At 47.4% G+C, this 118,211-nt stretch overlaps 3 protein-coding genes across 9 annotated transcripts; 1 reads left to right on the top strand and 2 right to left on the bottom strand.

The window, feature by feature from the left end:
• Positions 1–5,811: 5,811 nt before the first annotated feature.
• Positions 5,812–38,358, top strand: MYH7B (myosin heavy chain 7B). The gene is made up of 42 exons (XM_013949476.2): positions 5,812–5,908; positions 6,769–6,872; positions 9,022–9,165; positions 9,451–9,607; positions 10,240–10,267; positions 11,841–11,937; positions 12,769–12,792; positions 14,884–14,976; positions 15,493–15,556; positions 15,679–15,777; positions 17,713–17,816; positions 18,400–18,538; positions 19,884–20,002; positions 20,794–20,943; positions 21,264–21,434; positions 22,130–22,309; positions 22,395–22,527; positions 23,058–23,134; positions 24,944–25,031; positions 25,492–25,609; positions 26,241–26,364; positions 26,878–27,014; positions 27,466–27,721; positions 28,309–28,551; positions 28,987–29,163; positions 29,513–29,658; positions 30,269–30,359; positions 30,982–31,371; positions 31,858–31,984; positions 32,870–32,988; positions 33,486–33,682; positions 33,913–34,262; positions 34,866–34,990; positions 35,320–35,435; positions 35,588–35,780; positions 35,889–36,092; positions 36,247–36,372; positions 36,542–36,712; positions 37,060–37,164; positions 37,644–37,739; positions 37,949–38,086; positions 38,296–38,358. Exons 1-42 carry the CDS (start codon positions 5,812–5,814, stop codon positions 38,305–38,307), a joined length of 5,829 nt encoding a protein of 1,942 aa, XP_013804930.1. The 3' UTR covers positions 38,308–38,358.
• Positions 38,359–40,791: 2,433 nt separating this feature from the next.
• TRPC4AP (transient receptor potential cation channel subfamily C member 4 associated protein) lies at positions 40,792–76,446 on the bottom strand. The gene is made up of 19 exons (XM_067307963.1): positions 76,297–76,446; positions 66,712–66,840; positions 66,351–66,467; positions 63,248–63,305; positions 62,036–62,091; positions 60,343–60,471; positions 59,203–59,404; positions 57,071–57,259; positions 55,301–55,443; positions 51,513–51,644; positions 50,800–50,858; positions 48,270–48,371; positions 46,348–46,431; positions 45,919–46,009; positions 45,423–45,563; positions 43,572–43,680; positions 43,255–43,367; positions 42,823–43,029; positions 40,792–41,758 (listed from the first exon to the last, which is right to left on the bottom strand). Exons 1-19 carry the CDS (start codon positions 76,444–76,446, stop codon positions 41,621–41,623), a joined length of 2,349 nt encoding a protein of 782 aa, XP_067164064.1. The 3' UTR covers positions 40,792–41,620.
• A 1,710-nt stretch (positions 76,447–78,156) lies between these two features.
• On the bottom strand, positions 78,157–90,914 carry EDEM2 (ER degradation enhancing alpha-mannosidase like protein 2). Of its 7 annotated transcripts, none has more exons than XM_067307466.1 (13): positions 90,809–90,914; positions 90,616–90,726; positions 90,449–90,488; positions 89,909–90,014; positions 88,765–88,890; positions 87,858–88,069; positions 85,987–86,128; positions 85,734–85,858; positions 85,133–85,277; positions 83,858–83,979; positions 81,200–83,050; positions 79,714–80,612; positions 78,157–78,373 (listed from the first exon to the last, which is right to left on the bottom strand). In XM_067307466.1, exons 1-11 carry the CDS (start codon positions 90,904–90,906, stop codon positions 82,559–82,561), a joined length of 1,719 nt encoding a protein of 572 aa, XP_067163567.1. In that variant the 5' UTR covers positions 90,907–90,914; the 3' UTR covers positions 78,157–78,373; positions 79,714–80,612; positions 81,200–82,558. The 7 variants fall into 7 exon arrangements, with proteins under 7 accessions (XP_067163567.1, XP_067163569.1, XP_067163564.1 ...); XM_067307468.1 differs by lacking the exon at positions 79,714–80,612 and having other exon boundaries at positions 80,948–81,240; positions 82,374–83,050; XM_067307463.1 differs by having other exon boundaries at positions 78,157–80,612; positions 81,200–81,240; positions 82,374–83,050.
• Positions 90,915–118,211: the final 27,297 nt, after the last annotated feature.

Here is a 118,211-nt window from a genome sequence, read left to right as displayed (position 1 = left end):
TGAGAGCCATCTGGAGCTCCTGGCAGGCCTTGCCACACATGGGCCATGGTTCCTGGTGGGCTACGGCAGCTCTAGGTTTGGCCTTTTTGTGCTTGTGCCAATACATGCCTCCTGAGCTGTTATTTGCCGACTCCATGCCCAGGCCTGGCCCATTTCCTGAGGTGATGCATGCTTCAGGCAGATGCCAGTCTCTGAGACTGGCTCGTGAACCTGAGGCCAACAGTCCTGGCCATAGGAAGGACAGCCTAAATGCTGGGGAGCCCCGTGGGGTTCTCACCACTGTGCGTGTGCAATAACAAGCCTTAGCTCAGCCCAAGGCTGAGGAGTAATTATCCACCGTGGTCCTCTCCGTGCTGGGAGCCCGACGCTGGCCTTGCATGCAGACCAACATACACCAGCTGCTGTTTCCCCTCGTACCCCTCCTCTATGGGAACTCTCCTATTTTATTCCCTTGCTGGCAGAGTAGCAGGGCAAAAATTCCCTTCAAACAAAAAGGACTTCCTGGCTGGAAACAGATAACTGCTTTGTTAAAGCACTGGAAAGGACCCATGGTGTGATCATCTGTCTCAAGTGAACTAGCCCTGCCTTACAGCTGCCAGCTAGCCTTTTACCATTCATTTCCTCTATCTTTTTCAAGGTTTCTTCTGCCTTGTTGCTGTGTGCCAGGGCCTGTCCCAGCAAGCTAGCTACAGTCGAGGTGCTGTTAAGTGTTCAAATGAACGGGGCAAGAGCCTCTTTTCTCTCATCTCTTTTTGAAACGCATTGGCAAAACCTCAAGCATCTTTGCTGGAGCCAGCTCACACATTACTACAATGAGCAGAATGATTTTTGCAATGTTCAGTTCAACCTTCATTCTTAAATGGAACCTGGATCTTTTCAGTGCCAATCTCTCTGGAGAAAAAAAATCACAAGAAACTCAAAGCTGGTAAATTCAAAATGAGCAAACAAAAGCTCCCCAGTTTTCCTAGTCTCCAGGTCATCTTGCTGTCTCTGATATTCATTTTGAGACTCTTTTCTTCTCGCATGCTCCCAGGTGCATGTAGCAGTGCCGCTGCACTGGAAGCGAGGTGCCAAGAGGCTCAGCCCTCAGCACCCTCATGCTGCAGAAGCCTCGTGCCGTAATGAGCTGATTCCCACAGCACTGAGGCACTCGCTGAAGCAGCAAGTTCACGTACTTTCCCGAAGGTTTATAAAGGCAGCACCTCATCCGTGGCCAAAGGGCAGCCCGCTCAGGATGGAGGTGAGAGCATATTCCTGATGTGGTATGTCCAGGCAGCAGGGGACACAGGTGCCAGAAGGGCCCAGGGAGCAGAGATGAAGGGATTCAGCGCTGTGCCCCATCTTGAGCCCTGTGGGTGCCTCTTTTGGCTCCCTGCAGCAGCGTCAATGCTGCATCCCTGTTCTTGCGCTGCTCCTTCCCAGCCATGCGGGCCTTGAGAGCAAGTCTCACAGACCCCCTCTAAAGCTGACACCATCACACCAAGACCACCACCTCTTCTCCTCTCTAACAAGGAGCCAGACCTGATTCTTCTGCCTGCAAATTCAAGAATAACCCTGCTGATGTTGAGGGATGCATTAAAAGCAGAGCTGGGATTGTGGTTGCTGTCTCTCCCTCTGGTGGAATGTGGCTGTGGGGAAGGAAGATAACATGAAAACGGTCCCTGGTGCACGCTGTAACCCAGACTCTGTCCCAGTCCCAGAAGACAGGATTGCTTTTTGGTGAAAAAGTGCTTCCTAGAAAACGCATCCAGGATTTTGGTGTTTGCTTTGGAGGGAGCCTTGCAGCAGCAGGCTTGTGTGGCCAGGCTGAGCCAGAGGGAGATCGTCAGACTGGCAGCGCTGGCCTGTCACCTTCGCCTGTCTCCCTGTAAGTAGACATTCTCGCTCAATGGAAATATGCCTGAAATAGTCCCTTTGCAGATTGTCTCTATCTAATCAGCCGCCTTCGCACTCCCCTCCAGTGCATTTCAGGGAGCTGATAGTGCTGATATGTTAAGTGTAGAAACCTCTAGCGAACTATCCGACACATAGAGTAATTCTCCTTCCTGCCACTTATCAGAACATGCTAATGGGAAACATTCCTCCTGTGGGGTCAGGGAGCGGCCCTGGGATTTCGCTGGAGAGGATGGCTGGGCTCTCAGCACCCTCCTGGTTCTCCCGAGATCGGGTAGGAGCTGATCTGGCTGCAAAATGCTGCTCAGTGAAGGGGCAGCTCTGTAGTCTAGTGCTGGTGGTGTCATATCCCATGGAGAGAGGCTTCTCCCGTCCTCAGGGGCAAAATTGAGGACTCCCTCTTCCATCATGCCATGGGATCCCAACAGGTCAAGCACAGAGCCGTAGGGGGGCAAATGGCACATCTACGGCCAAGGGAGACGTTTCTGCGGCTGGGGATAGTCGCACAGGGCAGGTGAAACATTCAGGCAAACGGCTTGCTTCAGGCACTAACCACCTAAAGCAAGTTCCTCTCTGCTCAGGCTAGAGGCCATGGACTCCTAGTTATGCCTGCAGGGTTTCATGGGAGCTTCATACAAACTTCCTTCCATAGCTGCTGCACTCAGGATGCCCATGTTACACCTGTCTGAGCAGGACACAGCACGGGCCTTCCCAGGAATATGAGGATGAGCTTCCTACCCCACTGAAAACCACATCACAACCTCCAGCTTAGAAAACCTCCGAACCCAAAGGAAGTACATTTCAGCAGCTGCTGGAGTGACCATTCCACATTTCCCTTTCTATAGATCTGCTTGGCCTTTGATGGACCCTGCTGGAACATCTTCAAAGAGGGAGAGAAACTACGGCTAACAGAAGGAACTGTAGAAGGAATCTCCGAAAATAAAATCGCTTTAAAGATAAGGCAGGGGAGGGGGTGAGCAGAGCACGGGGTGGGTACATGCCCTGAGAAGAATGTGTGAGGCTGGGCCAGCTGGTGGGCCTGGGCCGAGAGCTCATCCCACTGCTGGGGCACTCGTGGCAAAGGTACTTGGCACCGGACCCACCAAAGGCCTTAGGCCCCACCAGGATGTGGGTGGAAATCTGACTCCGAGCTCATGACAGTGAGGCTGAAGACCACCGGGCTAACCTCAGAGGAACCCATGGTCAACCAAGGCCTGTTTGCACCACGTTGTTCTTCAGGATGCTACCCTGCTTTTGCTGCCCCTCACCACTGCCATCTTGGCACAGTTGAACACAGTGGTGCCTCTTGGACAGCATGGCCAAGTAGGGTCTCAGTGCCAGCATCCCCCGACTGTCTCCCCAAGAGAATGCAGCGGACACATCTGTGTGTGCCCATGGTGTCCAGCTCTGCACTGTGAACTTAGGCTATTCCCAGATCTGGATGAGGACATGAACTGCTGACCACCAGCCTGGTGGGAGAGTGCCCTCACAGGACATGGAGATGTGGGATAACATCCTGCTTTATCCTAATGGGCTCAAAGTCACCTTGTTCGCGCCGAAGGAGTGTGCCCTGTGCACCAGGGAAGACGAGCACTGTGAAAAGCCATAACTTTACACTGCACAGTCAATGAGGACAGTGTTGACCTGTCCCTGAGCATGGCCATCCTTCTCCCTGGGGGCTCAACCCATAAGGAAAGAGTCTGGCCCCCCTCCACCCATAAATCTCACAGTATTCACTGCAAAGCAGGGTGGGAGGGCAGAGGGCCTGTGTGTTGCTGGAGGGCTGCAGGGCTGTGGGAAGGATGCTCCCCAGGATGAGACCGGGATGCCCAGACTCGCATGCTGCCATGGGTGCTTTGAGTGTTGGTTGTGGCAGAAAACCATACCTGTCTGCTGGCCAGCCCCTGCACCGGCAGCTGCTCTGTGTAACAAATCCCTAGTCACCCTGTGCCTCGGTTTCCCCTTCAGCTCGGTACTGAGGTACCCTCAGGCTGAAGAGAGACGTGACTGTGAGAGAAACCACCCGAGCTGGGACGGCAGGGCCCAGGTGCTGGGCACCTGCGTACGGCTCACAGGTTGCCTGGCTGTAGCTAGACTGCTTCTGGCTTTGGAGGTTGCTGCAGCTCATTTCACATGTGTCAGTGTTGTGCTGTGCTGTGTGTGGTGTCTTTGGGGGAAATCCAGCAGCCTCGCTGTCAAGAGAGTCTTTTAATCTGGCCTGGCCGTGAACCAAGCTTGCTCTTTGCAGCCAGGTGGGCTCTGGGAGGGCAGGACCCAGGGGTTACAGCTGGGCAGATTTTGCTAAGGGCTGAGCTAGGTGTGGACCCACTGCAGCGGGGCAGGGCTGGGGGCTCGAGCCCTGCCCTTCCCAGCAGTGCACGTGCCCCTCTGGGGCTGAGCCCCACAGGGCCACTGTGGCTCGGGGGAAGAATCAGGCCCCTCTTAGAAAACTGTTGAGTTTCATTTGCCTGTAACCCAAAAAGCAAATTCTGGCGTTCATGAAATCTGCTGTTAAATGCAGGAAGCAGCTGATATTCCTTGGTAAATAAGGCAAGCCCTTGGAGAAGAAGGTAACATGGTAGAAGAGGCTGAGCCCTGGGATCCTTCCTCTCGTCCTGGAGAACGTGGCCATGGAAAGACTGAACCGGAGCCGAGGGAGAGGTTCGGCTGTTCACGGCTTGGAGAGCACGTCAGTGGTGCCGGTCTCCACCAGGCAGTGGTTCCCCTGGCAGGGGCACGAGGAAGAAAGCAGAATTGCTCAGGTGCAGGAGGAGCAGCAGCAAAGTTCTCGTTCCTCAGCTCCTCTACAGAGCAGGCAGACTCGGACAGCCTTGGAGAGCTGCGCTGCCTCCAAAGCTGGAGCCTCTCGCTCTGCCTTTGTACTCGCCTGACAATACAGGAGTAAAAATAACCAGGCTGCATTTGCAGAGAGATAAAAGCGAAGTTTGCCTTTTGTGTCTCTCCGGGCAGTGGGACAGCAGCACCAATGGAGCTGTGGGGACATGACACATGGGAATTTCTGACATATCTTTTCCCACTCTGACCTTGACAGACACAATAAAAAGGGGCTTTGCTGCACACACACAGCCACTCAGTCCTGTCGCCGAGGTTAGTAATAAAGAGCATGTCTGTGTGCACGCTTGTCCTGTGCTACTAACCCGCTTCACCTTTGCAGCGTAGCCGTTTCCAGAGGACAGGGGCTCTCGGGCTGACTCTGGCGGTACAGGGGAGGGCAGGACAGACCTTAATCGAGAGCATTTGTGCTGAGATCCGTGCGCTTTGCCGAGTGACTGGCTAGCAGCGCGGGTTACAACGGTTGTGATAGCTACGGCGTTTTGGAGTTCTGCTGTGTGCTGTCGTATTAGATGGATAATAGAAAGCAGTATCGTAAAAGCGTTTTTCCGAGCAGCTGTCACTGCGGTCCTCTAGAAGGGATTTTTCAAGGCTTAATGCTTCCACCCTCGCTTTTATTGTTCTGCAGTATTTCTCTGAAATGAGGACTCAGGTCTTTACCTGGGTTTTGTGCAGGGCACTGGTGCTCCAACAGGTCTGTAAACTTGCAATAGTTTTTGGCTGAGTTTATCAAGAAAAGGGGTGTTGGACTCTGATGACGCCCAAAATGTGAATATGGATTTCAACACTAAAGTGATGCAGGGCACGGAGCTGGGACTTGCAGTGCAGGGCAGATCGGTAATTGCATTATTATTACAGTTATTAATAGCTAGTATTGTTGTTGCTGTCTTCTCTTGCTCTCTAAAATTAAAAGCGTGTTTGGCAATTGCATTTCTCTTGGTCGGCAGCCCACTGCTGGGCACTTTCTCTGTGCACTGACTCCTTCTCCTTTCCCTCCTTTCAGCATTCAGGTGCCTTTCACTCTTCCGTTGCTGTTGGCAAGCCTTCTCCCTCCAGCCGGGCAAGATGGCTATGCTAGACATGAGCGAGTTTGGGGAGGCTGCTGAATACCTCCGGAAAAGCTACACAGAGCAGCTGAAGCTTCAGACAATTCCATTTGATGGTAAGCCCCAAGGAAGCTTGCAGCCAGTAGGCACAGACCCCAAGGGAACCCTTGGCCATGGCTCTCTCTGTAGAGCATCCCCGTCCCCTTACCAGTGCAGCTGAGCCTGACAGGGCTTGTGATACAGGAACTGGTATCGTAGGAGCTGGAGACTTGCCCCCACCACCCTGGAGGACAAGAAGAACTCAGAAGTAGGAAAAGCAGGGTTTTGACTGTCCCCTCATAGTCTGCTGAGGTGCTAGGAGAAGGCAGGTCTTCGTCTTCCCCAGCCCCCTGTGGCAGCCAGAAGGATGGAGGGAGATAGGCTGAATGCGTAGTGGCATGGCAAAGCTGTCTCCAGCTCCATCTCGTTTTGGAGGTGTACAGAGCTTGCTCCACAGCCCTCCCGTTGTGTCCCAGCCACCCCACTGTATTGCAGCTGGGTTTTTTGCTGCCCACAGTGTTACTGGGCATCAGGAACAAGCACATGCTCAACAAGCATTGCACCTATCTCAACACAGCAAATGAGGAACAACTTAAGAAGTAAGATTTTTGCTTCCTCTAAACTGCATTTTCCTCATGACATTCCAAATGCAAGTACACATTAATGCAAGTACACTGCTGTCAACGTAAAACTTGACTCAGGCAAGTTAAATAGCTGCCAAACATGAAAAAGCAAAGAAATCCCAGCTCCTATGACCAAGAGCAGAGGAAGGAATGACTGTCCTTCCATATAATCAGACTGCATTCATGTGGCCTTCATTTGACAAATGGTTTCCTCCATTTCAACCTGATTTTTTCCCTTCCCTTCCCTTCCCTTCCCTTCCCTTCCCTTCCTTTCTCTTCCCTTCTTTTTTCTTTTTTTTCCTCTCCTCCTTAAGGAAAGAAGCGAGCTTGGATCCCGGATGAGAAAGAGGCTTATATTGAAGTGGAAATCAAAGAAAGTTCTGGTGGCAAAGTCACTGTGGAAACCAAAGACAAGCAAGTAAGCAAAGTCTTCCCTTTTTCAAGGGCTGGTCAGAATGTGTGCCGAGGGGGATATGTGAGACGAGATCGTGTCTGAAACTAGCCGAGCTCTTCCTGATAACACTTGCATGCTCCGCAGTCGCTCATCCCCCGAGGGCTGGCCGTGGTGTTTGTCACACTGCGGTGTGTCAGGACACATAGACCAGTTTCTTTCCAAGCATGTCAACAGTTCAGCGTACCTCCATCGAATGTTTGCTTTCAAAACCGATCTACCCTGTGAGATGGATCGAAGGGGGGTAGTCAGGCTTCCCCAGCGCAGGTCCCAGCCATGCTGCCCGCAGCCGTAAGGAGGGCTGGCGAAGGAAGCGCCTGCTCCAGAGCAGCCCTTTGCAACGCCGAACCATTGTGCGGCTAATCGCAAAGAGCAAAGCAAAAGGTAAGGGGGCAATTCCTGCTCCTTTTAGCCTGGATTTGCACCTGTGGAAGGCAAAGCGGTTCTGTTTGGAAAACAGGTTTCTAAGCAAAGAACGACTGCGCGAAGCGTGAGTGTGCTGTTCGCTGCGGGAGTGTGTGATCACCAGGATGATTAAGGACTTGTTCTTTGCCAAATATAAATGCGTTGTTATGTGCCTCGGGCCAGATCCGAAACTCTGCTCTCCTTCTTTAGGTCCACTGGCTGGTCTCATTGCCCCAGCCAGGAATAACCTCCCAAAGGGAGCAGAGTTAAAGAATGAGGTGGCTAGAGGCGAGACCAGTTATGTTCAGTGGGGTTACTCCAGCTTTCCAGCAGTGAAAGTGAGGCAAAACAAGCAATGCTCAACTGGTATTTGTCAAGATGATACCTAGTACAAATAACCACAAATGAGCTTAATTAGTATTCATTTCTTGGCTATGGGAGTCGCTTGCCTGTGGAACGCTATTGCAGTGCAGAGGCTTACGCTGGTGTAAAACTGCAAAACAAAATGAGGTCCCGACCAGGCAATGAACAGAGGCTTTCACAATTTTTTTCCCATATCTGTCTAAACTAAGGGAAATACTTTTTTTTTTTGAAAAATGTAAAGTTTTGAAAATACTTTGGTCTGAAATTGGGACAAAAATTAGAAACTTTTTCCCTCCACAAAATAAAATTTGTTTGCGGGGGGTCAGTTTGAAAAGTTTACTTTGTTTTTTTAAGATTTTGTGGTTAAAAATCTATTCTTTGGCTTCTGCAGATGAAAACAGTTTCCTAACCTTTTCTGCTGTTCCCCAATGAAGCTGTTTTTTTAAAATGTCATGGATTTGCAAAATATAAAACTACACCTACTTTCATTGGATTAGCATTTCCAGCGGAAGCAGTTTCAGCAAAAATAACCTCACCCTTCTTCCTCCCTCCACTTTCTTGCTTTTAACACCTAACACACCATGGGTTTAATATTCACATGTAAAAAAAAAATCTCTTTGAAAGGTTTTACTTTAACTTTATTAACAAACAGGAGCATTTGCTAAACTGAGTTTCTTTCATTCAGGCCAGATATGTAATGTGATAGTTTGCCAGCGCTTGGATTTACAGGATTAAATAAATCCAGTTATAAGTGATGGGGTACACACTTCAGCTGTTTGCCAAAAGAACCAGAAATCTCTCTGAGTGAAAGACTGCGCTGCATTATTTTAGGCGGCGCTTATCAACGCAAACGGTGCGTGGAGGAGAGCGGGGCAGATAGCAGGGCTGCCCCGTGGTGGCTTCGGGGACTTCCAAACACCCCCGGGCCTGGGCCGAGCCGTTTCCCGCAGCGAGCGTCCGTCCTGTGCCCCGAGCGCTGGCGTCCGGGCGGCTCGACACTTCCCCTCCGGCAGCAAGAAGGACCCCACGGCCGTGGGGCAGGGACGTGTGCGTGCAGGGGTGCCGAGGGCTCGGGGTGCCCACCAGTGGTGGAGGGCTCGGGGTGCCCACCGGCAGCCAAGCGGGCCCAGGGCCAGGGGAACATCCCCAGCATGGTGCAGCACGGAGCCGCAGGGCCGTCAGCATGGCCCTGGCCCTGCCTCCCTCTCCGGGGCACGCTGGAGCCAAGGTGAGGCAGAGGGCCGGCAGGTCTCCGTGGAGGCTGGTGTCCATCACCTTGCTGTCTGGGTGAATGCTGGGCTTGGCCGGCGCGGCCCCTCCTGACATTCTCCCCTCCCTTCTCCTGCAGACACGGGTTGTCAAGGAGGACGAGGTGCAGCAGATGAACCCACCCAAGTTCGACATGATCGAAGACATGGCCATGCTGACGCACCTCAACGAGGCCTCCGTGCTGTACAACCTGAAGCGCCGCTACTCCCACTGGATGATATACGTAAGCCACCTGTGCCGGGGCACATAACGCACAGGTTGCAGAGAGATGCTTGAGGTGTCCCCAGCGGGACCTGCCCGCACCTGCGTGCAGGTTCACAGAAGGTCCGTGCCAGCCCCCACAGCATCCCCGACTGCGGCCGACTCCCCAGGCATTGCTTGTGGCGAGGGCCTCTCCGTGGGGGATGGGGGAAGCCTCCCGGAGGCAGGGGGGATGTCCTGGGGGGGCCTCGCGGGGGCTGTGCGCACGGCGCTGGGTATCCCTCAGCCATCTCCTTCCTGCCCTCAGACCTATTCGGGCCTGTTCTGTGTCACCATCAACCCGTACAAGTGGCTTCCTGTCTACACTGCTCCTGTGGTGGCAGCCTACAAGGGCAAGCGGAGGTCCGAGGCCCCCCCCCACATCTACTCCATCGCGGACAACGCCTACAATGACATGCTGCGCAGTAAGCACCCCGCCACCCTCCCACCTGCCCCACAAACCCACCTGCGAGGCGTTAGGACCTGACTCTAGGAGCAGGTTGAGGCCAAGCCCAGCCCAGAAAGCCTTCAGGATGCTGATTTGGGTCTGAGCTTGGGCAGCACTTCATCAGCTCCAGAAAATGTAACCCAGGAGATGAAGTAGGGCATTCCCCATCCAGGAAAGGCACAGGGCCAGTGTCCATGTGGCCCAGCTGTGCTGTGTCACTGTGCCAAGGCAGGGGACAGGATTCAGCCCCCTGAGCCAGCAGAGCAGACTCCAAAGGGAAGAAACTGCTGGTGCATTCCCTGCTGCAGAAGCTTGGCAGGTGAGGACAGAGAGATGGTTTGCAAGGCTCCCACCACAAGGCTGAAATCCCCAAGCAGGCTAGAGAGAAACACCTTGTGAAGGTGCCTGTAGCCATCCTCCCTGGGCCCTCTCCCAGGGAGCTCGTGTGCCCAGAGCTGTGCTAGGTGTGAACGGGGGAGGTAGTAGATCACCAGCCCAGACAGAGAGGAGCCACGTGAGAGAGGACCCCACTCAGGGCAGGCTGTGGGCAATACTTGTCTTCCTCTGGGATGGTGGGTTTCATCTGAACGTTTGCTCCTTCTCTTCCAGACCGCGAGAACCAGTCCATGCTCATCACGTAAGTGGCCCTTGCCCTCTCTGTGCCTCCAGTGCCTATTTGTTAGCCTAAGTTCCCGGGTACAAGCAACCTTTGAGATCCCTGGTTGTCCGTAATGCTCCCCTCCTTGACAGGCCAGATTTGCCTGGTGATGAGTAACTGTCCCCTGAGGAGTGCCACCCAGCCGTGGCCCCCACCGCATTCCCTCAGCAGCTGTCCAGCCCACCCAGCCCGTCCTGCTAAGCTTCCCGTCGGCTGCGCCAGGTGACAAAGCCCCACGAGGGCCTTGGAGCCCGGCTCCTCGGCACCCCCCCGCCAGCTGCGGGAGCCTGCTATGGGGCACCCCATCCGCCAGCTGCGGGAGCCTGCTATGGGGCACCCCATCCGCCAGCAGCGGCCCCGCAGCCCCCAGGCAAGGCGGCATCCGCAGGAGGGCCCCGGCCTGCCATCTTCCCCCGGGGAGTCACAGCCAAGCGCTGGGGCAGGCGTCTCTGCAGCCAGGCCACAGCTCCTCGGAGGACCGTGCTGGCTCCTCACCGCCCTGTCCTTGTGGGTAGGGGAAGGAGAGATGGAGGCCAAGGCCAGAGGGAGATGGCGCCTGTGGTCGGAGGGGCGATGGGGGAGGAGGAGAGAGGCCAGGGTGATGTGGGAGGAGGTAGGCCAGGTTAATTTCAAGTGACATATAGATAAGGGCTATATAAAGGACTCTAAAGGACCCTACACTGCTGCCAGGAGCCATGGACATTTTTAGCCTCAGCCATAGCCTAATTAGGTAACGCAGGGGCTGCGGAGAGATGCTTGGCTCTTGTCCTGCAGCGGCTCCATTCCCCCAACTCCCCCCTGCTCTTTGTGATCTGGGATTACAATAGGAGAGCGGCTAACTATAGGGATGAGCTCACTGTGGCCTTCGGACCGCCCGCACGAGGAGCTGCGTGCACGGGGCAGCCCCGCTGGCCCTGCTTGGCCTGCCAGCCAGACCCCGGTGCCTGCCGCACTGCTGGGGCCCTCCGCGGAAACGGCATGGGCCTGTGCGGGATTCGCCCCAGCGCCTGGGGCCGCACCGTCTCCAAGAACCCCCAACAAACTGGAGCGTGCTGAAACTATCTGAGCGCTAGCAGGAAAGGGCTGGTGTCTTGCTGATCCGGGACAGCTGAAGCCCTGGGGTGAGGGCTGCATGCCCAGAAGGAGGCAAAGCTCGGCACAGCCTTGGCGTGTGCTGGCACCTCCTGCGGTTCTTGGCCATATCTGCCCTTCTGCGGCAGACAGCTGACTCCCTGCAGTCCCTTAGCGGAGGAAGGCAAAGCCCAGTTTTGCAGCAGGTTTGCTCTGGAGGACGTGGCTCTGCTGTAACAGGGTTTTGCTTGTCCGTTCAGGGGCCTGCGACAGCATGGCAGGGCCTCCTGCACAAACTGCTGCTTGGGCTGGAGGCTGTTGATAGTGCCAGCCTTCCCCCATCCCTCCAATATTTGCTTCTCCTACCTGGCACTTTGAGTGGGGTGGCTGGGCAGCCCTGGCAGGTTTGCAGAGTCTCTGTTTAAAGTTTTGCCTGTTCTTTGCCTCATGTCTTTGATCTGTGTATTTCTGTTACTCTAAGCGGAGAATCTGGTGCTGGTAAGACTGTAAACACCAAGCGGGTCATTCAGTACTTTGCCATTGTCGCAGCCTTGGGCGACACACCGGGCAAGAAAGTAGTAAGCCCCTCTTTTGAAACAAATTCTTGCTGTTTTCTTCCTTTCTTTTTTTTTCCCCCCTTCTTCTTTTTACTTTTTTTTCTTCCCCCGACTTTTTGCATTTGGAAGCGTGTTTTGGTCTGACCCACCCAGGGCTTGGCTTTCCCCTGACTTTTGAACAAGCAAGGCTTGAAACTATTTTGCTCAGGGGGAAATGGATATTTTTAAGTGGCTGTTCAATCTGAGCAGCCTGTAAGAGGTACTTTAGATGCCCCTCTTTATCTTCTCTTTGCCCTTCAACACCCTGCAGATGATCTTCTTAAGGAGCATTAAAGGAATGGAGCAAACCAGCCATTTCCCACCTTGTCTCTTTTAAGCCTTGCTTTTTGTCCATTTCTCTTTCTTTTTTTTCTTTTGTTCATTTTGATCGTTTTCCACCTTGTGCTTTTCTTGCTCTTGTTTTGATTCTTGCATTTCTTTGGTGCTGGTTATTTTTGAGCTGCCCTTGCAATTGCTTATTTCTTGATACATTGAGGCTCCAGCCTGCTTTTTCCTTGTAGAAGCAAACTGGCTGCTTTAGGTATCAGACAAGCATTTCCTCAGCATTATTTTCCTTTCCTCTTCTTTGAGTTTGGATTTAACTGTTCTTGCTTTTTGATGCATTTCTTCTTTTTCTTGAGCTAATCTATTTAACAACTTTTTGGCATATCTTAAAAAGTTTAATCCTTCCATTTTTTTTCTTGGACGGTTTTTGGCACTAAATGTTCTTGTCCTGCTTATCTGATCATGCTTCTTGTGGTTCTTGCCTGGCTTTTCTGGATTTCTAAAGACAATTTTCTTTCCTTTCTCTAGGCAGCTCTTGCCACTAAAACTGGGGTAAGTGTTACAGATTCCCGACCTTTAATGTTGAGGCAGAGTTCAGCTGTGCCACCAAGCTACGGCAGGGCAATGGGAAATGCCTGTGTGCGGCAGCTGTCTTGGGTTTGGGAGTGAGGGTGGCCCCAGCACCTGGGCAGTGTTGCAGTTCTTCGCTTGGCTTTATATTTCCCACCTTTCCATAGTTTGAGGCTTTGGGATTTCACCTCTTAGTGACTTCCCACCTTTCTGACTCCAGCCTCTCCTTTAAGGAATCATTACACTTCAACCGCTTTAATTTCTAATTAATGCAGTGTTTGCCTGTGGGGTGCCTACCTTGAATTGCATTGCTATTGGTGTGGGCTCCTCCAAAGGGAAGGTGAATCCTCCAGTCTCTGAGTCTTTGGGAGTCCCACTCAGCCTTGAGGCTCGGCAGAAGGTGGTGGCGCTAAGTGGCAAGGGCAGAGGCCTGTTTGCCATGGGCAGTGCTGCGCTCTGGCTGCAGAGGTCGTGGTGCTAGTGATGCCTGGAGATCGCCAGGTGCTGCACGGGCCTGAACTGACTCAGCCCACAACTTTGCAGGCAGCCAGTGCCTTTCTCAGGGGTGAGGGAAGCAGAAGCAGACTCAGGCCAGGATACTCAAATTTAGCCTCCGGTTGAGGGTATCTCCATCTGGGGTATCCAGGTGAAGAGTCCTTCCTCCTGTGTGCTCCATTAGCTTCAAAGGCAGAGGCAACAACTGAGTATCTCTGGAAGTCCAGGAAAGGCTGAGTCCCTGACTCAACTAAGGGCTCAGCCATTTCAGCAGCTCAGTGGTATGTCCTTGGCCCTCAGTTCCTCCATCTGAGCACTGGGGATGGCCTTTAGGTAATGCATGCAACCAGGTGCATTCACTACCCTGTTGGATGGGAAATGGTCATTAATACATGAGTCTCAGACCACTTGGGCAAACTGTTACTGAGAGTGAGGTAGCTGGGTGCTGATTCTGGGGGCTCTAGGGCAGCGCCTATGGGACCTAACAGAAAAGGCAATTTTTGATCAGGCTAAATTCAAAGATAACAGCTCAAAGGATATCTAGGTGGCAAAATACAGTCTGTTAGAAAAGCTGTTATTCACAACTGCTCCCTGGCTCTTTTGTCCTTCACATGCCCGATGCTGTGGAGTTTGGGAGCAGTTGTGGCCCCACCTTTGAAATGACAGCGCAGCTCCCCAGCACACTCGCAGACAGGGCCCAGGTCTGATGTTCCCTGCCTAGCAGGACAGCGCTATGGACTATAACGTAGTCAGGGCTTGGGTACCCAAAGACCCTGACATGAAAAATCCTGGGCCCCCTATCTTGCAGGTGCCTTTGCCACCACACTGTCCTCCTGTTGTCAAATCCCGCCATCCTTCATGTGGCTTTGCATGAGTCTCTTGTGTCTCTCCTACAATTCTTTTCCTGCTTTGTGTGTGTTACATGGAGGCTGTCTCTTCATCTTTGAACTATGCTAGTGAAACATGAATGGAAAAACAAGTTTGGAGGAGGGGCGTAATTTTGGGGTTTGCTCAAAAGATCTCCAGTGAGTTCAGCAAATCATGCCAGCTGGGATCTGTGATGTGTTCCTGGCACACTATGGCCTTGCTGTATATTTTGTTGCTGTGGAGAGTCATAGATCAAAGCTGTTTTCTGGTCTCTTCATTCATAATGTACTGTGATTCAAACAGTCCAAGACTTGGGTTTGGTGGAAAAGAAAATGCCTAGCAGAGTCAAAGAGCCTGAAATGTTTCAGACTGCTACAGTGACAATGATGTGCCCTTGCCCTCAGTTTCCGAATTGTAGCATCCTAAGAAAGTGACTCAGGACTTCTTTGTGCAGAGAGTAGCCTGGATTTCAGGAGTGGCCAGTTTAAGCGAGGAGAAGCTCACAGAGAGCATTGCTGCAAAACCCAGCTCTGTTGATCCCAGAACCCATTTGTATTCCCTACATGAGACAAGGAGATGCCTCAGCACCAGCAGTCTCTGAGGAAAGCAGGATGATGTGTCAAGGAGCACCACTTTGTTTCCCTGCTCCATTGGTGACAGATCCCCTCTGGCTGGGTGGGAACTGATGCATCCTTTGGTTTTGTTTTCCAGGGCACCCTTGAAGATCAAATCATTGAGGCAAACCCAGCTATGGAAGCTTTTGGCAATGCCAAAACCATAAGAAATGACAACTCCTCGCGTTTTGTAAGTGTCTTAGCAGGAGACGCAGCTAATATGCAGCACTTATGTAAACTGAAAACATCATTTGTGGTATTCATGTATTTGTGTGGCGTGGGCCCAAGGCACGTAGCAGGAAGATAGCTTTTATATCTAGTGGGGTTTAACCGCTGGGCCAGGCTTCCCCTGGTTAAATCAGTTCAGTAAACGGTGCACTGTTCAGAATGAATCATCCCGATGTCATGGCTTGTGGCTGGAGAGAAGCGGTCCTTTGCAGGACCAAAGGGTGAGGGGGGCCAGTAACCACAGCCTGGAGCACTGGTGCTGGGAGGGACAGCTGGGAACAACATCCCTTTTGCCAAGCCCAGCCCTGAGTCTGCTCTGGGATGCTGAGCTCATCAACCACAGGTGCCTTTGGTGTCTGTATTATGTCTTGGAGGAAAAGGAGAGGCTCTTGGGCCCAAATTCTCAGGTTTCTAGGAACTGTTTAGCATTGTACCTGTCTAGACAAGCCCAATGCTCACCTCCCTATGAATATTTCAGGGCAAGTTCATCCGGATCCATTTTGGCCCCTCAGGGAAGCTGGCCTCTGCAGACATCGACATCTGTGAGTAAACACATGCCAGCTGCAGGAGGAAAGAATTTGATTCTTGCTATTTGTGCTGATGCTGGGTCGGCTCCAGGGAATCACGAGCCCTCTTCTAAGCCTTCTGCCCTATTTGCTTCTAGATCTTCTGGAAAAATCAAGAGTGATTTTCCAGCAACCCAAGGAGCGAAGCTACCATATCTACTACCAGATCCTCTCTGGGAAGAAACCAGAGCTGCAAGGTAAGGCAACCAGAGCTGCAGCACAGCCTTTACAGTGTGGCTGCTTGAAAAAAGCCAGGAAGACTTGTTGTTAGCTTGGCAGTCCTGCATTCCAGGGGCACTGAGCAACCCTGGCTCACTGTGGAGACACTGCCCTCAAAGGCTTTGCTGGCTGCATAGGGTTGTAGGTTTGTAGAATAATTCAGGTTGAAAGGGACTTCAGGAGGTCATCTAGTCCAGCCTCCTTTATCCTCACAATCAGACTGAGAAGCCAAACTCAAGCCTTTCCTGTGAGTGTCTGGGAGCAGAGAAGTGGTCACTCAGGGTCTGTCTGCAGGCTGGGAGTGCAATTTGCTAAGCTGCCTTGCACAGAGACTCCTTGTCATGTGGCTGGTTCAGCACTGAGCTCAGCATGTGCGGGCTGGATATTTACCCATTTTGTGGTAGTGGACGTGTTTTTCAGCCTGTCCTGAGCTCCTTCTACCACCCTAGCAAGATGACCTGTTTCAAGTGAGCTTGAAAACAGCTGCACGGCTCACTCTCAGCAGTAACCCCAGCCTAGGCATATCCTGAACATGTTCCCCAGGACAGTCCCAGCTGACCCTGGCTTTGCCCTCGGGCCATCTCTTGTGCTCTGAGCAGCCTTGCTCTCCAGGTGCCAGGTCACACAGAGCGCACAGGAAACCTTTCCACACTGCAGAAGGATGGCTGACACAAGCCCCCGGGGTGGTCAGCCTCTTGGCTGTAGGCTCTTGAGCCTGCTGCTAGCTCCAGAACAATACCTTATTAGGCAGGTCTGGAGAGTGGTGCAGAGCAGTAATCTTATCTGGTGGTCACAAGGGCATGGATGGCAACTTCTAAATCAGTCTACAGCCAAGCCATGTCCCAAGATAGCAAGCTAGAGGCACAGTCACAGAAGAAATGGACCTGTGTGAGGGCCTGCCTGAGCTTGCAGAGACTGCCCTACCAGTGGGTGCCTCCTAGTTGAGGTCAGCATAGTGGGTGATATCCAGCCAGGGGTCATGCCCAGACAGCCATTCCTCCTCCATCCTGACTAGAGCTGGGCAGGAAGTGATTTTTTCATCCTTTGGTTTGATCTGAGATTCCTAAACCTCCTATTCTGCTTTGGGACAAACCTGAGGACTTTGGCTCAGAGAAACCAGGGGACTTTGGAAGCCAGTGAACACAGATGACAACAGACTAAGTGCCTGGGTAGAGCTAGGCAGAGGCAGGGTTTGAGCTTAAGAGACCCTACTCAGGAGGAGAACTCCCATCCTGCTTGGGCAAAGTGGTCACGGTCCCGACAAAGTTTCAGTTCTAAAAGTCTCTTCCAAATAGACCCCTTTGGTATTTCTTCTCAGCCACATCCTTTTGCAAGACAGAGCTGGAACAGGCAACCTGCAACCTGCCTTTGTGCTGTGAGGGACAGGGATCAGCAGCACCAGACAAAGCAGTCAATCCCCTAGCCCTGGAGAGGAGGGTGCCCATGTCCACAGGAAGGAGATGGGCAGAGCACAACATTATCCAGGCTGCTGGGGACAGTGCAAGCCTGGGGCACTGGAAGGAAACACATTTAGTGGGGAGCTAAAGGGGGACAAAAGGAGCTTTCATGTTTGTGTGCAGGCAGCGCTGGCAGAGCCTGATGCAAGTGCCCAGCTAGGCTGGGCCCTCCTGGTGCTTTGAGGGCAACCTCCAAGCATGGTGCCTTGGAGACCAGCAGCCTCTCCAGGCGCAGTGCTGCCAGCACTGCTAGAGGTTACTGCAGAGATCTCTGCTGGCACAAGCCTTCCTCAAAGGGCTGTGGGGCTGCTTCTGGGTCCACAGGCAAAACCCGCACTTTGGTGGGCCCAAAGGCTTTTGTCAGTCTTACCCTTTCATCTTTATCCAGTGTTACCCCTCTCCCCCAGCTTCATCTGTCAGACTGATCTCACTCCCTGCATGTCTTCCCCACCACAGATATGCTGCTGCTCTCCCTCAACCCCTATGACTACCACTTCTGCTCTCAGGGTGTAACAACTGTGGACAACCTGGATGACGGCGAGGAACTCATGGCAACAGATGTATGTGCACTTCCTTCACACTGCACAGCCAGAGGTGGGGGTTTGGGGGAGGGCTTGGCCTCAGAACCACATTCTGGGCAGACAGGGGGCATGTCCCTGCTTTTCTATGTCCCTCTCCAAATTAGTTGCGAGCTTCCTCTGGTTTGCTGCAGTCACTGTGCACACACTGTGAGCCTGCAAGGAAGAGTGGAGTGTCTCAGACCCCATCAACACCCCCTTTCAAACAGAGAAGAGAGAACAAGCCCTCACATTAGGAAGGGCTTGTAGCACATGTGCACTTACCATAGCTCCCATGAGAAGATGAGAGATATGGTCCTTCAACCTCAGCTCAGAAAGTCTCCTGCTTGTTGCTGCTAGCCTTGTTCTTTTGCTTTCAAATTGACCTTTGGGGAGCTGGACTCACATTTAAAATCCCATAGAGCAGGATTCCTCAACTAGTGGCACAGAGGGTAGAGCACCCTGCCCCGTTCAGCCCACAGAACCCCAGGATATAGTCCCCTATGGAGACAGTGGGAGCACCTGCCCTCCCTTCTCATCTCAGAGGGGTGACTTTGTTCTGTCTGTACTGCTTGTCTCTCCTCAGCATGCCATGGACATCTTGGGCTTCAGCAATGATGAGAAATACGGCTCCTATAAAATAGTGGGCGCTATCATGCACTTTGGCAACATGAAGTTCAAGCAGAAGCAGCGGGAAGAGCAGGCAGAGGCTGACGGCACTGAAAGTGAGTTGGTCTCCATGCTGCCAGGTTCACCCAAGCTGGGCTGGGCTCTTTGATTTCCTACCTCCAAGGGCAGACTGTGATAACATCCCTGGCCTGGTCCGTGAAGGTCAGTGGCCACAATCCCGAGCAACTACACTGTCTTAGCATCTGCTTTAGTGCACAAAGGGGCTTGTGCAGGAACAGGTTTTTTGGGGACAGCATCTTCTGCAAGCACTGGGTGGTCTCATCTGCCTCACAGCTCTCTCAGGAATGTCACAGGCTGTCAGAGAGCTGTGAATATGTGCTGGGCAAACAGAGAAGCCTGGCTCTGTGCTTTACCTTGTTCAGTGTTCTCCTGCCCTTCCTCACCTCTTCTCTTGCTCTTTGTTAGACCTATTTCACAGCATGTTGTCTGCAGGATAGGAGCCAGGCCTTGATTAGGGCTGCAAAGTCCTACTCAAGTCCCAGCCTCTTGAAGAGCAGTTAGAGTAGGACACAATCACTGTCTAATACATTTGCTTGTTTGTTGCTTAGGAGAATCTTGTGCAAAACATAGGTCTAAGAGAATAGTCAGGCTGCAGAGAAAACCATTGAAAATCCAGAAAAGTCAGAACTTGGATACTTTCTATTGCTTTTGCACTATGCGTGGCTCCCAGGCATCATGGAGCCAGCTTCAAGGACAGAGTGGCTTTCCAGCATGACCCTTCCCATGGTCAATGCACTGTGGCAGGGTGGGAAAGGGAGAGCCCTGTCCCTGTCACTTAACTGGAAGGTTTAAGAAATGACAGTGCATTGCCTGAGACAGAGATCCGGCAGAAATGACTGCCTGGAATAGATCTTGTCATGTTAAAATTCACAAAAGAAGAGTTCTCCTTCCCTGAGGAATGCCAACACCAGATTCAGTTGCTACCTGATATTTAAAGAAGATTTTGATCTAACAGAAGGGATTCCCCTATGTAAGTGATTTTCTAGCTATGGTCTACTATCAGGAGTCTGTGAAAGACAAGCAAGAAAAATCACATCTCTTAGGATCAGTTCAAATTCACTATATGTGAATTCACTCTATGAAGTCCACACTTCCACTGGAAAACATGTAGAGCTCCCAAGATCAAGAAGACTGAAAACCATTTAAGCTGCAACAGATCTGCTAAGGCCTTCTTCTCCAAACTGTAACTTCTCATGCAGGAAGCCCAGACTTTAAAAGCCTCATACAATATCAGAGGTAGGAAATCACTCTTCAGACACTGGGGGTGACTCTGGAGCAGATGAAGCAACAGTAGAGTTAGCACTGATCAGCAGAAGAGCTGGTAATCTTTTTTTCAGGACTTCCTTGCTGGCTTCCTCATGCTTTGGTACTTTTTTACAGGTGCTGACAAAGCTGCCTACCTCATGGGAATCAGCTCAGCTGATCTCATCAAAGGGTTGCTCCATCCTCGCGTGAAAGTGGGCAATGAATATGTGACCAAAGGTCAGAATGTGGAACAGGTGGGTACGCTGCAACAAGGAAACCATGCTCCAATGGGTATGTGACTCCTCTGCGGACAGGCTCTTTGTATAATGTTCCCTGGACAGGGTGCCCGGTGCTTCAATTAACTCTCTTGGGTTTGGGAGTTGTCCCCAGAGCACCATGAGAAGATGTATATATGGATACCTGCCTTTAGAAGCAGGGAAAGTTGGTAGCAGGGCTGGCAGATGATTTTGGACATTAACCAAGACTTGGAGTTTCAATTCAGTATCTTTGAAATTTTGGTTGGATTGAAAGCCAGAAAAAGTTCAGCTTCTATGGATCTGCTTCAGAGACAGCCACACTCTCATGAAGAGCTCAGCTCTGGATAGTAGAAATCTCACCTAAACAACTGATCTTGTGAGAGGCTCAAATATAGCAAAAGTGCTCTGTGTCAGATTTCAGCCATGTCAGTTAGGAACCTAAACTTGGTCTGGATAGTGCAAGCCAGTCCTGAAATAAAATTCAAGGGGAACTTAGGGGCTGGAGTCTTTTCCAAAGTCATTGTAATGTAGGCTTCTACCATGCACAAGGCTTCTGAAAATATCACTTTAGACTGAATCTGTATCCTAACACCTGGGAGACTGCTTAAGTGCTGGTTGCCAGGCCAGGGGCACAAGAACATGCTTGCAAGCATGTGAAAACTAATCTCAGTGTAAATACTGTAACTGCGAACCCCTGGATTTGTCTAGCCTGTCCTTTGCGTGCCAATAAGAGCTCTTTCATGCAGCCTGTAGCTCCTACAAGCCTGCTCTCCAATTTGCTTTGGCAGGTCGTCTATGCTGTGGGAGCCCTGGCTAAAGCCACCTATGATCGCATGTTCAAGTGGCTGGTGACTCGGATCAACAAGACCCTAGACACCAAGCTGGCCAGACAGTTCTTCATCGGAGTACTGGACATTGCAGGCTTCGAGATTTTTGACGTGAGTTCTGCAGGCCCCCAGCAGTGGATTCAGGGGAATGTTGTAACTAGACACTTGGGTCCCCCAGTGCCTGACAGCTTTATCTCCTCCAAGAAACTACTGGCCTTGATAAGAAAAAGACCTCATGCCTGAATTCATTTATCTGTAATAAACACTTGCAGCTCACAAGGACCATTCTAACACTGCTGTGAGCCAGTCTCCAGTGAGCTCCTGGCTACCTACTCTGGAGATCTCTCTTCACACCCAGGCAAAATGGAACAGGTGACTCCATGCACCTCTGGAGCTCCACCTGCTGAAGCAGGTTTGTTTTATTCTTGCAGTTCAACAGCTTTGAGCAGCTGTGCATCAATTTCACCAATGAGAAGCTGCAGCAGTTCTTCAACCACCACATGTTTGTCCTGGAGCAAGAAGAATACAAGAAAGAAGGCATCGAATGGGTCTTCATTGACTTTGGCCTGGACCTGCAGGCTTGCATCGACCTGATTGAGAAGGTAAAGCATGAGACAGGGCACAGGAATGGTACGTCTGCTAGATGGTTTGTTTGCAAAGACTGGAACAGTGATGGCTGCTCTGGTACCAGGAAGGAAATGAGTCCCTCTCCAGTCAGTGGCAAGTATCCCAAGTCCACACTCTCTGCATTTGCAGCACAGAGTCTCTAGGCCATGGGGTCCTTTTGACACAAATTTTGGCTGTGTGAAACATGGAGATTCCTGTTCCTACTCACCAGTGAGCAATGAAACCTGGTGGGGCCTTTTCCTCCAGAGAATAGTGATCTCTACCCCTTTTTTCTTACCCTCTTGCTGCCCCTTTGTGCCTCTCACTGGGGTGCTTGCAGATTCAGAGCAGCTTGTATAAAAATTTCCACCATCGGAGTGGAGGAAACTCACCTTTTTTGGAAAAGAATATACCTGTCAGGATACTGGAGAGGACCTCCCCTCCCCAACAATCTGAAGGACCTGCAAAGCCTCCATGTCTTGCAGGCCCGGCCAACCCTATTCTGACTGGCCGGAGGAATGCAGTGGTCAGTGTAGCCTGGGGTACACCAGAGGAACAGTGATAGCTTGCCCCGTGGCAGATGTCTCATGCCATTGCCCTCACCGGGGCCAGTAGCACAGAGAGAGTCCCCCATTCTGGGATGGCACCTGGCAACACTGAGCTCAGACCTTATACCGCCTTCTCCCTGCAGCCACTGGGAATCCTGTCCATCCTCGAAGAGGAGTGCATGTTCCCGAAAGCCTCCGACATGTCATTCAAGGCCAAGCTCTATGACAACCATATTGGAAAGTCACCTAACTTCCAGAAGCCCCGACCAGACAAAAAGCGGAAATATGAGGCCCACTTTGAGCTGGTGCACTATGCTGGTGTGGTATGTCCCTTGTCAACTCTTCTGCAGTATTCACAACCCCCTTTGCTGGGCTGTCCTTACATTTGCCTCTCTTCTTTGGTGACAGGTGCCATACAATATCATTGGGTGGCTGGACAAGAACAAGGACCCCCTGAATGAGACAGTGGTGGCAGTTTTCCAAAAATCCCAGAACAAGCTCCTGGCCTCCCTGTATGAGAACTATGTGGGCTCCAGTTCAGGTGAGGAACAATCTCATGCCTCTTTGCTCACTGTCCCTCCTTCCCTTTACAGCAAAGCCTCCTCATCCCCACACCTGCCTGTTGGCGCAACATTCCTGTGCCTAGCAGCCTTGGCAAAGGGAAGACCCCCACTGGCTCTTAAAAACCTTGGTGGCCAGGGGCCTCTGAACTTGCAGCTCTGCATTGACCTAGGGGCCCTGGGTGGGTGGTCAGGATCAGGCTGTGCCCGTGTGGTGCTGTAGAGCTGTCCTGGTGACCCTGCTGGAGGTGACATGGGATGTGAGAAGGAGAGCCCTGTTACTGAGAGCTAAGGGGCAACAACCAGAGTGGGGTGCTGTGGGAGGATTTTTTGGCAGTCTGCCATCTCATGCCATTGCACCATTTGCCACCTCTGTTTTACAGAGACCAGGTGCTCTGGGGATTTCACTGATATTTTCAGTGCGGGGGAGTTTGGAGGTGCTTCTGAGTCCTCCAAACCAAGCTGACACAGTGCAGTACTTATGTAATTAATTGATGTTTCAACCCAACAGAGGAACCTCACAAGCCAGGGACCAAGGAGAAACGTAAGAAGGCAGCTTCCTTCCAAACAGTGTCCCAGCTGCACAAGGTAAGAGCCAGCCCCTCATTCAAGGTCATGAGAGAAGCATGTTTAGAGTCTCCCAGTATCAATCCCACTTCCCTGCCCAGACTCTGGAGTGTCTTGCTCATGAGCTCTTGGGCTCTTCAGGGACATAGGGGCTCCAGAGAGTTGTCCTGGCTAGGAGAAAGGTCTTAACATCCTCTTGCCCTTGAGCAAGGGCAAGTTCTGTCCCCATGCTGCTAGGGAAGGACATGAAGCTCCAGGCTGGGAGAGCAATGGCTCTCTCTGAGCTGGGGCTTGTGCTGCTTCTGCCCGCGTGATGCTTGCGCTGCCCGGCAGCTCCTTCGCCTTTGAGAGAGCGGCAGTTAAGACTTGTAGTGATGTTTAGATAATGTATTACATGAACATCACTTTAAGTCTGTGCTACTTCTCTCCTCATTCTTGTCGGCGGGAAGGACAGCCCTTGGGCAGAAGAAAATGGAGGAGGATCTTACGGGTCTCTGAGCAGGCAGCTCTCGGCTCTCCTGTCTGGGGAAGTGACCTGAGCCATTTGATAGCTCCCTGATCCCATGCTCACCACAGGAGTTATTTATCTACTCCAGAGCTTAAGCAAATGAAAAACAGCACAGAGGGGTCTGTGAGCCCAAAGCTGTGTCCTGCTGTGACAGCCTTATGATTAAAGGGTGATGTAAAAAGGCAGCACTTGTGTCAGGGCTGCCAACATCTCTGGTAGCCAAGGGGAGTTTCATGAGAGGAAGGTCCCTGACCCAGCCCCCTTCATGGATGCATGTGGCTTTCTTCCTCATGGACAAGTCACAGGCCTCTGCTGCAAGAAGTTGCCCCATGATGGTATGGAGCTGTGGCCAGGTGTCCCCTTCCCAGAGTCAGGTCCTGGACAGGTTGAGCTTATATGAGGAGGGGAAGGCAGCCTGGAAGGACCAAGGGTGCAGATGCCTTTTGCTTGAGCAAAGGCAGGGTCATGGCTTGGCTTGAGTCCTGCCTTGAAGAGAAAACAAGCCTAGAAACAAGTGTAATACAACCCCATGCTCTGAGACCTACTAAACCTGCAGGACCCCATCTCCCCTCCCTCATGCAGCAGCCTTGCAGGCATGAGTCGTCTCTGGATTCGTGGCCCTTGATGGTGCTCTGCAGGGCCCTAATCCCAGAGACTCACTTTCATGGTCCTGCCAGGATACACAGGCCTCCAAGCAGATGTTCACAGAGTGACCCTGCCGTGAGCCAGGCCCAGGGCAAAGCTTGGTGGCAAGAGGGATAAGGCCCAGGCTGGCTTCGCAGGGTCCTCTGTCACAACTGAAGGACATGGACAACAGTGGGGGGACACAGGGAAAACCTGATGTGATGGGGACTGCAGGCAGTGTGGATGCCAGCACTGGCTTTGCAGGGCGCTTAGGTCTGGGCTGATGGACACCAGCAGAGCTGTATACCAGGAATGCACCCAGTCTTGTGGGTGCTGGGTCTGGTTCTCCCTTCCTCTGTCACAAAACTTTACCTACACATACTTGGGAGGCATCTGGCTCCTCTCCAGCACTGCAAAACCAGCGTGTGCTGTTTGGCATGTCTGACAGCCCAGTCTGCTCTGCCAGTGCTCCCACCCTGACAGAGCACAGTGGTCCTGCTACAGAGCTGGGGCTGTCCAATTGACAGGATAGCAGAGAGAGCAGCCAAGCTGGAGGAAATTCCCCTTTCTCCCATGAATAGTGGTAAGGGGCTCCCAGTGTCCCCTTTCTCCCTGCTTTGGGTGAAGGGGCTGGGGAGAAGTGTTGTAGGGTAGCAGAGATGTCACCTCATGCCTCATACCCCATATCTGCCCTACAGGAGAATCTCAACAAGCTGATGACCAACCTGCGCTCCACTCAGCCACACTTTGTCCGCTGCATCATCCCTAATGAGACAAAGACCCCAGGTATGCAAGAACTGAGATAGTCACCTGTCAGCTCTCTCAGGTGACATCCATGTGTGGGAGCTGGCAGGGACTCCTGCCCAGCTCCTGCACCCACCTTCTCACCAAATATTTACTCTCAGCAACCCTTCTGCTGCTGAGACCTAGCATCTCGGTGCAGAAACCACTGTGACCCCTGCTAGTCCCCCCTACTGGGGAAAATGAGTTTTTCCGGGCTCTCATCTGGGCTGTGTACTACCACCTTGCACTTGTGTCTAACACTAGGCACAGATGAGTCTTTCAGGCTGACTTCTACCCTCCAGAGCCCAGGCTGAGGCGTTGGTGCTCAGCATAGGCCCGCAGGGTGGGTTAACACCCATGCTCACAAATGCAGGTTGTTTGCAGAGTTCAAGCCCATGCTGCAGCTGTATTTCCTCTGCCGCTGTGGGCTGGATGTCAGCTCCATCCCTGCTCTCACCTCTAGGAGCCATGGACTCTTTCCTGGTGCTGCACCAGCTGCGGTGTAACGGTGTCCTTGAAGGCATACGCATCTGCCGTAAGGGATTCCCCAACAGGATTCTCTACGCAGACTTCAAGCAGCGGTAACTCCCTCTTCTCCCAGCCCCAGCAGCCAGCACATGTTCTGGGGGGGAGCAGACTGCCTGGACTCTGCCCCACTCCCCAGCTTATTGAGGGTTGGTCTGAATCACCACAATATGCCCAGTGCAAGCACTGTTTGGGATAGCTTTGCTGTTGGCTCTGCGATGCGAGTCATGGAGAGTGTGGTGCCGGCCATAGATAGTTTGGTGCATCAGGCTGATGTTTAGGATGGCTGAATGCAGGGCTGATGCAGATGGATGATGGCAAGGCCCAGCTCCTTGGATCCTGGTTCTGATTTCCCTCTGCCCTTGGGATCTTTACTGTTCTCAGGCTGACACCATACACCCACCTTGGGCTGGGCCTGGCCAGGAAAGGTGAGGCCATTGGCTCTCTCCTGCACAGTCCTCCTCATGTACGGTGACTAAGGTCTGGCAGGTTTCCCTGGGGCCTGCTCTGGGGTAGACCGCATACTGCACTTTGGAGCTCCTGGTCCATACATGGCTACAGCCTGTGCTGCAGGGATATCCTTCCAGGGGTGACAGGCATGATCTGCATACAGAAATGATGGAGGAGCCATCACCTTTGTGCTGGGATTCTCTTGCATGCTCTTGTCCCTCTGCTTTGTCCCTGCAGCTACCGTATCCTGAATCCAGCAGCCATCCCAGATGACAAGTTTGTGGACAGCAGAAAGGCTACAGAGAAGCTGCTGAGCTCCCTGGATCTTGACCATTCACAGTACAAGTTTGGTCATACCAAGGTGAGACCAAGCAGCTTGATACATCTCCTTAGGGTGGAGACACTCCTGTGTCTATCTACAACCCCAGTATGCTCTCCCTGCTCAGCCTGCTCTCTGCCTGGCTACAGCACTGCTGAAGCCCTATGCTCTGTGGCCCCTGAAGGGACTGAGGAGGGTAGGACACACAGGCTGGGAAGGAAGTCACCACACCCTGACTTCATACCACCCAACGCAGCAGGGTGAAGCCAGTCTGTGCTAGGGGCTGTGAGGGGATGTGTGCAGGTCAGAGAGGTCTGGTGTCCAGCTGTGCCCATGCCTTATATGGGTGAGTCTCCAACCAGTGCAGAGACTGGGCGTGCGCCTGTGCAGGGCACCTGGACCTGCAGTGCATAACCCTCACTGCTCTGTCTATCACAGCAGCCCAGGTACCTGCTTTAGGCCACTCGTAGCCCAGGCCAGTCTGACACATCATTATCAGCCCTAAGCTCTCTGCCCTCCCTGCCCTTGACTCTGCTCTCATTCCCTTGCCTGCAGGTGTTTTTCAAGGCTGGTTTGCTGGGCCTTTTGGAAGAGATGCGAGATGAGCGTCTGGCCAAGATCCTGACCATGCTGCAGGCCAGAATTCGTGGGCACCTTATGCGCATTGAGTATCAAAAGATCATCAGCAGGAGGTAGAGTTGTTGGCGGGGAGAGAGAACCTTGTGAATGCCCTGCCTCACTCCTTCTGCCCATTTCAGTGGATTTGGCCCTGGGGGTTTGCCTGTGGCTGGCAGTGGGTTGGCATGGCCCTGTCCTGCAGGGATGGAGGCAGACTTGCAAGGAGTCTGGCATGGGTCTGGCAGGAAGAGTCAGTGTATTTGGGTGGGGAGAGCTTTTGAGTTCCACTGGAAGGATTTGATGGGATGCAGCATGAGAAGGCCCAACAGCCAGGCCACACTGCCTATCCTACTGGGGCTATCACAGTGTGCAAATAACATGCCATTCACTCAACACACTGCCATTTGTCCTTCTGCTGGCGATGCAGAGTCATCTTCAGGCCTGCAAAAGCCAGGTCTCTGCTGCAGTGAGGATGGGAGGTGGGGAATCTACACCCATGATAATGCTGTGCTTCTGTCCTTTCAGGGAAGCCCTCTATACCATCCAGTGGAATATCCGGGCTTTCAATGCTGTCAAGAACTGGTCCTGGATGAAGCTGTTCTTTAAGATCAAGCCTTTACTCAAGTCTGCTCAAAATGAGAAGGAAATGGCCAACCTGAAGGAGGAGTTCCAGAAGCTGAAAGAGGCTCTGGAGAAGTCAGAGGCTAAGAGGAAGGAGCTGGAGGAGAAGCAGGTCTCCATGATCCAGGAGAAGAATGACCTCGCTCTCCAGCTGCAGGCGGTGAGTGCCTCACCCACTCCTTGTTAGGTGTAAAGGTACTGCATCTGGCTGAGGGTCCATGGGTAGAGCAAGGAGCAGAGAGTGCTAGAGCCCTCCTTCAGCCTTCTGCAGTTCTGGGAGCTCCTTGCTGGTCTGATTTGTTTGAAGTGTAATGTTAGACCTCAGTGAAAACCTGTAACTGTGTTACAGACTTGCTTGCTCAGGTCTGCCAAGGGAATTCATGCTCGTCTGGCTCTGGAAAGGGTGATCTTCTCAGATTGGGGTAGGAGGGATGGGAATGTTTGCTCTCCAAGGTGCAGCTCATCTGTGGCATTTGTGTGCCAGGGAGTGTCAGTCCACTCTTTCCTGCCTCTGGAAAGATTTGGTTGCAATTAGCACTTTGGCCCTAGTTAGTGTTAGTTGCTCTTCCATGGCTCTTGGAATGGGCAGTGACTGGAGCTGTCTTTTGATGCACCTGAGCACCTTGGACTTGCTCTGCCCCCTCCATTGGGAAAGCTCGAGCTCAGGGTCAGGACAGTGTGGCCAAGCACCTCCTGGCATGCTTTTGGGGTGGTGAGTGAGCACTATCTCTCTTGTGCCTGTCCCAGGAGCAAGACAACCTGGCAGATGCGGAGGAGCGCTGTGACCTGCTGATCAAGTCCAAGATCCAGCTGGAGGCCAAGGTGAAGGAGCTGACAGAGCGTCTGGAGGATGAGGAGGAGATGAACTCAGACCTCACAGCCAAGAAACGCAAGCTGGAGGATGAGTGTGCAGAGCTGAAGAAGGACATTGATGACCTAGAGATCACACTGGCCAAGGTGGAGAAGGAGAAGCACGCCACAGAGAACAAGGTAACTCCCCCTTCCTGCAGAGCCCAGCCATGGTCTTCCCTGGACACTGGCATTGTTCAGTGGCTTAAGTGCTTGTGGCAGCCCTTGGCAGTACACAGAAGAGAAATACGGGGGACAAGGCTGCTGGTGGCAAGGAGCTGAGGCTGGGCAGAGCACAAGTGTGGAGGTGTGGGAGAGGATAAAACCCTCCAGTGTCCTGCAGCATTGCATGTGGGTCTATTGGCAAATGGTTCTGTGCAATGGCAAATGGTCCTGGGGCAATGGCAGACCGCATGGTGAGGTAAACCTGGTCAGGGGGAGAGGGGTTGGCTGCTGCTGTGCTGGCAAGTTGCTGCTGGTCATCAACTCCTGCCCTTCATAGGCCAGGCCATTGTATTAGCTTTGTGTCCCCTGTCTCAGAGAATATGCACTCAATTTTTGACCTCACTGATCTAGGTTAAAAACCTGATTGAAGAGATGGCTGCTCTGGATGAGATCATTGCGAAGCTGACAAAAGAGAAGAAAGCACTGCAAGAGGCCCATCAGCAGGCTCTGGATGACCTGCAGGCCGAGGAAGACAAAGTCAACACACTGACCAAAGCCAAAGTCAAACTGGAGCAGCAAGTGGATGATGTGAGTCATGGGCCAGTAACGGTGAAGTGAGATAGGTTTGAGTCACACGTGTCCTGGAATACCCAAATGCTGGCCCTGAGTGCGATCTAGCGGGTGGGATCATTATCAGATCCCAGTTAAATACAGCCAAATGATGAATAACCCGTTGACAAACTGCCCCCGAACCAAGAGGTCATCCAGAGGACCCCATGGGGAGCAGACCTGGGCTGGGGGAATGGGACTGGAGACCAAATGGGGAACAGCTCTGGCTCTACAGGCAAGGTAAAGTTCCCACAGTGATGGACATGGGGAAGCTCAGGAGCTACAGGGGGTCTTTTCCCTCCCTAGCCTGTCTCCCTTCATTCTCCAGCTGGAAAGCTCTCTTGAACAAGAAAAGAAAATCCGCATGGACTTGGAGAGAGCAAAGCGGAAACTTGAAGGTGACCTGAAGTTAACACAAGAGTCTGTAATGGATCTGGAGAATGACAAACAGCAACTGGAGGAGAAACTCAAAAAGTGAGTGCATGGCATGTACCTGGGCAGTGTCCTTAGTCGGCCTAGCCAGTGCCCACCTCTAAACCAGAGGGATACATGGCCTCAGCAGAGGCTGTTGGGATGTGGCTGTGAGCACTGCTGGTGTGATTAGTCCAGGCAAAATAAGAGCTTAGTTTTGTTGGGCATTATGCAGAGACACTGCAGGAGTCCCTCTCCTGAGGAGCTTGTCAGTGGCATGGACTAACAGATCAAGGTGCTATAGAACTTTCTCTGCATGTAGGGTTGGAGACTTGCCTAGCAGGATCCTAATGCAGAGCTGGGACCTCAGTCACAAGTGCAATCTTCATCACTCATATCTCATTCTAGTTGGGGGGTTGGAGAACAACATCCAGAGACCTCATAGGGAAAACCTCAGAGTCAGGTTGTCTGCAAGTCTGGCCACTCCAGGCCTGCCCCAGAGCAGTGCATGCACTGCTCTGCACCCCAGCTGGCCTTTTCCCGTGTGCGTTTATTTACCCTCTGGGCCTGGGTGATGCAAAGAAGGGAGCAATCTTCCTCTGGCTTCAGGGGCTAAAGGGACTTGGTAGGACAGTGATTGTCTGACCAGAGGCTCTGCCTTCTTTTTATGCAGGAAAGACTTTGAAATAAGTCAGCTGAATTCCAGAATTGAAGATGAGCAAGTCCTTGAGGCCCAGCTGCAGAAGAAGATCAAGGAGCTCCAGGTATGGTGAAAAGAATCATTCTCAAGGGCCAGTAGTCCTAAATTTCCATCAGACATAATGTGCTGGGGAAATTGAGATGGTCTGGACCCTGTCTGAGCACAGGCGTACCTCCTTGGCAGCAGCAAAATGAGAAAAACTGGTATTCTTAGTTCAAGCAAAACCCTCTGCCTAGATGGGGTGGACTGAAAAATTCAGGAATGAACTAATGAGGTGAACACTAGCACTAGAATGAAGAACACCTTCTAGGATGTAGTCCTTTGTCTAGACTAAAACTTTAGACCTAGTCTCCAAACTCTGTAGGTCCAAATCTTGTAGGGCTTCTTTCTAGCAAAGACAGACCCCCAAATTCAGGCTACTGAATCGAGGGCCATCGAGGCATTGAAGAGAAGCTAGTATCAGCCTGGATCCTGACAGCAGGGTCCAAAGGAGAGCAGAAACTGAACAAAAGAAACTATCAGGGCATACCTGCCTCCAAAAAACCCAAAACAGCCCAAGTGCTTATCTGGAATGGTGGCTTGTTGCTACCTGGCATCAGAGGAGATACTTTGCTTCATTTGGGGGAGCAAAGATACTGGAGCTTCATCTAGTGCTTGAAGCATCTGCTTCATTTGGTCTTTGCCAGGCCCGGATTGAGGAGCTGGAGGAGGAACTGGAGGCTGAGCGCACGGCCAGAGCCAAGGTGGAAAAGCAGCGGGCAGAAGTGTCGCGGGAGCTGGAGGAGCTGAGTGAACGGCTGGAGGAGGCTGGTGGGGCGACGGCCACACAGCTGGAGATGAACAAGAAGCGGGAGGCAGAGTTCCTGAAGCTGCGGCGGGACCTGGAGGAGGCAACCCTGCAGCATGAGTCCACGGCAGCTGCCCTGCGGAAGAAGCATGCAGACAGTGTGGCAGAGCTGAGTGAGCAGATTGACAATCTGCAACGTGTCAAGCAGAAGCTGGAAAAGGAGAAGAGTGAGATGAAGATGGAGGTGGACGACCTGTCATCCAACATTGAATATCTCACCAAGAACAAGGTGGGCACTGGCTCTGTGTGGGGTGGGTTCAGTCCCTTCATGAGTGTGTTGGGCCCTGAAGCCATGACTCTGCAGCATTATGGCAACTGGCTGCAGTGTGTTCTGCACAGCCACATCCATGGGATGTTGTCCTAGCTCTGTCTGCTTTGCCAGGGCTGAGTCCTTCTTACTCAGTGTGTGCTACTGTATGGCAGTGCTTGCAGGATTTGAGGTGCTTTGAGGTGCTAGTCCTAGTCAAGGCTGGAAGATCTAGGAAGACACTTCCCAAGAGACAAACAGCAGAGAGCTACTGTCGAGAGCTACTGTCAGCCTAGCAGGGACAGGAGAGCTCTGGCAGGTTCCTGCTCTGTGTCTTGTGTTCATATGGGATTAGCTGAGCAGGGAAGACAGGTCCCAAGATGATGCACAGTCACTGAGCCCCTTGTGGGAGAATGGCACTCTCTGAGCGGAGCTGAGTCTCATGTGGGCTTTGCTTGGTGTGTGCAGGCCAATGCTGAGAAGCTGTGTCGCACCTACGAGGACCAGCTGAGCGAAGCCAAGTCCAAGGTGGACGAGCTGCAGCGACAACTGGCTGATGTGAGCACGCAACGTGGCAGGTTGCAAACCGAGAACGGTAGGTGGGGGAGGCAGCCAGAGTACGTATCGTTGCTCTGGGACTGGTCTTGCACTGGGGCATCTGTGTCAGGGAGCAGTGGTTTAGCCATACAAACTGTCCTGCTTCTCACATGGACAAATGACAGCAGAAGCTGCGATCAGGAGTGAAGGGGAGCAAGATATCCCTGTTGTGCCTGTGCTCAGGCCTGGCAGAAGTGTCATATTGGCAAGGGGGAGAATCTCTGTGGTGATGCTGGTTTCACTGGTGCTGGGGTACATGCTGTGATCTCAAGCATCAGAACAAGGGTACTCCTAGCTGCCATGCTTAGCCTTTAGCTGCTGGAGTGCAGCCTCTTTCCATGGACCCCAACTTTCCTGGGTGGCTGTACAGCTGGGGCTGCTGGAGGTTTCCACACAGTTCCCCTCAGCAGGCAAGTCTGGGTCATAGGTGTCACCTCCACCGGCTACTTTGTTACACAGGTTTGCTCTTTCCTGCCAAACAGGAGGAAAAGAACCCATGGCCTCATTGTCTTGGCCCACATCTGCTGTCCCAGCAAACTTTCTGCACTGCATGGGACAGTGTCAGGGCTCAGGCCCCTCAAGCTTGGCCAAGGGAAGGGTCACCTCTGTGAGACCTCTCACGTCCTTGGAGGATGATGAGGGCTAGACAGAAACTGTGGTGACTGTGTGGCTAGTTAGGGAGCAGCCCAGAGGGCCCCTGGTTTGGGGATGTCCCACCAGTGTTCATGCTCACAGGGCAGCTGTGGGTGAGAATGCTGCCGGGGGATCCTGGGACTGGGTAGTGATGTTGCAGTGAGCTGAAGGCCACAAGCTCTGTGGGGGTGTGGGCTCATGCAGATTGCAGCCCCTGCGCCCCAACATAGCTGTTTGGTTCTGAACCCAGGGGAGCTGAGTCGACTGCTGGAGGAGAAGGAGTCCTTCATCAACCAGCTGAGCCGTGGCAAGACCTCGTTCACACAGACCATTGAGGAGCTCAAGAGGCAGCTAGAGGAAGAGACCAAGGTGAGGCTGCTGGGGCACGGCTGATCTCCGTGGCCCTGGAGACACTGCCCAAAAGGGAATAGCCAAGCAGAAGGATTGGAAATCCAGGCCCCAAGAGAAGAATAATCAGCTCTGTGGTCTCTTGGGGTCCACACACAGCAATGTGTAGGGGCTCTGCTGGGAAGGCCATGCTGGGGCCCAAGCTGCAGCATGGACTTGCCAGAGGAATGTCACCAGTGCTGAACCAGATTCCTATTAGCTTTCATGGCTGCATCCAGGCAGGACAGTCAGGGTCAGCAGCTCAGAGTGACAGTGATATCAGGGGATGTGTCCCACCATGGCAGTGGCCCAGCAACTTGGGCTGGGAAGATGGGACATACCCTGCACGCAGGAGACCCAAGAGCAGCCCTTGGCCCAGAAAAAACAGGAGTCTGGCCCTCTGCATCCAACACTGCACTATTGCTAGCATCCAGGAGCCTGGTGTCAGCTGCTCCTCTCATGAGCTCTCCTTTCCTCAGAGCAAGAACGCCCTGGCCCATGCCCTGCAAGCCTCCCGACATGACTGCGACCTGTTGCGGGAACAGTATGAGGAGGAGGTAGAGGCCAAAAGTGAGCTCCAGAGGACCCTGTCCAAAGCCAATGCAGAAGTGGCCCAGTGGAGAACCAAGTATGAGACGGATGCCATCCAAAGGACGGAAGAGCTTGAGGAAGCCAAGTGAGTCTTGTGCCATGTGGCACAGGAGCATGTTCTCTGCAGGTGGTCAGTCCCCACTCAAAGATTGGGCTTTCCCGGACCTGAGGTTTGGGCTGCAGTTCTCTGCCCAGATCTGAGCCTGAGGGAGGGCCTTACCAGGGTGTTTGGGTAGGTCATGGCCTTCCATCCCCAGAGCAACAGGTGGGATGATGCTTGGGCTGGGCGTGCTCACCCCTTGCTGTCATTGGCAGGAAGAAGCTGGCCATCCGGCTGCAGGAGGCAGAGGAGGCAGTGGAGGCTGCTCACGCTAAGTGCTCCTCACTGGAGAAGACCAAGCACCGGCTGCAGACAGAGATTGAAGACCTCTCGGTGGACCTTGAGCGAGCCAACTCAGCCTGCGCCGCCCTGGACAAGAAGCAGCGCAACTTTGACAGGGTCTTGGCTGAGTGGAAGCAGAAGTATGAGGAGACGCAGGCAGAGCTGGAAGCATCACAGAAGGAGTCGCGTAGCCTGAGCACGGAGCTCTTCAAGCTCAAGAATGCATATGAGGAGTCCCTGGACAACCTGGAGACCCTCAAGAGGGAGAACAAGAACCTGCAAGGTAGGACTGAGCTCAGGCTCTCCCCTCAGACTGCTAGCTCCCTGATGCCCTTCTTCTGTGAGCAGCCTGTAGCTTCCTTGTCCTCAGCCAAGATGTGTGGTGGGATGAGTGTATTTCTGGGCAGGAGCTGACTTCACTTCTTAGCCCAGCCTGGCCCTATTTCCTGCCTCCTGGGCTGTGGGGCCCTGTGTCCCTCCAGGAAGCCCATGTGTGATGGGGGCGACTACAGACAGAAGGTCAGTGTCATCCTGGCTGTTGCCAAATGGGTTTTGCTGCCAGAAGTGCCATGGCTGAGACATGTCGCTTACTTGGGAGTGTTGCTTTTGGAGAAGCAGATCTCCATGGCTCCTTACGCCTCTCCTGTGACACACCCCAACACCTCGACCCCCCCCCCCCCCCCCAGGCTGCAGGGGAGTGCAGCAGGACCCAGCAAGGGGGATTGGTGCCCATTCTGCCAGCACAACCCCAATGCCTGGATGGGTGCTCTCCAGTGGATTAGGGATGACATAGGCTCAGCCTGGGCTGGGGGGAAGTGGGAAAGGTGCCCGTGTGGTGTTGGCCCTGCAACTCAGTCCTGACCCAGTGCCCTTCTGCTCCTGCCAGAGGAAATTGCTGATCTGACTGACCAGATCAGTCTGAGTGGCAAAACCATCCACGAGCTGGAGAAGCTGAAGAAGGCCCTGGAGAGTGAGAAGAGCGATATACAGGCGGCCCTGGAGGAGGCTGAGGTGAGTCTGTGTTTCCCATCAATTCTTGCGTGTGCCTCCTGCCCCTTGAGGGCCACCTCTCCTACCTTACAGCTCCAGTCAGGGTGGTTTGGGGCAGGTGACCCGTACAGCATGACAGCCCTGAGCGACAGGCTGCAACCAGCACGTAGGGGATTCTTGGGCCCTGCTCATGAGCACTGTGCAACCCTTAGCAAGTCATTGAGGTGGACTCCTGACTGCCCTGACTCCCTGTGCTCCCCGCAGCTTTAGGCTGGGACGTGAGGCCAGGCTGGGTGGCTGGGGCGACCTTCCTGGGGGCTGCATTCACACAGGGATGTTGCTATCTCTAGGGGGCCCTGGAGCATGAAGAGAGCAAGACACTGCGTATCCAGCTGGAGCTGAACCAAATCAAGGCTGATGTGGACAGGAAGCTGGCAGAGAAGGATGAAGAGTTTGAGAACCTGAGGTGTGTGGGGAAAGGAGACAGACTGGGGTCTTACTGCAGGGGCAGAGCTGGCATGACACCCATGATGGGACAATTGGTGCTGGCTGTGGCTTCCCAGAGCCATGTGCTTGCAGCAGGATAGGGCTGACACACTCACACAATGCCTCCTGCAGACGAAACCACCAGCGCGCCATGGACTCCATGCAGGCCACCCTGGACGCAGAGGCTCGGGCCAAGAACGAGGCTGTCAGGCTGAGGAAGAAAATGGAGGGAGACCTGAATGAGATGGAGATCCAGCTGAGCCATGCCAACCGCCAGGCAGCTGAGTTCCAGAAGTTGGGCCGCCAGCTTCAGGCCCAGATCAAGGTTGGACAGCCACGGTTGGGACGATTGGGTGCTGCCCCAGTTGCCAGCCCTGGCTTGGGGCCATCCCCTTCTCCTTTCCTTCCCTACTGACCCCGCGCTGTCTGGCAGGACCTGCAAATTGAGCTGGACGACACCCAGCGCCACAATGATGACCTGAAGGAGCAGGCAGCTGCGCTGGAGCGACGCAACAATTTGCTGCTGGCAGAGGTGGAGGAGCTGCGGGCAGCCCTGGAGCAGGCCGAGAGGAGCAGGAAGTTGGCAGAGCAGGAGCTGTTGGAGGCCACCGAGAGGGTCAACCTGCTCCACTCACAGGTGAGGGGCCTCGTGTCGACCAGCTGGGATGTGGGGCTCTGTTGGCCCATGGATGGGCTGAGGTACCTGGGAGCTGGGAGCCTGTCTGGCGTTGGGGCCACCATTCAAGGTGAACAGCTGGCTCCTGTGCCACTACCCCATTCTCTGTCTGCAGAACACAGGCCTGATCAACCAAAAGAAGAAGCTGGAGACCGACATCTCGCAGCTGAGCAGCGAGGTGGAGGATGCAGTGCAGGAGTGCCGCAATGCTGAGGAGAAGGCGAAGAAGGCCATCACAGATGTAAGTGCATGGTGGAGACTGTGCTACGTGGCTGGCAAGGGTGCCCAGTGTCCTGTGGGGCTGGCAGCTGTGAGGAGAGGGAAGAGTCCTGCAGCTCCTCTGTGGGACCCCTGTATCTGATAGGGCTACCTGGCCTGGTGGTGATGTTTGTGTGCCCTTGGCCCTGCAGGCTGCCATGATGGCAGAGGAGCTGAAGAAGGAGCAGGACACGAGTGCACACTTGGAGCGGATGAAGAAGAACATGGAGCAGACCATCAAGGACCTGCAGATGCGCCTGGATGAAGCAGAGCAGATTGCTCTCAAGGGGGGCAAGAAGCAGATCCAGAAGCTGGAGACCAGGGTGAGGCGGCAAGGGCAGGCCACCAGCATTGCCCACCCAGGAGCAGGCTCCCAGCACTGCCCCAGCAGCCAAGCTTTGCAGGACATAGGCATGGCCCCATCCCTCCCTGTGGGCCAGCTGGTGCCACAGGCTGGGCCACAGGCAGTGAGGGTCAACCCCTGAGCTGACCTGGCCCTGAGCTTGGGGCTGGGTTCAAGCCATTGCCTGGGATGGCTCAGCCACTGCTGGGGCTCCTCTGAGCTGAGTAATTGGTTTGGCCCTGACTGGGGCTGGGGCCGTCCCACCAGCCCAACCAGGCTGTGGCACTAGGGAAGCAGAGCACTGACCTGGCCTCTCTCCACATGCAGGTGCGTGAGCTGGAGGGGGAGCTGGATATGGAGCAGAAGAAGATGGCCGAAGCCCAGAAGGGCATTCGCAAGTACGAGAGGAGGATCAAGGAGCTGAGCTACCAGGTATGGCAGCAGTGGCACAGCCCTACCCCAGCAGGACTCTGGGCTTGGCACCCTACTCACCTAGCCCCCGTCCTGTGCTCAGACCCTTGTCCTCTCCAGCGCTCCACCAGTCCAGAGGGCCTAGCGCTCAGGCCAGCACAGCAGGGTCTTGTTCTGGGCCCCGTGCTGGCACAGAAAAGGAAGGGCCAGAGCTCTCCCAGTCCCTGGCATCCACCACCTGCTGCAGTGTCCCTCTGTCCCTTTAGGGGCACTGCCTCAGCTGGGTGCTGTGAGGCAAGGAGGGAGCCAGGGGACAGCCCGTGTGGCATGGGGCTAGTGGCTGGAATCAGTGGGGTGGGTTAGTGCTCCCTGTGTGGGGAGAGCCCTGGCGCCACTGGGACTCCTGTAAAGGTGTTAGGGCAGCAGGAGTCTGGGCAGGACGACGCGGTCTTGCACCAGCCATTGGGGCTCCTGCTAACCAGGCTGGGGGGCTCTTCCAGGCTGAGGAAGACCGGAAAAACCTGACACGGATGCAGGACCTGATAGATAAGCTGCAGAGCAAGGTCAAGAGCTATAAGCGCCAGTTTGAAGAGGCGGTAAGTGCTAATCACCACCTCTCTGGTCTTCCCCAGGAGCTGCTTGGGGGAATCCCTGTGGGCACCCTATACTGCCCAGCTGGGTGGGCTAAAGGGGAAAGGGGCCCCGGGTCCAGTGTGGGGAGCTGATGGCCCAGGCACTGGGCTGTGCCTCATGCACACCCATCTCTCCCCTCACCCTGCCTGTTTGTGGCCCACTGCCACCACAGGAGCAGCAAGCCAACTCCAACCTGGTGAAGTACCGCAAGGTGCAGCACGAGCTGGACGACGCGGAGGAGCGGGCCGACATCGCGGAGACACAGGTCAACAAGCTGCGCGCCCGCACCAGGGAGGTCATCACCTCCAAGGTAAGGCCCGGCCCCCGCAACCATCCTGCCGCAGGGAGGGGAGCCAGGCGCAGGGCCGTAGCGCCGGAGCGAGTGGCTGCACTGGCCAAGGCTGCACCTAGCGCAGCCACCTGGCGCTGCCTTAGTGCTGCCAGGCAGACCTGAGTGGTGGCTGAGTGCTTGCTGCCTCCAGGCCCAGCATCTCACACATTCCCTTTATTTTTTGCCAGCACAAGGAGTAGGAACGCAGACCTGTGCCTGGTCCTGTCCCCCAACCGCCTGCTGTACTTTGTGGAGGCAAATGGCTGCAACAGTCACTGCCAGCTTTGCACTGAGTAAATAAACATAGCTCTCTACCAGGACAGGCTTCTTCATATCTGTGATGGGGTAACATGAGCCTTACCTTAGGCTCTGCTGCAGTAGTGTAATGGAGACCTGGGGAGACAAGGTGGGATCGTTGGGTGTCTTTCACCTCCAGGCAGGGAGAGGAGAGGGGCAATAGCTTCCCTTGGCACCAGGGAATCAGAGCTGCTGCCAGCACTGGGCAAACTGGTCTCTGCTCAGGCAAGAGCAGTTTTTCCCTTGTCCCTCACTAGTGCACTGGTTCAGCTCTGGGGAAAGAGCCCTTTCCTCACCCTCCCTACCAGAACCCTTCAGCACACTCAGCTTACTGAAGGGTGAGGCAAGGGACATGTGTGAGTGGAGAGGACAGAACAGACCTCACTCAAACCATGAGCCAAAATTCTAAGTACATCCCTGAGGGCAGAGGGAAGCTCATTACAGCTTTGGAAAAGGCACTAAAAGAAAGACATTCCACTTATTTCTTTAAAATAGATTTCTTTAATAAGTTTCCATTTAATACGTTTATTTGCAGTTAGTAAATTGGCATTAATCTGGGCAGCACGAACCTCAGCAATCCATGGGGATAGCGCAGACTTCCAAAAGTATTTGTTAGTCTCAGGGGTCCCACCTCCGCCCCCTATTCCAGCACTCAACCTGCTGAAGCCTCCACTGAAGCCAGCGGCAAGGTCAGTGAGCACTCCCTGGCACTGCACAGGACACTTCTTCCCTCTGCGCTCCATAAATAAGACAAAACGAGGATGAAGGCCTGAGCTGTCTGGTCCCTCTCAAGAAAAATTCTTGAGGCAGTTGGCATGGCCAGACAAGCTCACAGGAGACTGGCTCCCAGTCGAAATTTGCCAGCAGCCCTCCCGTTGCCTGCTGCAGCAGCTGCAAGCAGAACCTTTCCGCTGGAGACCAGTGTGCTTTCTCCTGGAGGAGTCACCATGGGTTTCCTTTCCTTTCCTTTCTGTGCGCTTCTCTGAAGACAGCCAACTTAGCCTCCTGCATAAGCCTGAAGGTGAAAGCAAAGCCAAGCTGCCTCTAGCAGGCGAGGACTCAAAACATACAGAGACATATAAATTCCTGTGCTCCCGCTGTGGCGAGGAGGGATTCACGAGCTAGAAGGCAGGCTGGGGTTATGTCAGCTCAGCCATACGCAGGCCAATAGCCAAGAACAAATGCAGCTTGGCCCCTAACTGTAAGTTACATAAATACAGAGATGTAGATGAGACTCTGCAGGTTTATAGCAGCAATCATTGGATGCACCAATTAACTAGACTATGGAAAAGGCATCCCTTAACTTAAAAGCCTTTTAATTTGAAGCATTTATTTTAAGTGTACATCTATTACAGTTAAGAAGCAAAGATACACCAAAAACACAAATACCCAAGAACAAAAAAGCACAGATGAGAAAGAAATTAGCGGGGGGGAGAGGGGGGGGCAGGAGGGGGTGACCTGATGAAGAACAGAGAGTTGCAGCTGCCATAGCAAAGAGTTCCCTGACACAAGGAACATGACCGGAGTAACGTCACTGGAGCTGGCCAAGGGCTACCAGGGAAATTCAGCCCTCCAGGGAGGTCCCCCAGGAGTTCCTGCAAGACTCCAGGTTTATGCACAAGCTCAGCATCTCTGACCACCCCGCAAGCAAAGTACTGACTGTAAGTCCATAGCAGGACACAGAAGTATAAGAAAAGCTGGAGGAGAAGGGTGACTTTTAGAGAGCAAATCCTGCACTAGGGGCTGGAAGCCAGGCCCCAGCACAGAGATTCCCAGAATGGCTTTCTTTCTGCTGGCAAAGATTAGGGACAAAATGCTACAGCTCAGGGACATCCTCACCACCAGTCCCTGCCTCCCGATCCTGGAGAGGTGTGCAGTCAAATTGCCTCATCAAATAAGTTAAAAAAAAAAATAATTCAGATGCATGTCTGAAAGGAAAATGGTTTCTTTTAGCTAGAGCTGCAAGATGCATACGATTTGACTTAAATGCAGTGGCTCAGGATTTCAGACTGTATTTCATTCTTGGGAATGTGACTGTCTTGGAGCAACATAATTAACACTGGTGAGTAGGCAGGGCACGTTCAGGTTTCGCAATCAGGACTCTGCCAAAACCTGCTCCCCCCTTCCCCAACGTATCCTATAAAGTTACTTTCAACTAGGAGTGTTTATTCCCAGCATTTAACACATTCTGATTAAAACAAATCCAGGAAAAACTGACATCTCCAGTAAATATTGCACTTCAAGATTAATGTGTGTGTGTTGGTATTAAGGACTGAAAGCAGAGACTGATATAAGACTTCCAGGCATAGCAGGTTAGCATCAAGAGCAATGGTCCTGAAAAGGATTTTAAAACCAGATTAGTTACCCAAGAAGGGACAAGCCGCAAGTTTTAAAAAATTAGTATGTTTTAATGCTAGTGCTCCATGAAAAAGCCAACCCCTGTTGCAATTCCACCACTGAAATGTCTCTGTTCTCCGCAGCTTTGTAAAAACACCTTCAGACAGGAAGGATCTGCAGGAAAGACAGCAGGAGTAGAGGTTCTCCCCTAACACACGAACAGACAAAGGCCGAACGGATTTAGTACCAAATGATCCAAAAGTAGATGGTAAAGAGGTGACTGGAGCTAGGGCTCTCAGGAATTAAAAGCACACGCACACACACTCACTCTTACCAACCCTAAACCCCTGATTCCAAACCCCAACAGAAGAGTTAAACCTGAAGGGAGTCCTCTTGGTGGCTCTGCATGTGGCTGGTGTGTTGGGGTCCCAGTCAGACTGGCTCCTTGGACCTCACATTTGGAGGGCAATTGCTGTGCTTTTTGACTTGCTAATTCTGGTAGCCAGGAAAAAGAGCTACAACCAAATTGGCACATACAGAATATTGTCATCTGTCATCAAAAAGGACTCCAACCAGCCACATTTGACTGGAGAGAAGAAAAAAAAAAAGGCTTTTTTTTTTTTTTTTTGCAAGTGATTATTTTTATCCCAGAACAAATGGAAGATACATCCCTGAATGTGTTGCCCAGAGAGCTTTCAAAGTCTCCTCCGTTAGAGATCAGAGATGGGGACTGGGAGGGGGGCCGGGGTTTTAACAATGCAGTAACGCCCCATGGTTCCAAGCTGCACACGCACACACACACTACACAGCGTATCCCTGAAAATCCACGGTCTGCGAGGTACCCTCCAAGCGCTGTCCATCAGAAGCCAGAGTGAAGAACTACTCCTCAGAAAAGTCTCTGTCAATGTCCATATATGCCTCGTCGATGTAGCTAACTATGGCACAGGGAGATGTCCGGTCCGGACTGAGCAGTATAGATACAGTCTCTTTCCAGTAGGTAAAACTAATACATGAGCTCTGCGGAAAGAGAGGAAGAGACTGGTTAGCAGGGTCTGCAGGTACCAACACGCATTCGAGTAGACATCTCAGAGGCAGAGGAAACTGAAAATCACTTCCTATCTAGCCTGACTTCCTCAGCCACACACTTTAACCTCCGATTCACCACTGAGGCCATCCTGCTCAGGGGTGTGAAGCAGAAGAGGTGGACACTGAACCAACTATCCCAGGCAACGCTATTTCTACCGTGACCTCCACCACATCAATTCTACTAGCAGAGCAGCATTAGAGATGGTATTTAAGGACACTGGATACCTCTGGCAACCAGGCAAAAGGAAAACAGCAGCACGGGGAACTCCCCAGAAGGCAGCACATCCCACATCCCCATGCAAACAGATCGCTGGAGGGGGACACTGAGGTACAGACACCCCTACAACCAGCATGTCAGTCACACCTGTGTGTGCCTCTGGCAGGCACCTGAATCATGGCTTGGATAATTTGGAAGAACTAAATAGAACCAGTTGCATCCTAGTAAAAAATAAGTGTAGGGGGAAAGCGAGGTTAAGATGCAAGACAGAAGTCTACAAGAGACCCAAGATGCACCCAAACGAAAGGGCTGTGTAGGAGGTTTCACAGCAGTGCTACAGGCCAAAGCGCTCCCTCCTGGAAGGACAAGGGAGATGCAGAGATGCAAGGCAGCTGCTAGTTAAGGGAGCAGTAGGCACTGAAGCTCGTGTACTCAGCCCCACAGAAGGTAGTAAGAAGCCTCCTGGCTTGGGATCTTTAAAAGCGATTCTATACAGGCTCCCCCAAAAGATGAGCAGCTTCCTTACATGGTCACCCCCATCTCTGACCTGCTCATGTGAGAGACCTGAACCATACATCTGCCTTGGGCTACCCTGACTGCATGCACCAGGGACCTGACTGATAAAATGGTGTGAAAAGCACTTCAGAAAATTACACTGGGCGGGGGGTTGAACTTGCTCCTTTCTTCCCCTTCACATCATCTCATTTCCCGTTATTGCTAGGTGACTAGTACACAGACAGTTATGATTCTTCTTACTATGTTTAAGAGGTTCACATACATTTTCTAAGCAGGTGCTGTCTTTGTCCTTGTTGAGGTAATGCTGTTGCCAGAATCGCAGGAGACTATGGAAGTTGTTGAGGATGAAGCCTGGGTATTTTTCTGTGTATTCCATCTGTTGCAAAGTGCGCAGATAAAAAGGTAGCTTTTCTTTCCTTCGGGCCAGCATTAAGATAACTAAACTCGTGTTCAAACAACTGACATTTTCCTAAAAGTAAAGATAACATAGTAGGTCAAACAACAAAAAATTGAGATATTGATTGTATAGATGACCTTCAAAACGCCCTCAAGGCAAGCATGCAGAGGATTATCTGTAACATAAAAAAGGGACATCGGTCTCTTGAAGAGAAGCCAGGTTCTTCCCTGCTCCTAGCCCAGCTCATCAGTACACAGTATCAGCAAGGTATCAGTGAAATTATTGTCAGCTCTTTACCTGTGTAAGTGTCTGTACATGAATAATATTAATGAGACGGAAAAGAAAGGACATTCTCATGGACATCTGGGACATATATGATAGCAGGCGGCACTCTGACAGGACTTCTGCAACTGCAGCAAGAGGAAAAAGAGAATCATCAGGTGCTTAAAGTTTAGACACATTGATCTGAGCATTGCAGCTGTAAGAACTGGTGCTTAGACCATAGGAACAAACATACAGGGGGTATTTCTCTGTCTCCAACCAACATTTTCAAAGCCCAGGCTTAAAATAACCACTATCACTACCAAACACAAACAACACTTCTTATTCTTTACCTTTAGCATCAGACTGATTCTCAAATCGGTCCAGGGACAACGTAATGCAGCGAACCAACATATTTGAGTCAACCAATGAACTGTTGATCTGATTCAAAAATGTCTGGAACTAAAAAGAAATACTTTTTTAATGTTGCATTTGCCCCCAAAGTATCCTGCATGAGCACTAACAGATGAAGCCTGACAGAACAGCAATTCATACTCTTTTAAGCGTGTGTTATGACTAAGAGGTGCACTAAACCAATTACTCTGTTGGAACAAGGGAACAGGCTACTGAACCTCAGCAGGCAGAGCAATAAATAAGGCTTGGTGAATAGGACAATAACAACAGCACTCCAGAACTGAACTTTCAAGATTGAAAGAGTACAGTTCTTAAAGGTTACGGGAGAAACCATCTCACAAGCGCCCAGGAGTGCACATCATCAAAATAAAGCTTCGCAAATGCAGACAACTTCCCCTTCCCTTTAGAAACACGGATAAGACAGAAGCTAGGTTCTGAATGCCAAAACCCATACGGTCGTTTCCTTACCAGCCACTTTCAGCCTGAACACTTAGGCAGTGTGCCTTTTCACTCTTCAGTAAGTGTGCGCACTACAACAGCTCACGTGAAAGTGGAACAGGTATCAAGGCCCAGTCAGCCGAAGAGCAAGGAGTGGATACACTCACTCTTAAGTAACTTGCTTTAACCCTAACAAGAATAAAAGGAGAGATATGCTCCCGACCTGCCTCGCCCAAGCCAAGCCAATACTGGCAGCAAGAGCTGACCAAAGGATGCCTGGTGCTACTAAAATCTGTTATGAAGCAGCCCCCATCACTTCAATGAGACCAAGATTTTACAGGCTATTTGTTTTGAAAGAGGGAGATAAGCAGGATTGTTGGGCTCTGTAGTTCCTCCAGGTCCAACTTTTCCTACACTTATTTTGAACAGCAGTTAGCGCTAGGAAGGCATACAGTGAGACATAAAGAATGAGAATTAAGAAAAAGTTACAGACCAATAAATAGGAAGCACATGTAATGTATATTCTCTAGAAGTAGATTCTCTAAAATTTGTCAGTTCAGTTACCAGAGAACAACCTGATACTAAATACACCCTTCTTGGAAATACTTCTCTGCTTCTATTCTCCAATGTCTGCCAGATTTAGCAGCAACTAGAAAAGTTTTTAGTATCATAAGCAAGAGTAGGAGGCCATTCAAAACCTAATCACCAGCTAAGATTATATACACAGAAGTGCATAAAAACATGAAACCACTTACGCATAGAGAGCTGTCCATTCTTGATCTATATATAAAATTAAGTGTTTTATAAGGAATTGTATCAGCCATGACTTTTAAAATATGCCTGTAAGTTTAAATAATACCAAAGCAAAGACATACCTTTTAGCATTAACAAATAATAATGAGTATTTTAAATCACCTACATTAAGATTTGTCTTCCATTAAGAATTTTCTTTACAAGCGACCGTGAAAGACTTATTGGATAGGCTGTATCAATGTCCACAACAACCAGCTTAAACCAAAACCCAGTGACATCACAGGAACTGTTCTACGGTCTCTGAGCTCTGACCTTCGATCTGCCTGATCACGCAATGGAGCAACGTTTTCTGAACAACTCAGAACTCGCTGACTCAGAACAGCTGGGAACACTTCCGAAAATACGAGCGTACGCAGAGGAAAAGTCAGCAACTTACGTACTTACGAAGAGACTTTGGCAGGTCAGTGCTCTGTGTTTACTGTGCACTAAACTCAACAGTCACACTGAAAGTAGCAAACGAACCTGAGTTTCCCACTGCTACAACTGGTTATACGAGGGTGTAATTAGACCTACTGGGGACAGCTTTTACAAATATTTACCTTCTCATCCGTGTTGATGTACTTGTTGAACCTCTTGAATGCATCAATATTGAATTTCATCAGTTCTCCCAGAAGGTCAAAGTAACTCTGCAGCACATCCCGCGATTTGCACTCACTATCAACAATGCAGTAGAGAATATGCTGGCATGGGAAGAAAACATGTTATTGTCACAGTTTAGCCAAGCCACCAGTCTGATTTAATCACTACTTCAAACATTTATCTCCAGGGTTAGTTCTTATAGGGCAGGATTATAGACAACCATTCAGCTGAGTCTTCTATAGTCTGCATCAGTGGAAAGCTAATTTAATAGAATAGGCCACCCCATGTCTAGGTGCCACAAGCAGAACTCAAACACTTTTCAACATTACAAAAATTGCCCTATTACTATAGCAAATATTTAGCCACTCCATTTTTACCCTCTGAATTCTTTATTAAATGCCCTTCTTGATTATTATGGAGATATGTTACAGATTAAGCTTAACATGTACTTCTTACCTCCAGGAGTCCTCTCTTTAGCAGGAACATCTGGTCTGCATAGGAGGTGGTGCCTCGCAGAAAACTTTCAACTGCCCTTGCTTGCCAAAACCTGAGAAGCAGAAGAAATGAGGTTTTAGTTTCAATATTGGAGCAAGGGGAAGAATTTTTAATCATAACCAGAATTTAAACTAAGTTTCCTCATCAGTTTCATTCCAATGTGAAGCTGGAGAGAGACCTATTGTTCCCACAGAAAGTCAGTGACTGTATTGGATATAAGGTCCAATGCACGCTTTGGCCTTCTCCCTCACCTGCATTGTCACCGCAGCCAAATGCAACAAAAATCTTCTTGCACCTTATGATTTTAAGCATTTTCAACTGCTGCAAGCCCTGCGAAAACTGCTTTTCCAGCACCTCAAAACAATATGCTGAAGTGCAAGCGAAGCCTACCTGAAGGACGATTCAGCTGGTTCCTTCTTCATGACCTGAAGCAGTCTGGTTAACAAACCTCTTTTCCCATCACAGACAAGACTCCTAAAGCATGCAAAAAAATTACAGTATGAGTAGAAGGGCTGACAAGCACTGTACTTTGTAGAACGCTGAATCCAGTCTTCTCTCCAGAACTTCTAGTGACCTACAGCCCAGTACTAGCTATACAGCAAGAAGATGCATTAACTTTTTTTTTTCTTTTTTTTTTTAACTAGTTCTACCAGTGTGAGAGGTCTCCTAACTACCTTTGGTAAATTTGTGAAAACCCTTCCAAATGAATGGCTTCCAAATAAATCCAAGAGAAGACCATTGCTTTTCTTTCAAAATACTAATGATTTCAAAAATACAAATGCAATTTGTAAAAATTAAGTGATTAAAAAATGTCAGATATCAATCTGAGCTCAGGGTTGAAAGAAAAACATGCCTTTTTCCCTCTCCACAAATGTAAAGGAAGGTCTAAATTCTGTTTAGTAGGCAGCAGATCAGAGGATGGAAACCTAGCACCTTGCATCTTCTGGATTAGGTAGCCTTTCTCTGTTTGTCCTAACAAAATTATAGAGGCTCTAGGACTGCGATATTACCTGTATATAATAGCACCTCAGTAGAGTTATCTATCCACTGGAAGCACGTGCAGAAACACTGCCTTAACCTCATGTATCAAGAAAGGGGCTACGTAAATGAAATGCTAAGGTTGGAAAAGAAACCGAGTTTATGGCAGAAACCGAGTGGTGCTGCCTGTCTGGCTATGCAAGCCACTCTGCAGCGGTAGGATAAGATGCTTCAAAGTGGCACTTTTCTACTCCAAGAAAAACAGCATGTGTATTCAGCTGATCGATCCAGGTTCCTGCCCGCATACTGTATCAGCGCCTTTGCTGAGCAGTCAATAACCAGCTGACCGAGCCCTTGTGGAAAGCGGAATGCTTTCAGCATGATAGTCTGTTTTTGCTAAGACTCAAGAAAGCTGAGAAACTTTGCAGGATGGGAAAAAGCTGTTTACATCCTTGTGCCACTTCCTTTCAGTGCACTCATCACAGGCCAAATTTCTCCCCCTCCCCAAATATTTATTCCTTTTTGAACAAAGACAGAAAGGTACCTGTGCTTAGGAGGAAGGGATCTGAGTGACACTGATACTGCTTCTTACCAGTTAGGCAGATTATGATGATGATAATTATAATCTGGAAATCCTCTTAGAGGATTCCCTTTTGAAGCAAGGTAAATCTGCTTTGTGCAATCCAAGTCCCTACTGATACTCTGGAAGTATTTTGACCACTAAATTCTGCAAATGTTTCACTTTGTGAGGTTTTTGCATCAGAATTGTATATTAAATTAAATCAAAATTGTTAACCCAATAGATAGCCAAGTAAAACGCTGGGAATTCTCTAAGTGGTTTAACATGTTAATCTAATTTAGCTTATTCTAGTTATTAGCTGCTCTTAAAATAAAAGCTTTGAGCAGACACACTTAAATCTGTTTATGCAGACTAGAAATGGACATTATGCACACAGACTGCTCCTGAACCTCAAGTCCAATATTTATCAGCAGCAGCAATTCACGCATTAGAGGGATCCCAGCTCTTTCTGCAAAGCCAGCAGGGAGACAGGCCAGACAAACAGGCAGACCTAGCACATCATATGGAAGTCTGGGCCACAAACTCAAAATCCCCACTTTAGGTTGCATTTGTTTTTAAAGGGCCTTACACTTTAAAGTTGCTAACAACCACCAACACCATGCAAACAGATACTCCCTGCTGGAACACATCACTGAAACTAAAGCAAGTGTGGTGCTCTGTAGGACTTCAGACAAAACAGGTGACATCAAACCGCCAACGTAAGTGCTTGCAAAATGCTAGAAGCTGCTGGCCTAGGACCTCTACCCCTACTTACCTGTCCGTGTTAACAACTGCATCAACTTCCGGGATATTGGCTTTATGGGAGATTGCACTCAGTTCATTGAGTTCTTGGCTGTTTAAAAGCAGATACTTGTTCCTAAAAGAAGATAGTTGGGGAGTAGGGGGGAAGAGAGATGATGAAACCGTTAAAGAGACAGACATATGTGCAATCCCATGTAGAGTAACACCACACCACACAGCTAGCTGCAGTTTTGAAAGCCTCCTCTGAAATTTGCCAAATGCAAGTCTCAACACTAACTAGCTTCATGATACCTATCCTTTGCTGATCTGGTCAGGATCTTAGGGTTTGTTTTGTAAATATTTGCTTCCAGATGGCACTAGTTTTTACAAACCTCAGCAATAGTTTGCTGATTTTCAACAGACTTAAATAGCAGACTCCTCACAGCTTCCTACAGTTTTTCTCTGCCATAAAGTGACTATGCTATTTATCAGTAATTAACCTCACGTAGAGGGCAGGAATCTGAAACTGTAAAAAACAAACAAAATACTCAATCTTCTTGGTATTTTATTACCGTGATTGAACTGGTTACCCTGGAAATATTTAAAGACTTCATGAAATGCAGAAAAGAAAACAGGGATGGATATAAAAACCTAGATATAAAAAATTCAAATAAAATGCCTTATTGAATACTAAATTTTTCATAATGAAATCCAACTGGATTATCTGTCAAATAAAAGAACCCCCCAGCGGTCAGAGGCAGAGCAGGTTAGACAAAGTAGAAGTGTACTCCAGAGTCTCCTTTTGCCACAACCCCCCCACCAACTCCAGCATGCTCCCCAAAGTCCTCCTGCTTCAACCTGCTCAGAATCAGACAGCAAAGATTTATTTTCAGGAAACCATAAAGAATGATGTGATACCTGGGTGTGGGTGTGGGAAGAGAACCTGTTCATGAAAACATAGTAACTACAGAGAAGATAAACTATTAGACCAGAAAGGTGATGGGGAAGGGAAGCTTCCTTCATATGCCTTCTTGCTTCAAACACTATCTTCCAGATTAGTGCTCACTGAGGCTGTCATGTGAAGCTTCTTTTGATCTGGATCAACAGGTTTCTGTAATGAAAATATAACCTCTCTCTCCACACATAAACAGTTCTGCAGGTTGGGTTTATTCATAGTTTTACTGAAGTCAATATTGGAATACAAGCACTTGTTTTCATCCTGTCCTCAGCTCACTCAACTGATCTGTGATTTCGCAGAGAGTTTATGTAATTATTTGTTTAAAAAAACCTAACCAGATTCCACACATTCCATTTGCTCAAATGTTACAGCTGAAAGCTGTTTTTTGTTTAAACAAGCCTGAAATCTTTGTAGCAGCCACTTAAATAAGAATCGTATCTTAAGAGATTTTATTGGAAAACCTGGAGTGATTCCTGGACAAACAACATCTTGCATGGAGGAATCGCAATATGTCAATCTTCCCTTTATGTTTAAAATACATCCAGCAGTTCCCCATACTTAAAACTTTTTTTCCCAATTAAACTGGCTGACACTTCTAATACTAAGATACAAGAAGTTTAATAGTACTAGATAAAACCCACACAGAAGTATCAGCCCTGGCTGTAAATATGACCAGCTAGACAAGAAGTGAAGGCATCAAGATGGTTAAGATGCAAATTTAGTGCAATATGCCTCAAATGAGATTTATAAGAACTTGAAGGGTTAAATTAGAGTGGCACGACACTGACACAATGGAAGATGTGATTCTGCAGGTAAGACTGGAGCAAACAAGCATATCTGGATCAGCACTGAAAGTGCGCTTCTTGAATAAGTGCATTAAAAAACAAAAAACAATAAAAAAAAAAAACAAACTGCATCACCCTCCAGCTGCTCCAGAAGAATCAAGCTTCAGAAATATGCCTTCTGAAGGGAAATAGAAACTTTCTTCCAGTTTCCAACCTAACTTCCTGATGACGAGCTTACAGATAATTGTTCTAACATTTTTCTTCAGTTAAATCGTGTCTTCTCCATTGCTGATATTTAAGCAGCAATCATTCTTCCCAGCCTTTGTGCAAGGGCAAAAGAGCACTGATAGCCTCTGCAGAGATATGCTGTCTTTCCCCCTGATCTTCCAACAGCCTTTTTATACTTGTTCCACTTTGAATTAAACCTGAGCTTGCACGCAGGAGAAAAGTTACCCTGTGAACACATTGCCTCGCTACCACTTATCAAGGAACAGATGAACGGCATCATGAAAGCCACTTCCTTATTTCTTCAGCCAAAAAGTGGTAACTGATCACATGAAAGCTTCAGTTCATTTCAACACGAGGCAAAATGGGCTAGTTTTAATCATCAAGAGGCATACTTAAAATACGCTCACTGGTGAGCATATCCTGAGTCTATTCATAGCAGCAGCTCAAAGGCATGTGAACATCTGAACGGAGTTTCAAGGGTAGGACAACTTTCCATTCACACAGAGCCTGCACTGTGCCTAGGACACCTGTTGTAACTGCAGTTGGGCAAACGTTATTGCTGAGCCACAGTCTACCAAGTTTTTCATACTCACTCATGATGATCACTAAAGCTCTGAAGAAGCCTCAGGAACTGTATTTTTAAAGTGATGTCCTAAAAAGAGAGAAGAAAGAGGCTGAAATTTGCTTTAGGATTTTTGGACCTCTTCAGTTACCTAGCAGACATGAAACAGCTGAATTGGAAACCTCTCCAAATCAAACCCATTTGCACAGCAGAGCAAGTGACTTGCATAAATGCAGAAGGCTGCACTTTGCAGGCTTCCATAAATAAAATTGAAGTGGAGCCCGCATGCAAACCTGTGCATATGATAGTCAATAAATGATTGTTCTCACTGCAAAGGCAAAAAGCTCATCCCTACACTGATCAGTTTAGAATAATGTTTTATATCTAGGTTTGAAAAACCTGATTGCAATCTGTTTTTTTTCTGGCCCTCTTTGCTAGACCCCTTACCTATCATTTCTTTAAGTTCCGTTTCTCTCCCTTTGGCCTTCAGGGATTACAGAAATAACCCCTTTCCCAGTTCTGAAACTGGGAGAGAGAAGAGAGGCTAAGTTTCCCATAAATAAACTAGAGTGAACCAAAGATAAAGACTTCAGTGAACACAGCTTGCAGCATAAAAACAAAACACTGAATCCTACCATGTCTCACTGTATTTATGATCCAGACATTCAGTTACTCAGTGCAGTTTCTCAGAATTGTATTATAAATGAGATCAAGATTCCATATAGAATTAATAAAGTTACTCACTGGGCTACAGTCACAATTTTGATTATGCCCATGCAGAACAAGGGCTGATGCTGAATGCTTCCTCCAGATCAGTTTGTCAAACAAATTATTGAGGCCAGGAATCAGCTTGAACTCTGCTATCATTTTATGAACCTAGAAAAGAAGAGAAGTTCTCATTTGTTGCAGCCTCAAATACAGATATAACATAGTCTGGAAAACAGATGGGTATAATTATGTAATTTTCTGACAACGGAAAGAGTAAATTCTTTATCAAACAGCATATGTTTATGTTAACATGCATACTAAGCATGGTGTGTCATTAGAATAGTTTCCATTTGGTGGACAAGGATAGGAAACAGACTGTTTTTTTGTAGAAAGCTCTTAGCCAACACTTGAATTAAATGCTGTGCCTCGAAGCAGCTTGCAACATCGGAAGATCATTTATAACACATTGAAAATACATCCATACTCAATTTCTGTGCATCACAAAAACTGTTAACATTCCGCTGCCAGTCATCTACTGAGCATACTTTGCCTTTCTAGCTCATGCAGCTAATGCTAAGGTAGCCCTTTGAAGACAACATACAATATCGATAGTATTTCCGTTCAAGTGACCTCGGGCAGGAGTTCTGAGCAGAGTTCAGCAGTAACACAGTCAAACTACGGTTCAATCACTGCTTCTGCAGGTTAACAGAAAGTCAAACTTCTCCGGAGTATGCTAAGAAGAAAAGAAAATGCTAAGATACTCAGGTGCGTCAGTCTGTCCACCAAGGCAAGGACACAGAACACTAACATATTTGAAACAGGCTACAGAGTAACTCGGGTAAAAAACTTAATGCTTTTGATGTGAATTGCCATTAAATGCCTTCAGCCCAAGCATCGCTACTTTTGATGTAAGCACTCTGAAAGGTGAGGAATAGGAGAAATACAAATGGAGACCCTCACCAGTTAGAGTCCTATGACAAGCAGTATCCCTTGAGATGTAATAGTGTAGAAAATCACGCATGACTGGGAAAGCACAACAACAGGCTTTGTCCCTGCACTGACAAGCTCCCTCTAGATTCAGTAAACAATCCATTGGAGCAGTTTGCTGAATGTGTTAGTTATGGGTTATATTTAATATCTCTATGGTGTGGTGTTTGGGTTTTTTTGTTTGTTTTTTTTTTTTAAACAGGCACAGAAATAATAAAAGTGCCCAAAGCAGGAAGAGGAACATCCCTTAAAAATCAGGTCATCTAAACACCAACCTAAACTGTCCCTGCAGTGAATTATAACTAACAGTATTTTAATGCTGAGCGCTCCATTTTGCTCCATTTCCTCAAATACTTGAGCCAATTGAAAGCATTTAAGCCAACGCTATTTTACAGGTTTTCTTTTTCACTCTTGTTAGCAGCATAGCTGGTAGTGTTTCGAATTCCTCACCTGCAGCCACTAACTTTCCACTGATATGTAAATCACACTCCCACTGCTCAGCAGCTCTGCGAGCATCAAGTTTGAGGCAGCATGCAGCTCCTTCCCACCTCCCTCATGCTACCCTGACAGACTGCAAAACTTGGGAGTCTTCTGCGTTCCCTTACTTTAAAAGGCTCTCAGATACTCTGACCCAGGCACAAGCCTCCAACAGAAACCGCTCTCGGGGATTTGTCTGAACAAAGCACTCCCTGTAGTCTCCATCCCTTGGCGGCCAGTGGGGCACAAGCACAACAGGATGAAGCCAGGCGTGCGAGCTGCCTGCGAGTGCTCTGGATCCCTCACGAAAGCAGCTCTCCGTGCTCATTGTTTTAACTCGGGAATCTGCTTTCCACACAGAACATAACCTGCTTGTCCCAAATGACGTGTCCCTAATTTGAAATGCATTCAGTCTACCTTTAGTTTGCTGAACGCGAAGCTCTCACCTGACCACTGCATGAGAGAGTTCCTGAGTCAGAGTCATTGTTTTTGGATCATGCTCCCTCCCAGACCCCCAACTCATTCCAACAGTCCTTCGAACACCTTTGACTTTTCCCTGTTGCTGCCCAGCTTCACATGAGTTGCTCTATTGCGTTCTCACTACTAAAGCTATTATGTGTCCTTCTACTATGTGCGGTTTGGCTCCCTATAGCAGGAGCAAGTAAAACAATTGATTGTCTTTCACCACAACAGGAAAATATAAGTCAGCCTAGACAAACATATATGAGAGGAGTAGTTTGGGGTGTGACCATAATGAGAGGGAAGCAAAGGAAAAGATCCCTGGTGAAACATCACTTGTTCCCAAGGGTGCGATCATCCTCGATGTGGCAGCAGGTAGGAGCCGAGTCACTGCTAACACAGTTTTCAATCTTTGCAAGTTAGCCAGCAGTCAAGTTGAAACCAAGGATTTAGAGTAAACATTCAGGAACAGGTTCCGTTTGTTAAGAAGTTGCATCATGCTTCAAGCAAGTGCCAGACCATTATGTTGTTTATCATGAGGCAGTGGACTGAATACGGACGGTTGTGACGTCCTGTAGAAATTCTATTCAAAATTATTCCAGTATCAAACTAGTAAGACCTTTGGCTGCCTAAACTGGAAGACTGATGTCACAGAGCCAGCACTTTTAGCTCCTCATGGAATAGAGATACCATCATGTAGCTGAAATGCTTGCCAGTTAGAGTGCTAAGGCAGACACTGCTGTTTCCTGCTTACTGGAACTTTCCACATAAAACGATTTATTCCTGAAGGAGAACATCTCAGTTCTAGTTCTTAATCCGACTTTCTCTCAAAAAGTGGCATGATTTACATCCATCAGACAATTTCTTGAAAGCTCTATGTAGATTAAGTAATGTTGGATATATCATGGGTTTCAAACAAAGGCAGTGGTTTTTACAAAAGGACTTGGCTCTTGACACAAAGCAGTTGGACTTAAGAAACTTAAATCTTGCAAAATGCACTTCCAGTCCCAAATCAGCTCCAGAAAAGAAGTTTCCTGCCTGCCAGCTTTACTCTATGACAAACAGTTTCCCTCTTTGCATGGGGGCAGGAACGGCAGGGGAAGAACAAGGAGTTTTTTTCCTAGCAAATAAAAGAAGTTAGCTTCAAAGCTAGCTATTTCTATAGCATATTTGCTACTTTGTCACATTTGATGATAATATGCTAAAATTGAGCCACAGAGATACCAAAGCTAGCATTGCCAGCTCCCTAAATAGGCGGCAGTGGCATGAGTGCAAGTTGGAAGCAGTTTCTGCAGCATCTATAAAACTGCATTCTTGTGGTGAAATCAGGCAGGGATGAATTATCTGACTTAATACAATGCAAAATAATAGTCCTCCCAGCAGATCCGCTTTCTGGTAGCTATAATTACATGCTGGGCATTCCCTCCGCCTGTCCAAGCAGGGTCACCAGTGCACAGGGAGGAGGAAGAATGCCCCAGCAGGCAGCTCCGGTAGCACCCAGGTACATCCACATGCTTCCTTACATGCAGGTAGAAGATGCTTCCTGGATCTTGCTGCTGCAGATCAGGGCAGGTTATGGCTGCTTTAACATATGCATCAGCTTAGGGCCTGCCTTTGTTATTCTGCATCCATCTTGCACTAGAGAGGCAGCTCTGCAAAGACTGAACACCACCCCCACACTGCTCAGCACGGCTTGTGACAAGCCCGACCCAATAGCTCATTCTGGTTCTGAGCAACAAAACACTGTCTGTTTGTTTGCGCATCGCTGCAATGATAGGATTTGCCCAGCTTTATGCCTTGAGTTTTGCTCTTCATGTTCCTGCATCTATGACCTAACTAATGAGCACCTAGGTTTAAAAAGACAGCAACTTATGCATGTGTGACCATTTACAAATGCTCACCTGATTTCTTTGTCTCCCCATGAGTAACACACAGAGAACATACAACACTTCCAGCTTATACATAATCTCATGCATGATCTTCATGGACTGCGGAAGCTGTGTTCGTGTTGAGGTGTTGGCCAATCCACTTTCATCCGAAGACTCTGAAAAAGATGGCAAAGATGTGAGCCCAAGACAGTTTCAACAGGAAAGGATTTGTTACAGTTACTTTTACATTCAAACAGTGCAGATGTAGGCCCAGAGCATCCAACTGAATCCTCTTCTCAATAAAAACTAGCAGCATACAACAAATAACCAATTTAAGTTAAATGCAAGAGAAGAGGAAAAACATAGCTGGAAGTTTAGTTAGATAAAATTTGATTTTAACTAATTAATTTTTCCACAATAAGCTAAATGTCATCTCCTACATGAAATAAGTAGGATTATCTACATGAATTAAGAGACTACTGTACCAGAAAGGGCATGGTAGAAAAGGTAGTAAAAACAGGGGTGGGTTTATCAGAAGCATTTACTATTACCCTGCTTCCATTTCACCACTCAATACCAGTGTACTTAGGCCACAGTTAAATAATTTTCTTAGCTCTATTCTAGAATTATATTGTTAAGGGCAGAAATAGGATACAGCATGCCATGACTGCAAGAAGAAAACGTGACAGAAATCATGACTGACAGAAAGTAAACAGGGCTTAGTGAAACTTGTGGGTTGCAGTTCAAAAAAGGGAGTTAGCTCTTTACACAGTACCTAAGCTGTGAAATGCCTTGGCACAGTATAGCGTGAATGCATTTCGAACCCATGTGAAAAACCAGTAACTAGGTGCGCACATGAAACAAAACAAAACAACAGAAAAAAGACATCAAAGACTAAAAACAGATGCCACCTTTGACTCAGAAATCCCTAAACCACAAGCCACTGGAGACTGAGACAGTATTCTGGGAAAGTAATCGGTACATTTGCCTGGTAACTGATGTTGTGGGTCGAGTGGTGACCAAGTATATTCCACCTCTGAGAGAGCTCTTGTGAATTCTGTTTCAAATTACTATGTGTTTTCCAGTTTCTACTAACTTTCAATAATTAATTGCTACACAACTGATAAAGCTGAATAATGAGGAAGGTTTTCTAAAGGAGCACAGAAGCAAAGATTTAGATGTCAAAATTTTGGGGTAATTCTCATTCTGTTACAGAGTATTTTGGGTTAAATAAGGCAGACATTACATCTTTGTAACACTGACGGGTGAAAAAAAACCCAAACCAACTGTTCAGTTCAAAGCATCTTCCTAAGGCTGTACCAACACTTCCATACACACCTATGGAGCAATATATTTTTCCCAATTAGCTTACTTTACTTTGCTGTAATTACCTTCCTTTTTAAAGAAAGGACCACTTGTTTGGCATGAAGTATATGAAACTAATTCCACCACCCTAAGTTTTAGGGACAATGTTGGTAAAGTAACTTACCTCACACGTCTGTTTTCTTCTCTGTCCCGAAGACTAGTTCTGAGGACGTATAGCATTACAGTAAGTGTTATTTAGGTGTGAAAAGAGCATGGTTGCCCTGGGACATTTCTTTCTCTTTTGTTAACTTTAGCTTGTGAAAATTAATCAGTGTTATACAAAAATAAAGCAGGAGTCAGACCTAAATGCTGGTATGTCAGCCGTTTGTGCAAGAGAAGGGATCAATATGAGGAAGAAGGAAAAGCAAAACATGGTAGATACTGAAGAAGTAAAATAAGGATTAGTTAATGGTGGCTAGAAGAACGGAAGCCAGATACCTGTGCTGCTCTGCTCTGCCTCTTCATTTGCCACTCTCATGAGTGCATCAAGTACAAGAGCATTGTCCAGCCACGTGTACCATTCTTCCAGCTCCTGGAGGAAGCTGGAAGTGCCCGTTGTTTCAGACACCTTTCGTGTTGCCAGTTTGCATAATCGCTCAATGAAGCCTGGAATATTCAAAAGTGTAGCTGAAAAAGAGAAATAGTTTTATTATGACATAAGATCGCCAACATAACAGTCATCAAATCCTCTATACTACAAGGTGCCAAAAACCTCTGTATTAGTAGCAGAGAACGGTACATAGAAGCAATTTCCTTCTGGTTTAAAAGATCCAGAGACTGAAGAAGTCAGTCCACTCACCCCAGCAAAGACTGGAACACAGAGTATATGCTCTAGGCATCATTCAGTCAACACTAAACTGGTCTACGTTGGATTGACACTGGAACAAAAATAGCACTGTCCTACTGTAGCTACTTATTTATGGTTGATTCCCCTTTGCTGGCCTGCTGTTTTCCAGCCCACGGTGAGTCAGATCAAGGAATTGATCTGACTGAAAATTAAGCTGGTAGAAATAAGTAGCAACCTTTGGAAGGGGCAGCTCCATCTCTCCCTTCCTCTCCGTGGGATGCCACCTCCTTAATTTTACCTCAGAGATGTTTGTCTCATAGCAAACTAAACTAGCTCACTTCAGCAACAGGGCCAAAAGCTGTTAGCTTCTTTTAAGTATTAGTTTCCTTAACTAGCTCATCACAGAGCAAAACAGCTGGGGAACAGATCACAGCAGCTCCAAGTTAGAAGGCTTTAATTGTCATGGAACCGCACACTAAGACAGAACAGTTCAAGGACAGAGGTCACTAGTCTGCAAAATCTTGCGGGGGTGGGAAGGCACTAGGAGCTGCATTTTGGCCTAAGGTTTTCACAGAATGACTTCATTACTAGAGCTGTTTATTACAGATTCATGGTTAAGTCTTCACACTTATACGTACAGTAAAAAGACAAAGAATTTAGCCAGGAATGCTCTGTGAAAGACTTGCAATTCTGCCACTGGTATCATCTCAATTAGCATATGCAACCTGGTAAATGTTTTGAAATGCAATATGTTTTATAGTCTGAGCTATAGTCTCTGATTGTGCAAACAAAAAAATGATAAAATATTTGGTTGGCTAAGTTCAGCTCTGCAGGATCCAAGCTTATTCAGTTCAACTAATTTAATTTAAACTTTGTACCTGCACCTACATACCCCATTGCTCCTTGCAAGCAAGCTCTTGTGATCACAGGACAGAAATCAGTACACTCCCTGCTTTAAAGTTTCCCAGAGTTTGCCTGCTGTACTATGCTATCCATCTCCCACTGGATGATCTACAGATGACACCTGTTACAAATAGAGCTTTACTGTTCATGGCTAATGCAGAATGTGGCAGTATGACCGTCATAAGACGCACAAGAAAGCTCCAAATACCTTTCTTGCACTTTCTGAAACCGCTTGACCACGGCCTACGTAACTGTCTAGATGCTGAAACAAAGCTCCTACTCAGCTTTGACTCCAAAGCTCAAAAGGCTTTTGAGCTTCATAAAAGCTGAAACCAGCAGATTCTACCTTTGATGGTACAAACTTAAGACTGTTGTATCCAAGAAGCACTTGGCAAAATAAGAAAATCTGTACTGTGCCCAAAGTTAAAGTTTAGATTAGACCCACAGATTTCCAAGGCTAACTCTCCAGCCAACAATATGTATAAAATAAGATGACTGACTTCCATACACTGGTGTGGCAAGGGTAGGCAATATGACTAACATTAAACACTCTTCCTTGTTGATAAAGACCGACATCCTGCTCATGACAATGCCAGATAAAAATCACAGAAGGAACCACCCGGACAGTAACCATGCTGCATGCAGTTTTAGTTCAGTACTGACAGCATGTGAAACTGAAGGCTACCAAGCAAGTTTCATTAACGGGAAAAACAGTTTCTAGGAAATTGTTCAAGGAAACTGAATAAAGACACATGCATCATAAGGCAAAATGCTTCCAGTATCCTCTAGAAACACACAGCACAGATATGAGGTTGAGAGAAGAGAATGAAGTTTTACAGACTGTTTTCATTCTTCTCCATTTGTTCAATGTAACAGTTACCTTGATTAATTTCAGCTCGAGAAGGACCCAAGTTTTTTTTCTGCTGTGCATTTTTGGCAAGAAGTGTGTGCTTGTCATCGCTTCCTGTGTCAAGTTCAGAAATTGTGACAGCAAGGATCCTGCAGAAGTTCGCGAGCTGCTGCTGATCAAAACTGGACACAAGGCTCGAAAGATTGGGAATATCATCCAGTTGTATCATTTCCTGGTGGAGGCAACATAGTCTACTGTTTGAGTAAATCACACATAATGCTCAATAAGAGAAAACATCCACACACGCAGAAAGCCAGAGGGTTTTAGCTACAGCTCTTCCCTGGCGAGATCTGTGTGCTATTTCAGTGTTAGCAGGAGAAAAGTAAACAGGCAATGACAGTTGAAGAGTCTGAAAACATCTGCAAATTTACAGTTGATGTCACTTATATTTATCATCTTAAGATGTATAGAAATCCATCTTTTAAAGACTTTTTAAGGACTCTGTATTTAAGTAAATTTTGGGGGACTTTTTTAAAAAAAATCAACAGACTAATTGCATTCAGGTATTATGAAGTTTCATTGTTTTGCTTTCCACTTCTGTCTGTATTCTCTTTAAAGCTTACAGAGATCAGAGCAGACTCCTGGATTTTTTTCACGCAACAATTTTCATCCAAAAATATTAAAAAGATGTTGAAGCCAGTTTTCAGCAAAAAGGCTTATGTTCAGATAAACTAAACTTATTTCTTACCTCAACTTTACTCTACAAAACAAATTACAGGACCCCAATCCTCTCACAGAGCACACATAGATGCATTTAATCCCTGGTTTTCCCATGGTTGCACCTCTAATACTTTATTTGCACTTCAGGACACTAAGCTGTAATGACAGGGTATTTGACAGCCTGACAAACATTTCAGTGCAAGTTCAAAAATGTAGTTTGTGCAGAAGACCTAAATGCCCTGTTGCCCTCAGCTTACAGCATACAACATCAAGTGTCTGAACTGTGATTAAAGTTACTGATCCACCTAAAAAGCAAAGTTTCAAACAAGCCACAAGAAGCAAGAATGCTAGCTCAGAGCATTATTTTCACCATCTCTTCAAGATATTTCTGTATTTCTTCCACTGGCCTGAAAAAGCCATACAAATAAATTTAAGAAACCAGTCTCAAACCTTTTTAACTCCCAGGATATCTTCAATGAGCGTTGCAGTTTGTAGGAATGTCTTTTTGTTTGTCATCAGTGTAAACAGGAACAACACAAAGTCATTTCTTTCTGCCAATCGCCTTGTGACTCCTTCCGTCTAGAAAGAAGCAAGAATCACACATACACACACAGAAGACGTGCAGGACAGTTTTACAGATGATGTGTTATCTAATGAGCTATTCCTGAGACCAGGAAACATGGTCTTTATAGTGACAAAAACTAACTCCAATCCCTGTTTGAAGTTAACATGAGGCTTGCAGGAGCAACAGGCACCAGTATGAGGCTTCATCTCAGTGCAGAGTTGTTTACTTGCCTGAAAAAAGTAAACACTGCATGCCTGGAAACATGTCAGGGAAGCTTGCTTCTTGTTTCTCATACAAATTATGACCAGCTCCATTTTATGGAAGTTAAATTCAGTCTCCAGATTCCTCTTAAACTATTAGCACTGCTCTCAGCTGGGCAGTGTCCGAGCAACCAGAATCAAGTGCTGGCCTTAATTTACGTCAGTAATGAACCTTAAAGTCAAAGTCATGATAGCAGGGCCACCTTTCATGCTCTGATCTCCGCTGAGAGCTTAGGCAGTCCCTTCTAGAATTAATTGTACCTGCTTGCAAAGTTGTCTATCATATGACTAACTTTTTACCCATGCTCACAGAGCAGTAGTTGAACTTAGATCTTTCCTGAATATTCAAATACAAGCATAAGAACAGTTAATGTGGATACAGAATATTTCTGTAATCCTGAACATATCTCTTTTGAATGAGAGCACTATTTCTGAAGTGATTTAAGTCAAACAACCAGCCCATAAATTGCGAACTTGTTTATTAACATATTATACTAGTCAAAATTTGCATTGCCTCTAGTTTACAAAACAACAATAAAAAAAAACACTGAAGAAGTCAAGTAAAAGTGTTCCATCTCTTATCCTTCCCATCCATATATGGATACTTATTACTGAGAACATGATCTATTAACACTCAAACACTCAAGATAAGGTTGATTTTTTGAAACAGCTCCAAGCCAGTAATTACTTTTTGTTGTTGTTGTTAAACAAAGCTCCCTGGTAATGACATAATAAACTGTATGATTAAGTAAACAGCCTAGAGGTTGCTCTTTGTATGCATAATCTGCGGCATGTACTTTCAGCTTCAGAATCTCAAAGGTGAGCTCTCTCAAGAGGCCTTCAGCCCAGAACCTTTCCTCAGCACTGACCTGCCACCAACTGATTACTGAACTGATATTCAGCACATGAAGTATTCGGGGGATGAAATTTAAAACACTTTGCCAGCACCATTATTGAACAAGCCAGGCAGGGCTGCAGCTTGGGGTAGACTGTGGGCATACATTCCCACTTCAATTAAGTTTCAATAAAACAAAACCTTAAATGGCTTTCCTGTGGGAACTTAGATATGCAAAGAGCCAAACAAAGGGCAGAATTATTTAAGCTTGACAATATGCCTTAAAAACACAAATGATTTGTGCAACACCGCAGAATACAGAGTGGTTCTGTATTTAACCGAAGGAATTTTAATGCAGTTTCAGAGTAAGTTTAAACTATGCTTAAAAGAACCTATGTTATCTTATCAATTGGCACACATAAAACTGACCAGCAGTTGTGCTGGTCAAGCAGAAAAACACTTTTCCACAGCAGTTGTACTTACACATATGCACGTGTTGTACAGTATGCTTAAACAGTCTTTGATGAGGTCATCGCTTACTGCAAAGGAAAAAAAACAGACATCCATTAGCCATAAGCGGCCAAGAAAACTAACATCCACGTTAGTGACATAAATAGCTACAAAATCAGTGAGAATTTCAGGCTGCTAGCTCAGATCACATCTGCAGATACCTTAAAGGATAAAAACCAGAGGAAGAATCACTCTATACCTGCCCTGTTCACATGTTTTCTTCCAAAAGCACCTCTATCACAACCGCCTAGAACTGCAGGCAGAGATGTACTTGTGGTCTAAGGCGCTTCTTAGTCATACGCAAAAGAAAAAGATAAAGGTGTAAACAGTATTTTAGGGGAAAAAAAAAAAATCACTGATCAACTCAAAAAGCTTTTCAATATGAGAAGCTGCTGTGGGAGACATTAGATCCAATTACTGAACATGGAAAAATAAATGTCTTTAGTCCACGCAGTTTTCTCCAGGCAGCATCAGGAATTGATGGAAAAGCTTTCATCATGATTTACTCCAGGATTTTCAAATTTAAAATGCAATTTCAGTACAGACAGAACATACAACAGATGCCTCTAGCCTAAATTCAAGTTACTTTACCTTTCAAGTTACCCACCTGAAGGGCACAGAGTGTACCATAACATTTCCCTTCCGCATAAGGGTTGTAGGCAACCAGCAGAATCACATAGAAGAGAAATGAAAACACTAAACCAAAGCTGTTCCAGAAGGAAAGCTGCGCTGAAGCAAATGCTCCCCATTAGCAAGTTTTCCTTGTAACATTTTGGATATTACTAATCACTATGACTAGCTCAGGAAGACAGCATACTTTTTATTGTTTCACAATCTCCACAACTTCTATTACATTAACAGTGTTTCATGGCTTATTGTTCATAGTTGTTAATAGTAGCTATAGCCTCAGTAACAACAGAAGTTTCTAGTGACTGTAGATTTACTGCACTGAGAAAAACACATTATGTTGAGAGCATGAAGATTCCTGAACTGCACTTTGTAATGGGTGACTATCCTAAATTCCGTGATGAATCAGTACTGCAGAAAATAAAGAAACCAATGATTTGCTTAAAAACAGGAAATTGCTGGTATAGACAGAAAAAAATAACAGAAAAATAGAATAATTCCTGTCTGAAGAACAACACAAGACAAGAGTGAAAAAAGGTAAAATATCTATTCACTTACTTTTCTGTTTCTTTTTCTGTGTAATAAGAGTTGGTCTCATGAGAATCTCCACTAAAAGCTGTAATAACAAGATAAAGAATTAAGGGAAGAATCAGTGTGATATTAATAATCTTTTAACGTGACAGTGAAAAATCCAACCTTAGTCCAATCTTTGCTGAAATCACCGAGATAAATCATGGAAGCTCTACAATCAACATCCACTGGTGTAAAATTCCACTGATAAAAAACAATTGTATTTACCCAGGAGAAAGCATAACATTTGCATCCAACACTCTCCACTGGCAAGTTTTTAAGAACTTGAGTCTGCAGAGAATATAATTTCACGTGTGCCTAGACAACATCAAAGATGACTATCACATCTCCCAAGCTTGTGAATCCTCAGCAATAATCTGCAAAGATACGTAAACTTTGGCAAACTCTCCCTAAACCTTGCCGGACTTCAAAACATATTTCAGGTCCAGGTATAACAGAACTTAGTTGCTCCAGATTTTAATCTCACCAACAAAGGGCAAAACAGTGTTTGTGTACATGCACATTACATATATACTTGTATATACATTTATAGCTATGTGAAGTGTTATCTCATTTCTTTTTAAGAAATATAGCAGTCAGCCTCCCCAACCTAGGGCTACTCTTCCCATAGATTTAGAACTGATCTTTACTTGTTCTAGCCTATACCATTACATCCACCCAGGGTAGTGTTCCTACCTAGTTAAAAGTGGTAGCTAGCCACTAGAAGGAACTGATTGTTCTAGAAGAAGTATTAGAAAAAGACCCTAGTTTAAAATTCAACTGAAAATAGTTAAAACAGTGTACTCAGCCACTTCCAGATCATGCCAACTAACAATATAACCACATTTCACACCTAGTTTTCCATATTCTTTCCCAGCTTAGCTTTACCCTTCTTTTAACGAATGACCCACACAGACACGAGGAAAACATATATAATACTGAAGACACTGCTTATATTTTAAATGCTGTCAAATGCACAGAATGGGCAACTTGAAAGATAAAGATACATTTTTCAATAATGCTATAGTATTTGTAAAATCAGCAGGGTAGAGCAAAATGACTGCAGCACTAGTGTAGTGCTCATATTAATGGTTTAAGTTTTAGGAGGAGAATGCATACCTCAGGACTAGGTACCTGAGATACACACCCAGAATACATACATGCACTCTGGATGTAGGCCATCTGCACTTTCCCTAGGGAAGACACCTACTGGAACAAGTCTGGCTTTTAAGGGTGGCAGTAGCTGCAAGGATGTCTTCCGCTCTGCCATGGAGCACACCTTTTAAATAACCACTTGGTATACATTTTTCTTGGTCAATGCTATAACCATTTATCACCTTATACTTGCAGAACTGGTATTCATGCTTCTCACACATATTCCCAGAGACTGGACTGCAGTGGTGTAAGACATTCCTAGCAGATGGCTTTCTTCACCCATCCTACCAAAACCGCAACGGTAATGCTGCAAGAGGTGCACAAGTCCAAAGGTAGAAAAAGAACAGGAAAGTGGGTGTCCCACTTATCCAGAAGGAGCAGAAATGGAGTTAACGGATCTTATTTCTTGGAATGGGTCAGCATGTGTGATCAAAGTCCATGCGGTTCATGTACCAGATCATGCATTTGTACTGTCAGGCAATATTTTATATGTAACCGTATAAATGGAGAACACCCAACCTGCTTTTGTTCTTCCTTGATGTAAAGGCTGTCTGAATCCGAAAATATTTTAAAGAATATACTATTGTACATTATAGCGTAAGTAGTACACTGCAAATTCACTGTCCTTCAAATTACTACTGCTTCACAGCTTGAAATACTGCAACATGGAATCAGTAGGTGGCATATACAGAACTAGTAGATCAGACTACTTGCTTTCCCAGTCCTAGAGTAGGATTTTTGAAAACACATAGCACTGACTTAAATACTGTCCCGAAATTAAGTTCTACCACTGCCTTTAATCAGATCAAAGCCACTTGTATCATCCAAATCTCTGGCTATAGCACCAGGTAATTAAGAACAGGGATATCTGATATTTCAAAAGCTTGGGAGAAAACAGCTTGCTTTGTTTCTCATGTCACCTTAATAGTCTCTAACCTGAAAAAATTAAATAAAAAACCCCACCCACTTATTTAAATATGAAACAAAGTAATTTTCTGTGCATTCTTATGGGAAAAGCACTTCCACAGGAAGCATCACTATTTCCGTTTAGAAATAAAACGTATTATTTTAAGCATGTTCTAAATTGCTTGAGTAGCTGAAGATTTTGTCCTCAATTAACAGGATACCAGCAACTAAATCAGTGTTCATTTCAAAACAACGTGCTCTACATACAAGTTTTATTGAAATAAAGACATACTAAGTGCCACGAGACGGAAGTAGGGAAGAGACTTATGTATAGTTGGACAAAAGGAATTAGCCAATTAGTCCATTAAAAAACACAAATCATATTTCTAATGGAAGTCAAGATCCCAGGGCCTGCCATCATAAAATTGAGCTAACTTGTGTATTTGTGTAATGTAGAATTAAAACAAACAAAAATTGCTAGAATGTCAGCATATAAACCTAGCAGTTGTTTAAAAACACTTCCATAGATAAGGTAGTAGTGCATGCCAACAATGAACACAGCCTTGCTAAGAGAACACCTTGCTGCGTTAGCTTGCTTAAAAAACACAAATCCTTCTGTGGAAGTGAAATCCTCAGTGCTCTTGTAGTGCATCTAGTATTTAACCACCCAGCTAGAAATCATGTGAAGCTGTTTTCACTGAGAAACCAGACATCTCACTTTTAGGTTACAAGCAGACTACACGAAGAAACAACCAGGTCTTTTGTATTTTACAGGGGGAAAAAAAAAAAAAAAAAAAAGCATCTTGCTTTCGATAATGTAATATCTTGAAAAATATACCTTTTCCACATTTTGATTAACAGAAGTATGCCCATTTGTAATAGATAACATCAAATCAGTAAAACAAATTTGTAACTTGTATTTTGAAGCTTCAAGAGTTTCAAACCCCTTCTTTACAGATTGCTCAATGGTATAACTATAATGCAGAAACTTTTTAGGTATCTTGCGGGGGGAGAGGGAGGACACACTTACATCAACTCCTCCAAATAAGTCAAATGTGTACGTGTTTGGGAAAGTGGATTCTTGAGCAGCTTTTCTATCTTCTGTGACAAATGCCATGGCTTCCATTGAAAGAAGCGGAGAAATTTCCTGCATGTAGTAAAAACACAAGTTTCAAAAAGAAAACTGTTCCTCAGTATATACGCAACTGTCTCAGACTATTCATGTGACCTAGTGACTAATCAATTACATACATTCCCAGCTTTTACCTACATCCAATTCACAGATACTGTCATGCAGTTTCAAAAATTTCAGTTAGAATATGATCACATCAACCTATACAGAAAGTAACAACAAAACCCTTTGCTTCCAGCAAGAACAGTGTACACAGTACCTTAAGGATGCTTTGGCACTGGGAGAAGTCGCTGTTTGGGTGGCTTTGCTCATACAACTTTTGCAATAATAAGGGAATCCCATTCCATTTTGCTTGTTTATCTCTTTCCTTTAACAAGGCCTCTGTGATCTGCAACAAAAGAATACAACATGCTAGTGCCTAATGTTTCACACTCAAGAATACAAACTCATAAATCATCAACTCCTCAAAATATCAGTATTAGAATACCATGAAAAAACAGTTTATTGCAGACAGTACCATTATAAAATCCAGTACCTTTTTCCATGGGGCAATTTATCCAGGACTGGTAGCTGCATAATCTTACAGATGGACAAAGCATCTTAATCAGGACAGCTCTCAAAGCAGAGGTATCATTTAGAGTACTTAATCTCATTCCATATTTTTATACTGACCATATATTTTTAATGGGACATTAATCTCTAAACACTTTCATCAGTAAAACTATGATTTACTGACGCTGACTGATGCTATCAAAAATTACACTAGCCTAAAGTAGAGAGAATATTGAAGACAGAAAGACTTCATTACTTTGCTACATGCAACCAGTAATGAACATTTTCTCAGCCAAGTCCCCGAAACTGTTACTAGTCTTAGCAGAGGCCCAAACCACTAAGATTTACAAGATGCTTCAGATGAACATGTCAACAACACAGTGCAAATTTCCTCCGTAGTCTTGGCCGGTTATATATGGAGACTGACAACTAAACCAGTAGGAAAAGAACACTGGCATTATTATCTGGGAAGTTGCCTGCAATCGCAATCACACTCACACACATGCACACACACTCCCACACCAAATTTAGCACCTGCAAAAAAGTTTTTGCAGACTTTCTCCAGTTCTTCTCCTCCTCTCCAAAATATAAAAACCTTCTATTAACCACAATATTTCATATTTGAAAAAAATCAAGTAGCAGCAAAGGACTATTGAATACTCTGCTTAGAGTGTCCAAGAATCCCTGACGGGTATTCTGAAACCTGAACATTTCCAGGTTGCTTCCAGCAGATGCTGTAAAGGAGGAGCTCTTCAATAAAGTTCATCATCTACTTAAAGGTGACCAAAATTTAACCCTCCTCTTGCTCACTGCATCTTCATCAAAGGTACCTAGATCAAGGCTGAAATGGGGATTTATCCTTGTATGGAAAGGTAAGGTGACAATAATTACAGCTAGCAAGATTTCTGGCGGGTTTTAGCAAAGCTTTTGTATGCCCTCAAAAAAAAAAAGAGTCTGTAGCAAGACTGCAATTCAAGTTAGAATTTGTGGATTTTCTCTTACTCCCAGACTAAGCTGCTCTCATCCTGTATCAATCACTCCCCTAATCTTTTCTGGTTAACTTGCATTGTTTCCTTTGCAGTCTGCTTAAACGCTCATTGTTAATAGTTAACATCCAGGAAATCTTGTTTCTTATTGTTACAACCAAGGCATCCTTCTCAGCTATGCAGCAGTGTACAATTCCAAAGGGTCATTCAATTCCTGATTAGACAATTATATGCAAATATACTTCAATTGCTGACCGAGAATTTAACTCTTTCTCTCTGGCTGTAAGACTGCATACAGGATGGTCAGAACACGGAGGCTCGCACATAAAAAACTCAGGCTGGCCATATTAGCTCCTGAGTCCTCTCTCTTCTTCCCAGCTTCTGAGATACGTAGGGCTCCTTTCCTCATGAAATACCCACAGCTGTTCAAAAGATCTGCATTTAACTAAAAACTTCAAGGCTCTGAAGTATCAGTTTTCCTTACTGCAAGGAGCGACCGGAGGCAGTATGAACAAACTTCGGACAACTTCCCTAATTTTAAACTTTTTTCCAATTTCCTGCTTCTGAGTAAGAGTAATCAACCAACATTGCTGGCGAATGACACAGAATTCTTTCTAAGGAGACTATCCTTGTAGGAAATACCAGAACAAAACCAGAAAGTCAAAATGGCTTCTCATCGTTTGGACTGCGAGTAATGGAACAGTTCCTTTAAAGTCAGAAATGTCTACTTCTCCCTATAATATGCAGCACATAAAAAAGCAAGAGGAACTCTACCACTACGCCATCTCCGGTGCGGGAGGGGTAGAGAACCCCTCGAGCTGCAGGAGGAACAAGATTAATTGCTGGGTAAAGTGCAAAGAACGCACAGCAAAATGCCAGGGAAAGAGTCCAACTCTCCTGTTCCAACTGATGTGAAAGATACCACATGCAAAGATGACGTGCATGGACTGCAATCTGAGATTCCAGCAGCACAGCTCAGAATTCAGTACCCAAGTGCTCTCCAATAAAACCAAATGCTCTTAATCGCTGTTAAAACCTTGTTTGGGCTTAATGTTGCATTTGTTAATCATACCTACACTTTTTGGGTTGGGACAGGATCCACCTCCGTTCTCATTTCTATACTAACAGATCTTCCTGTCCCTTCCTCAAGCTCTGAGATGTCACTTGTCCTGATCTGCAGAAAACTTTCAGAACTCAAATTCTGAAAGACTGAAGCAAATGCTTCCTTGCTCTCATCTTCTTGCAACTGCTTTCAAAAAAGGTTCTCTCTCTCTCTCAATTTAACACATTGCCTTTGGTTTCATTACTAGCTCTAGTTTGCGGTCCCTATTCTGTATTTATGAGGCTACCCTGGCTCTGAATATTTCCACTGTGGTGGGGGTGGTATTTGCCAACACAAGATTTTGGATTCTGTCGAGGGATTCAAATCCAATTAAATTCTATAGAGCTGTCTTTCTTTGCAACCATTTTGGGTTTAAATCCGCATCTCGTGATTTCTGTAATAGCAGCTAGTTAATAGATTTCATATATAAGCAAAGTTAATTCCTTTCTTGCTCTTTTTAAGTAGACATTAGTGAACAGTCATCAAAATTAGCACTGGGCCTTTGGGGGCCCCCTCCCTTCTCCAACATTTATTTAGTTTGTCTCACCCAAGTGAGACAAGTCCAATCCAACACCAATTTCTCGGGACTTCTCTTCACTTACTGAATGGCTCTGGATAAAACCTCTGGATTTAAGACACTATCTAACGAGGATTTAACACACTATCTAACAAGAAGGGGAGGTTGTAGAAGTTCAGCTGGAAATGGCATCAAGTAAAACAAAGGGTCTGCCTAAGCGATGGCTGTAGGGATTACGAACTGTCATCCTTTACTCGCATTAGAAAGAGAAGAGAAAGGAGTAAGTACCAATTACCGGGAAAACTAAAGAAGTAGCAAAATTTCCCTACCACCTAGTTAACTGACCTGGTACAAAGAGCGAGACATCGCACAGTCATTTCTCAGAAGTCTGCCTTAACCATTCCAAGTTTTGAATCATAAACCAAGAAACGTTGGGGATGGCATGTTATGGCTCCCCTGAACATGTTATACTCTGAAACAAGAAGGCACGCACTAGCTCAACTCCAAGCACAGAGCTCTCAAACTACCTAATACATGGTCCAAAAAGGTCTGTATTAATGCCAATTTTACATTCGCAGTTTATTGAATGCTGTTCACCAGTCAAGCCTAACCAGATATTAGTCATCTCCCCCTCCTCCAATTGTGCTATTGAAGCTGTGTCAGCATGGTTTTGCTGGAAGGGCAAAGAATTTTGAGAGGATTAAAATACAGAGCTAAAATGTGTCATCAAACCCATCCAACATAGAGCAGACACAGTGCTTTTCTCTTTAAAGTCTCCCAAGTCTCTCTCACTGCTCGCTATAGGAGAGCACTTTAACGTGGTGTTTTCTGAGAAGTTGATCTTTCAAAAAGCAAAAACATGAACTCAGTTCCCAAGCATCCTTTACACCACTACAGGATTCATTTTGTGATAGGCTTTACAACTAAGACACATCATCTGCAATTTTTTTTTAATGCAAGTTTTCTGTTGCGTTAAGCTAAGAGTAGAAGCCCTTTAAGAAAAAACTGAGTTTCCATTCTCAATATTTTTCACAACCACTTTTCAAGTATATATTCAAAGGTTCTAAAAGTTTAAGAAGAAAAAAAGAGAGGCACAGGATTATGGTTCTCAAGGAACAGATGCAAACACATGTTCTCTCTACATACTTTTAATAAAACCAAAGCCCTTCCATATCCTTTCCTTCAAGCCTTTTAGCCTGCACCTTTAAAACAAGAAACTGTAATGTTTGTGCAAATAAATACTTACTTCCTAAGTTATTACTGTTTCTAAGAAAATTAGTCTTTGACACACCAACAGAATGATTATTCAGTATTTTGGGGTGTTCCCCAGTAATCTCAGTTCATTTTTCTATTCTCCTTTTCAGTCAATAATGAATGCGCATCAGTCCGGCTAAGTTCTGTTTCCTCACACAACTTTTCACAGAAAAGCCTACAGCTAAGGCAAAAGCCCCCAGAATTATCTTTTTAGCACAACAGCAGATTACAGGAAACCGCAGGACTATAAAGTGATTCTGAAAGGTGTTTTAAGGGAGAAGCAGTGAACTGCTACTTTGCAACTGTGGAAGTGTTGCCACTTATCAACTGAGTCTTTTACATGTAGCTTTGAATAAGCAGCTCTGAATAATATTACCATGTACAGGTGATATTAAGCTGGGGAGAAGTCCATCTGGGAACATCTCCCGCCAGCCCTTTCTCCCTGTAAGGGAGACCTGAACTGCTAGATCCCTCAAGTGTGAGGCAACTTTCTCATTACTATTATTTCTCTATTCCCTACAAGTTTGGATTGAGCCTGTCGTTCTTTCTCCTGCCGACCAGAAAGCAGAGTTTCATCCCCAACCAAGAGACACGGCTTCCTAGGACACAACCCGCATTAGCTTCTATCCAGGTCTCTAATCTACATCTCCAAAACTCTGCTGGCTGACAACCACCCAGTCAGGCTTCTCCAGGAGCGGAGCTGCTGATGGTTCTGCCTTCTCTGAAAACTCAAACATTCACTGTGATCCTGACAACTGGACTCGTAGTCACTGGAGTCTCTCTGATAAGCTAATTGTGTCAGAGACGACCTTAATTACAAATTCCCTTTACAGGTTACACTTTGGAATCTCCTACCATGTCACACTAGTTTTCAGGGTTACAAACAGCCAAATGCTCTAGCATTTGAGCATTTTGCTTTGTATTTCCTTTTTAGCGGTTAACCATTGCCACAATTCCCAAACAACTGCTCTACCCACCAGCACTGGAGGAAGAGCTAGTCTGTCCAGATAAAGACTAGGTCTCAAGAAAATCCAGTGTTTCTGAGAGCAGAACAACTCCAAAGCAGATCACACCAGTAGTTCTTCAGCATCAAGGAAACCACAACAGAATTTATAGGATAGGCTCCTGATGCTTGCTTTGGCAATCTTATGCTTAGAGAAAAAGAAATTAACTAATATATAAAATTATATTAACTCATCAGTGATTCCTCTTTTCTCAGAACTGCCTAAAAAGTTTCCTTTACTATTCATTTTGAAGAAAAGTAAAATTTGTAGGCATATCTTAGAAAAAGCAGAGGTAAGAAGCCATCACATCTACAACAGGTTTTTTTCCAGCTCACCTTCAGTCAAGCAAAATAAAGACCACCGGAGTCTAGCACTAGCACTTTTTAGCATTTCTAGGGCCTGACAGAGCTCTGCTCCCAGTTACCTAAGTAGGATGCCCAGGCTTTCTGATACTAGCTAGCTGTCCTCGACTGAAGAGGCACAAGCCTGCTAAGACCAATACAATTATGGCTACTAAAGTGGATTATATTCACATGAATGTTTTTTGTTTTAAGGAGAAAACAATATTGCTTGGAAAACAAAATATTTCCTAAAAGCTAGAAGGAAAACTATTATAACCTACTGATAATCTGTAATGGTAAAACCTGGAAATTCGGATGTTTGAGGCAGAAAATGCTTTCCTTTCACAGAGAGGTTTTTCAGAGTAGACATGGACTATACTGCTCAGGGTAGCATTTATTCCTAGGAATAACAGATCATGAAATACAGCTGGAAAAATGGACTGCTTTTTTTTTTCCAGTCTGATTGTTTCAGCTAAACCTTGGCAATCTTGTGAGAGTGTGAGACTAGTGCTAACGATCTGCTCTTGGGACCACACCAGAATCAAAACACTAGTTTGTCAACAAATCACTGGCTAATCCATTATTACAATTCTGTCTACAAGGATTCACGCAGTTATACCTAAATATCTTCCGGTTTCACACTATATACATACTTTTAACAGTTGGCTTGCACCAGATAAAGTGTGTGTCCTCTTGCTAAGAGGATGAGATCCTGTTTTGAACTTGCGAGGCTGCACCAAAATGTTTCTTTACCTTCATGGAACTGCAGAGCAAACCCCATCAAGTCTCATTTACAATGTCTGTGTGCATACGAGAAAACTGTGCCAGGAAAGGGAACACAAATCAGCCAGTTAGCAAGCAGTATCTTTCATCATTACCAAATGTGTGTCATTTCTGGAAAGTTGCTCTGCTTCTAGTTTACCAATATCCAAAACCACCTTTTCACGTGATCTGTACTCAGTACTAGGGCAAACCTCGATACAAGGTTGTGTAATCTGATACTAATAGTTGATGCTTGTATGCAGGGTAGCAGCTCATGCCAACAATAGGGCTAAAATGGATATATTAATAGATAATGAAGATATCTATTAACATCTATTTTACCTATCGATCTTGTAATTATTAATAATAAGGCAAACAGAACAACTGGCAAAACAGCTGTGGCTGCTGCTAGGTGAGTACAGCAAGAACCCATGACAAACATCCAGATTTTAGAGATCTAGCTGGCCTCAAAACTGCCAGATATTCAGGTGGCTGTTGTTGTCAAAAATATTTTTATATGTCCTGCTAAGATCAGATGAGTGAACTTTCAGATGCAGATCTGTGAAAAATTATTCTCACCAATTCAAGAATGAGCCCCTGCTTTCCTTATACAAAAATGGATTTTGAGATCATCTTGAAAAAAGCGATTAGAACTTCATTTAATAACAAATGCCACGGTTGCCCACAGAAGAGTACTAGCTGTCTCCCAGAGATCAGATACTGAAGTACAGCGACAATACTGTGCAATAACACTACTCAGATGGCACGCACCATAATTCAGAGAGATTTGGAAAGACTCCTCTTTGTTAAGACCTTGAAAAGGGTTTCTTCTCTTTGTAGGTAGGATGTCAGAGATGCAGTCCACGTGGCACTTGACCCAAAGCTTCCTTACAAAGAACAGGAAGAAAGAGCTGGGAGAACATTCCTCTGACTTGTTCTGTCAGACCCCAACACAGCAGCTTGGAAAGTTGATATGCTTTCAGGTATTTCAGGAGTAAAATGAGTCGAGCCTCTTATGAAAGGGCTACCATGCTGCTACTGAGGAGTCAACTGCAGGAAAATTATAGCCATTCTGATAAAAATAGAAATTAAATAAAAAATATCCGGAACGGTCTTGGATTTCTTTAAAATTACATCATAGCCTTTTATATTTTGATCTTGTACAATTAAGAACAAAAACAAAAAAAAACCACTTCAAGGTAAAAGTACACGAATATATTTCAAAACAGTGAACATTGCCCCCAGTAAACTTTTCACTGAACTTATTTACAGAATAAGACAAATCACAGCTTCTAAAACACACTATTCACTTCAGCAACGTTTATCAACTTCTGGACACAATGGTTCAGCACACTTATTTGCTCCAATGTCTCATATGTCCCATCTCCAAGTAAAGAGACTCACAAATACATACTGGAGTCGAGTACAGAATTCCCAAATACCCTTAATCTGCTGCTAAATTCCAGAGATGCTCTTTTACAAAGTTCAAAACCAGCCAAGGAGTTATTTTTTTCCTCGGTGCAAGTAATTTAATGACGTGTTCCTATGCACTTACGAAGCACTGGGAAGTCTAGGTGTCCAAGCTTTAAATCTCTCCTTGCAGCATAGTGGTATTGAAATACATTAAACAAAAACAAACAAAAACCCCAAACCCTAAACCCAGGCATTACAAGAAAGAGGATGTAATGGGCAGAAGTTTCCTTGGTTACTGCACAAGAACAGTCATTTTCTCCTTCAGTTGTTTCAAACAAGCCATAAAAGCTCCAAATAAAAATACAGTAACACTGCACTTCTCAAGCAAACCGAAGCCCACAGTCTCCATCCCATCCTAATAGATCACACTGGTGCACAGTCTATTGTTACAGGCTTTTCTGACTTAAATCACTACGGTTATGGGAGAAAGCGGAGGCGAGTGTGTGGAGGTGGACAGGGGAGTTAGTGAAACAAGGTACCATTGTGTCTATATGCCCTATGAAATAACACTCCTAAAACAACTCTACAGAAATAGCTTATTTTAAAATAGACTATATCAGGGTTAAGGTCATGCAGATGATTTGCTTTTTTTAAAAGTAAGAACTAAACTGGTATTTGAGCGAGCAATGTGATTTCCTGCTCTTTTACCTACCTAATCTACAGAATTATAAACATTTATTTAGGTGAACACATCTTCTCTTAGTAATAGCTCTGAATCCTTGTTAATCACAAGGAAAATACTCTGCTCCTTATACTAATAAAAATCACTGCAGAAACCTCAGAGAAATCCTGCTTGTTATTCTATCTCAATCCTTTAAAGATACTTAAGCTCAACAAATCACTGTGTAAATGCAAGTCCTTTATCCCCTTTCTAGTATTCAAGTCTTTGCACCATTTTATATTTAATCTGTAAAATAAGTGCCACTTATTCTTCATAAAAAATAATTAGCAGTCAGGTATCCACGAGCAGCTTCTCAGAAAGCCAACACAAACACACACTACAGGCAAGAATCTAGGTTAACAAGTCGATTTCACTTCTCAGTATTTCCCAACGTCATCAACTGGGAAAGATGACGATTTTGGATGGAGCTGGAACAGTTTTGTGGAAAACCATCACCAGAAAACCTACTCCATTTCAGAGCTAAAGGTCTCCTGAGCCATAATGCTGTAAGGTTGTATTTGTCAATCAAGTACGCTTAAATTTTGATGCTGGGTTCAGTTCCAGTTCCAGGTGGAGCTTCCTTTCTTTGCAGGAGAGCGAGCCCACAATCCCTACCACCAGCCAAAGCAACGCCGGAGGACGGCTCTTCTACAGCACAGCAAACGCTTGCCCTGCTCCCACAGTCTTTCTACAGAGAGACGGACGACAGGAAAGAGGGAAAGCGAGCACGAAGGCACAGAGGCATTCTTCTCCTCCCGGGAGGCTGCAGGCCCATCGCTGCAGCGCCTGGACCGAAACCGGGCTGGCAGGGAAGAACGGGGAGCTCGGGGAGCGCTCAGGTCCGGAGCCAGAGGCCGCCTCGCCAGCTGCTACCACGGCACACGGACTCGGCGGCAGGCACTGCTCGGCCGGCCGGGCTCCGCCGGGGCGCCGAGAAACAGCCGCTCGCAATCCCGCCGGAGCGGAGAGGAGAGGAGAGGAGCGGAGCGGGCCGGGCGGCGAGGCGGCCCCGCAAGCCCGCCCCCAGGCCGGCGGCAGGCGCGGGGCAGGCCTCGGCCGGCTCGCCCGGGCCCGTCTCCGCAGCGCCAGGTCAGGGCCCTGCCCGCGCCACGAGGGGCCCCGGCCCCGCCGCCCCGGAGCGGCCTCCCCCGCCGCGGCCCCGGCCCGCCCCCTCTCGGCGCGGCCCCGGTACCTGCGCCCCCCGCGTGAGGCCCCGGCCGCTGAGCTGCCCGTGCCGGAGCTGCGCCAGGATGTTGGTGGCCGCCCTGCGGGCTCCGCGCCGGCCGCCGCCGCCGGGCCCGGGGCCCCCCGCCGCCGCCGCCGCCGCTGCCGCCGCCGCCATGGCCGCTCCTGCCGCTGGACGGAGACAAACAGGAAGCGCCCCCTCCCCCCGGCGCCCTCAGCGGAGCGGCGCGAGGGCCTCGCCGCAGCGCCCCCCGCCGGGCCCCGCGCGCGCTGCGCCGCCCGCCGGAAGGCGACGCCAGCACGCGGCCTGCCCGCCCGGGGGCCGCTGGGAAGCGTAGTCCAGCCGCCGGGCGGCGCGCATGCGCAGAGCAGACCGCCGCGGCCGGGAGGGGGGTGGTGGCTCCGGCCCGCGGAGCATGGCGGGAAGGAGGGGGACGGGGCGAGGCCTGCAGCCGCTGCGGCGGCGGGAGCAACCGCGCCCGGGGCGGCGCCACGTAGCGGAGCCCCAGCGCCCCCCCCCCTCCCCCCGCGCTCACGGCTCCCTCCTGCAGCTCCCTACGTACAGCCCGGTGCCTCGCTCTCCGCCAGCTTTTGCGGAAGGGGGCTTGCACGAGGGACAGCTGCCCCTGCACAAACTCCTTACTTGATGTCGCTATGTGTTGTCCTGCGGCAGCAGTCCTGAGCCCTCGAAGGGGAAGGAACTGTGAAACCCCGTTACGCAGAGTGACAGATGGCGCAAACGAGCCCGGGGAGGCTGGTGGCGCTGCTTCTGCCACGGCCCCGCGGGGAAGCCAGCGGGGAAGCCGGCTGTAGGTTACTTCAGAGCGGACGGGGCGCAGGCCTCCCAGCTGGAGACCCGGCCGTCCTACTCCAGCTGTCACAGGCTTCCTCCCGCAGCGCTTTTCTTGGGACGGTTAAGGCCGTGGAGACCCGTCTTCACGCAAGGCTGCGGCCTGGTTCAGGCTGTGCCACGCTCCTGCCCCTCCTTTTGTGACCACTGTCCTCACCGCGGCGCCAGCAGAAGGGCACAGGTGCCTTCACCTCAGATATCTTGGCTCAAAGCCCAGCATCGTAAAGAGCAGGTGGTCAGCTGAGGCAAGGGCACACGTTCCCTTCTGCCAACTGTGCCGCAGGAGCAGGGACACAGCCACTTGGCATGAGGCAGAAGCTGTCAAGGGATGCTAGATAACCCCGCCTGCACCGTCTCCTCTGGTTTATCTGTCACTACGACTTTACTGGCCAGAATTCTCCACTAGTCTTCTAAACTTAGCAGATACACCTCTCTTCCTCCACAGGCCTGGCAGGATTTATTACACTCAGCATTAAGCTCAAACGACATTTAGTAAGCCTGGTGGCACTACTCAGTGTGGATCTTGTTCTTACAAATCAAGTATCAGGCAGCCTTGTGGTAAAAGATCCTGCTGCCCAGGGCTGTACACATAGCTGAGTCCATCAGTCTCGCATCCTTCAGACGACCATTGCAGGCACCAAACAACCACACCATGAATAACATCAGGGAACTCCATTTGCGGATAACTTATTTATTCAGTTAACGTAATGAGTCTGACCTCAAAAGACCTTCCCTGTCTTGTGGCTTGCAGGCTGCCTATCAGACCCCCTCCTTACATCTTGTTCTGCATAACGCCCAGAACAATCAGAACAGATGGAAATCAACACCCGTTTCACCACAGCAGCCCAAAACACTACAAATCTGTTACTTCAGCTGGAATCCTAGAACAATTAGCTGCAATTCCTAAGTGTCCTGCCTTGATAAATTTCTTTATTACATAATCTAAAATCCTTATTGTGCAGGCACATGGAGAATAGTCATTATTAATGAATCAAACAAGACTGAAAACAGCCTGGGCACATTAAAATAATATGTTTATTTCCTTTAAAATATCAACATGTGCTTTACTACTGCTGGCTGAGGTGAGCAGTTCAGAAACTTGTGGACAAAACTAAAATTCATAGTGCAGCATCCAAAAAGCTTCTTGAATCAAATAGAATAATCCATGAAAGCACAATTCACGACTGTGTGAAGAGGCTAGACCACAGAATAGGCTTTCATGACGAAACTGCTCCTGCCCATGGGAAAAAGGGAAAAGGTTGGATTTATGCAACCTACCAAGGCAGGTGCTATTCTCCACACCACAGCAAGACATCACAAATACCCCACAGGGTTAAAGAACCCAAGCCAAAGGAGGCACACAGCACGCTGTGAGGGCAAACATGACACACACATCCTTGGGAAGGATTTCTCGAGTACATGGGTGGCAGCTCCAAGTGAGCTGAGAAGCGATGATGGCCCCCAAAGACCAAGAACCATCATTGGTGGCTGCCCTTCTCCCTCACTTGCTGCAGCCTCGTCTAGACATTTAGAACTGCTGTCATCTGCCCAACAGAGCAGCCCAGCTGCAGTTCGTGGTGAGACAGCAAGGAATGCAGCATAAGAGCGGGATACCAAAATCATGACAGTTCTGAATGCAGACCTTAGTTTATATTCTGTTCTACTTGTCTTTGCTGTACAAAGAATGATAGACAGAAACTATTAGAGACACTAGAGATTAACATGTCACTTAGGAGCACTGCCTAACCATTTGTATCCCTCACATGTCAGGTGATGGGATCCAGGAGATGTATTTAGAAGCTTCACAGTGTCACATCTTATGTCACTGCTCACCACGATGAATAATGCAGAGGCCTGCTGTTGATCACTTATTTGTAAAAATCACGATCTGCTAATGGATGACTTGCTGCTCACAAAAGATTAAATACTGCATTTGAAGAAAGGCAAACATGGCAATCTTCACTTAACACACTCACGCTGCCTCACAGATGCAAAAGGCTGCTCTCAGTCCACTTTCTTGCTGCTCCCCTTCCCTCCCAAGCTTTTTTGGCAAAGGTGTTTTTGCCAGGAATTCATGTGAAGGTCTTACTCATTCTCCTGCAACTTCTCTTTGGCTAGTTCTACTAAAATAGTAATTCACAAGATGTTCATCTGACCTTTCATCAATCTAGCCACATCTACAGCCTCTCCAAGACACTCCAAGTCTAAACAATTACCTTTGAAGCATACAAAAAACCCCCAAAAATCTGGCCTCAAGTTACATGTTGTTTTTTTTTTCCCCCTCTTATGCTGCTTACAGCAGAGAAAAGATAAAACAATTACAAGGGTGGCTTCAGCAACAAATGCTAAATTTGGTTTCTGTGCTATCTTTCACAACTCTACCAACTCCACAATTTGCTTCAAGCCTTTGACAGATGTCACAAGTATGTACTGTAGGTGGGACCTTTTGAGTTCTGATCTGCCTCATTTGGAAACCGTCCAAAATTGCCACTACCCATCTGTGCTTCACATGCATCTCATTTTGGATTCCTGACAAAACTCCTCCACATTCTATTAACATGACCAAGTGCTCACCATATTGCTTGACTGGAGCTCTCCCTCCAGCTGGAATATACCAAAATAGACCCACAGTCTCTTCCCACAGATGTCCTTCATTATGAGGCTCCTGGGAGAAGAGGCAGTAGAAGACAATAAATTTTAAATTTATTTTCTCAACTGATTTGTGATAGTAATTCTGGATTCATCAAGTTCTCACTAAGAGTAAAATCTCTTAACTTGGACATATATGGAATGGAATCTGATCTCTAATGGGACAGACAGGCACCATCGTTTCATCCTACCATTCCTTAGAAAGGGCTTCCCAAACATCTGTCCTTCATCATGCTGTCTATGAAATAATGTAACTTGTACACAGGTCACTAGGGTTTAAGCATGCTGTTTGCCCTCCAGCAGCAAGCCCAAGTCACAGAACTTTCCATTAAAAAAAAAAAAAATTACTAAGGATCCTAAGAAATTACATCAAAGATCTTTTTGTTAAAGCAAGTCTTCGTAAGCTGGAAGTCACTCTCAAATGTTGTAGCAGGCCAAGAATAACAGTTGTCAAGACGACCTTAATTTGACTCATCCCATAACACCTACCATGATCCAGTCTAATCACTCACAGTAAAACAGTAGCTCTGGACAAACACCTTTTTTAAGCTCCAACTGAGCTGAGGAAAGATCTTACTGTCTAAGGCTACTACCCCTCAGTTCTGCTACTGGAGCCACTCATGTGAGGATACCAAAATGCTTTGGTTAGCAGAGATCTACTGTGTTGGCAATCTGCAGCCTATCCCGCAAGTCCTTCATTTCCCTCTAGTGCGTGCGTGAGGCAATGCTGATTACCCAGACCGAGTACCCTGTGAAGCCGCTGGTGAACACCCATATTTTGTTGCTCTACAAACTGGACAGTGAATAGCATGAGGTATGAAAAGCTGGAAAAACAAAACAAAACAAAACATAACCTTATGGTTATAATGAGGAGTCACTAGCAAAAACTCTGCTTTTTCTAACAATGCCTCAATTCTAGGAGACTCCACTCAATATCTGCCAGCAACAGTTGCATCAAGATACTCAGATATTCAAGATAGTCACAACACAGAGTGCAAGACAAGGCTGCAACACTCATAGAGCCATACACTAGATGCCAGACTGACATCATCGTAGCAGGCAAAATACACAGGAGGACCATAGCATTAGACGCAAACCCAAAGCAGTGTTAGCTGGCACCCAAAACAGTGTTAGAGGCACACCCAAACCATCAACATACCTGTGCTGCCAGTGGTGCACTTTAAAGTCACTAGAGAACAGCTATGTTATATATGGCAATAAGGCAGCAGTGGCTGGCCACACATGGGGAGACAAGACTCTTCTGGCTGATTTTAGCTGGAAATCTATACATAAGCTTCTATATAGGCCTGTAGACACCATCTTTCTGGTGTCCAAACATACACTTCAAACTGCCAATTTGGAGCCTCTGCCATTGATTATGACTTTCTTGTGCTTGTTCCAGACTGCTCACCTTTCAGCAGGTTTGAAGAAGGAAGTCAATCATTTTTCTGCCTTAAAACAAAAACAAACAAAAGTCTTCTTAGTACCAACTCTGTAAACACTACAGATTTCTCCCCTTCTAGTCACTGCATGCACCTGTTTAAAATGGACACTAATAAGAACACATACAAAGCTTTGCATTTGTCAAGTCAACTGAACACCACCAAGAGGTTTCATTAACAGAGGTACAAACAGAACATTTCACTTGTTGAGAAAAAACAAAAAAAGGGAAATGTAACTTGGTTTCCATTAGAGGAAAGATCCTAGGGAGTTCTCCCGCTTCCTGCTGCAGGAAGCAGCTTACAAACTGCAGTTCAGCTGTCTTCTGCAGCAAAGGAGAGTGGCATTTCAGTCTGAAGCAAGTCCCTTTCCAACCTAGCCACACATGCATGCCACATGCCTGCCACACAGAGCGCTCAGGCAGTCCATCCTGAGGCCAACTTTACTGACTGGGGGGGCCAATGTAGAGTTATGCAAGTGAGGCCTCAAAGGGAAGTTTAGGAGAGGAAGGAAAGAGGAAATTTCATAGGAGAAGTACGTCAGATTCTGAGAGAACAAACAGAACTCCACCGCAGGGATGGAACAATCAAACTTTTGCTAGTACATGTTCCACCTCAGTTTCCAGATGACATTACCTGGACACTTACTGAACCGACTTCAGGCAGATGGTATTGATCCACACTGATTCTACACACAAAGGAACTGAGCAATCCTCTAGGTCAAGCCCTTTCCTTCTCCCATGCCATCCCTTGATGCTTGACAGACACCCTTCCCCATACTAGAGCTACAAATCTCAGCCTGCATCTCATGAACCAAAAAGGTTTTCTTGACTGATCATAAATCTCTCAGGCTAACCATGTATTCATACGGAGGCCGATGACAAAGGTGGAGGAGGTCACAGAGGAGACCTGTAGTCTCAGAAGGGAAACTAGAGCTAGCAATCCAATGCTTTTTCCCTAAAGGCAGGGAACAGCTAAGGTTCACTTTTATGGAGCAAGGTAAGCTGTGGACTCTGCATAAGCCTGGAAAACTTCAAAACAAACTCACAAAAAAATAAATAAGGTACATCTCAAACTGTAGACTTTTTCTTTCTGAACACATATTTGCTTTTCAAGCAAACAATTGGTTTGAGATTAGCAACTTACAGCATTAACAGCTGATCATCAGAAACATGTATTACGAACCAGCAGTAGTAGACTAGTGAGAGGCTGTTTTACTTCATAACAGAATTCACATTGTGAGGTATGACTTTTTCCATTATGAAACTATAAAAATATATTCCCAGAATCTGAATCAAGTTCAATAATTTAAACTGATAATAAGAACAGAATCAGGTGTTGTCTAGGAAGACCTGTCCCAGTACTGCAAGTTTGGAGTTAAAGGATTGACTGGGGCAACTCAGAAGGGAGTGTGCATTCTTCTTAGAGTTTCTTTTCTCTCTGCCATTCTCTGAAGAGGCATCTACAGAGTCTTGCACACTTTCCCCTTCACCATGGTCTGAAGCTCTTTTTAAAGTGAATTTCTTGTTTCTCTTCAATGAGTAAAATTCTCGCATCAAGTCTTCCACCTCCCACTGCTCTTCCTTCTGCTTCCTACAGCAATGCAGCGCAGCAGGGTCTATAGGATGAGCTTCAGTGTTGAAGATGTATCCTCCAGCATTCAAGATGCATTCCCCGTATGGTGTGACCACCACATCAAAGATTGACCCATCATTGTGAATAAAGTTGTCTGGGTCAAACAGCAGATACAAGTATTTCACTGTTTCAGCCAAAAAGAAGGATTCCATGCGATTATCCAGTCTGTGATCTCTCAAGTCTTTGATCTGCAAGAGAAGAAATCCAGTGAATTACACTTATACTGAATTAAGGCATAAGAAGTCATGAACTTTGGGGGAAAGTAAAACCAGCTTGCAATTCATATAATTTAAACAGCAGAATATGATAGCAATCCATCTCATATTTTAAATGATTGTATGAAAGCATTTCAACTAGTTCTCAGATGCTTTGAGTTAGCATAGACTAATGATAAGGAACAGGAAACTAACAATCAGGAGAAATGCATTTCCTACATTTCCCTGCCTAAAAAAAATCCCAAGGCTCTTATCTACTTCCCCAATCACAAGGCCTAGTTCCCAATATTTATAAGCATTTTTTTTGTATAACAGAGCTTGATAGCATATTTGAAATCTTTTATTAACAGATTTTGGGGAAATCACTCACTGCAATTCTCTTGTGTTTGATCAGATTTTCAAGGCATAAAGGGAAAGCAGAACTGCACAACTGATAGGCAGAAAACACCTCAATTTTTAAAGAGCATATGAGCCTTCCTGCCAACTTGGGACATCTAGTATCTACCAAGAAACAAGAGGCTGGAGAAGCTTCTGATGCTTTCCCATGTTTTGGACTCCGGTGCATCTGCTAATGACAAAATTTGACACAATTTGCAGGCTAAGAGGGAAGTTACTCCCAGAAACATGACCAGCATTACCAGATCAGCTTTAGAGAAATACAAGGTGTTTATTTGAAAAAGAAGTCGTGTTTCAACTTAAGATATATATCGATTCAATAGCAAAACATCATTCATGAGAAGGCTTTCTAGCTAAAAGCTGATTTTTAGCAGCCACACTTACTGTTGCAAATCCACAATCCACCTTGCTGATTTTCTCAATAGACTCCACTGCGTCTCTTCCCAATTCTAAGAGGGTGGGATCTCGTGTAGCACGGTACAGATACATTGCACTCTCAATCAGCTCTGCAAAAATGCAGTTGCAAGCATAAAAATCAAGACAAGATGTTCCTTGTACTGATTTAACAATATTATTTTAAGATGGTCAGGTAAGTGGCCTGTTTTGTACTTCCTCTGGCAGAGGAAGTACAGAGATACCTTCTTTTACTGAGGACTTGCTACAAAGGAAACTCACTCTAACCAGATTCCATTAACTCAGGTAAGACTCAAAAATAGTCCCTTCCCACATTCAGGGAGGAGAAAGGGAGAGAAAGGAAAGGATTTAAAATTGTTTAAGATGAAAAAAAAAAAAAAGTGCTTCTAGACAAAATTACATATAAAAGATTCAAACCCTCCAAAATCATTTTTAAATAGTACGGTAAACCACTGAAACAGGGGTATCTAAAACACTGCAAAAACAGGTGTTATGGAGTTACTCTACATGGAGAATATATGCACTATATTTTCCTTACTCATTAAAGAAACAGGTTTTTTTGATGATATAATACATTTTAAAGATAATGCTGCTGAGAATTTTTGGTAGAAGTGTCCAATGTGGATGACACCTGAACATTCAAACTGAAAGGAACTCAATTTATGCTCATTTACAAATATAATCAAGTGTGAAATAAATAAATAAATAAAACTGTCAGAATTGTATAGAACAGGAAAAATATAAATCATTCCATTGCAGCATCACAGCCAACATACAATCCTCTCATCTGCTGAACTTCAGCAGTGTTACTAGAATTAGTTTATTTGAGGAACTTCAATCAGAGCTGGAGCAGTCTATTCATACTCACTTTCACTTCCCAAATTTAAAGGACACAAGTGGTCACATTAACATTTTGCACTGACTTAGATTCTCTAACATGGGATGTTCTGAATTCAAACACTTAAACATATCAAATCCTACACTGTGAACCCAGTTCATCAACAGGCCCCCTTTATAACAGTAACACTATGGTCTGGATCCTTTATAAGGTAGCCCTGCCTTTTGGGAATGGCAGATATCAAAATGTGTGGTTTTGAGCATGGAAATCACTGATAAGATGCACGCAAGAACTAAGTCAAAGCAAAACTCGGGAAGGATCTTTGGAGGGTAGGTATTGTCAACATTTGATCTCACTACCAGAACAAAAGCAGAACTCCAAATGCTGCTTATTTTATTTCTGCATACCAGGCCTGAGCGGATATCCTTCTCTCTTCTCCACTGTATAGCCCTGGGGAATGTTGTAGAACTCGGGCAGTCCACCAAACTGCTTCCAAACAGTGTAATAGTTGAGGAAGGTTCGCATGGCATTATCTACATCTCCAATTAGGCTCTGAGAAAGAAGAAACAGTTAGCAAAGCAACATTCAGCTGGAAAAGAAACAGCATAGGAATTGACTAAATAACACTCCTACACTCAAAGCAAGAGATGGTGACAGAAATGGGTTGTTCAGCAAGTCTGAATCACGTAACTAGTATTTAGACAGGATGCCTTAAGAATAGGTAGGACTGAAGAGAAGCTAGCTGCTGCTTTTCTGTTGGATCATGTTCTGCATGCCTGAAATAATATGAAGTCTCTTTGCTACTTAGTTTGTTACAATAAAACTGTTCGCCTATCATGCTTAACAAGAGACTTTTCTATAGAACACAGATGAAGTCAACATCTATTCTTCCACAGGCTCAGACTAACCAGAAGAAGTGAGGATTATATTTGTAAGTGTTCTGTATTAAAGATGGACCCAAGACAGATAAAAATAATTACTGTATGCTACTGGTATGACAGCACTTACCTGTAGGCCTGGCCAGTAGGCCTCCAGAGACTGAAAAACAGGCATGGACACTGTTCCTTTGTACATCTGAACCCAGAGGTACCAGTCATCAAACTTTGTGTAATTTTTAATAGCTTTGTTATATTCTATGAAGAAACGCAGAAGAGTAGGTAATCCAATATCTTATCCTCCTACAGTCCCACACGCAAAGTTTTTACAGGTGCAATCAAGGATGTATTCTTGGGACCCATCACACAGAAAATGAACTACTCACCTAGGAACATGGACATCAGCTCCTTGTCCTGCAGGAGAATGGCTCCTTTAACAAGGTATTCAAAGTAGGAGTCTACTCCAGCCCCAATGCCAGCATCTTGAGCAACCCATTTGGCAGTTATCACATCAATGTGGTTACCAACCTGGAAGAAGTCGGGGAAGGAGGAAAGAGGGAATTAGAGTAGAATCAAAGATCATCTACTAGATATTAAAAAAAGAAAAACCCCTCAGCCTAGTTTCAGAACAATATATTCACACGTTCATACCAAACACCATTTTCTCCACTATAAGATGACATATATATCAACATCAGAGTAGTATAAACCATAGAGATTTTGTGCTTCCAATATAAATGCTACAATTGTGCAGCATTTTGCTTAGGACTTTCATACATTACAATTCCACAAACAGAACTTTGTTGAGTTACTTCTCACATAAAAAAGGGCAACAGAGTAGAGCAATTAAATTTTAAATGAAAACTAAATTAATTTTTAAAATTCTTCGGACACAAGAAAAAAATTGCGTGGTACCTGGCTTCTATGCTGTGGCATAACGGATCTGGGAAACAGTTTTGCAGAGATTTAGATTTTCACTACAGTTTTTTTAAAATATGCCACACAATTGCTTCCTAAAAACTAGCCATGTATGAACTGGGCATTTAAACATCAGATGCTTCTAGTGTTCTGCATGAAACAGAAGTGTCAATGGCAAACACACAAAGCAGTGCCATATTCTATTCCACGTGAGCATCCTCCAAATGTAAGTGAAAAATCCAAACGGACTGATAAGTGGAAACAAAAGACGAAAAGAAAACCTGCCTTGGATTAGGTCAAACTTCAACATTAAAAACAGCATTTCAAGAAGGAAAAGATGAAAAGATGCCTATGGCCAGGCAGCGAGTCAGAAAGAACGCAGAACAACAGACAGTACCTCCAGTGCATCATGACTTGAAGAGGAATAAGGGCCAAAACAAAATGCTATTAAGCTACTGTAAAAATCTACATCTTGAATATTATGTATCTGGTCCTAATCCCCATTTTAAGAAAAGATAGAGCAGGATGAAGAGGTACAGATACAAAGAAGGATGTCAAGGATGGTCAGAGGCATAAAAGAGCTGCCATTCTAATATTTAAATAGATCTTTCAAACCTAGGACTCTTAAGATTGGAAAGAGACCCAGCTGATGGAGAATATAATAAACAATCATGACTGGCTTGGCAAAGATGAAAAACGGTTACTCAGTTTTCTCCAGTACAAGAATCAGGGGCATAAAGTAAAAATAACATATCCAAAAGCAAACAAAAGTAGACACTTCTTCATATAGCATATGAATAAATCTTTGCTGCTTCACATGCGCCACACTTGTAGTTTACACAGGATCAAAAAGCAACTAGAAAAATTAAATGAAGAAAAATTTATCAGAACAGTGAAAACAGAGACGCCATTTCTAGCTCTAGATAGCCCCAAAATGTCAAAGCTGTAGAGGTTGGGAATATCCCCGTGCTCGTTGCATTCTTGTTCTCTTCTTTAGGCCATTGTCAGGCCAGACATTAGATGAACCTTCTATTTAATCTGGTGCAGGTGCCATTAGAAAAACTGCAATATCTCGTATAAGGCATTTGTCTCCCCACCACATCTGCTGTGGAGCAGAACAATGGCGTAATGTTGGATTGTGGCACTAAAGGCAGAGATGGGGATGCTGCAGGTGTTCTGCAACAATGTCAAGCACACTATTTTCAGCACAATTATTAGCACTGTGATCATTTATCTAGTACTATGTTCACTCTGCTTATACTTGTTTACACTTAAACTGCATCCCACATAACTATACAGAAAGCAAGCAAGCAAATTCAAAGTTTGTTTCCTCACTCACCAGTCCAATATCCGAGCGATTTTTCCACAGTGCCTTCAGGGCCTTCCTGGCAACATCCTCGAACACCGGATCACCAGTAAGGTGGCTTAAAGTGGCAAATTCCACTATAAATGTACCAATTCCAGCAGTACAGGTAACTGGGGTCTCGCCAGGGTTTACTCCATGCAGCAAGTTCACTGTTCCATAAGGCATCCCAGTCGGGGTCTGAAAAGCTGAAACGTAACGTTTCTGGTTCAAATGAGAGTGTTCACTGTGGGCTCTCTGACAGCATTTAACAGACTGCTGAGCAAATCCGTGCCTCACATTTCACTGCACATACAGCAGCAAGACATGGGCCTGGAGCAATCCCAGCAATTGCAAAGAACAAAATGAAAGTGTAGCGTGTTCCAGTAAGGGGACAGAGAAGAGGTACCACAAACTACACACGGAGTACTGAACAGCTACCGCAGATCTCTCACCTTCCCCAGAACAGACTGCATCCCTGCTTTGTTTGCTGCACAAGCAGGGCAGTCTAGAAACTAGACACAACTATACACACCCACCAGCAAGGTACAAATACCGAGTACATAATTCTCAAATGTAGCCCAGCGCGTGCACTGAACAATGAAAGTGTCATGCTATTAGAGCACACATCCTAGCAGCAGCTCACTTTATTTATTTATATAAAATATAACCGCCCTCCACGAGCAATTAACATACTAACGTGCTTTGCATACAACGCTTTGCAAGTGTATTTAAAACCGGTATCATGCATTTACACAATGTTTTCCTGTAAACTAAACTTTCTTTGAGCCCAGGGAATGTGGGACTGCTTTATGACTTTAAATATTAAGCAGTATCATCTTTATCAACCACACCAATTACCTCAGAAACTACAACACGCAACACAAAACAGCCAAGTTCTCACCAGGCAGGAGTTTGCGAGCTGCTTCCTCCGCCATCCTCAGGAGAGGTCCAGAGCACGGCCATCCCACTTCTACTTCAACACCAGCCTTCTTCGACAGCAAGTGAGCGGAGAGGAGGCCACCCACCACTGGGAGGTGAATAAGAAGCCCATTAAAGGATGTGGGGAAGGAATAAAATCTGAAACTAGTGCTATGTTTTCATGACACAGAGGCTGCGCTCATGGGGAATAAAGTGAGATGGTTCATCTTTAACAGCCTAACACAATGTGCCACAGAAGAGAAACGGTTTGGTTTTTGTCTGTTTGCAAAGGGTAGTCAGATAGATTTCTTTCATTATACTAGCAGCATCAGGTCCTACTTGCTCTGCTACCCTGCAGACAGCCAAAGAGCTAATGGCATAACAAACAGGAACTTCTAAGAGAGAAATTATGCTTCATTTCTTCCAAACAGCTTAAAACTATGTTTCTGTAAAGTAATATAGCATATCTGCTTAAATACCTAGGAGAAGCAGCATCTAGGTGACAGAGGCAAGAATTTCAGTGACTGACAGAGGCAGGGAGTTATCAGACCTTTTCACAGGCTAGTCTACTGTCACATAACAAGTATGAGTTAAGATTCCGTAAACACACAGAAATTACAGTGCTGCAGAAACTGGCTCGGCAATATTTGACAAGGGAAACAAAACAAGCATAACTAACAGTTATATTCTCTGCCAGTGTCTTTTAGTTGGATGGAAAAAAGACAAGTTTCACTTTAAATCACTAAAACATGAGATTATTAATTGCTATTCCAAAACCGTACATAAAAAAAACAAAGTAAGTCATTTTGATGGACAACAGTAGATTCTATTTGTACCATCTCATTTCAGTGGAAAGAATATTTAGTCCGAAGCTTAAAATCTGGCACCAGAATAACGAAAGTGCCACATCTTGTTCCGTTTACACAGAGGAAGGAAGCAGAAAGGTGATGTGCAAAGAGAAAAAGGAAGTTATATTTGCTTTGGATTTTTTCTTTGTGTGCGCATGTCCTGCTACAACGCATTAGAAATTCATTCTGATCGCTACTTTGCATTATGTCTGTGTACAATTCAGAAACTTGTATGCAAAGGAGTTCCAGCATCAGCACCATGAAGAAAACCCACCTCACCTCGAATGTTAGTTTCGAAGACAGATGCATTGACATCAATATCAAAATCCACCCCTTCCTGCAGCACATTGACAACTCTCTGGAACTCAGAAACGTTTCCCAAGATCTGCAGTGGGAGCAGGATAACAGAAAACACATCTCAGAGTTCAGAGGATGATGGCATGGAAAAACAAAGGTGTGACTCAGGGTTAGGGGGCAATTTTTGTTTTGTTCTACTGTTTCGTGAGATTGTTATTTGTAGAAGATACTAAAAAGGCAAGAGTCTCATCTCATTTCAAACCCTTTTCTCCCCACATTGTAGATGTTCATCCCAGAGCTAGAAGGTCTCAGAGATAGGGAGCTCTGGCCACCGGCCTCTTGCTGCTGCTGTGAGGCGAAATGCAAAACCTCTTTGGTCAATTAATAATTGACTTTCGGTCACTACAGCACAAAGAACAGGTGTTAGAGCAGCGATGGGCCGCGGCCTTGAGCTGTGCGACAGCCAGGCTGCAGCGAGCAGCAGCACAGCCGGGCCCGGGGGCGCGGGCACACCGTACTCACTAGCAGGGTGTCCAGGGCGTCGATCAGCGTGAGGGAAAAGCTGTGCGGGGAGAGAAGGCGAGGTGAGGCGAGGTAAGGCGCCGCGGGCGGCCCAGCAGCAGCGGCGGCGCCCCGGGCCCGGCCCCGCGGCCCGGCCCAGCCAGGAGACCCGCCGGGGCGGCGCGTACCTGCCCCAGGTGTCCTGCCCGTCGCAGGTGAGCGGCCGCAGCTCGTCGTAGGGGAAGGCGCTCTCCAGGTAGTGCTCGTAGGCGTGGTAGAACATGGCGCGCACCCGCTCCCTGCGGCACAAGGCACAGCCCCGCTCAGCCCCGCGCCGCCACCGGGCCCGCGCCGCCGCCGCCGCCGCCGGGGCCGCCTCACCTGTAGGACGCGACGTCGAGCCCCCGGGAGGCGGCGCCGGGGCCCGCCGGGAGGCGCAGCGCCCAGAGACACAGCAAGGAGCTCAGCGAGCGCAGCATGGCGCCGCCTCACGCAGCGCAGGCGCGATCGCCACAGGCCGCCACCGCCCCGCCCCCGAGCGCCAGCCAATGGGAGGGGGCGGAGACTGCTGGCGCACGCGCACTCCGACGGGGCGCCCGCCGGAAGCGCCCGGCGCCGGGCGGCTCCTTCCGGGGCGCCGGGCGGCTCCTTCCGGGGCGGGCGGGCGCGGGGGCCTTGGCGCTGCGCGGCGGCGGCGGCGGGAGGCCGGGCCGGGCCGGGCCGGGCCGCGTCGGGCCGCGCCGGGGATGGGCCGCGCCGAGCCGAGCCCGGGGAGAGCGGGGCTGCGGGGCCCCGCCGGCTTGGGGGGGGGCTGTCCCCTGCGGGGCGGGCTCGGCCGCGCAGCCTGGCCTAGCCTGGCCTGGCCTGGCCTGGATCGCACCGCCTCTCTGACCAGAAGGCTTCTCTCTGCTGCCCTCTTTAGCGTGACGACCTCTCTCTCTCTCTCTCTCCCTCCCTCTAGACGTGTGTGTGTGTATATATATATATATATATATATACACACACACACACATACATATGTGCGTGTCTGTATATATATGTGTGTATATATATATATGCACATGCATACATACACACATACATATATATACATATATGTGTGTGTGTGTGTGTGTGCAATAGCTGGCAGCTCACCTGATCATCTTTCCTCTGTCGCGCTTCAGCACGCTGGTGCTTGTTAGCGAGGTTACCAGAGTAGCTAAAGGGTGAGCTGCTCGTGTGAGTGAATCTGTCCGAAAAGTCGGTCAAGTCTTGCTGCCTGCTGTGTGTTTCTGAAGGAGCAGCATGGCCCTGTGAACCCACTGAGCTTAATAGGTCAAACGACTGGTGGTGCCACCTGCAAGGCTGAATAGTCTTTTATTTAGACAAAAGTCAGGAGAGCAGGAATTTGTTGCCAATGCTTTAGCATGGAGGAGGAGATTCCTGTATTACTCCTGTTGGAAGCTGTCACTTTGCCACAGTATGGGGATGGGAGGAGATCCCGTGAGGCAGAAGTGAGCATACCGGATGCGTCACGAGGCAGTGAGAGCAGGCCCTAGTGTGGCTGGGAACTGCAGCGTGTTTGTGCTCAGGAGCTGAAGGTGCTGGCAGCATTGGAGACATAACTCTCAGACCTGAAAATAAATATATTACTGTTCTATCAGAAAGAACTTCAGTGAAAAGTTAATTCTTAATGTTACCACCTTCAGAAGTGAGCATGAGTTTCAGGACACAAAGCAGTTTATTTGTAATACTGATTCATAATTACAGTTCATTCCATTACTAATACTATTTTGAAATTTGTTAGTGTATTATCCACAAAATGCTAAACATTGCACATTTTACTTAATAGATAGTATCACTTTTCATGCATGATTTGAGCCCTGTTTTGACTGACACTGTTTCATGCCATCTCTGTCTTCTTTCCAAACTCTCCTAAGAAAATCACTCTTCTCCATCTGATTCTTGAAGGAAAGGTTTCATTTGCTGAGGATCCTCAGTTTTGCCTTCTTCCAGCCAGTCCCCAGAGAGCCTGTTCTCCCCCTGCTCTCTTCACAAGCACGCTTGAGTGTTCCCAGACCTCCTTGTTAGCAGTTTACGTTCCAAGGGCTGAGAGAAAGCACTGGCACTTGCTCTTGTGAAGTCCCAGGATATCTTCTGGCTTCTGTAGATATTAAGCAGCTTTGAGGGGATTAGAGTCCTGAAGCCCAAAAGGATGCATGAACAGTGCTTTTTCCAGGCTCCTTTTCAAAAAGGAGCATCAGCATCAACCTACTGCATCCCTCTTGCTTCCTGAGCTATAGAGCATTTATATTGTAAAGGTCTTTCCGTGGCAGTTGGTACCATCACTGGTAATGATCTGAAGCAGCTGGGCTCACAGCACCCAATTTCTCTGAAAGAGAAAGCAGAATGGCAGGTAGTCCTGTGGAGGAGTATCAGTGCTGTGGCTTATTCACACTAAGGAAGGTTTTAAACAGTCCCGGTGTGATTACACTGAATTTTAGCACCCAGCTGCTTCACTAGCAGGTTACACGTTAGCCTCCTCTGACTTTTCTTTGCAATGTGGTGTCTCTCTGCCCAAGCATCACTAAACCTTGACTGATCCACAGTAAATCCTTCGCTTTCTCCCCCATCCACGCCCTTGGGTAAGGAGCAAGTGGGGTGGGACCCTGCCAGGGAGAGTGGCAACAAGAAGAGAGGTAATAACCTAGTTTTGGGGCTGACAAAGGTGCAGCCTTTAGAAATCAAAACTGCTCACAGGACAAGAAGAAGTTCCATAAATAACCCAACATTTTACTGCATCACGCTGGTTTGATGTTTAGCATCACTGAGGGCTGACTATTCTTGGTGTTCATTAATAAAAAAAGCACTTTATCCCAAGGCTTATGTACTGAATGCCTCACAACAAATGATGGCAGGAAACACAAGCCTTGCTTCAGCAAACTCCTTTGGACGCAGCCTCTCCTGAAGCTGTGGGTTGCTCCAGGGCGGGCTGTGGTGTACGGCCCGGCCGAGGAGCAGGCGGGCTGCTTCCTCGCCCGGGGCTGTCCCGCTAGGTGTCAGTGTACAGCCGTGCACAGAGACGGCTGCCCACAGCTCTCGGTGGCTGCCACAAAAAGTCACTGAGTAATTTCAACATATTGTTCATTTGCTGCAGCTGTAATTTAGGTTTCTAGGGCCATTTATCATAAAGCTGTCTGCTTTCTTATTCCATGGCTCAAGGCCGCTAGAGTATATCTCACTGCGTTCCTGGGAGAATCAAAGTGTTGGAGTTGATTTCACTAAAAGCTGTCACAGTACATTATTGGAGCACATTTTATTAAAGTTCATTTTCCAGACTTAAATTTAACAGTGTTCTAGACCGCTGTCATTTACCATATACTGGAACAGTAATTTCTCTATCAAAGTCAGTTATTGAATTCTAAAAGTTGACTAAACTATTTTTGAAACAGATACAGTATGTGACTTGAAAGAAAAACGGGAGGACATGACAGAGGCAGAGCCATGCAGTTTCTCTCCACCAGCTTAAGAGGGAATGCCGAGAAGGTGGAAGCATATTTCCACCGTGGCCATGGAAGAGAGATTCCAGGGCTGCAATACCATGAACACTAATTGAAGCATGGTAATTAGTCACTGCACCCCGCTAAGCACCTCTAAAATATTTACGCTGAAGAAAATGTTGCTCCTTTCTGTAACAGATTTGAGCTGAGAATCACAAAAGAGCTTTCTGTCTCTCAGCTGGCAAGGGCCAGCGTGTATAAAGACCAAGAGCTCAGCAGAGGAGGACAGTGTAAATGACGTTGAGTCGCTCCTCTGGGGACCGTGATGGGCTAGCAGAGCAGTGGCTGGGAGGAACAGGTGGTTAGAACTGAGCTGGTTGTGAAAAAGCCGCATTTGGTGCAGTGCTCATCACCCTACTTGCCATTTCTGAGAGTGCTTTAGGCTGCTGAGCTCCCTGGGAGGGGGTCAGGTCTGCAGGTCCAGCGTGAACGTTTGGGAGGCAGACGGAGCCATGAATCAGCGCTGGGCTCTGACTTGGCTCTTCCTAAGCATTGGCTGTTCTGTCTCCTAACATAGCTGCAGATTTGGTTTAAGCCCCACTGAAGCCAAGCGAATCTGTTATCACCACAACCTCCAGCACACAGAGTTGGAGAAAACTGGCTGTAGAAACCAGGCTGAGAGCAGCTTTTGGTTCCAGAGAGGAGCACGTTGTGCCAGTCCTCAGGGTTTCAGTTAGGCGTGTAGGACAAACCGGGGTAAATGATGTTGCATGGCCCTGTGGTTAGGACAAACAGCAACTTGCAGGTAGTCATGTGGCAATTGCCTAACTTAATGAAAATAGATCCTGCTAGAGGGACAGGAGTTATCTGGAGGAATAGGTGCATTTTGGTGTGGCTGTAGCATGCATGGGAGGAACATTAATGTGGTGTGCATGTTTCCTCGGATCATGCAAGTTACATAGGCCTGCATGCAATAAATTGGACAAGATACGGAGAGAGGTGCTTTCAAATGGACATAGCACGTTACTAAAATATTTAGGCCACATCAGACTTAAGTGCTTCTTCAGATGTCTCTCTATCCAGCTCATCAGGCATCCTGTCTTTATGAAAAGGCCACTGGCAAAATAATATGAAGTTTCATTTGGATGTGGGGGAGGGTGCAATTATTATAGGGGCGTTTAACACTTTGGTTTATGACATCTTTAGGCTGATGACTTGTTTACTACTTGCTATTGCCGTAAGTGGTGCTGTTGCCCTGCCTGCAATTTTGATGCCCATTAAGATGGAAACTGTATGTAAATCAGGATCAGCCATTAATATTTATAATTCATGGTGGAATGTAGGAGTTTGTCTGTTATGAGAAGAACCATAAACAGGAGTTTTATGAACACTGAGAACTGTTGCTAAGGTGGTTCTCTTGAAATAATTTTCCTTTGCAGTCGAACATCAATTCTTAATTTTAGTAGCACACGTAGCGGGATGGAAACGATGATTGATTTTTCTCCAAGTGCTGTGGGCTGCTGCAGTTGAGATTTCACTATAAAAGACTAGACATTTCCAATTGCTTTTTATAAGTTCAAAATTGATTTTATTTGTTTAACACCTGACTAACATAATGAAAGAGAAAAGAAATACAGCCAAATATAAGACACAGAAAACTCACGGAGTGCCTGGTTTCTGGCCTTCCTCTTGCTGCCGTAATATTAAGCTAAGCTGCAATTTCAAAAAGAAAAAGTTCGGCTCCCAGCTGCTTCTCTGTGACTGGCAAGGTGTCCCAGGGCTGGCTGTGACAGTCGGGCAGCCTTCGCGGAGCTCAGCTCTCCCAGGCAAGGGAGCAGAGTGCAGCCCACAAAGAGGACAGTCGGCGAGCAGAAATGATGGCAAGGGTTGGGAGGGAGAGAACTGACTCGGCGGTACTCCACCGTGCAGCTTCCCTGGCTTCAGTCGGTCCTCTTTAAATTTTTGTTTTTCTCTCTCTCTCTCTCTCTCTTTCTACCTACCTACCTACCTACCTACCTAACTGACTAATAACATACAGTTGCAGAAACTGTTGCTGGGCAGTAACCAGAGTATTAGCACGATGAAGGCTCCTGTTCCAAATAAGTCTCTTCCAAATAGGGTCATGCAGAAGTTGTTTATACTGTGTTCACAAGAATTATGGCTCTATATACGATTTGAATATTTTTTGGAAGTCTGGTTTACTGTTGTGATTTTGACAAGTGAGAAAGCAAAAAAAAGCCAGAGTTAACATCACCGTGTCTTGGTTTTTAGTATGGGGATTTATGGCACCCACGTTGCATGACATCGATAAAGTCCGGAGCTGCCATACTTGTGTGAATGAGCTCTCATTTTCTTTCTCTAAGTATAGGATTTTCCCATAGGGATTGTGGTTTCAATATTCTTTTTCCAGTAAGATTTAGAAGTGTTTAGATGATTTGACTCTGTAGAATATGCAGGCAAAATAGGAGACTACTGGAGTCAAGGATATCTGGAGAGGGACTGGCTTCTACATCTTTCATTTTTCTTGGTGGGCTTGCCAAGATAGAGAAAAGATGGGCATTGGCACTAGAGGGGTTATTCAGCCTTACTCTTGTATTACTGTCCCTCAGACCACCTCCCAAAATACTATATGTAGCAATCTGGCAAATTAGCAATCTATAATGTTCCTGTAATATACTTTATGGGAGGTAAGTTCTAAGCAGTGGCTCCAAATTCAGTGTTAAAGAAGCTGAAGCCTACCCCTCAGTTAACGAGATACTCGCAGATCTCTTTTCCCACCTTGTTTGTGAGCCTTGAAACTGTTCTGTCTTCATTTTTTGTATGGAGGGGATGTGGAGGAGGGGTTGTTTTGGGCTGGGCTTAGGAACTGCTGTATGTAATCTTGGTCTAAGTTGTGGCCTGTGCAGCATGGTCCAGTCATTGGGAATCTCAACATTTTCCCTTTCTTCCAAATGTACGTTTTCAGGTCTCTTGGTTGAAAATCTGAACTGAGTGCAGCCAAGACAGTTGTGGGCTCTTCAACATAAGTCTTCACCATTTCTGGAGAGCCCTGTTCTCGTTAAATGTGACTCTGTAAATCTCCTCGCTAACTGTCATTGATGGGCATGATTGCTTCTCTCAGCCATGCAAAAACAACTTTGCAGAGAGTCAATATGAGCTGACTTCTCTGAATGCTCTGAGGTCCCCAAGAGACTGGTAGTATCTGCCCATACTGGCCACAGGATTTTATTTGAGGATCTACAGCTTCCTCCATCCTTGGAACAAGCTAGGATGGATATGTCCTTGTTGATAAATACCTTAATAATATACTATAGCAGCCAATCTTGTTCTTGGTACAAACAAAAATAGAGCTCCTCACCAGCAGGTGATGTTTTTATCTACTCTAACTTGGGTTGCCTCTGTTGGTCCAAACAATTTGTCTAACTCTTCCTCTCCTGCCCTGGCTGGACATGGAGTTTAGGTAGTGCCTGAGCTGATAGACGGAGACTTTTCACTGCTTTTTGCTTTAAAATATTTAGCAAAGATTTTAGGGGAAATAGTTTTTGCCTCCCAGTTTTGTGAACCAGGGCTGAGCATCATGGAGCTCCTAGTCCTGGAGCAGATGTTTCTAATCCTGATCATACATCCACACAGGGAAAGTCAGGAAACGGGGCCAGAACCAAGCAGTGAATCCTTGTCTCCCTGAAGTCCAGTTTGGCCACTGCTCCAGTGGCACTGGGATTTCAACCTAGATGTTCAAAAACTTTTTGTCTGGGAGAATTGCCTTCTTTTCACATTCACATGGCAAACGTGGTAAAAAGAACTGAGTTTACAGCTGGAGAGAAGCAATGTGCAAATCCTCCTGTGGCTCTCTGGAAACACAGAGGGGTTGCAGAGACATTTTATTCCCTCGTTTATGACCGTGTAAAGCAAAGTCACTGAAACTTGTCACAGAACAAGGATCTCCTGCTGTTAGATAAAGGTCAGAACAAAGGTAAATTTGTTTTTCAAAGCAGGAGACAAGGAGCGTGCATGAGTGTGTAACACGTTAATAGTAACCTGTGCTAAAGAGGGTGGGGGAAGAGGGGGGACGCAGGTTGGGGGCTGCTGCAGGGATTACCCTCTGTGTTTGGAAAAGAAATTTTGGCTGGAGACTGTTGGTGGGAGTAGGGGAGGAAGGGGGATGCCACCGGCTAAGCCAAGTGGAGAGAGGGCAGGATGTGCTAGGAACAGCCTTGCTCGCAGTTCACACATCAGGTAAAGAGTGCTCCTGAACCCATGCAGTCCCTAAAGGTCTTCCAGAGTCTGGGATGGCCAGCAGTACTGGCTGGGGGGACTGCTCCTCGCTCACCTTCTCCAACAGCCACTCTGCAGCTGGCCCAGGAGCCAGCTTGAAAGTCCACTGAAAACCCAAGTCTTAGTGGACAGTCTTGGATCTGCTGAGTCAGTGGTAAGACTGGCTGGTTCTCAACCCCAAAGAGTTGTGTCTGTCCCTATGACTTTAGGGTTACCCCCTTGCAAAGTCCTAAATCAGGTGATTCCTGGCTGCCTGATATATTCTTCAGTGAGCAATCCAGCAACGTGGTGCCTCGTTAAGCTTAAAGGCTGGAATTGGTAATTGTGCTGGATGCTGCACCGTTTGCTCACTGTGAGTTGGGACTGTTAGGTGTCCCCAGACCCTGCAGCCTGCTTCCCAGTAACACCTTTTTGTGGCTCTGTGTGACAGACATAGTAAAGGTATGCTGGAATAATTTGATGGAATCACTTCTTTCCACCATAGATCTCCTTTCTGGCTTACTATTTTTGCTTTCAACCTAAAATTACTTTATTGCTGTTACATGAATTATGTTCTATTAAGGCCAATCAGGTGACAACCTTGTTGGCTACATTATGTCCCTAGACAGAATTAAATAGCAAGTTCCTCCCTGATAGAGTTGTTCTAGTCTTCTTGGGATAATATTCTGACAAAACCTGAAACACATTATTCTCTGTGCAGATTACTTTGATACTAAAAGATTGTCAATTTTGTGACACAGAAATTAGTGTAAAAACAGCACAAGTCAGTCTCCATAAATGGTCATCAAAAGAGGCGACCGCCCAGAGGTGCTTGTTAAGGGAGTGTCTTGGTTTGTAGCATGAAGCCGGAGCAGAGGGAAACCCTGGCTCTGCTGGGAGCTAACTTTCTTCTCCTGTGTGAATGCCTGCTTGGCAGGGCTGGCTCACAGGAGCTGCTTGGCAATGCAGTGATCCCCCTTGCAGCCACTGAAGAGCACTGGTGCCTGGTCCTGGCTGTGAGGTGGTGAAAGCTAATTAGAAGAAGTTCAGAGACTAAGATCGAGCCAAGGGGGCACATCTGCTCCCAGTTCCTTGGGAATGAGAAGTGTCGCTTAAGTCGGTGTTGTTATAAATGCATGTGGCACATGCCCCTTTGTAACATCTCTGTAGCTCAGTGGAAGCTCTTTAGCTCTGAGCGGCCCAGCTGAGCATTGGTGTAGTCTGCAAGACTTGCTTTGGTGGTGATGAGGCAAATGAGCCCTCTGTGGCTTCAAAGGGTATTCGTTTTCCGGTGAGTGGATAACTGAGCTCAGTCGCGAGCCATGCATATATAACTGTGCAGTTTGTAAGCGCCAGAGCTGCAGCTGTATGGAGCGAGCTGATGGGGCCCTGGGGGATGCCAGGGCTGCCGTACACCTCTGCTGAAATCATCAGCGTGAAGCTCAGCAAAGCCATTTCAGCAGAAAGGGCCAGATCCAGTCCCAGGTCACTGCAGATCTGAGCTGGCTCAAGGGTCTCCAGGCCCCATCGACTATGAGTGCTCTCGTGGGCATCAGGACTCTGTCCCCAGGGAGATGGGGTTTCCCTGGGGCATGGGAGAGAAGAGTGACCCTGTGTCATGTCTTGCTCCCAGTGCTACTGCCACCTTGGTAGATCTGTTTGGTCTCCATCTAATGGAACGGGGCTGCTCCTGGTGCTGGGTTTGCCCTGTCCTGGACCAAGATCGAAGCAAATCACCACTGTCTGGAGCCAGCCAGATGCCGCTCAGAGGTGGAGAGCTGCCTGCTCCACTCGGGCTGGGCTCCGTGTGGGCTCTGTGCCATGAGCTGGCTCGGGAGCTCTGCTCTTGGCATTACCGCTGCTCCCATGCTGAGCTGCTCTTGCCCATAACTCTAAGGCAGGGGATCTCCCTTAGGATCACAGATATTCCTGCTCTTTGCTTCCCATCTTCCTCTTCTCCTATCTTTGAATTACTTCTCTTTTCCCCTTTTTGGAGAAACAGCTCCTCAGTCCCTGGGATCTTCTTGCCTCCCCTACTGCAGCTGAAGAAATGATCAACTCTGATGGCAAAAAAACCAGCATCAGGCATTAGGGCTAACTGCATGCCTCAGCTGGCAAGATGGAGGAGTAGCTGCTTCCTCAAAGCTGTCATTTTAGGCTGCCTGCAGATTCAGGAAGACCTGCTGCCCAGGTTACTTCCAGCTCATGTTCAGAAATTTATCTTTGCAACCTGAAGCAGGCTGATAGCAGACCATCAGAACCAGATAGATGCAGCAAGAGGCTGCAGGCAGTGTCACTTCTGGTCTAGAAACTCTGAAGACCAACTCCCACGCTTCCTGAGATGCTTTGAGGTGCCAACTCATAAAATAGTTGTCTGTACAGTCAGCATGGCTGAACTGCAGGCTGCTCTTTGCTGCCCGAGCGTCTCCGAGGGTTGCTCAGCTCAGTGATACCTCCCCTCTGTCGTGTGAGTGCCTGCCCCATCAGGGTATGAGGCACAGAGGCTCATGGTCCCCCAGTTGCTTCCTGCTCTGTAATACAACCTGGTTATTTGAAATGCTTTGCCTTCCTCCAGCATCTTTCCGTAGTCCTCTCTTCCCAGTCTTCCTCCCAAAACTGAGAGTGGCCAAACTGTATGGGAACTGGGAACCTGATTCCTTTGCGCAGATTAGCACCCGGCTCTGGGGTCAAACTTCTTTTCCCCTTCAATTCTTTAGTTTATAAACTAAACCTGATCCTGGCACAAGCCAGGCACAAGCAAAAGACATGGCCTGCTTTATGTCTGTGAGTGAGACAGCACCGATCATCCAGGAGCAAGGGAGACAGCCTACTTGGCTGGGCAGTCCTGGGTCTCAACCTCCCCCTTGAACTGGTCCCCCTGTGATGAACCAGCAGTGGGTCCGGTGTGAGTGTGGTGAGTATGAGTAGACTCATCCATAGTGATGAGTCTAGCATGAGATGTGCTGTGCTGGCCTCACTCCACTCCTCCCTGCAAGAGGGATTGGTGATCATGCGTGAACAACTGGGAGCTCCTTGCACCCCAGCACAAACACTGCTCTGACTTTGTTACCTCTCCTTCTTTCAGGGATCCCATCAAGTGGCTGGGAAAGAAATCCCAGCTGTGTTTCTTGTAATAAATACCTGCTTTTTGGTCCATATCATTGGCATTTGGTGCCTTCAGAACTTACCTGCCCCTTTATATACTCACACACTAAATAAAGTAACTTCCACCTTGTTGGATTCTGGCCTCCTTTCCTGGGGATTCACCATAATGGCATTTTTAAGTATCTCATCCATGTTTGATGGGAAGGATTCACGCAGCAAACTTATTTTGTTAAAAGTACTCTCCTTCTTGTTAGGTGGGCACCTCTGAAGAAAATGTGAGTTCATTAGCAAAGCTGGTAGAAAATCTTTGCATGCAGACAGGCTCATCTGGACCCTTCTGGAGAGCAGGTGAGATGTGCAATGTGGAAGTCCCCTATAACACGGCAGAGGGTTAGAGCAGAGCCTTCAAAGCAGCGAGAGATTGTGATCATTCCCATCAACATGTTGGTCCATTTGCAGGGTTGGCCCATGCCTCAGAAGCTAAACTTACGGGAATGAAAAAGTGAAAGCAAAACGCAAAGGCTCCTGAATTAATCTTGACTTAGTTATTTCAGTGGCAGTTTGTAAGCCAACATGGAGGGTTTGGTGGCCATACTATGGAAAATCTTGCTGTTCCCAAAGCGCCGCTCCCTCAGATGCGTGTCCTACCTCATGCTGGAGCCCTGAGCTCAGCACACACTGCTTGGTGCTGTCATTTGAAGCTGGCCTGACCCAGGCCAGGGAGTCATGGCCCCAGGCAGCTCTGCTGTTGTGTAGTGTGGCACGGATCTCCATGAAGGGCTGAGCGACCATGGGAGGCAGTGACACTTCCAGCCACCCCAGTGAGATCCAGCACAGGGTGCTCTCAGGGCCCTGGGCTCGCAACAGCAATGACCAAAGTCAGTTTGGTTGATGACCAATGTTTGGTCAAAGCCTGCACCTTCGCTCAGGTTTTCACCTATGTGCTGTGCTGGAAATCTGGCCCATGCTGTCCTCAGCCTGAGTAAGTACTCGGGAGCTCTCTGAGCCTTGTGCTAGCCTCTGCCTGATGCCCGTTCTCAGCTGTACCTCTTTTCCACTGGTTTGGTTTGTCTCTGCTTTCTGAAATGGCGTTTGTTGCCATTTCCCCTGCAGGTTAGCATTTCTGGCTCACTGGCAGAGGTTCCTCAAGCAGCTGGAGCAGAGTTTCCTGTTGAGGGTGAGCTTTCTATCCATTGGCCTGGGCTCCACCAAGGCTGAGTTCCCCTGATGTCTGCTTGCCTCCAGCCAGCTCCTGGGGAGAGCAGCGGGATGTATTCTCCATCCAAGGATTCACATATCAGGCCATGCCTGCTCCACTGCTTCTGCCCCAGAAAGGCAGGGAGAGGGACACGTAGAGCACAGGTTTTCTTCGTGCCTCTGATCCTGCTCGGCTTGTGTCTCCTGGCTTTTCTGGGCAACCTTGAAGGTTGGGAATTACATTTTTTTTACGGCAAGCTGAGAATCTCACAGAGTCCCAAGGATTCAAGGAATAGGTCTTTAAGGAGGAAAGAAATCCAATGCCCAAAACTTGCTCTAAAGTCTCCAGTAAGGGAAGGCTGCAGCTGCCTCCTCTCCCCGGGCTGGTTTACTGCCTGCTCTGGGGCCTGTGCTGTTCCGGCCAGTCGGAGGGTGCTCCCTTACACCCGCAGTGACTAAAGGAAAATCCCAAAAGGGAGGTGGTGAACTGTGGACAGGGGCGAGCTGGCAGGGGGGTAGCATCTGACATCTGCTTGGCCCCCGGACATCCCTGGCAAAAACAACCAGAAGGTGAGACCAGGACTCTAAGCCTGCAGCTGAAGGTCCTGGTCCTACTGCTGGCAAAGCCGTGGACAAGGACAACTTTCCATGTCGAGAACCAGCCCAGAACAGGTCACTTCCACAACTGCCTGGACACAGCTGCCAGCCCAAAAGAGAGGTGCTCATGAAGATGTTTGTGTTGAAACCTCTCAGGCAAACAGTTCGTGGTTGATAGAGAACTGAAAGAGTGAAAATTTCACTTAAAACCAAAACTTTCAGTTCTCAATTGTTAGTTTGGGATTATTGATAAAAATCAAGCTTGTTTTCACTGGCAGTGACTTTTCAGTGCCGGGTTTTGGTGGCTAACCACCCCCTCCCTCCGTGGTCAACCAAAACTGTTTCAAAGGCAGTTCTGCCCTGCTGTGGCTGTGCCCCCAGAGAGTTCCTACCCCTCCGAACAGTGCCACGAGACACCACAGTGGACTCTGTGGGCACTGTGGTGATATGTGGGGTGGTGTTGTCTCTGCCAAACCCATGACGGGCCTGGGGTTGGGAGAACTTCTCTATGATGGCCTTAGCCGGATTTAGAAGAGACGTGATGGTACTGCTGCGAAATGAGCAGGGCCAGAATAATCACTGTGTGGCCACATGGTCCTAGTACCATCCTGGGTTCATGCCTACGGGGATGCAACTGCTTCCTGACCTGGGGCTCTGCTGGTTGCCTGCAGAGTCTCTCCTTGATGTATGATTTGGCAGCTGCTGTTTATTTTATCTTCCTTTGAAGCACAAGAGATGGACTAGGCATTGAGCAGGGGTGGTGGTACTCCTGTTGGTCTTAAAATCGCTTTGGAGTAGGATTTGTGCTCAGGCGTTGGCAGCAGCCGCTGCACTCTGTGCCTTCCTGGGCAGCAGGGGCTGGCCCATAGGAGCACCTGCAAATGTCACCGTGTTTGCTGGGCCCTTGTGAGGCTCTGGTCTCCTGTTCGCCCAGGTTAAAGGCTGTTCTACCCTTGGCCGTAAGTAGACAAAAGACCACAGCACTGCAGCGAACTCGGACAGTCGACAGAGTTGCCAACGTGAAAATGATTTTTAAAGAAGTCTGTGTGCATTTTTTGTTACAATTAGTATAGGTGGTCAAACAGCTTCTGTGCCACAACAGGTCCTTTTTCATTTTATTTGAAGATGGTATTTATTTCTACGCTGTTAATGTTTTCTAGAGCCTTCTAGAGAGTCTTGAAGACAAGCGATGGCTCTGCTTTCACTACAGACAAAATGAAAGTTTTTAGGTATTCTCCAGGGCAGCTGTGAAGCCCTTTTGAGACCAGTAAGGTGACACAGCTGCAATGGGCTTTGATAGCACAGACTTCCAGATGTGATGACAACACATCAGGCTGGCAGTGCGAAGGGCTGTTCAAAACTCCCTTGGACAATCTTCCAGCTCCACTGGAACAGAAGCAGTTTCCCGCTGACTTCAGTGTGTTGGAAGATCTCTCCCCTATGAGCTTAGGCTGCATCTTGTGATCCACCAGGCTGGGGAATCTGCTTCTTTACAATTCAGTGCAGATGTGCAAGAATTCGGCAGGAGTGGACTGCAGATGAAAAGTCCTGTCCAGCGCCAGAGCCAGGCCAGAGAACAGGCCAGGGCTGGTGAACCTGCGCTGGGATGGCAATTCCTCTGCAGCATGCTTCAGGCTGCCTCTGCGCATCTTCCACTGGGCTGGCGTTTGGCTTTTCTGCTGCGTCGTGTGTAAGTGACACAAGGTTTTAGTCGTGATTTCTCAAAAACTGGATAAGCACTGACAAGGCAATAACGACAACAACGAACCAGCCTACCACAAAAATATATTGCAATTCTGGGACCGGGTTTGATCGGATTCTGCCAACGGATCTGAATCGAATTTTGCTCATTATGAGACCGAGTTGTTGGGGCTGATTTCCTGTCTTTTCCTCTTTCTTGTTTTCTTGTGGTGTAACAAAACTCTGTGAATCTTAAGATTAGAAATGAGTTAGGACTTTCCTGAATGGTGTTTGGATGTTTTAAGAGCGTTTTGTAGAATTTCTTTTTTATCATTCACTGAAAAAAAATCTAGCAAGCTTGCATTTTTTAGTTAAAATTAAGATGACTAAGCTTGACTACTTATCTAGATTTTAATCTAACAAGTCTTTGTGGGCGATACCTTATACCAACACATACTTTCTGAATTTGTATACATCTAAACAGGTGAAAGAGTGGTTTTCGTAGCTGGAAGGGGAAAATATGACCTTTCCGAAATTCTGAAACTTCCCCCTCCTCTCTGCAAAAGAAAAAAAAGATCCAATGAAAAACACTCTGAAATGTTTCTTTCTCAGATTAGAGAGGGATTGTTTAATCTACAGTCCAAGGAAGCTCAAACTGTGTTCTGCAAGAGTCCTTCATAGTCCATACAGAAGAGGATAAATGATCCTGCTCTCAGGCTAGGCCCCAGGACCCTGAAATCAGGAGACAGGTTGCAAAATTACGAGGTTCTAAAAATTCTGGGTCCCCTCTGTTTGCCTCCTTGGTTCAGAGTCCTAAGTGGTCAAAGACTTTTTCGAACCTTCCCTTGCTACCCTCAGTATTAGAAACATAACATTTTTCTTACTGGCAGCTGAGATTTTAACTGAACCACGTGGCTTCAGACTGAGATTTTAGGAAACAAAGCAAATGTCCTGGTAGTTGTTGGTGCTTGGTCAAGACAGTGGAAATTCAGGGTACATGAACACCCTGATCCTTCATCAGGCACTGTAATGTGTGGAGTTGCACTGGCTGCACCTCAGCCCGAGCTTGACTCTTCTCGAGATTTTGGACCTGTCCCAGTTGGGGTTGGGCTGATACGCCAGGGCTCATGCCCGATGGCCAGAGCTCAGCAGGGCCGGGAGGCCGCAGGCGGATGCGGAGGCAGCACCTTTGCACTGCTCGCTTTGCTCTGCAGGCAGGCAGCACCTGCTGAGCTAGGGCCAGCGAGTGGTGCAGGATCCTTGCACAGGGTCCTGCCACAACCATGGGCCTCAGCCTTACTGGCCACTCCGTGGAGGCTGGAGTCATGACTTTTTGGGGCTGTGTCACCTAAATTGCTTTGTTCGTCCAAGCATCGCCTGTGGCTCTCTGGATGTGTTGCACCTGTCTTTGCCAGAATTGTAACGGGTGTCCTGGAGATGAACCAGCCAGCTCATCTCATAACTGCTGCCTTCGCAAGCGCGGTGTTAGGAAATGAAGTGATGCAGTGATAGAGATCAGAGGCGCTTGTGCTCCATGGTGTTTATCATGAGAGGTGGGTGAGGAGTGGTTATTCTGCTCTGCAGAACTGGTTGTGATTTAAAACACGTTCCCATTATGGGCTGTGGTGGAAATGTGACTTTCTGACATTTCTCACGAGAAGTGGGACTTGCCTGTTCTGGAGTAGCCTTTCGCTGTGCCATCAGCCATTCCCTGTGCTCTGGGAGAGGCTGCACGGCTGCAGGCTGGGCTGGGGCCACACTGACGGCTGTGGCTGCAGCTCTTGCCTTCGCACACATGCCATACGCCGGGCAGGCTGCACCATCTCTAGCCTCCTTACAGATCCACCCAGGACCGAAGGTTCTGCATCGCTCTGCCCCACATCTCTCTGAGTGCCTGCTCCTGTCCAGCCCATGCTATGAGGAGGGTCTCTCCACTCACCACTCTCTATTCGAATAACTAGAGGGGTAAATGCTCACTTATTGGATCAGCCATTTCGACCTAAGTCATTGGCCTCCAAAACGGGAGCTCCCAACCACTGGGCTGGTGATTTTGTTCCATTTGTGATTTTAACCAATTATTCTTCACAAATCTGAGAAAACTTTCTCAACACAAATTTCAGAAAACCTGGCACATTTCAGTGAAAAGTTCCAGTTTTGACAAAGCCACATTTTCCAAAACAAAATCAGGTTCCCTTAGAAAATTCCCATTTGGCTCCACCTGGCCTGGTCTTACTAAAATAGAAAGCCCTAATTTTGCATGTTTTGCCCATTAAGAACATGGCTGTTGTCAGGCACCTCCAGCCTTGCTTGGCTGCTGAGGCTGGCAGTGCCATAGACCATCTCTGGCTGATGTTGTTGCAGGGGATGGAGCCATGACCCACTGCAGAGCTAAGCTTTGTTTTAACTGCATGATTGACCATACATGTTTTCCTGCATAAACTGGACTTATGAACAAGTCAAATTAGCTGACTAGGCATGTCCAGCTGCTGTAGCTGAAGAAAACATTACCATCAAAAGAGGAGAAAATGAGTGAGTGAAGGAGGGAGTGTGTAGAGGAAAGGGGAAGTTGAGACTGCAGTGAAGCACTTGGTCATTCAGATGGACTTGCACTAAAACACAGCTGAAAGCTCTTCAGGGTCGCACAGACCAGTCCATGCTGTCCATTTCTGAGCTTTCCTGTTGCTCATCCATGATAGCTCTGCTTATTGGCCTCTGTAGTACCAGAAGACACACCTGGAGGGGCAGGCAGGAAACTGCCATTGCTTTAGTGAGCAAAATGCGGGTTGGATGGGCTGGCCCTGCCCAAGCATCTGCCCTGCTTTGCACCTGCATGGTATGGGGGCCAGGGCATGAAGCTCTCTGGCCAGCTGTAGAAAACAGGCAGGCCAGTGGTCCCTGTGGCCGTGGACTCTATCAGCCTACGAACAAGCCTTGTGCTTGCACTGTGCCACTGAGGAGCCACAGGGCTTGATGAGATGGCTACCAAGAGACAGAGATGTTCAACACTGCCACTTTGGTACCAAAAGGTGGGATTTCCCATGGGTTTCTCTCATGGGGAGGGATTCTGGGGAGGGAAGGAGCCAGTAGGTGTACGCGGCTTTGCGAGAAGAAGATGTGAGGGCTCTTGTCCTGCTGCAGGTCTCCCAGCAGCCATCACAGATGGACTGCACTCCCTGTCAGGGCCATCCACACCAGCAGCAAGACTGTCCCACAGGGTGCTGGAGGGACAGGTGGGTGGCAGGGCTCTATCAGTCAGTGTGGAAAAGCTCTCCTCCATCATCCAGCAGCTCCCTCCAGGGCAAAGCCTGCTCCTGCCAGGTTTTGCAGGGAAGCGCATTGCTCCCGAGAATGTGCTCAAGAGGAGCGCTCAGGGCTGTGTCACAGAAGCAGGAATGCAGCCCGTGGTGCCACCCGATGTTCAGTCCCTCCAGGAGCTCATAAGGGATGGAGCTGGGCTGCACCTTCCTCTGACGCGCTCATGTTTTTCATTGTTCATGAACACAACCAGGTTATTCCAAGTGTATGACAGCTCATTGGAACCATTCGAATAAGATAATTGGAATCCCCTTCTGTCGTTGAGAGGAGCTGAATATGTAGAAGAAAGGCTTGGAGCACTTTCATCTGCCTTTCGTTGCCAGGGAGAGCTCTCTGGTTTCTGCCTGCATGTGGAGCAACTTCCCCTTCCCCAGCTCTGCAGCAGGTATGCAGCCAGACGAGGACGCCAAGGAGAAGTGACAGGGGATGCCTTTTCCTCTAAAGCCCCATGAAGACTTTTTCTTTTTCCAGACTTTTTCTTGAGTCTTGCTGGACTTCTGTCCAGCAGCCAGAGCAACAAGATGTTTTACTGCATTGCCATGGCCTGACACCGGGAAACGCAGTCATCCATCCATGCCAGAAACTATGAAATAAAAACTGAATTTTAAAAGAAAGGTTATTGAGGAAACAAAGTTCACAGATCTCGTGTAGCCTCTCTTGTCTGTGCTGACAGCAGCATTTGAGCTCTGGTTCTTTTGACCACCATTTTTAAGAAATAGGAGGAAAAGACACACCTGGATATTTATATAAAATAATAATGAACTGTTGACCCTTTCTTTGGGAAAGTTTAGCAAGTCTTTAGAGCCTGGGAAGAGGCGATCATTTTGCTATGGAGATGTTTTGCTTTTCCTCTGCAAACCTGCCCCAGTTTGGTTGTGCCACAAACCTTTGGAGAAATCACGTTTTGCATATACTCAGTTGGTAAGAGCTTTGTAATTAAAAACTCCAGAAATCCCATCTGCACTGGCCAAGGCTGGGAGACTGTGTCCCCTGGCTGGTCTGTGACCCCTTGCCGATGACTGAGCAGCATGAGTAGGGATGGCAGGAGCGCTGGGCTGGACGAAGGCAGAGGGTGTAGGAAGGGGACTAAGATAAAGAGCCCAAAGAATGTTGGGAGCTGGGGCTGGGCCACTGGGAAAATTTGCTTGGCTACGCAAGGCACCAGGAGCCATAGCTGGGGTGGGAGCAGTCCCGGCGAGGTTGGGCGAGCCTTGCGGCTTTCTTGGCAGATATCTGCGAAGTTTCCAACCTTGCTAATGAATCACATGGGCGTGATTATAATGGCAAAGGAAATAATTATTTCATTTTCTTCTCGAGAAACTCATCTGATCGCACTCAAATGCCTGATAGCAGACTAGTGAGAAGTTTGCAAGTCCAGTGCGTGGGAGTGAATTCAGACTGCCAGCGTACAGGTCGTCTGCGCCTCTCGTGAGTGCAGGACGGCGGCAGCAGGCAGCGCTCAGATCCTGCAGGTTGAACGGGGTCATTTAAAAGTCAATATAGGGCAAAAATCTGAGAGCCCAATCCTGCCTGTGCTAAGGAGTCTCTTTGATGTGTGGCTAATACCAAGTCACCCTCAAGTCAGCCAGTATCCTTTCAAGACCTGTTGAGTGCCAGAAGTCAGTAGCTTGTGACCACGGACATCATTACTAAACCATTAGAGGGACTGCAGTTTCAGAGAGCTGGATCTAAACCTGGCCAGTGATATAGGCAAGGGCTTTATTTAATATGTGTCTATCTTACCTGCTGTTCAGAAGTTAAAATTGTTCCTTACTGAAGGGAAACAAAACACAGCTCTTAAAAATATATATCCTGATGATGGGCTTTGTTTTGTGTTTCTTTGTGACAAAAGTGATTAAACTGTTAAATCACAGCTTCTTTTCTCATAAAAAAGACAAAGCATCTTTAGATCCCTACATCATTTCAAGAGCTGCAGAAAGCTCTAGGTAAACGGGAGTGATTAGATCTATCTTGGTTTTATCACTATACCTCCTACACCCACGGGCTCCCAAGCAGGGTGTATTTGCTGTCTCATGGCCTGATAGCTTCCTGTGTTACTCATAACTTAAACACCGAGACAAAGATAAAGGATTGGGTTTGGTTTGTTTCCTTTAAGAAGAAATGAACATTAATAAATATCTCATTACCAGAAAGTGTCATAGTGAAAGTACAGAGCTTTCTCCTGTTCCACAGCTGGTTCTTTAATTTTCACCATGGTTAAAGAACAACATGAAACCCCTGAAAAATGATCCCAGTAACACTGAGCTGAGTTTTCAATAACTACAGGATCAGATAGGGCCGAGTGCCTACCACAGGGTGTGATCAGATAGGGGCAGCAAATTGCTGCAGCCTTTGCTCGGCACAAATGATTACCTGGTATTGTCCACTGAAATGGCATGGGAGGGCTGAAATGAGGAGAGGCCACCCAGTACCGAGCAGCACGAGGACTGCCCGGAAACGGAGCTGCTGTGAGGCAGAGGGCGAAGGAATGTCCTCGCAAGCTTGCTGTAAGTGAGAAGATGCAGAAGGTGGGAGAGAAGCAGTGAGTTACTCAAAAAGTGGCTTAATCCAGAAAGGCAACACCGTCTGTCCTGGATGGACTCTCAAAAATATGGCAGCACCTCTGTTGCTTGTGGGAAAAAGCCTGTGATAAAGAAGATGCCAGAGCAGCACCAACAGTGTCTGTGCTTGGTTGGCCATCCGGTCCCCAAGTTGCACCAGGCCAGGCCATGTGGCCCACATGGTGGAGGGTGATATCAGATATAACAAACGGCACAACTAAGCTCTGGACTGAACACTGGTGTCAGGAATGGTTTGATGCCTGGGTTTGCATGGCAAACACTTTTGGGCAAATCATGGTCTGTTTTCTAGCATCTTGAGAACAGCAGAAGTGGTGAATAGGCAGTGTGTTGCTCACATTAGAAAGCTCCAGCTACCCAATCAAGAGATTTCAGGAAACCATCGATTTCCATTTAAGACAGAGCAATACACTGCCAGCTCTGGGGTATGGAGAGGAAGGCTTGAAGAAAATGGGGCAAGCGAACAGGAAAGGCTCAGAAACCAGAGAACTGTTCAGCTCTTAAAACTGCTAGAAAGGAAAAATCTCATGATTTTTAAGCCAATCTCCTGACACATGACTCCAGATTTTAGAACATGTGGGGTTGGCAATACTGTGGATTATTTGTTGCAAATGATTTACAAGGCCCTTCAGAGGGAAATAAATTTCACAGGACAGTGCCTCCAGGGAAAATAATATGTATTTGGATGGGTGATTCATCATTCTACATTAAGCCCATAAGCTCGGCTGACATCAAAGTATACCTGATAATCTCTTATCTAAATAATTTCCCCTTGAAATCCTCCATCTGTGCAGCTTTGTGCTGTTGATGTGAGGATAAACTGTTGGGCTAGAACTTCAGCTGGGGAAGCTGGCCTTGTAACAGTAAGGTTGAGACAGAGAGATGCTAAGTCCTCCCTGTTCCACCGTTACATTAGGTGGAAGGCACTGATGGCACCAGATGACCCCAGAGAAGTGGTAGAGGGTAGGGCTAGAGGTCTGCTCTGCATTTCCTGAAAATCTGGGTCACTTTAAAGCTTCTACGGATGACCCACCTGGTCATTTCTTGTCTAGTGATCAATACCAGAGGAAAGCATAAGACCTTCTTGCAGAGCCCGCATGATCTAGCCTGCCCAACAGGGAGTTTTCCCCAACCTTCATGAGTTAGTAATTGTCTGTGTCCTGCGACAGTTCACCAGACTTATTCAAATCTTTTCTTTACCACTTCAGACTGCATCACCTTCATTAGCCATCCCAGGATGAGATCAGGCCCAAATTTTGGGCTTCCAAATCATCCTCCAGTGATGAAATCAAAGGTGATTCTGAAAACACCAAACAATACCCAGCCATGCTGCTTTCTGCTGTGCTGGTCATCACTTCCCACAGTCCAGCTTCTCCATTTTCGCTTGCTTCCTCTCTCGCAGAAACAGTTCTGGTCTGTTTACTTCCTTCCTGGGAGGTAATTTCCTCCAAACTCTGTTTTTTTTGCCTTCCAGTTTGATGTTACCTCTCAGCATCCTCCTTCTTCTGCTGTTGCAGACACAGGGCTCTCCCTGTGGCGGGGCTCGGGGGGCTGGTTTGCAGCAGGGATGCTGGCCACGTATAGGTAGATATTATCACATGCAGTGTGTTGGGGCAGGGACAGGACTGCCCCAGCTAGGATGGGAACAGAGCTAGGAAAGGCTGTCATGGGTCTGGACATGGGCAGGTGGCCCTTCGGGGGGACCTTCAGCCCCACAGCACCCTCCCACCAAGCTCACCTCAATGTCCTTATACAACCATTGTCTTTGAAGCTCTGCATCCTGCTACAGCTTGCGAAACCGGTTATTTGGGGCAATGTGTATCAAGTATTGTGGGCAGTTCAGGCTGCCAAAATTGAGCCTAATTTCTCCAGAGAGTCAAGAGAGAGGGAGGGATCTGCAGGGGCACATCAGGGCATCTGTGCTGCTTAAGATTAAGAGTCAGATCCAAACTCTGCCTCTGCTCGAGCCCCTTTGTGGGCTCTCAGCCAGCGGTTCTCAAACTTGGTGAATGAACAAGCTGCTGCCAGGCCTTGAAAATCTCCCCGGCGCCCTGTGCCTTTACAGCCCCGCTGTGAACGGGGAGCACTTGCTGGGTGATGCGAAAGATGCACCGTTTCCTCCAGCCAACCTGCCACGAGGGTGCACGCACGCCAGGCTGGGACCTGGCTTGGGAGGGCAACGCGATGCCTGTGTCACAGAATTCAAGAAATTAGTCACTAATTATAGCAACCTCCCACTGTGTCCCCAGTAATACGGTATCTGAGAAGCTCATGAACCCCGTGAATCACCTATGAATCCACATGTAAATCCGGTAAAATAACAGGAAATATAGGCATAATGAGACATCACCCAGTCTCTGATTTTGCCGATAATATGTACAGTGCTTGTTCCTTTGCCATGGAAACAGGTTTGGATGGGGCCCAAAAGGGCGAATGCTCTGCAGCTACCTCTCTTTCAAATTCAGGCTGCAGGTTTGACTTCTTTCCTGGCTCGGCAGGATTAGCAGGCACCCGGTACCAGCAACCCTATAGCTCGCAGCCTGCTGAACCTCTGCTAGCCCCGAACGTCGGGGAAGGACTTCTGCAGGAAACTCCCGTTCAGCCCCAGTTTCCACCCTGGCAGGCACAGTCAGCCCAGGGCCACCAAGGGGCTGAAGTACACGGCTGGGCTCTGCGTCCTGGCAAACGCATGGTGCTGTGTCCAAATGAGAAGCTCCATCCCTCCGTCTAGCCAGGGCCCGAGCCGCCCCGACACAGCTTCACCTGGGCAAACGCTGGGAAGGAGATGCAAGGAGTGGGCCACCCCATGGTGCCAGTGGCCGGGACCCCTTTGCATCACCGCTTGCTGACACAGTTCCTCTGTCAGCGAGGCGCATGCCGTACCGCGACACAGCTGCCGGTAAGCAGTGTAACTAGAGCTTCTCAGATGTGGTTATTTTGTTTTTCTCCCTTGTTCTCAGGGGGAAAACTGCTCATTGAGTTCATTGCTGTTATTTTTGATGTGTCATGAGAAAGGGACATGCAGCAGAGGATGCACGTCAAAGGCCAGGTTTCCACGCGGCGCAGCGCGTGGCGGGTCTGAGTCTTCCTCATTCACCCAGGCTACCCCGTTAGCTCCTGGCAGGAGCCACCCTGCTGGGGATGGGTGCAAAAGCTGTGCCTGGCCCCATTTCTGGCAGGACCCCAGCCTGTCGGCAAGGTGCACCAGCATCCAGGCTGCTCCCTCCGTGCTCGATCCCCCCATCACTGCCGGCGCCCGCGAATCTGCTCGGCTGCTGCGCCGAGACTGCCCCGCTGCTCTCCGTCCCCACCGGGAGCTCCTCTCCCTCTCTGACTTCTCTGGACTTTCTCCCCACCGTCCTCGCGGTGCCCCACAAACCTCTGCCCACCTCGCTTTTGCCTCTCGCTGCGTCCTCCTACCCCATCACGACTCACCCATCCCTCCCTGCCCTGCTCTCAGCTTGTGTCTGCACAAAAGTCTTTTGATTAGCATGAAATTCAACAAACCCAGGACATTTTGGAAGGGCTGAAGGGATCTGCAAATTTGCTTTGAATATAGCAATGTGTTTTGGCTAAAGGAAACAGGAGAACATTTTGAAAATGTCAAAATATTTTTGTTAGGCATTTTCTAAACAAAATGTTTCACTCGGTAGTTGAGGACAAAAAATTGTTTCGAAATCTCCAAAGCAAAACCTTCCCACTTTTGTTTCGAGATGGCACCTGCATTTGAGAATTCAAAGTATAAAGGCAGAAACCAGTTTTCCATAGTAAATAACCTCAAGGCAGAGCATGGGAGTTTGTTTGGGGAAAAAACATAATGTTTCAGAGGGAGTCAAAACATTCTCTGATTTTTTTTTTTGGACTTGATTTTGTTTCACCAAAAAAGAAAAAATCTATCCTGGCTGGGCCTGGATCAAGGACTCTGTTCGTGTTTGTTGGTTACTAAATAGAAATATTTATTACAACCCATGTGGCTTGCCAGCCAGCTCAAATCCACTTCTCGCATTAGAGGGAATTAGTGTTGGGGTCAGGTCCCCGCTGCCCCCTCCCTCCTGCTGCGGCTCTGCAGTCAGTTCTGCTTTTCAGCCCATAGGGAAAAGGGGCCAGAGAAAATCTCTTCTCCATGTCTAAGTTCGCTCCGGCCCGTGCTCTGCCCTGGAGATCCTGCAGCTTTTTCTCAGGTGAGGCAGCAATTTCATTGGTTTTTCTTCCTCCCCAGCGTGTACAGGTCTGGGGTACTCGTCCTCCTTTTCTCTTGTCATCACCTGCCTCCGTCAGTCCTCCGGGCACCCCAAGCCCCGCTGCTGGGAGAGGAGCCTGGCGGTCTCGGTCCACCTCCCCCTGCACAGCAGGGCCAACGCTGAGTTCAGACCCGCTGCTCAGGGCTGCTCTGGGTGCGCCGAGACCCTTTTTGAAAGCCTTAGACAGCGCACTCACGTTTGCAGCCTGGTTTTCTAAAGCAGGAAAGTGTTGCAGTCATGCCAACTGCCTGTTTGTCCTCCTGCCATCTGTCTGTCAGTCCCCCACAGAGTTTTTAAATCCGTTAACTAATTTCAAACAAATTTGCTCGAAGAGTCAGAGATGAGAAGTTCCTACAAGTGCTGGGAGCAGGCCCGGGGGAGAGCCGAGCCGGAGCGGCAAGACCGCGGCTGGTCGCCTCTGCCAGCGGCCCCAGGGGCACCATGGGCTCGGGGTGGCTCTGCTGGCCATGCTTTCAGTGAGGAATCACTAGTCTCCGGTGTAATGCAAAGCCAAAACAGAATCACTCAAAAATTAACATTTTTGATTAAATGAACCGTCCTCGTTAAGTGCAAAGAAACTGCAAAGAGCCCTAGGTAAGAAAGCCAGGCTGAGGGATTTTTTTTGTGCTCTCTTCACACCAAAAGGATCAGGATTGGGTTTCGATGCATGGTGATATTTTGTTATTTAACCAAATGGTGGAGCAATAGATATCAGCCAGTAGTGGGGGCTGCCCCAGCTGAAATTCATCCTCCGGGGCCAGGGACCGGGTGGGTGCATGACTCCTCTGCCTTGGCTTTCTTTTAAACAAAACCCAAGCCTTTCAAGCAAAACCCACAGCCGTTCCTGTATGATGCCATGGTGGAGCGGTTGGGACTGTGGACAAGAAACAAAGAAACCTTAGTTCTGAGGTGAACAAAGTCTGAGTTTTGCCAAGGCATGCTTTTGCTGTTAGAATTACAAGCACTTCAATCAATTTTTTATGAACATCAGATTATAATGACCCATAGGCTTTTATCTCTTGTCTCTTATGGTGTTTAGGTGGTTTGCAATAGTTTTGCAGATCAGTCTCTGACTTGCTGTCTTACGTCTTGCCCTTGGACCACAGTGATGTGACTAGTTTTGGGTATGCACCCCGAGGGAAGTAGCCCACCTTCCATACCTGTACGTATTGTTGGCACTCTGAATTGCTGAATTGTCAGATCAGTCCAGTGAGTCTTCATAATATTCAGTATTCTTCTTAACACTGCAGCTCCTGAAGCTGCAATTGTACCAAAAATTCACAGATAGTTGGAAAAAAATTCCAGTGGAGCTTGATGAGTGTTTTTGCACAAACTCTCCTGTGGTGAAAGAATTTTAGAATTTCAGGTTGTGAGAAGTGATTCTGTGAACAAGAACACTTCCCTAAAGCATTGAAGGTGACCCACACCAGAAAGTTTCAAATTTTATTCTGCATCACCTTTGCGTCCTGATGTTTGCAAGAGAAAAGTGCAAAGTGATTTGAATGTAATTTAAAGACTTGGAAAGCAGAAGAAGACCAGAAAGAAAAAGCATCCATAAACCTGAAAAATGTTCATGTATATACTTCTAACCAGCAATTAGAAGTAGAGGATATGAAGTTTCCCATCATCTTTGATCAATAAGGGTAATTACTAGGCACAGTGATATCCAAACAGACTAATGTGCTGTGGTTTGAAAGCAATTGTTTAATTTCTTGGTCTTGACTTGTTTCACCTCTTCCTTAGTACTCTGGTTTGGAGGGACACCAGAGAGGTTTGGAGAGATTTTCCTGTGTTACGGGGAAGGTTTTCGGAGTGAAGGAATTAGGTCTGCAATGGCTGAGAGAGAGGGACCTCCTGGGACAATGCTGGAGCATGTCTGCTCCACATAAACCAAATTTACTCCTGCCATATGTATTCAGCACCTCAGGTCCTCCCCGCATGGTGGACATGGCACTCAGGGTGGCACAGCAAGCTTCCCACTGGTGGAGCTGGGCTCCAGTTAGCAAAATCTTCAAGCTCAGCCCCAACTTTAAGGGCACAAAGAGTCTCACTAGCCCCAAGAAGCTCTTTAACACCTATAAGGCTGCCTCCGACGCACCTGCAGAGTGCCGGGACTTGGGCATTTTCACTCTCTGCCTCTTTTCATGTTAGGCCAAAGCATGGGACAGGGAAAAGTACTCAGAAAACACTGTCTCGGCACAACGAGGAGGAGGAGGTGGCCAGGACACATTTCTGTGCATGCACAATAACAGGAAGAAAAGCGAAAACACAGCCCTTGCACCGGAGTAGAGGACCGGATACTGCAATGAAAGGGTGAGCCTCCTTTGGTTTTGAAGTTACCTGAGAAGTGTTATTTTCTTCACACCCTCGGTAAAGGGGGAGACCATACAGAGGAAATTTGGTCCAGAGAAGTTGTCTCCAGTTAATATTTCAGCTAGCATATTCCAGGTCTGTGGGAAATAAGCAGTTGTGCCTGAAGCTTCTGTCTTTGCTGTCATGTCCCTGGCTGCAAGCTGATGTTGAGATTAGGGTAAGTCTTCCCACTGGAGAGCAGCCTAAAAAATAACCGAAAGGGTCCAATCATCTCTACAGAAGTCAAGCAAAACCAGAATGAGTTAATGACATGAAAAAAAGTGCATGGAAGAGGTTTGGGGATACAATCTCACTTCTAACTTTGTACTTGGTATGAGACCAAGGGGACAGGCTCTTACCCACCTGCCTCCTTCCCTATATGGTTCTGCGGGCCATGAGAGGCTCAGAGGGCTTAACATGACCATGTCTCTGTATGGCATTAAACAGCAAAGTACAGCTCAGCAGTGGGAGTTCAAAGATCTTTGCCAGCTTAGTATCATGGCAAAAGTATTAGGAAATTCACACCAGTGTTTGGAAATGCTTAATATAGGATACACCAGAGAAAAAGAATAGAAAGTAAAATTAAGTGTTTGGAAATTGCAATTGGGTGGTTGTGCAAAAACATATCTGATTGGAACCTACTTGAGTTCCTGTGTCAGGAGAGGTGTCTGAACATCTCCTGCCATCAGCACTGGGCAGCTCTTCTCGGAGGAGAAGGAAGAATGACTTCTGCTGTTGATCCGCCACAGAGAGGATCTGTCCTTCCTGCTTTTGGGAGAAGTCAGGAAGAAGTGTGGGGATGGCAAAGGTGGGAGAGCCCTAACTTCTGCCTATGGCTTCAGGATTCGGTGCCGGGTGATTCAGAGGCAGCTGCTCAGGCTGGCAGGACATCCAGCATGGCTGGCGCTCTGGATTTGGCTTGGGATATCACCTGTGTGGGCCACTGAGTCCTTGTTTTACAGTTGTCGCTCGAAGCCAGAGGTGG

This window comes from Apteryx mantelli, chromosome 18, assembly GCF_036417845.1.
Source record: "Apteryx mantelli isolate bAptMan1 chromosome 18, bAptMan1.hap1, whole genome shotgun sequence".
Taxonomy (NCBI): Eukaryota; Metazoa; Chordata; class Aves; order Apterygiformes; family Apterygidae; genus Apteryx; species Apteryx mantelli.
This window is presented reverse-complemented; position numbering and strand designations above follow the sequence as displayed.

What these genes read in the sequence shown, in the direction of transcription:
- MYH7B (XM_013949476.2), top strand. Translation starts at nt 5,812, where the DNA reads ATGGCTATGCTAGACATGAGCGAGTTTGGGGAGGCTGCTGAATACCTC. An exon ending in ATGACAACTCCTCGCGTTTT is followed by an intron (nt 14,977 to 15,492) that starts GTAAGTGTCTTA and finishes TGAATATTTCAG; the next exon opens with GGCAAGTTCATCCGGATCCA. An exon ending in AGAAGATCAAGGAGCTCCAG is followed by an intron (nt 30,360 to 30,981) that starts GTATGGTGAAAA and finishes GGTCTTTGCCAG; the next exon opens with GCCCGGATTGAGGAGCTGGA.
- EDEM2 (XM_067307465.1), bottom strand. Translation starts at nt 90,906, where the DNA reads ATGCTGCGCTCGCTGAGCTCCTTGCTGTGTCTCTGGGCGCTGCGCCTC. An exon ending in ACGCCCTGGACACCCTGCTA is followed by an intron (nt 90,015 to 90,448) that starts GTGAGTACGGTG and finishes CTCCCACTGCAG; the next exon opens with ATCTTGGGAAACGTTTCTGA. An exon ending in GCTGATGTCCATGTTCCTAG is followed by an intron (nt 85,859 to 85,986) that starts GTGAGTAGTTCA and finishes GTTTCTTCATAG; the next exon opens with AATATAACAAAGCTATTAAA.
- TRPC4AP (XM_067307963.1), bottom strand. Translation starts at nt 76,446, where the DNA reads ATGGCGGCGGCGGCAGCGGCGGCGGCGGCGGCGGGGGGCCCCGGGCCC. An exon ending in TGGGGAGACAAAGAAATCAG is followed by an intron (nt 51,645 to 55,300) that starts GTGAGCATTTGT and finishes CTTCTTTTCTAG; the next exon opens with GTTCATAAAATGATAGCAGA. An exon ending in AAAATTGTGACTGTAGCCCA is followed by an intron (nt 50,859 to 51,512) that starts GTGAGTAACTTT and finishes CTCTCTTTTTAG; the next exon opens with GACATCACTTTAAAAATACA.